This window comes from Cetorhinus maximus, chromosome 5 (assembly GCF_964194155.1).
Source record: "Cetorhinus maximus chromosome 5, sCetMax3.hap1.1, whole genome shotgun sequence".
Lineage (NCBI taxonomy): Eukaryota > Metazoa > Chordata > Chondrichthyes > Lamniformes > Cetorhinidae > Cetorhinus > Cetorhinus maximus.
In genome coordinates, this window is record NC_135883.1 from 19506585 (window position 1) to 19650763 (window position 144179).

The following is a 144179-nucleotide window of genomic DNA, read 5'->3' on the forward strand; positions in this document are numbered from 1 at the left end:
CCTCCATAAAACTCAGTATGCACTGTAATATGGTATCAACACAACTTGTATTTATAATGTCCTTTTAACACAGAAAAAAATTCTAAGGTGCTTCAGAAATTAAAAAAGATATCCGAATTTGTTTTGGCAACTGCGAGAATATGCAGATAAGAGGCACTTCCTCAGAGTGAGATGCTGGTAGGAATGGAAATAACACAATCAGCTGGTAAGTCACCCAAGTTGCTTACCCACACTTCCATGTAGCTGGATCAAATGCAGCATTGAGATGTGTTCTCTTTACTGGGGAAGGAAGGTGCGTGGTTCAGAAAGTCATAAAAAGAGAAGGGAGGGTGGCAATAAAAATACTCACAAATGCATGAAACTTAATTAAAATATTTAATGGAAACCACCGTTTCTAAAATTTAAACTTAGGGTGCATATCACAGCGGGGTGGGGGGTGCAGATGGCTCACCAACACCACCGCCCCACCCCCAACCCAGGAAGCAAGGCTGGCATGAAGCCAACTCGCTCCATGCCAGCCCACCCCGTACCCATAATGCACGGCAGGCGGGCTGAATTGTTGCAATGTGGGACTTCCGTTCCTCACTGGGAAGGAAGTGCCGCCCTTGGGAACTGCTGGCTAAATGGATTGGCTGTCAGTTCCAGAGTCAAGAGTGTGTTAGTGGGTGCTGTTGGGGCTGAAAGCAGGCCCAAGAAAAGGGCTATGGATTCTCGAGCAAGTTAAGTCTGGGGTATTGGGTGGGGGGGGATTTGGGCAGTTTAGGAAGTTGGGGGGGGGGGCAGGGGTGTGAAAGTGGTGGGTTTTACAGAGCAGGTGGGTATGAAGAAAAAGGGGCTACCATCATAGGGGAGCTGTCCTTGAAGCGCAAAGGGCACCTCCCACCCCTGAAGATCGTACCCCACCTTCCTTCCCGGCCTTTTCAAAAGTAAAAAAAATGACCTGCCCACTCCTGTCCGACTGCCCATGCCAACCAAATTATGACATGGGGAACATATTATGGGGGATCCATTGGCTTGTTAACAAGCTGAACTGACCCTTGATTATTTATTTAAATGACAGGCAGACTGCTGATTTTGGTGCCCGCCCACGCCCCACTATGGGGTGAACTTGGGGGTGGGTGAGAAGATGGTGAGGTTGGCATCCACCCTATTTCATGTGCCCCCCCCACCCTGCCAAAAACATGCCCCTAAAATCCAGCCCTAAGTTTCAGTTCCATAAATGACACACATAACATTTTCCTGGAATAGGACAAGGAATGCCATAAGTGATTTTAACCTTGCAATCATTTAAAAAATTTACGTTAGGGAACATTTTAAATAACTGGCAGTTTACAGTGTTCAGTTATCCATTTTATTGGAAAACATTGGGGGATAAAAATATATATTATATACGTTTATAGACTAGACTTTCAAACTAACCAAAACATAGCACACCTAATTTAAAAGAAACTACAAACTTCTAGGCCAGGATTTTCCCGTCTTCGAGTGAGGCCCCCTCACCGACGCGTAAAGTGACGCCGGGTGACGTCGGGCGGAACTCCCGTCACCGCGCCCCATTTAAATTTTCAGGTAGGCGGGGGCTCAGCAAAATCAGCTGTGCGCCCGCCGACCTATCAATGGCCAATTGAGACCATTGACAAAGTCAAATAAGTAATTAATGGACAAAAACAAAAATACCTGGAAAAACTCAGCAGGTCTGACAGCATCTGCGGAGAGGGATACAGTTGACGTTTCAAGTCCGTATGACTCTTCATCAGAACCAAGACATATAGAAATGAGATGAAATATAAGCTCGTAGAGGGGGTTGGGACAGGGATACCTTGATAGGGGGCCAGTGATCGGTGGAGGCCAAGAAGAGACTGCCAAAGACATCATAGACAAAAGGACAAAGGGGTGTTGACGGTGGTGATATTATCTAAAGGATGTGCTAATGGGGACATTAAGGGCAGCAAGTAATTAATGGACCTGTCCGTCCAACCTTAAGGTTGGCGGGCAGGCCAGGAGCCCTGGCGGGCATTAGAAAAAACATGAAACCTCATTCATGGGTGGGGTGAGATTTCATGTGGGTTTTTAAAAATTTAATCAAAGTGTTTTTAGAAGTTATGGACGTTTCACATGAGGGGACATGTCAGGGAATTTTTTTTTCTCTATTTTTAATATTTTTTTTTACTGTAGAGCCGATCTCTCTGAGGCAGCACTTTGCCTCAGGGAGATGAGTGCACTCTTTCGTGCGCATGCGCGAAAGAGCGCACTCTCTGCCGAGGGAATCCCCCCCGCCACCTGCCCGCACAGGGAGCGCATAGTGCTTCCGTGCGGACGTCATGCTGGGCGGGCCTTCATTGGCCTGCCCACGTAAAATGGCAGCGCACCCCCAATCGGGGGCGCCGATCGGAGGCGTGCTTCTGTGCACCCACTCTTCAACATCCCCCCCAACGGGGGGAAAGCTCTGCCACTACAGAACCTGTTCTTGGGTGCATGCATTTCAGTAATAATTCAAATACTTTGGAGTCAAAACTTCAGCCATTCTGACAATGGAAGGGGGCTGTCACTTATTACTATGATGGAATCGTCATTATTGCTGAGCTGCTTAAGGATTGGCACACTACTCAGATCAGGTCTTGGCAGGACAGCAGTGCTTCTGCCCTCTGTTTTAGCATCAGAGGTATTTTTCTGGGATGTGACAATTTTGCTATGAGCTTTGCTGTGCTGATGTATTAATTGAGTTTGTTCAGTTTTGCCAACGCCAGCATTGCTGACTACTTTGAGTTGAGTGCATCCAGTATCTACCTTGGTGTGACCTGCTCTACCAATGGCAGGTCTGGATTGGGTCTGCTGAGCCCATACTTGGCTGTGATTTGCAATGCAGGATCGCATCACAGTGTTCTCTGTAGTTCTGGGTTTCACGCCAAGCTTTTGTATCATTCTTGAATTCTCAGTATCACTGTCTTCGCTGGATGATGACATTTTGTGACAAACACTTTTTTTTTGAACTGTTGAAGCATTTCCATTCACCAGTTTCACTCTGTGTGGTTTGGCTGGTTTGTTTTTCTTCAGTTTAAATGAGATGCTATCCATCTTTGAAGCTTGATATGAATACATAGCTGGACCATGAGTTCCAAAAACCTCCTCCATTGAATCCATTAAATTCCGTTTAGCTAACACAGCTAATGGTCTGGTATGGTGAGTTGCAGTTGGGTCAGAAGTGCAAACGTCCCTTTGCTCTTGCTGAAGACATTGAGTGTCTGAGAAGTCACAACCAGTGGATCCCTCTTTATTCCAAAAAGTTATATTATTTGCAAGTTTTCCTTGAATAAGGCACTCAACATCAGCTTTAGGAGATGACGCATCATTTTTATGACCAGAGGAACATGGCAGGGAGCTGGTTCCACTGGAATTAGTATCTGATTGACGCAGAGATAAAAACTGACATGAGTTCTTTAATAGAATTCGGTCTTTTAAAGGTAGATGATAGAAATCATCCAGCATAGATGCATCCTCATGAACTAATTCCCTCATATTTTTTCGAACAGGATCTTGCCTAGACACTGCAGTATTTTCCTTCAACGCATCATCTTCTGTCAGTTTACTGGTAGAGTCCATGGGAACACAGCACTTCTTATTAATGACCATGTGAGCCTCTTCAGGCGTTTCAGCTCGAGCTATTGCAGTGCACTCCGACAGTGGTGTACTAAATGATTGACTCCAGTCAATGCTACTCAAATGCAACTCTTCAACTAACATAGACACTGAGGGGGATAGTGAACAGGCATTAAATCTATTTTCTGATTCTGTAAGAGATAAAGACTCACAGTCAGATTTTCCTATTTCTGCACTGAGTTTAACTGCAGGTTGTGCAATTTCATTTGGAGATTTTCCCCAGAATTCTTTGGACACCCGAGAGTCTTCAGTTGAAAGGCCAATGGAAAGGTTCCAAAGCGAGGAGTTGGAGGGATTTGCCTCCTGACTTGTACTTCTTTGAACAGGTTCACTTCCTGCTGCAACTTCACCTTCATGGGAAGGTTGTAAATTCATTTCAACCAGTAGTTGCGTGATTTCATCAGGCAATGGAGCTATTCTGCCTTTTCTCTTGCTTTTACCTGAAATAAAACAAAATAACTCATCAATTATCTAAGTTAAAGGGCTAAGTTAGTTTCCATTTCAAATAATATTTTGGCAAACATCACTAAATTAAAACATATTTAGCTGCCCTTCCATTTCCTTTTTACTGATACTACATTGGACATTTAGCATTTAGTTTGAAAACTGTGGTTATATTGAGTGTTGGTCAAAAACAGTAGCCCAATTGGATGGAAAGGTATCTGGGTGTTAACTAATTAGGAGAGGGGGAATAGTCAAAGTTTTGGGGATTGAAGGTATAACGTATCTTAAAGAATGAGATGCCTTTGATCTCCAATGCTCCTTGTAAATAAGCATAGCTAGGATACCTGGTGGTAATACATCAGTACAACAAATCCTTTATTGTGAAGAATTAATGCACAAATATTTTTAGTCCTTTTTCTCCTTTCCCTCTCTCAAGGCAGCAAATCACACTGGGCATGGCTTCATGGATGCTGGGAGCCCATTCTTCATGTGTGGACATCAAAAGCGAGTGTCAGTGGGCTATCACACTGTGGAGGGCATTACAGCTGGTCCTCACTAGCTATGAGTGTATTTTCAAGAAAGGGTTTTCATAGATACTAAGAGTGTAAACCCTCGTCAGTTGTTTATTTTGCACCACACCAACAGTGAAGCCTATGGTAATGCATCCACTCAAGATCCACTTTAGCAAATGGCTTTGTTAGGCAAACATAAACTTACAATGGACAATTAACATCATTACCCAACTATCTCAGGAATGCTTAAATGCAGAGTAAGGTTAATTCAAAAAGACATTGAAATGCTTCAGTCCTTCATATTTCTTGGGTTCCCTGTGCTATACACCCATAGTAATTTGAAAGGCAAACAGCTGCAGGGGCCCTCTCTGCTGATCCATCAATGCTATTTTGAAGCAGCTGCATCCTGATACCTGGCCTATGAGAGATTGGGTAGACTGAGTAGACTTGGCCTATATTTCCTAGCTTTTAGGAGAATGAGAGAGTATGTCATTCAAACATATAAAATTCTCAAGGAGCTTCACAGGGTAGATGCTGGGAGGATATTTCCTTTGCATGGGGAGTCTAGAACCAGGGGTCATAATATTAGAATAAGGGTCAGGTACTTAGGACTGAGATGTGGAATTTTTCTCCTCCACTCAAAGCATTGTGAACCTTTGGAATTCTCTACCCCAGAGAGCTATGGATGCACAGTCATTGAGTATATTCAAGTCAGAAAGCAACTTGAGACGGGGGAGCGATACAGATCAGGGAAAGCACCCTCAACTGGACCTCCCTTCATCTCACACAGGTTTTCCCTTTCTGCCCATAGCTCTCCCAACTGGAACCTGTTATAGTTCATTTTAATTTGCTGAGCTATTAAATAAACTTGTGCCCATTGCCATCATGCTTCTCCTGTGTTTATATGGAATTATATAACACAGCAAGAGGCAAATCAGCCCATTCTTTGTGTGACAGCTCTTTTAAAGAAATGTCCAGTTCATCTCATTCACCTCCCCCCACTTTTCCCATATCCTTCAAGAGTTTATCCAAAATAATTCTGAAAATTACTATTGAACCTGCTTCCTCCACACTTTCAACAGCAGCTCTTTTGCCAGTTACCTTAAATTGTGTTCTCTGAAATAAAAGTAAAATATTGCAGATGCTGGAAATCTGAAATTAAAACAGGAAATTCTGGAAATACTCAGCGAGTTTGGCAGCATGCTTGGAGAGAGAAACAAAGTCAACATTTCAGGTCAAGGGCCTTATCGGAAACATTAACTCTGTTTCTCTCTCCACAGGTTTCTCCTCAGCCAGGCTTGCTGAGTGTTTCCATCATTTTCTGTTTTTATTCCAATAAGTTGTGTTCTTAGGTTAACAACCCTTCTGGCACTAGAAAGTTCCTCCTTATTTACTTAATAGATGCCTCTATTAAATCTCCTCTTAGCAAATCCCAGCTTCTCCACATAATATTTAAGTGCTATGCTGGCTTATGTTTCACTTTACCTCACGTGATTTATAAATCTGTCCAACAGAAATTAGCCATGAACCGAACAAAACCTTGGGTCTAGGGCTAAGTTCAATATCAAAACTGCTTTTCAAAACCAAGTCGGTGACACTGCATTTGAATTTACTTACCTTCAGATGTACTTCAAGAGAATGAAGAATACATGATCAAGTTTAGAAAGCAAAGTTCTAATTAATTTAATCTGTACTGTTTGAGCCATGATCAATTGCATGCAAAGCTAAACAGTCCTACTATAGGATATAAACAAATATATAGTTTCCCAGGTCTTCAACACTGGCTTAATCTAACTGGCTAATTAGGTTACAAAAGAGAGACAAATGGAGTGACTCAATATTCAAAAACACATAAATAGATTTACTACAAACAAAATTCTTGAATATAGTAATATTTCCAGCATTCATGAAAACGTGTTCATTTTTGCCAAAAGCTCAGTAGACGTGTTTATGTTCAATCTGTCAAAACATCATGTATTTTTTGGAATGTAAACCTTTCATTAAAAACATGCATTCCTAGGGCAACAGACTGGATGATGCCTCCTTTTAATATTGCAACTTACTTTTTTGCTTCTTCTCCTTCTCTTCAGCTTTCTGCCTGTGAAATAGAGCAGTCATGTCTGGGTATGCTGCCTGAAAGGAAACTTGATCTTCTATGGTCGTGACAGTGTTCTGAGAATCTTCAGATTGATCATTTGAGTAAATGTAATGTTCTAGTTAATGAAGGAAAATATTTATTAAAACATCTTCTGCTAGGATATTATTAGTTACTCAATTCATACAGTCTTTTGTAAATATAAACTAACCGCTAAACAATTGCTCAGATACAATGGACTGAAGGCAAAAATAAGACAATGCTTATTATGGGATATGGTGCAATCAAGCAGGCTGCTTTGTCCTGGATGGTGCTGAACTCCTTGAGTGTTGCTGGAGCTGCACTCATCTAGGCAAGTGGAGAGTATTACTTCACTCTCCTGACCTGTGCCTTGTAGATGGTGGACAGGATTTGGAGAGTCAGGCAGGAGGTGAATTACTCGCTGCAGAATTTCCTCTGACCTGCTCTTGCAGCCACAGTGTTTATGTTGCTGGTCCAGTTTAGTTTCTGGTCAATGGTAACCCCCACAATGTTGATAGTGGGAGATTCAGCGATGGTAATGCCATTGAACGTCAAGGGGCGATGGTTAGGTTCTCCTTTGTTGGAGATAGTGATTGCCTAGCACTTGTGTGGCATGAATGTTACTTGCTGCTTATGAGCCCAAGCCTGAAAATTGTCCAGGTCTTGCTGCATGTGGACACTGACTTCAGTAAATGAGGAGTCGTGAATGGTGCTGAACATTATGCAACCATCCACGAATATGCCCACTTCTGACCTTCTAAAGGAGGGAAGGTCATTGATGAAACAGCTGAAGATGATTGTGCCTAGGACACTAGCCTGAGGAACCCCTGCAGTGTTGTCCTGGAACTGAGATGATTGACTCCAACCACAACTATCTTCTTTTGTGCCAAGTATGACTCCAACCAATAGGGAATTTTCCCTGATTCCCATAGGCTTTAGTTTTGATAGGGCACCTTGATGCCACACTCAGTCAAAGCTGCCTTGTTGTCAAAGGCAATCACTCTCACCTCACGACTTCAGCTCTTTTGTCCATGTTTGGATCAAGACTGTAATGAGGTCAGGAGCTGAGTGGCCCTGGCAGAACCCAAACTGATCATCAGTGAGCAGATTATTGCTGAAGTGCTATTTGATAGCATTGTCGATGACACTTTCCATCACTTGCTGATGATCGAGAGTAGACTGATGGGGCGGTAACTAGTTGGATTGGATTTGTTCTGCTTTTCGTGAACAGGACATACCTAAGCAATTTTCCATATTGCCGGGTAGATGCCTTTGTTGCAGTTGTACTGGAAAGCGCTTGGTTAGGGGTGCGGCTAGTTCTGGAGCACAAGGCATCAGTACTGTGGCCAGAATGTTGTCAGGGCCCACAGCCTTTGCAGTATCCAGTGTCTTCAGCCATTTCTTGATATTATGTGGAATGAATCGAATTGTCTGAAGACTGGCATCTGTGATGCTGGGGATCTCAGGAGGAGGCTGTGATGGATCATCCAGTCGGCACTTCTGGCTGAAGGTAGCTGCAAACGATTCAGCCTTGTCTTTTGCACTGATGTGCTAGCTCCCCCATCATTGAGGAAAGGGATATTTATGGAGTCGCCTCCTCCTCCAGTTAGTTGTTTAATTATCCAACATCATTCACGACAGGATGTAACAGGTCTGTAGAGCTTAGATCTGATCAGTTGGTTGTGGGATCGCTTAGCTCTGTCTATCACATGCTGCTTCTGCTGTTTGGCATGAAAGCAGTCCTGGGCTGTAGCTTTGTTCAATTATTCACAATTGTCTGGCCTCTTTGATGCACTCTCACCATCTGTTGCAGGAAAACAATTTAGGGGCCATCTTGCCAGTAGATGGGGCTGCAAGGTATCATGAGGAAATTCAGCATCACAAAGACAATTGTAGCCAATGGATTTGCTGAGACTTCTGCACCTGATGTATTTTTAGCTCGAGAGGTTTGCCTACTTGCTTCCTTGGCAGAAACATTCCGCCTGCAAATTTCTGACTTTGAGCTTTAGAGTAACCTTGCAAGAAATGCATCTGACATTTATTCATGTTTCAGAGGAAAATCTTACTTTAGAAAAGTTTGGAATATCTCAGAAATTGCTTTCTGGACCTATCTGAAAGGATGCACCTAAATTGGCTGGCCCTCTAGATTGGAGCATACAACTGGGTCTGTGATGAAGGATTTCATCAGTAAGACATTGTGCAGACTCATAGGCTAGATTTACAGGCAATATTGTATATTAGTTATGCTTATGGCCATTGTGGGATTTTTTGTAATTCTCTTACATGGCATGTGGTCATCGTTGATACAAACTGAAATTATGACCGCAAAGCCAGGTTTTACTATTCCACATCATCTCTTTCAAAACTTAAAATTTGAAAACAAATTACCTGGCTTTCCCCATAGGATTTCAAAACATGGAACCCTATTCCGAATTCTTGTTTTGACAATGCTTAAAAAGAAAAAGAAAAAAAGTCTGGAACTCCACAGAATACCTCTAACAGATTGTAGTGCAGCAAAACTATATTATAACACATCCAGATGTAAAGCATTATAATGAGAAGTACTTTTACAGACAGGCCATTGTAAATACCTTATGCACTCCATTATCTCCTATTTATCTGGCCTTTGTGCAAGGATGAGAAGACATTTGCAGTGGGACCCCCCCTCCCCCACCAACAAATCAAAACTGTGCAAGTGCATGGTTGCCCAACCATTTCTTGTAATCAAGTATTTGTATACTCTGTCAGGACACTGTGCAAAGGGCATCAAATATTATGCAAAGCAGATAAGCTGCCTTCAGTTATGTCCAGAATTGTAAACAAAATAGCAACAGTAAATTGTTCAAGATTATTAAACCAACAAATGAAATACAAATAACAGTTAATTAAGCACTTTAGTGATTAGTACCTTATTGGTTGTAAATGACACGTGTCTCTTTTTCCCAATTTTCTTTCCATCATATCGTGGTGTGAGAGTAACATCAGCACTTTCTCACATGTGTAGTGTCTAGGCCACTCCATTTTATCCAGGGCAAAATTCTAGATGCATGAAGCAAAAGCTTCTGTTAATGTAGCATGATGAGATATCTTGGTCGAGGGATTACCAGATCATCTGGGTAGGAAATACAAACTTTCTCTGCATGAAAGTTGCTTTGTCCTACAAGTGTACACTTTATACCAGGGAATTATATTAGCCAAACCAATGCCTATGCACCCCATTTTATCTGCTATGCTGACATGCTTTCTGATTTCTCTTTGTTATTGTTTGGGTTTTAAAAAGTATAGGGAAATAAAATGTACATTCACTGTAATATAGTGACATTTTCTGTGTTTTCTCTTGCTTATCTTGAATTTTACTTCTTGATCAATCGGATTTGTGGCTTATAGTCTGAGTTATACGATCTCAGAATGTTTTTGCTCGTCAGTCAGAGAACACAAGATGTCTTACACAATTTTCAGCAAGCTGATCAGTGGCATAAAAAGGCTACTATCTACCCAAGTACGCTTCAATGTACAACATTTGCCACATAAAGTCATCTCAGTTCATGAGAAACAAGGGTATGTTTGCGGAAGTGCTCCTTTGTGTTAGGAGAAAGAAAGTGTATTTGCTATTGTAACTGCCTGGTGCCTGGTAGATGCTGATCAGGAGAGGGAAACCTGGTTGATCTTTTTTCCTTGCTAGTCTGAGAAAGTATTTTTCTCCTGTTGTGTAATACCAGTTCCCAGATAAAATCAGATAACTTAATAAAAAACTAGGGATCAAACTTAAGACCTACCTGGTCTGTATAGCTCAGTGCTGCTTGCTTGGTTCACTTACCAGCTGAGCGTGAAGATTTTCAACCAGATTTTTCAATTAAATGCATTATAATGGGTAAACCATTTTGCAAAATGTTATTCCATACCTGAAGTAAAAGCAATTTTGGTCGCTTCCATTGAACATTTTGAACTAGCTGGTCTTTACTGATAAGAAATTCTCTGATCACCTGAAGCACAGAAAATAATATTTATATAAATCATAGAAGGGTTAGCACAGGAGGAGGCCATTTGATCCTTTGTGTCTGTGTCAGCTCCCTGAAAGAGCAAATCATCTAGTCCTATTTCCCTACCTTATCCCCGTAATCCTGCAAATATTTTCTCTTCTGATAATTAACCAATAACCTTTTGAAAACCACGTTTAAATCTGCCTCCACCACACCCTTAGACAGTAAATTCCAGAATTTAACCACTTACTGTGTAAAAATGTTTTCCTTCATGTTGCCTTTGGCTCTTTGCCAATCACTTTAAAATCAGTGTCCTCTGGTTCTCAACCTGATTTTAAACATCTCTATCAAATCTCCTCCCAGCCTTGGAGAACACCATGGCCAAGATTTTCCCCTTGGCGATTTGGGGGCGTGGCCTGCTCGCTGAGGGGAAAATGACGCGGGATGATGTTGGGAGGAACCCCCGACGACATCCCGGTCCCTTTAAATATTCACGAAGGCCGGTGGACAGCGAAATCAGCTGTCCGCCCGCCAAACTGTCAATGGCCAATTAAGGCCATTGATAGGCTAATTAACCTCATTAAAACACCCTGCCTGGCCAACCTTAAGGCTGGCAGGCAGGCCAGGAGCCCCAGCAGGCTGCAGATTATTAATGAAGCTTCATCCACTGGCGGGATGAAGTTTCATGTCCTTCATCAGCAAATATTGGAATTGTGCCAGGCACACCCAAATCTTGGTCACAAATAAAGGTCAAGAAAAGCAATGGTCCTAGTACCAACCCATGGGGAACCACACTCTATACCTTCCTCCAGTCAGAAAAACAACTGTTCACCACTAGTCTCTGCTTCCTGTCACTCAGCCAATTTTGTATCTCTGCTGCCACTATTCCTTTAATTCTATGGGCTTCAACTTTGCTGACAAGCCTGTTACATGACAATTTAACAAATGCCTTTTGGAAGTCTATGCACAACACATTAACCGTATTACCCTCAGCAGCCCTTTCTGTTACCTCATCAAAAAACTCAATCAAATTGCCTTTAATAAACCCATGCTGGTTTTCCTTAATCAATCCATATTTGTCCAAGGGACTTAATTTTGGGTCCTAGATTATCATTTCTAAAAGCTTCATCATTACCAAGGTTAAACTGGTTGCCCTGTGTTGCTGGATTTATTCCTACACCCTTTATTAACAAAGGCGTAACATTTGCAATTCTCCAGTCCTTTGGCACCACTCCTGTGCCTTCGGGGCATTGGAAGATTATTGCTAGTGCCTCTGCGGTTTCCACCCTTATTTTCCTTATGATGCTCGGATGCATCCCATCTGGTCCTGGTGAATATCAACTTTAAGTGCAGCCAACGTTTGTAACACATCTTTATCAATTTTTTATACCTCTCTTTTCTTGGAGAGCAACTTCTTCCTTGATAAAGACAGGTGCAAAGTACTCATTTAGTGCCTCAGCCATGCCCTCTGCCTTTATGTGTCCTAATCAGCCCACCCCTTCTTTTACTATTTATGTGCCTAGAGAAGACTTTTGGATTCCCTTTTGTTAGCTGCCAGTCTCTTCTCATACTCTATCCTTCCCTTTCTGATTTATTTTTACAACTTCCACTCTGAACTTTCTCATCATGGTTCTCACTTGTATTATCAATGACATTTGTTATATGCACCCTTTTTGTTTCATCTTACTCTCAATCTCTTTAATCTTCCACGGAGCTCATTTAGTTTTATTTGTCCTAACTTTTCTCCTCGTGGGAATGTACCTTGACTGTACCTGAACCATTTCCTCATTAAAGGCAGCCCATTTTTCAATTACAATTTTTCTTGCCACTCTTTGATTCTAACTTACCTGGGCCAGATCTGTTCTCACCCCACTGGAACTGGTCTTTCCTTCAATTAATTATTCTTACTCTAGATTGCTCCTTGTCCTTTTCTATAACTAATTTAAACTGTATCATAATATGATCACTGTTCCCTACTGTCATTTGACCCACTTCATCTCCAAGAACTAGATTCAGCAATTCCTCCTTCCATGTCAGGCTGAAAATATACTGATCTAGAAAATTTTCTTGAACATGCTTAGGAAACTCTCCCCCCCAACCACCCAGCACCCCCCCAACTACTGCCCTTTACACTATCATTAACCCAGACTATAATCAGATAATTCAAGTTCCCCATTATATTTTATAATTTCTGCATCTCTATAATTTCCTTGAAAATTTGCTCCTCCATATCTTTCCCACTAGTTGGCGGGCTATACAATACACCCGGTAGTGTAATGGTACCTCTGTTGTTTCTTAGCTCTAACCAAATAAATTCTGTCCTTAACCCCGCTAGGACACCCCCTCTCTCCAGCATAGTAATATCATCTTAGTCAATACTGCCACCTCCTCCTCTCTTTCCTTCCCTAACTTTCCTGAGCAACCTAAATCCAAGAATATTTAGCACTCAGTTCTACCCTTTTCTGAGCCACATCTCCGTTACCATGACAACATTATATTCCCTGGTGTCTATCTGCACCTGCAGCCTGCCAACATTACTTACTATCCTGAGTGTGTTTGCATACATGCACTGTAAACCTAATTTAGACCTTATTGCATTTCCTCTTACTATGACCCCAAATGAATGCTTTACTATTTCTTGCTCTAGTGCTATCTGTCTCTCCCAATCCTTTGTGCACCTTATTTCTCTTTTCTAATGTGACTTCCTAGTTTGTTTTCCCCGACCAGGTTAGCTTAAAGCTTCTTCAGTAGCAAATTAATGTTTTCTACGGGTCTGTCTCGTAAAGAGTTAACATTTCAAAAATATTTTCACATTTACCTCTTCGAATGGAAAATGCTCACAAGCTTTTGCTTTCCTGAAAGAAAAAAGAATTCAAATTTATACAAGAAAACTCACATTTGTACAGATTTCACAACCTCAGGAAGCACATTAGAATCAATGAATTATTTCTGCAATGTGATGTAAACAAGTGTGGCAGCCAATTTATGAACAGTATGGTCCCAGTCAGCAAATGACTGACCAGGTAATCTGCTTTTGAAATAGGTTAAGGGAGGATATATAACCAGGAGAACTCCCTATTTCTTCAAATTGTGCCATGTAACCTTTCACACACACCTGAGCAGGCTTAAATAAATCAATCATCAAAAAGATGGCACCCTCACCAATACAACACTCTCCGAGCACTGCACTTAAATATCCACTTAGATTGTATGCTCAAGTACATGCTTTAGCTTAAAAGCACGGCCTTTTGATTTGAGGGTGACACCACTGCCAAGGCAAGGTGACACTGAAAGGAAAAGTATCAGTCATAGGCTCTCAACTCTCAAATAAGCCATTATTAGAAGCATTAAAGTTATGACTATTTTCTGTACAAGGCATCAAAAACAACTTCATGTTTTCTGAGGTAACTAAAGCAAATCAATCACTTGCTTAGTAGAGTAAGAACCTATGACTGACACAGCTGAGGAGAAAATGCACACGTGGGAAAAGTCATCTTTTTTTGTAATGGCGGCTGAATGGTTACACCAATTGCCTTGATTTAAGGGGAAGCTTTAGAAATGGCAAATTTGCGATGGTGAGATTTGAATTATGATCTCTGGATTGCTAAGTTATTAACCACTAAATTAGCGTACCCTTCCGGAAATGTTCATGCACATCATCAAGATTGGTCATTCACAGAGAATGCTAGGGTTCACTGTTTGCAAACACCACCCCTCTGGCAAGTAATGTAGATGGCAACTCTCAAATAAGCCACTATTAGATGCATTAAAGTTTTCGGACTTTTTTCTGTGCAAGGCATCAAAAACAACTTCATGTTTTCTGAGGTTACTTTAAAGCAAATCAATCGCTTGCCAAGTACAGAAAGAGCCTATGACGGACACAGCTGAGGAGAAAATGCACAGGTGGGAAAAGAAGTCTTTTTTTGTAATAGCGGCTGAATGGTTACACCAATTGCCTTTTATTTATGTTTCTACTGAAAACTCAAGAACAACATTGTTCATTTACTCATAGAAAACTCTGGAAGCACAGTATTTTGAGATAAGTTTGTATATTTAAGGAGAATATTTTGGCAACACTCAATACTGCTACAGAAATATTGAGTGAAGGAGGACAGATGCAAATTATATTTTTCTTGGCATTCGTTAGAAAAGGTACATTAACAATTATGTTTGCATACAACATGGAGGCACATGCTATACCATATGGAAATGCATATTTACATAACTGTTATTCTTTATTTTTGACCAGGTTATATTTAGTACCATGAGATCTAAGAGTTGCTTGGAGAATGATTTTTTAACTTGGAGAATATTTAAAAAAAAAATACTGATGCTTGTTAGGACATGAAATGTCCTGCACAACACAAGTGGCTCTAAGGATATTTGAAAAATATTGAGCAATTTGATTAACTAGCTTCATGAGGTCAGGGTGAAAAACAGGTGCATGGATAGACAATCAGATAACTGTCAGACAGGCAACTCACTGAACAATGTGGTGTTGTGTAATATCTATTTTAACATGTATGGGGACTGCTATACTTGTATGAGTGTCACCTGCAACAATTTCCAGAGATATCTCACAGCTGCAGTATCTTGGTACAGAATAAAGGTACTTACTTTTTGATGTTGCTCTCCACCAAACTGGCTTTCCTCTTCTGCTCTGCCTGATGCCAATCACAAGGGCATAGATAGTCATTTCCTTGCAGTAAACAGCACCGATCACTGGCACACAATCGACAGCCCTTGTTTGCATGCTCCCTGGCTAATCCTACATGAAACACAATAGTAAAATATGTAATTCATTTTTTGCAATAAAACTGAGAAATGCACAGCATGATCAAGCTCTGGTTTACACATTTTAGTTGTGCAGTTGCTTCAGCCGCCAGCAATTTAGGTCCACAATCCGGAATTCTCTCCATTCCTCAGTTCCTTTACCTCCCTCTCTTCCTTTTAAGACCCTTCTTATTGTACTCTCTCATGTACCTCTTTCACTGGTCAACCCTTCTAGTCTCTTTCTTCACCTCAGTGTCCATTTTTCTCTGGTTATGCCTCAATAATACATTTTGGAACATTCTTCTATGATAAAGGTGCGATTATTTTTGCTCAAAGTACAGAGCTGAAACTAAATAGTTTCAGTCCATGAAAACATAAATAAAGGGCTGGATTTTACACTCCCACGGCCGCTTCAGTGTGTAAAATCCAGCAGGTGGCCTATACGCCGTCCACTTGCCCGCCCCCAGCCTGTCTGAAATTTCATACAGGGCAGGGGAGGTATCGGACTGCATGCCCGCTCTTGGGCCTACTGAGGCCCTTAAGTGGCCAATTAATGGTCACAAGGGCCCCATGCCGGTATTTAATGCATGGCAGGGGGAAAGCCACACCATGCTGACAGCCTGGCAGCTTTAGCTATGCGGGCTAGTGTTGGGTAAAGGAGACGGAACCTCCTTTGCTGCTTCCCTGGCCCATCAAGGCACCCCCTGCCCTCTTAGCCCTCCCCCAGCTTTTATGAACCCAGGCCCCAACCCCCTCACCACAACCATGACTCCAGACCTGGGCTCCTTGGTGCGAAGGAACTGCCAGACCACTGCTTGGGGACTACAGGGCTATCAGCCATCCAGTTGGCCTGCAGCTCTTTAAGGCAGACTTCCTCCCGATAAAGGGGTGGAAGCCTCACCTTAAAGCAGTTAACGTTAAATTGCTGTGTGGCAGACATCTGGAACGTGGGTGGGCTCCCCCCATCTTTTTAAGACACAGTCACAGAAAGAGGGCAGGATTTTCCACGCCTACCCGCCGCTGCGATCTTCCGGTCCCGCCGCAAGTCAATGGGCTTCTGGCTGGGGCGCTGCCTCTCCTGAGGCGGGTCCCACCCGCGACGGGGCAGGAAAAACCCTGGCCAGAGCTTTACATTACAGCTAAACTGTACTGTACCAGGTTTCGGACAGCTTGAAGCCAATATTGGTTGCAAAGTATGGGTAACTGTTCCATTTTCCAGCATTGGCATCTTTCAACTTAATGATAAATTCCCCATTTAAGCAAATTATTAGAATCACAGCCCTTAAAAGGTTTGTTTTCATGCTAGTAAACATATGGAGCCTGAAAAATTTCTGGGCTTCACTGAAATAAATAAATGAATTTTGCTAGCCTTTAAATGCGATTTCCCAGGAATCCTACGTAATGGTTTTGAAGAGCATATGAAATCTAGAGCAGGCTACCTGGGTGTCGGCACACTGAGCAGTGTGCTTTTTTTTCAACAGCTGTATCACGAGTAGCAACATCCTCAAATTCTAGCTTCCAGAGTTTAAACCTAGAAAGATTAATAACAGTCACTTTCCTTCATATTTTGACTTTTCTTTAGACTTGTTGCCAATTAATATCAGCAGGTACAAAATCTTTAATAACTTGCCCATATCAGACTTCAAAATCTGTCTGTAAAACAGACTGTAAAGTTTTTTTTTAAACTGAAAGGCTTTTAAATAAAAGAGAGCCCACTCTCCACCTGTTTAAAATGGGTAATGGGAACATGGAGACAGAAGAAGATTTTAAAGCTAAAACTGCAAGAAAATAAGTACATTAGAGATTCACTTAAGTAGAATAACTGGGCAATATGGACGAGAGAGGAGAAAGAAAGGGATAACATGATGAACATAGGTAAAGCATCATTTTATATATAATTATAGCTTAGCCATTTACTTTCATAGTTTTGGGTTATCAGAGTAGTGAAGACATTATTGATGTTTGAGTAGCCTTATTACTGTAATGTTAATGTTATTTCAGCACAACAGTTTGTAAGCTAAAAGAAAGGTTGGTCAGGGAGACAAGGGATTCCTTGAACCTGCTGGCAGTCTAGGGGTTATTTTACCTCTGAAGAAGGCTCTGTCCATTCATTGTCTCAACCAACCTCAAAGCCTGTTCCTTCCCAACCCCTGGAACTCCCTAGGACCAGAAAAACAAAACTAACATATATATGTAAAAAACTTAAGACCACTTACATTTTCTTTAAAAAAAACTTTAAAATACTCAAGAGAAAAATCGTAATCCAATGACGGTCAAGAAGGTATAATAGTAATAGTAAATCTAGAGAGATATATAAATAGCCAATAGGCTAGGAGTGTGCAACAGCCTTATCACTTGGATACTGGGTAACAATTTTAAATCTACAGCTTTATCAAACTTTTAAAGCATTTTGCAGTGTATACCATCACTGGAAATAATATTAGGATCCTTATCAACATCAGTGAAGGTTTTCATAATACAACTGAATGTACACTAAAGTCACGCTTCACCAGCAAGGAATTAATTTAATTCTATTTTAAAATCCTCCATTGCCTTTGTCCCACATTCTACTGGTAATCAGTTTTACAACTCCAAAAATAAAAGTTGCCTAAATTTCTTGTTTTCTTTCATTATGCTTAAATATAAACAGTATCCCTAAGTCACCCAAGTCATTTATTGACAGTGACTCCAACACCAATGCAGACTACCAATTTTATCTCTAAATCCTCCCCACATATACATCTGCCCTCTACTTCCATGCTTCTCATTTGTCAAACAAATCCATTAATGACACTACATGTAATCCAAATTGTGTTTTTCTTTTAAATTTAATTTAATTTCACTGATTTTGTAGAATCATCAATGTTAAAACATTTAAGTGCAACATAACACATTTCACTGTTACTATACTAAACTTCAAATTGACCCTTACCTTTGGCAAGTAATCACAGCCAAGCAAAATTGCAAAACCAATCAATGTGTCTCGGTCAAGGCCTAATTTGGATTTAATTGCTGACATTTTATAGCAGTCCACATGAGGGTCCTATTGAAGAAAATCGAGAATATAAAGTAATTAATATTCTTCCTTGAGGAGCAGAGACGAGAGTTGTGGAAAGAAAGGTCTGGTCTTTTAATAAAAGCAAAATACTGTGGATGCTGGAAATCTGAAACAAAAACAAAAATAGCTGGAAAAACTCAGCAGGTTTGACAGCATCTGTGGAGAGGAATACAGTTAACGTTTTGAATCCGTATGACTCTTCATCCGAACTAAAGAAAAATAGAAATGAGGTGAAATATAAGCTGTTTGAGGGGGGTGGGACAGGTCGAGCTGGATAGAGGGCCAGTGATAGGTGGAGGCAAAGAAGAGATTGCCAAAGATGTCATAGACAAAAGGACAAAGGGGTGTTGACGGTGGTGATATCAGCTAAGGAATGTGCTAATGGTGACATCAGGGGTAGAAAGCAGGACGAGCAAGTGACAGATGGCCCTAGTGTGGGTGGGGAAGGGATCGAAATGGGCTAAAAGGTGGAGATAAAACAATGGATGGAAATAAATTTAAAAAATAATAGAAATAGGTGGGAAAAGAAAAATATGTTTAAAAAAATTTAAATTTTAAAAAAAATTATTAGAATAAAGGGGGTGGGGATGGAGGAGAGAGTTCATGATCTGAAGTTGTTGAACTCAATGTTAAGTCCGGAAGGCTATAAAGTGCCTAATCGGAAGATGAGGTGCTGTTCCTCCACTTTGCGTTGAGCTTCACTGGAACATTGCAGCAGGTTAAGGACAGACATGTGGGCATGAGAGCAGGGTGATGTGTTGAAATGGCAAGCGACAGGGAGGTCTGGGTCATCCTTGCGGACAGACCGAAGGTGTTCCGCAAAGCGGTCACCCAGTCTACGTTTGGTCTCTCCAATGTAGAGGAGACCACATTGGGAGCAGCGAATGCAGTAGACTAAATTGAGGGAAGTACAAGTGAAGTGCTGCTTCACTTGAAAGGAGTGTTTGGGCCCTTGGACGGTGGGGAGGGGGTAAGTAAAGGGGCAGGTGTTACACCTTCTGCATGGGAAGATGCCGTGGGAGGGGGTTGAGGTGTAGGGGGTGATGGAGGGGTGGACCAGGGTATCCCGGAGGGAACGGTCCCTACAGAATGCCGACAGTGGGGGTGTGAAGGGAAGATGTGTTTGGTGGTGGCATCATGCTGGAGTTGGCGGAAATGGCGGAGGATGATCCTTTGAATGTGGAGGCTGGCGGGGTGATAAGTGAGGACAAGGGGGACCCTTTCATGGTTCTGGGAGGGAGAGGAAGCTGTGAGGGCGGATGCATGTCCGGCCCATCTCCTGCGCCCATAATTTGTCTAATGTGATGCTGGACATGGAAAAGAGAGGATATAGCGCAGTGTTCTAAGTAAATATAATATTACTATCTAGCCCAATGTGGACCCTATTTTTAAGACACTCCCTTCACTAGATTTCAGCAAAGGGTTTGTAATGAGGTCAGGAACAGAACTGCAATTTTCACATGTACAGCTGAGGGATTCACAGTTCAAGGGGAAAATAGGTCAAGTTTTGGCTGAAAGGCATTTTATTTTAAGTAAAATATTATTTAATTTTCAAAGTAAAGCACATTAACAGCTAGAAATATGCCTTAGACAGCAAACCTTAGCACTATTGTGTGCAAGGGAGGGAGACAAATGTTTCCTACCAGGAGAACAGTAATGTACAGATATGGTGAATGAAGGAAAATGAAAGGTGATGAAAAAAGATTGTACTGTGCACCAAGAGGTTTTCCAAATACAAGCAGAAAACTCATTGCATTATTTTAGTGGTATGTTCGCTTTGTTAGCCATTCATAATTGATCATTTTATAGATCTTTGGCAGTTCCACATCGGTAGTTTAAGTTTTTTTCTTCACATTTGATTTTCAATTTCTCTCCCCATTCAGTTCTGAATTGTTGCCTTTTTATTTTGAGCTAATCAACAAAATATAACAGTGATAAAAAATACATCACAGGAAATGCTTGCAATTACATTTAATGTGCAATAGATTGTAATTTAAGAAATAGGTACTGATGATATTGCCAATGTCATCACACTTTAAGGTACCTTTGTGCTCATGGTGAAGTTTCTGTACACAATTTGAGCTCCATACAAGAAAACATCACCATCATTGGTGATACAGCCATCGACATATCCATTTTCATTTAGGTAGGCACACATAGCTTCGGCCTCACCAGCTGCACAAACCCATGGGATGCCCAAACAATCCAGCAATTCACAGCACTGAAAAGGAAACCACAGTTACAAGGAATTTTTGGTAAGGATTTCAATTTGTCAGACAGAGGAATGGGAGTAAGGGAGATTAAATTAACTTGTATTTATATAGCACCTTTAATGCAACAAAATGCCCCAAGGCACTTCATAGGGGCATTATAAAATTTGACACTGAGCCACATAAGGGACATTAGGGCAGATGACCAAAACATTGGTCAAACATGTAGGTATTAAGGAATGTCTTAAAGAATGAAAATGAGGTAGAGAGGCAAAGAGATTTAAGGAGGAAATATACAGAGCTTAGGGTCCAGGCAGCTGATGGTATGGCTGCCAATAGTGGAGCAATTAAAATCAGAGATGCTAAAAGTCTCAGAATTAGAGGAATGTAGATATCATGCAGTTATGGAGCTGAAGCAGATTACAGAGATAGGGAGGGGTGAGGCCATGGGGGGATTTGAAAACAAGGATAAGAATTTTAAAATTGAGACACTGCTTAACTGGGAGCAGCATAGCAGCCAGCGAGCACAGAGTAATGAGTGAGCCAGATTTTATGCAAATTAGACCTGGGCAGCAGAGATGGTCTCAAGTTTATGGAGGGTAGAATGTGGGAGGCTGTCCAGGTGTATGTTGGAATAGTCAAATCTGGACACAACAAAGGCATGAATGAGGGTTTCAACAGCAGATCAGCTGAAGCAGGAATGGAATCAGGATGAAATATAATGTTATAGGTTATCACTAAAGTTAGAATAGGCAGGTTTGGCCAATCTTAAACAGTTATTTTATTAAAAACGGAAAAAATATTTTGAATGTAAATCATATAGTTTCCAACAGTTTTGCTTAATCTGAAAAATGACCTTAAGCCAGAAAAAAATCATATTAAGTTATTGATACTTGATTACTTCACATTCAGTCAATGAGGTATATTCTCAAATCAAAACCCACTTCGAATTACTCTACAGACAGGAAAAGCTACCAAACAGCAACGAGATGCCGAAAAATAGGCTCCCAAATCGGGAGCGTTCCCTGGCCTCACCGATGTATTATCAGGCGTGATGGGTTTAAAAATCAGGAGATTGCCCGCATTGTTCATATTTGATTTAAGTGGGTATTTCAGGTTGTTAATGACACAATTGACTGCAATAATATGTTGCATCAGCAATAATAAACTTGCAGAGCCCATTTTATGCTATATGGGGTTCCCGTTTTTTTTTAATGAGGAAGCTTGTTAGGGCAGGTTTAAAAGGTCCAGCTGAGCCTGGAGTTTCATCCTACTAGTTTGGAGGTCTGTAACTGCTGGGAGTGCTTCATTCAAGGAGCAGAGTTTCCATTTAAAACTTATATTAATTAGAGCCCTTTTATCAGCCTGCTGAGTGCCTATTTATTTCTTGTCTATCACCCAAGCCATTAAAGTAGCTGAGAAAAATGGGCATTGTGGTCTCGCTGGGAGACACAACCTCCAGTGAGGAAGAGAGTAGAATGAGGAGGAGGGTGAGAGGAAGAAGGGCGGAATAGGAGGTCCAGGATGCTCTGGTGGTGCATGAAGGTGCCAGGGCTGCGCCAGACCCAGAGGGTGATGAAACCATCCTACATCCTCAGTGGAAGTGTAAAAGGTCTATTGCAGCCCCTCGGGTATGCAAGCAGAGACTGAGCTATGTGCAAATGACTCAATGGAAGAGAAGAATAAGGCTATCAAGAGCCACAATCACATCACTCTGTGACATGCTCGCAGGGGAGATCTCCTCCAACTGTGTTGGGGTGAACCCGATGCCTGTAGCTCTGAAGGTCACTGTCGTGCTCAACTTCTTCACGACAGGCTCCTTTCAGGCAGCATATGGAAACTTCAGTGGCATAACGCAATTTGCTGCACACTACTGCGTCTTCACTGATGCTATATTTCAAAGGTCAGGGAATTACCTCTCCTTCACACAGGATGAGCAGAGTCAACTGTATAGAGCTGGAGGGTTTGTGGCGATTGCAGGTTTCCCCAGGGTGCAGGGAGCCGTTGATTGTACTCATGTCGCCATAAAGGCTCCTGCTGGACAGCCCTGCACCTTCATCAACAGGAAGGGCTTCCACTCACTGAATGTCCAGCTGGTCTGTGATCATCATTGCCGGATCATGCAGGTATGCGCCAAGTGCCTGGGCAGCAGCTAAGACTCCTTCATTCTTTGTAACTAACAGGTACCAGATCAATTCAGCAGCCCTGAATGGACAGCTAATGACGCCTGTGAGGGTTCCTGAGGCAAAACCGGAGAGGAGGTACAATGATAGCTACTGAAGCACCAGGGCCATTGTCGAGCAGACCATCAGCCTCTTGAAACTGAGTCAGACGCCTTGACAGATCTGGAGGGACATTGCAGTACAATCCCTCATATGTATCCCTGATGGTCGTGGTGTGCTGTGCCCTCCATAACTTTGCTATTCAAAGAGGGGATGCCCTGGAGGGTGAGGGCACAGAAGATAGGCGCCATTTCTAATAGGATGAGGTGAGGGAACATGGCGACATTCAAGTCCAAGGCCCTGGGCATGATCGCATGGATGGCTACGACACTTGGGATGCCTTAATATGACAGAGATTTCTACAGTCTCAAAAGTCCTGGCATCAAAAGCATGTGGACACTTTGCGTCCAATCCTTTGTCCATGTGCAATGTGCCACTCATGGTACCATCATGTCAACACACTTATCATTTGCATATGTTAACACACAAGGCATCCTGCTCTGCATCGATATTATCCAGCTTTCGTATTGAGAGAAAGGCAAGTCCCACAGGCACAGCATAGTGCAAAAACATCAGCATGAGGGACTATGAAGTGTGGGTTTATTTACAAATGTACAATGATTATTCACGTTCACAGAAATAAGCTACTCAACATGTATCCCTCTTGGTGACTCCTGTGGAGATTTTTTGACATGGTTTACGAGTGTTCCAGTGCAGTGCTCCCCTCTTGCTTTTGCTGCTGCACTGGAGACAGGCTGCTGATCTACCACCTCCCTTGGTCTGGATGACTTTGGTGGGCGTCTTCTGTCTGGCTACGTTTTTGAGCAGCCTGCCACGTTAGAAAACTGATGCTGAGAGGCAGGAGGGTCTCCTGCCACTGCAGCACTGAACAAGGACAATGGCTGATGAACGGAGGAAATGCTGTGTCCATCAGAAGTGACCTGAGAGATGCTTCCAGATGGTGGCAGCTGCAGCTCATCCTCCGCCACTAGGACTGTTTGGTCAACCCTGCCTAACAGTGAGGTCCCAGGTTCTGGGCCCTTGAGCTCAGAGCCAGGGCGATGGTGTGCAGGTCAGAGCATATGCCAACGATTACATCTGCAGTACATTCGAGCTGCCCCTCCAGGACAATCTCCAGTCTGTTCAAGGAGGAAGTTTGGTGCTCCGAAGAGTGGGTAATTACAGTGCACATGGCCTGGCTGGACACATTCCCACAGTACTGGCCAGAGCACGCAACCCCGGTATGCCCACCAAATCTTAACGGACCTCACACTGGACATCCAGCAACTGCAGCCTTACAGACGACTCCAGAGGATCATCAACTGACTCGGAATCAGTATCTGGATCACCGAGGCTTGTTCCACCACACTTTCCAGCAGTTTCATGTACGACTGTGAAGTGCCTTCACCAGACTGAGATTGCAGCCTTTTCGATGTGCAGATGTCTGCCGAGGTGCCAGTATCTGCGCTTGTGCTTGGGACAGAGGATGTGATGCTGCATTCTCCGAGGGTTCTTCCTCCTCCGTGGAGGGGAGTAACAGGATGGCATCCGCAGGAGGGTCTGCAGAACAGGCTTCACCTGTGACAAATAGACATAAGTAAGGGGATTAGGAGTCATCAGACCTTGCCACGTCAGTAGCAAAGTCACTAAGCTCTGCAACATTACTCATGTTCAACATGAGAGATGAGGCTATGCAGACATAATACACGATGGCACCAACATCTGAAGCTTCTGATTATGAAGCTTCCCAGGGTTTGTGTTGGAACTATATTACAGAGTTTCATTGCATCATGCCTAACTTCCATCCATCTCCCACTTGCCCTCACCCCTTTTGTACTGTTTTTTTCCTTTTGCCATTTCTTCAATCTCATCTCTGCCAATGGTCCTGGATGACTCTGTGTCAGTGAGTGTCAACACCTTTTCAAATGGAGTCAAGACCACTAGATTCGCCACATCCCCGTCAGTCTGGCCTCACTCTAGGGTATTGTGGACTCAGTTCTCCTGAGATGTGTAAGATTGCACTCACAAGTACTGTCAGCTTATTTGATGGCATGCAACTGATGCATTATCAGCAAAGTGCCTGGCAGCTTAGATGCTGTGCACATCCCTCATCTGCAGAGTCTGCTAATCCCCCACCCTCTGACAGGGCCAAAGCTTTAAGAGCACATTGACATCGTCACTGACAACAATGTCTTTGTTGCATCATGCTGCCTTGGAGCTCCAGCCAAACTCACTTTCCTCCTGCATTTGCGACGGCACTCCATGGCACAATGGCACAAGACTTCACACGCTGAGGACTTACTCACTCTGGCTGCCCTCATGAGGTCATTGAGCCTCTTCTGGCATTGAGACCAGGTTCTCCTCACCAACCCAACACTGCTGACCTCTGCAGTTACCTCCTCCTAGGCAGCAGGTGTTGTGGTCGGGTTTTCCCCCATCCCACCAGATGGTATCAGCTGCTCACAGCGGTTTGACACTGCATGGAGGACGACTCTGAGGGAGCCATCATTAAATCAGGCAGTTAGTTTGGCCTTTCTCCCCTTGCTCCAATGGCTCAGACATCTCTGGAGGGAAACATGCAACAACTATACAATCCTCTATGCAAAGATGTGGAAAACTTGTACAGGTCCAAAAATAAAGCCTCCTCTGCTCAGTGACAAAGCAGAACTCAGATAAATACACACTCACCTTAAAAGCCTGCAAATTGCTGAAGTCACAGTGAGCTCCCAAACCCTGAACATTGACAGCATTTGCGGGTCCCCTGGCACTGTCCCGTGCTGGGGGCCTGTTAAATTACTTGCTGTGACCTTGTTCTGCGTCATGGCCAACGACCTCGGAGGCCGGTCATCCCATCCTCCAGCACTGAATAAGCAGGATGAAAGCCTCAAAACCACCCTGCGATTTCAAGTGCCCCGATTAGTGCTTAATCGGGTGCATTTCAAAGGCCAGGTCCAGAAGTTGGAAGGCCGCCAACTTCCAGATGCTGAACCTGCCCACATCCCCCCCCCAAGCCACAGCATATTATTCAGCTTGAGCAATCATTACAAACTAATTAATAAGACCCAAGAATACTGAACCAATTATTAGAAAATAAACCAATTAAATTTCTCAAGGTGTCTATTCAATCTAATTTCTGTCATTCTATTACAGGAAATGGATTACAATGCATACTATATGCAATACTTTTAACATTTCGCTGGTGGATTTCAGATAGTTACCCATAGGTAGCTTGGGATCTGAAGTATGGTTTTAATGTTTGTGTAGTAACCTGAGGTGCACTGCAAGACTTAGGTAGGAGCTTTTCAGGAATGTTTTTGAATGAACTTGTCAGAACAAACAAGGCTACTTCAAAAAGTTCTATTTATCAAATTCAGATTTTGCAAAGAGGTTCAAACAAAATCATGACTTTTCTTAATCTAACAATTCAGTGAAAACAAAAGACAGCTTGGGTAGACAAAAATGTTAAAGAACGTTGTCCAAGCGCAGCTTATGTGCTGCTGGTCTATGATGAATTTTCACTACTATTCACAATACCTCAGTGAACATTTAGAAGCACAAGTTCAACTAATCAGTTTTCAGAAGTCAAATTACAGAACTGACTAACTCTGACAATGACAGGAAGGCTGATGCTCATGGATGGCTAGCTCTGAAACATAAAAGTTATTTGAAGGATTTTCCAAATTACTGCAATGACATTAGAAAATTACTGAACTTGGTATGTTAAGTTATTGGTTCAAACATAGCAACTTACCATCTTGGTGTGATGCAGCTGATGCAGAGTTAAGATGTGTGACTGTGTCAGTTAGAAAGAATAAACTAGAGGCAAGTGGACTGCATGTACCTATACTGGAATGCCTTGGAGAATAGGTATATAAAAATTCTTACTGCAAACAAACTAGCCAGAAAGTTGTTTTTTTAAATTCTTTCACAGGGTGTGGGCATCGCTGGCTAGGTCAGCATTTATTGCCCATCCCAAATTGCCAATGAGAAGGTGGTAGTTAGTTGTCTTCTGAAACCATTGCAGTGCTTCCATCACATTCCTGATTTGTGCCTTGTAGATGATGGGCAGGCTTTGAGAAGTCAGGAGGTGAGTTACTCACCACAGAATTCCCAGCCTCTGACCTGCTCTTTGTAGCCAGGGTATTTATATGGGTGGTTCAGTTCAGTTTCTGAAGAGGAGGAAGACCAAGGAAAGAGTAATGATGAAAACATAGCACCGTCACTTGATTTCACTGAGTTACAGGGCAGGGCGGGGCCCACTCGCCGATGTGTAAAATGACGTGGGATGATGTCATGCGGAACCCCCAACATTTAAATTTTCAGGAAGGCGGGGGCGCAGCAAAATCAGCTGTGGGCCTGCCAACCTGTCAATGGCCAATTGAGGCCATTGACAGGATCACTTAAACAATTAAAGGACCTGCCCATTCAACCTTAAGGCTGGCGGGTTGGCCAGGAGCCCTGGTGGCAAATAGAAAAAACATGAAACCTCATCCACCGGCAGGATGAGGTTTCATGCAGGGGTTTAAAAAGTTTAATAAAGTTATTCTGTAAATTATGAACATATCCCATCTCATGTGACATTGTCACATGAGGGGGACATGTTAGGGAATTTTTTTTTTCTATTTTTAATCTTTTTCAAAGCGATCTCCCTGAGATTGCACTTTGCCTCAGGGGGATGTGCGCTCTTTTGTGCACATGCGCGAAAGAGTGCACTCTTGCTTTTAGGGAATCCCCCCCGCCTGCACAGGGAGCGCATAGCGCTTTCCGCTGGACATCATGCTAGGCGGGCATTAATTGGCCGGCCCACGTAAAATGGCAGTGCGGCCCGCTTCTCTGGCGGGGATTGGCTCCCTGCCCGCCAGAGATTGGGTCGGGTCCGCCCGCCCGACAGGCAGAAAATTCTGTCCATTGTAAATATTTGTCCCATAGCTTATCCTTCATTTGCAAAGAAATGTTTACTTCTCAGACAATACCAACCTCTTTAAGAACAGATTTAAAATAGGATCTTTTTGTTCGAACAGTAAAGCTGCTTGGCTTTCTGGGCAAACCACGTCTTGCCTCATTCCGTTTATGTATTGTGTCAGCCTTCAGTTTTGGTGCATTTCCCTCTGCCACAAAGACAAGTCTCACGTCCATCAAAGAGAGACATAAAATGCGAAAAAACAAATTTCTAAAATTAAAGCAAAACATAGATCGACATCAATAGTGCTCAAAAGTAAAAACGGAAAAAGAAACTGCAAATGCTGAATATCAAATAAAACCAGAAAAGTTCTGATTAAGGGTTAAACCTGAAGTGCAAACTTGCCTTTTCCTTTACTGATGACTAATCTATGTATTTCCAATGTTTTCTGTTTTTGACTAAACATCAATAATAATACCAATATGGCATGCGTACCTTAACAGTTTCTGATCTAGAAATAAGCTGCAAATATAAACTATTGTAAAGAATGATATGCTTACTATTATGATATCAAGTCTGAAGTCCCTAGCTGTGTTGGAACTTTTGCTCTGAAATGAGAAACCTCAATAGTATGTTGCTTTGATAAGGAACCCTGTAGTTGGCAGGAGGAAATAATTGGATATCCATTCTCTTTTTTGCATTGGTTTCTTAATTGTTTTACTCTTATGCTATTTTGCATTATTAAGGTGACACCACAGCCTCTGTCTCACCAAAGTTTCAGCCTTACTTACTATCTATAATCTGATTTCTCTTTGGCACCATTAACCCTCATCTAATTCTTTGTTTCTCTTCTCTCCTAATTTAATGTAGACCAATTTCTATGTAATAGCCTGTCCTTGCAAGTAAAGAGAAAAAGCACTTTCTTTTCTTTCCACATCTCCATATTATTGCCTGCTAATGGAGCAAGTTCTGTGCGTGTTAACCCCTGTCTTGAACCAGTCTCTAGGAGAGCGAGAATACTCTGGGGCGACTCTTTATTTTCCTTCCCCTTGTGAAGCATCAGGTCTGTTCAATAATACACTGAGATCAAAATCTATTCATGTAAGAAATCAACAAAATGCTTATTATTACTTTGTAGCACAGGTGGTCCAATGCTCTCAGCAACCATACCTTGAAACATGGTTCTACAATGTATATTGGTGTGCATCATATACCAAATGGGGAGATGGTAACGTAGTGGTAATGTGATCGGGCTAGTAATCCAGAAGCCCAGGCAAATGCCCTGGGGACATGGATTCAAATCACACATCGGCAGCTTGTGGAATTTAAATTCAATTAATTAATCTGGAATATAAAGCTAGTCTCAGTAATAGTGACCATGACAATTATCAATGATTCCTGGAAAAACCCATCTGGTTCACTAATGCCCTTTAGGGAAGGAAATATGCGATCCTTACCTGGTCTGGCCTTTTTGTGACTCCAGATCCACAGCAATGTGGTTGTCTCTTAACTGCCCTCCGAAATGGCTTAGCAATCCACTCAGTTTAAAGGCAATTAGGAATGGGCAACAAATGCTGGCCTTGCCAGCAACACCTACATCCCATGAAAGAATAAAATATATAGTACTTAATATTCTATGTTACCTGAGGTGCGGTTTGATAACAGTTCCCATCATGCCTTTCACAGTTTGAGCCTCACAAACCCATAAGCTCATGTCCACAGCCAAGGTTTTCCCTTTAAGATTTTGTAATGGAACATATTCTTTAACAGGCTCTAAAATCTGCCACAAGTCATTCACTCCCATGATTTCAGCTTTTATCTCAGGATACTGGCTGATAGGTCTTCCTACAAAAAAGGAAAAAATATAAACCTTGCTCTTAAATTGAACTTTAAAGAATATGTAATCAGATAGTCAAAGATACAGGAGATTTTCTTTGAAATGCTTAAGGCATGATCAGTGTAGCTCAGTTTGGTAGCATTCTTGCCTAGGTCAGAAAATCATGGGTTCAAGGTCATCCTAAAGGACAACTCCAAACTCTTGTTTTTCAGCAATATTTACATCCCTATCCCCGACCCACTGACAATTACCTCTACTTCAGTCTCTGGCACTACTCCTTCCTCCTCTCTGGCAAAACATCCTTCCCTCTGGGCAGTTCCTCCTTTCTGTCTAGGTACAGCTCTCTCTCTTTTCCTGGGCACAGTTCTGTCTCCTCACTCGGAGCAGTTCTCTCTCTATGATTCCCTCTCTCTCCCAGGCTACAATCATCCTTCCCTCTCTCTCTCCCCTTGGTTGGTCATCCCTCTCCCTCCCTAGCTACAGTCATCACTCTCTCTCCCCTTAGCTAGTCATCCAACTCCCTCTCCCCCTGGCTACAGTCGTCCCGCTTCCTCTATCTGAAGAAGAGTCAAACAGACTCTCTACAGATGTTGCCAGACCTGCTGAGTTCTTCCAGCATTTTCTATTTTTATTCCTCACACCCTCCTTCTGGCTACAGCTCCTTCTCTCCCTGAGTGTACTCTCCCCCTTCTCTCCCTGGGTACGCTCTCCCCCTTCTCTCCCTGGGTACGCTCTCCCCCTTCTCTCCCTGGGTATGCTCACCCCCTTCTCTCCCTGGGTATGCTCTCCCCCTTCTCTCCCTGGGTACGCTCTGCCCCTCCTCTCCCTGGGTACGCTCTCCCCCCTCCTCTCCCTGGGTACGCTCTCCCCCTCCTCTCCCTGGGTACGCTCTCCCCCTTCTCTCCCTGGGTACGCTCTCCCCCTTCTCTCCCTGGGTACGCTCTCCCCCTTCTCTCCCTGGGTACGCTCTCCCCCTTCTCTCCCTGGGTACGCTCTCCCGCTCTCTCCCTGGGTACGCTTTCCCCCTTCTCTCCCTGGGTACGCTCTCCCCCTTCTCTCCCTGGGTACGCTCTCCCCCTTCTCTCCCTGGGTACGCTCTCCCCCTTCTCTCCCTGAGTATACTCTCCCCCTCTCCCTGGGTACGCTCTCCCCCTTCTCTCCCTGGGTATACTCTCCCCCTCTCCCTGAGTATACTCTCCCCCTTCTCTCCCTGAGTATACTCTCCCCCTCCTCTCCCTGAGTATACTCTCCCCCTCTCCCTGAGTATGCTCTGCCCCTTCTCTCCCTGGGTAGTTTCCTCTCTCTCTTTACTCCTTATATCTTCTTCGCCATTTCTGTTCATTCAAATTTCGCGCTCTCGGCTTCTAAGGTATTTATTTACATTTTCCATGTGATCCGAGCGCTGGTCCCGAGAGTAAGTCACAATGAGTTGGCGGACAGAAAATAACGTGGTTATTTAATTGGTACAGGTCGCAATAAGAAACATCGCAGCATTTAAATGAAAAGCACAAACCTGAAGTGAGTCGGAAAAAAAATCCAACTGTCAAAAATACGCATGCGCATAGCCTAACAGCCGGGAACGGCTTCCAAACATGCGCATTGTATTGGCTATCTGGGACATGCGCAGTACATACCTTCTCGTCCCCCCGCCTCGTCGAGATGGACTGAGTATGCGTAATGTGCAAGAGACAAAGAAACGCCGGAGTTAGATCTACGTAGACATACTGTCAGTCACTGAGGGAGTAGGCCTCAGTGCGCATGCCCGTAAGCTCTAGCCGGAAGTGAAGCGACAGTCAGCCGTTTGAGGATGCGCGTGCGCACTGCCGTAGCGAAGTTTGAACTGAGTTTGGGCGGATTGGGGTTGAGGAGGATCGCAGCAGGAGTGGTGGTGAGTAATGTTTTGGCTGTCCCCGCTCCGGCCAAATGGGCGGGCGTTTGTTGTACCGTTGCTGAGGATTTTGTTCTCTCCTGGCACTGGCACCGCCCCCCCCCCCCAGCTGGTGTTGAAACGCAGCCCTGGTGGTAGGCGCTAGGTGTTCGCCCCGAATTGTCCTGATCCCCGGGCCCCAGCAAATAACCTGGGAGAAAGCGGGCTCCGGGGCTGGTAACTGGAGGCGGGAAGGAGAATTGCATCGTACTCACAGCACAGAACCATCCTCATTTGGCTCAGTTAGGTCGATGTTGCTGTTTATGCTCCACAGGTGCTTCCTTATCTAACCCCATCCCCATGACCCTCTAGCCCCTTCTCCCCCATGTGCTTATCCAGATTCACCTTAATCCCTGCCTGGGATACGAGTTCCATATTCTCATCACTCCAGGTAGAATCGTTTCTCCTGAATTCTCTGTTGGTGACTATCTTACATTCAAGGTGGTCTATCTTGTATGACAAAAACAGAATTACCTGGAAAAACTCAGCAGGTCTGGCAGCATCGGCGGAGAAGAAAAGAGTTGACGTTTCGAGTCCTCACGACCCTTCAACAGAACTGAGTATAGTTAGGAGAGGGGTGAAATATAAGCTGGTTTAAGGTGGGTGGTGGGGGGGAGAGAAGTTGGGGGGGGTGGGGGATGTGGTTTTAGAGACAAGCAAGCAGTGATAGGAGCAGATAATCAAAAGATGTCACAGACGAAAGGATCAAAGAGGTGTTGAAGGTGGTGATATTATCTAAGAAAATGTGCTAATTAAGAATGGATGGCAGGACACTCAAGGTACAGCTCTAGTGGGGGTGGGGTGGAAAGACTGACAAGGTATTAGTTGTAGATTTAAAAATAATGGAAATAGGTGGGAAGAACCCCCCCCCCCCCCACCTTAAACCAGCTTATATTTCACCTCTCTCCTAACTATACTCAGTTCTGCTGAAGGGTTGTGAGGACCCGAAACGTCAACTCTTTTCTTCTCCGCCGATGCTGCCAGACCTGCTGAGTTTTTCCAGGTAATTCTGTTTTTGTTTTGGATTTCCAGCATCCACAGTAGTTTTTTGTTTCTATCTTGTATGACCTCTGGTTTTGAACTCTCCTGCAAGTGTAACATTTACCTGATCTAATCTTTTTGTAATTAATCTCTATTTGGTCATTCTTTCTTTCTAGAGATAGATACAATCTTGATTCAGGTGTCACCCCTGTAAATCTTTTTTTTTTAAACTACCACCAGTCCCTGTGTATCCTTTCTGGAACATGTTTACTAGAACTGTGCAGTGTTCCAACTGTGTGGGCTAAATTGTGCCTTGGCCTGATTTGACCAGAGGCGGAGTGGACGCAAAATCTTGGCCCCCCTGGATTGTAGTTTCCATGGTACAAACAGATGAAATCTTAAAGTGTAATACTGAACACATCCTCATAACCCATTAAATACAAACAGGATTTTATTTCATTCACCAACAGTGACTGTACTTGTATTGGTTTCAGCTGTTTATCAGCATGCCTCCTTTTGAAGTTGTTGACTTGTAGCTGGACTATTGGTGCATTGAGCTCTCCACTACCTCATCCTTGTGGCTGGTGAGCTTCATGTGTGAGCTTGTGTAGAGTGTGTCTGCAAGCTGTTTAACCAGATGCAGATGGTGCCTCAGCTGAGGTTAACTCTGTTCCCATTCAAGCTCTGTATGTGCACGACTCACTGTACAGTTCAAAGGTGGGAATGGGAGTTGATCCATTACTTTACATGGGGCACTGAGACCCAATTAGGAACATGGGAATAAGAGTTGGCTATTTAATCCATCAAGCCTATTTTGCCATTCAGTGAAATCATGCCTGATTATGTTACCCCGCTCCATAAGACTTTTCGGCAACAAAATCTATCAATCTTAGAATTAAAATTTACAATTGATCTTGCATCAACTGCCATTTGTGGAAGAGTGTTCCAAACTTCTACTGCCTTTTGTGTTTAGGAGTGTTTCTTAATTTCACCCCTGAAAGATCTGACTTTTTTTAGACTAGAGTCTCTTGTCTTAGACTCCCCAGCCAGCAGAAATATTTTCCCTCTAGTTACCCTATGTGTTTCCCCTCATAGTACTTCTGTCAATCCTAGCTAAATGAGTGAATTCATGAAACTTGGAAACCTCGGTCTAGCCTTTACTGTTTCTAGTGTGCGCACCTATAAATATTGAAAAACATGTAGCCCAAAATCTCTACTTGAAGTGTAAACAAAAAAAAGCACTGGAAATACATTAAGAGATCACTCAGTATTTGTAATATAAAAAGATAGGGCATGTAGACCTCCGCTGTTCCTTTTTAAATAGTGTTGAATAAATCAACAGCCTTAGTACTGTCACTCTTGTGTATGTTGCAGGCATCAGACAGGTTTCCAAACCAGGATTTGTCATTTATCTGAGTTGTCCTATGAGCTTGAGTATTGCCAATCCTGTTTCTTAGTGTATGAGTACCCGATTAAACACTCTCTGCAGGTTATCATTTAATTTGCAGCGGATTAAAAGTTAAAAACAATGATAGAAATCTCAAACTGGCGAAAGAAAATCTTGAAAATAAACAGGAGGTCAGTTAGCATTTGAACCGAGTAGAGATGGGTGCATGTTTGCAGAATATTGCGAAAGTTATTTCACAGTAGTAACCAGAACACAGAAATGAAAACCAGGGAGAGGAGAAGAGAATGCCAGGTAGAGATTGAGTACAAAAACAAAAATACCTGGAAAAACCCAGCAGGTCTGACAGCATCTGCGGAGAGGAATACAGTTAACGTTTCGAGTCCGAATGACTCTTCATCAGAACTAAGGAAAAATAGAAAAGAGGTGAAATGTAAGCTGGTTTAACAGGGGTGGGACAGGTAGAGCTGGATAGAGGGCCAGTGATTGGTGGAGATTGCCAAAAGATGTCATAGATAAAAGGACAAAGAGGTGTTGACGGTGGTGAAATTAGCTAAGAAATGTGCTAATGGGGACATTAAGGGTGGAAAGCAGGACAAGGGACAGATAGCCCTAGTGGGGGTGGGGTAGGGGGGGAATCGAAATTGGCTAAAAGGTAGAGATAAAACAATGGATGTAAATACATTTAAAAATAATGGAAATAGGTGGGAAAAGAAAAATATATATAAATTATTGGAAAAAGGAGGATTGGAAAGGGGGTGGGGAAGGAGGAGAGAGTTCATGATCTAAAGTTGTTGGACTCAATATTCAGTCCGGAAGGCTGTTAAATGCCTAGTTGTAAGATGAGGTGCTGTTCCTCCAGTTTGCATTGAGCTTCACTGGAACATTGCAGCAGGCCAAGGATGGACATGTGGGCATGAGAGTAGGGTGGTGTGTTGAAATGGCAAGTGACAGGGAGGTCTGGGTCATGTTTGCGGACAGACCGAAGGTGTTCCGCAAAGCGGTCACCCAGGCTGCGTTTGGTCTCTCCAGTGTAGAGGAAACTACATTGGGAGCAGCGAATGTAGTCGACTAAATTGAGGGAAGTGCAAGTGAAATGCTGCTTCACTTGAAAGGAGTGTTTGGGCCCTTGGACGGTGACGAGCATGGAAGTAAAGCGCCAGGTGTTGCACCTTCTGCGGTTGCATGGAAAGGTGTCATGGGAGGGGGTTGAGGTGTAGGGGCTGATGGAGGAGTGGACCAAGGTGTCCCGGAGGGAACGATCCCTGCGAAATGCTGCCAGGGATGGTGAAGGGAAGGTGTGTTTGGTGGTGGCATCATGCTTTGTCCTTTTGTCTATGACATCTTTGGCAATCTCTTCTTTGCCTCCACCTATCACTGGCCCTCTATCCAGCTTTACCTGTCCCACCCCCTTAAACCAGCCTATATTTCACCTCTTTTCTATTTTTCCTTAGTTCTGATGAAGAGTCATTCAGACTTGAAACGTTAACTGTATTCCTCTGCAGATGCTGTCAGACCTGCTGAGTTTTTCCAGGTATTTTTGTTTTTGTTCTAGATTTCCAGCATCCGCAGTATTTTGCTTTTATCGTAGAGATTGAGTACAGTTGTTCTACTTTCACAGAATTGTCTGATTATGTATAAATGACAGACTGAGAAGCCATAAAGATGGCTAAATTGGGAATATCATGGGCACAGTGCACATGTTTGATTTGAAGGGTTGTAATATATTGTCCTTGGTAAATTATGGACCAATTGTATTTTAACTATTGCTGTGAGCTAAGGAGGGTGATAAAATCATTCACAGAGATAAAAACAAAAAACTGCGGATGCTGGAAATCCAAAACAAAAACAGAAATACCAGGAAAAACTCAGCAGGTCTGGCAGCATCGGCGAAGAAGAGCAAAGTTGATGCTTCGAGTCCTCATGACCCTTCAACAGAACCGTTCTGTTGAAGGGTCATGAGGACTCGAAACGTCAACTTTGCTCTTCTCCGCCGATGCTGCCAGACCTGCTGAGTTTTTCCAGGTATTTCTGTTTTTGTTTTGTGATAAAATCATTCAGCTGTTGTGCCGACTTCCTGACGATCATTTTGGGCAGCAGTGTTTCAAGACAGCGCAACTCCACTTCTCTTTTTGATTATAAGCAATTGGTTGATGTGGCTGTTTTAGGATTTATTTATTATTATGTAGAGATAATTGCCTGTAATTTATTGGAAAGTTTTGGCATAACTGTGGTATTGAAGTGACATTGCACTGTTCGTTCTGAGAAGATTCTTGCGTAACTGAAACATTACTACAGACGCGGTCTCAAATCTGGCTGTCCAAACACTGGAGTTGCGTGAAAACTGGACATTATTAGAATGTCCCATGCATCAATTTTAATTGAGTAAAATTTAAAAAAACTTACTTGAACAATTGAGCTAGGCGCTGCATTGGTACATTGTGGCGCTTGGCTAGTTATCTGTTTTGCTGGTCTGTTCCCGTGCTCCAAGTGACCCTTGACCCCACCAGACCTGGCTTGGCCTGAACCGCCCAGCCTGATATCTGGCATGGCCTTGGTCACGAGGTTGCTGTTTTTGAGACACTGTACCTGTGGATGCAAATTTCCTTGATGGTTTGCCTCGCTTCCATGATAAATGTGCCAAGACAAAAGCCTTTTTCAGCACTGCAGCACCTTCTTGTATCAACTTTTATCTTTGGCTTTGTCAGTGAGATTCAGACAAGAGGTGTTGATCTACTGCCATCGTAGACTTGAGGCCGATCACTGCCTAAAGATTCAAGCTCTATGGGGTCAGTGTGCTCGCTCTAACTTGCACCTTTCCAACAGGAATCACTTTTGATATTTTACCCCTCTCTTGCTATAGATACAATTGTATGTTCTATCTCTGGAAAAGCAGCATGAGTGAGGGGGAAGGAATCTGGAGGAGCAGCTACTCAAATTCTGTCCCTCCTGTGCTTGCTACTCCCCCGCTTAAATTCTGTCTTGTTTTCCTGCTCCCAATGAGACGCATAGGCTCAGTGCCTGCGCCTTCAATTGTTCAGCCCCGCTTGGACCATCAAGGAGCCATAATGTAATTACATGGGGGTGACCTTCCTGGAATTTTTCTCCTCTCTTTTTTTTTGTGGGCTACTTATGATGTTTCGGGGCTAAATTTGCCTGCAGCCCTCATGCATTTTGAACTTTGCAGCCAACATAGGTCATTGAACACAAGGGCAATGGAGGAATGGGTCTTAGTGCGAGTTTGGATATGGCCAGCAGAGTTTGGGCAAGCTTAGGTTTATGGAAGGTGGGAAGCTGGCCAGGAGAATGTTTGCATGATTGCTTTTAGTTGGTTTTATTCAAAATACAGGGAATGTATGTGTTTGACAAATTATTATGCATGAATGATCTGTCTGGTCATCATAGCAAAAGATATTGCTGCTTAGTTACTGATTATAACTTAGTGGTAGCACAGCAGGAAGCACCTACAACCTGTTATTGGTTGAATATGTGCAAACAGCTATGTTTCCTGGCAATGATGTTGCACCAGCTTCGGGAAAAACTAATTTGCAATTAGTTTTCCACCTATGCTTGTGTTTTGTATCAGAGATTTAGGCATGGGTTTGAACTTGGCTTGTTGGAAGGAAGCCATGTAATTCCCAATAGGGAAGGGAGCCCATACATTTGTGTCTGAAATAAAAACACAAAATGCTGGAAATGCTCAGGTCTGAAGAGGTCCTTCTTGAAGATGAGTCATACGGACTCAAAATGTTAACTCTGTTTCTCTCTCCACAGACGCTGCCAGACCTGAGTTTTCTCAGCATTTTCTGTTTTTGTTCCAGATTTCCAGCATCCGCAGTATTTTGCTCTTATATTTGTACCTGTGGGATCAGTTCATGTTGTAACATGAATTATGTTGGTTGGGAGATAAATAAGTCAGGATTTTAGTTATTCTGAACCACTAGTTGCGATTCCTTTAGCCGGACCTGTGCTCTGTTTCACTTTGCCTGCTTTCCCACTGTCTTTTGATGTGCCTCTTTTAAAAATTAAAAATCGTGCCCACCTACCTTCTCCTGACAGCAAGCAGACCTCTGCGATCAAACATACTTACAGATCAGTACTTTCCTTGCAATCTTGGAAAGAGTGAGAGAAAACCCTGGACACAAACACAAATTTTTAAGATTGCGAAGTGTGTGTTCTCTCTCCACTCGTATTGTCATTGGTGGGGGCAGGGAGGGGTGCAAGAAACAGCACTTTAATTGCTGGCTGATGTTAATTTCATCTGTAAGCTACAAGACCCCGGCAACAAACCTGAGAGAGAAAGAGAGAGAGAGCCGTCAGCAGCTCAGAATGAAATGAAGAATAACAAGAGCAGCAACAAACAGCCCAGACTAAGGGAGGAAGGCAATGCATAAAGATACAGAAGCAGCGCCACAGTAAGCCACCCGGTTGCGAGACTGCAAAGGTTCCCCAGAGGATCCAACACTGGATAAGTTGGATTGGACACAAAGTGCAAAGTGCTGCGACACAGCAAAGTCTCAAGCTGTCACTCATCTTCCTGGCATGAATCCAGTGGGTCCAGGGCTGTTGCAGTGCTGCAAGTGGTGAGTCTGAGAAACGCGGGGCTGGCTGAAAAAAAATTCGGGAGCACTGGCGTTTCCAAAGTTCAGAGTTCTAGATTGGAGAGGTTACAATGTTTGTATGGGGGCAACCGTTCTTTCAATATTTCAAATTTTATGCCCCTGTCTTTGATTTTTCCCAGGCTTTGAGATTTTGAGGTTGAATTTGCACCCCCCCAATTCTGGTTGGTTGAAATTTCTGATGATTGTTGAATGTCAGACCAGTAGTCAAACCATTTGGAGACAGTGGGGTGGGGAGGGGGTTCAAGAGAGGTGGGATTGGTGTCATTGATGTATATGTGAAAGCTGATGCTTGTTTTCAGATGAAACCCCCAGTGAGGGGGGGCGGGCGGGGCGGGGGGCGGGGGGGCCGGGGGGGTCCCAGCATTACAGATATCAGCCAATTTGATTCACTTCATAATATCAAGAAATGGCTGAAAGCACTGGATACTGCAAAAGCTATGGGCCCTGACAATCTTCTGGCAATAGTACTGAAGACTTGTGCTCCAGAACTTGCAGTGCCCCTAGATGAGCTGTTCCAGTACAGCTAAAACACTGGCATCTACTCGGCAATATGGAAAATTGCCCAGACATGTCCTGTACACAAAAGCAGGATAAATCTAACCCGGCCAATTACTGCCCCATCCGTCTACTCTCCATCATCAGTGAAGTGATGGAAAGGGTCATCAACTCTGCTATCAAGCAGCACTTGCTTAGCAATAACCTGCTCGCTGATACTAAGTTTGGGTTCCACCAAGGCCACTCAGCTCCTGTCCTTATTAAACCTTGGTTCAAACATGCACAAAAGTGCTGAACTCCAGAGGTGAGGTGGGAGTGACTGCCCTTGACATCAAGGCAGCATTTGACCAAGTGTGGCCTCAGGGGGAAAACTCTCCACTATTTGGAGTCAAACCTAGCACAAAGGAAGGTAGTTGGGGTTTTTGGGGGTTAATCATCTCAGTTCCAGGGCATCACTACAGGAGTTCCTCAGGGTAGTGTCCTAGGCCCAACCCCCTTCAGCTGCTGCTTCACCTTCTTTCCATTATAAGGTCAGAAGTGGGGATGTTGGCTGATGATTGGTCAGCACCATTTGCAACTTGTCAGATACTGAAGCAGTCCATGTCCAAATGCAGTAAGATCTAGGACAATATCTAGGCTTCAGCTGTCAAGTGGCAAGTAATATTCATGCCACACAAATGCCATCTCCATCAGGAGGGAATCTAACCATAGCCCTTTGCCATTCAATTACCATCGTTGAATCTCCTGCTAACAACATCCTGGAGGTTACCATTGACCAGAAGCTGAACTGGACCAGCCATTTAAATGCTGTGGCTACAAGAGCAGGTCACAGGCAGGAACGATGTGGTGAGTAACTCACCACCTGACTCTCAAAGCCTGCCCACAAGGCACAAGTCAGAAGTGTGATGGAATACTCCCCACTTGCCTGGATTAGTGAAGCTCCAACAACACTCAAGAAGCTTGACACCACCCAGGACAAAGCAGGCCGCTTGATTGGTTCCCCATCCCCAAACATTCACTCTCTCCACCATCACCTTACAGTGTCATCTGTGTGTACCATCTACAAGATGCGCTGCAGGAACTCACCAAGGCCACTTCCAGCATCTTCCAAACCCATGACCACTACCATCTAGAAGGACAAGGGCAGCAGATGGATGGGAACACCACTTCCTGGAAATTTCCCTCTAAGCCACTCGCCATCCCTACTTGGAAATATGTCACTGTACCTTCACTATTGCTGTGTCAAAATCCTGGAACTCCCTCCTTAACAGTACTTTGGGTGTACCTACACCACATGTACTGCAGTGGTTCAAGAAGGCAGCTTATATTCCATGAATTAATTAAAAAGAAATTATTCTAAAAACACGACAGAGTGCACGTAACAAAGGGTCCCATTTTCACTACTTCGGGGTCACACAAGTGTATCATTAGATATTCAGAAGATCTGACAGAATCTGTGGAGAGGAAGACAGAGTTAACGTTTTGAGTCCGTATGACTCCTCTTCAGAACTAAAGAGAAGTAGAAATGTGGTGAAATATATAGGGGAGTGGGACAGATGAAGCTGGATAGAAGGTCAGTGATAGGTGGAGGCAAAGGAGAGATTGCAAAAGAAGTCATAAACAAAAGGTCAATGTTGATGGTGGTGATACTGGCTAAAGGAGGTGCTAATAGTGACATTAAGAGTAGAAAGCAGGATGAGCAAGTGACAGATGGCCCTAGTGGGTGTGGGGGGAGGGGACGGTGTGGGAGAAAAGATCAAAATAGGCTAAAAGGTGGAGATAAAACAATGAATGGAAATAAATTTTAAAAATAATAATAGGAACAGGTGGGAAAAAATATATATAAATGAAAATAAATATTTGAAAAAAGGGGATCAAAAAGGGGCGGGGATGGAGGAGAAAGTTCATGATCTGAAGTTGTTGAACTCAACAGTCCGGAAGGCTGTAAAGTGCCTAATCGGAAGATGAGGTGCTGTTCCCCCAGTTTGCGTTGAGCTTTACTGAAACATTGAAGCAGGCCAAGGACGGACATATGGGCATGAGAGCAGGGTGGTGTGTTGAAATTTCACCACATTTCTACTTCCCTTTAGTTCTGAAGAAGAATCATACGGACGCGAAACGTTAACTCTGTCTTTCTCTCCACGGATGCTGTCAGACCTGCTGAGTTTTTCCAGCAGTTTTTGTTTCAGATTTCCAGCATCCGCAGTATTTTGCTTTTATCATAAGATATTGTACAGCTAAGGTAAATTTCTGATCATCAGAGGGTATTTTAAAAGTCAACCAAATTGCTGTGGGTCTGGAGTCATGTAGGCCAGATTTCCTTCCCTAAAGAGCATTAGTGAACCAGATGGGTTTTTACAACAATCGATGATGGTTTCATGGTCATCATTAGACTTTTAATTCCAATTTTTTTTTCATTGAATTCAAATTCCATCATCTGGCATTACCCTGGGTCTCTGGATTATTAGTCCAGTGACAATACCACTATGCCATTGCCTCCCCATGCCCCAACTGTGCTAAGGATGTTTAATTTGTTTTGATGATACTTTAGGGAAGAATGTTGGCTTCAGCAATGGAACTGCTTGCTGAAGTCCAAAACCGAGATGCATATTTAGCTGCATTTGTCTTTTATATTTTGATTTATTGCTCTAACATCTTCAACACACTAACCATATTTTGTTCTTTTCCCAGGCTTCATTAGAATTGTCTCTTCTGGCAAGCCCACCAACTGCTTCTTTGAATACTGCCCAATCAATGATTTTTCATGAACTAACTAGGCTAAAGGTATGTTAGAGTAACTATTCATAGATATGATTTTTTAAAACATATGTGTAGTATTTGTGTGTTTGATGTCCTTTGTTTTGGTATCTACTGAAAGATACTCGCCAACATCTGCTTGTTACTCAAAATCTTTAGTATTATGCATCCATGTTTAGTTCTCCAGCCCGATTGATAACTAAAAGAGCAAAAAGGCGACGCCACTAGATGTCTTTCCAATATGAGAAAAGTTGAAGCTTGTGCAATGCAATTTATAGTGTAAGTCAATATAACTGTTGATGGAAACTAGAAGAGCTGAGTTGACAGACCATAAGACCATGAGACTTCGGAGCAGAAATTAGGCTATTCGGCCCATGGAGTCTGCTCCACCATTCAATCATGGCTGATAAGTTTCTCAACCCCTTTCTCCTGCCTTCTCCCTGTAACCTTTGATCCCCTTACCAATCAAGAACCTATCTATCTCGGTCTTAAATATACTCAATGACCTGGCCTCCACAGCCTTCTGTGGCAATGAATTCCATAGATTCACCACTCTCTGGCTAAAGAAGTTTCTCCTCATCTCTGTTCTAAAAGGTCTTCCCTTTACTCTGAGACTGTGCCCTCGGGTCCTAGTCTCTCTTACTAATGGAAACATCTTCCCCACGTCCACTGTTCCAGGCCTTTCAGTATTCTGTAAGTTTCAATCAGATCCCCCCTTATCCTTCTAAACTCCATCGAGTATAGACCCAGAATCCTCAAACATTTCTCATATGTTAAGCCTTTCATTCCTGGGATCGCTCTCGTGAACCTCCTCTGGACCCTCTGCAGGGCCAGCACATCCTTCCTGAGATACGTGGCCCAAAATTGCTCACAATATTCCTTATAAAGCCTCAGCAGCACATCCCTGCTTTTATATTCTAGTCTCCTCGAAATAAATGCCAACATTGCATTTGCCGTCCTAACTACCGACTCAACCTGCAAGTTAACCTTAAGAGAATCCTGGACTAGGACTCCCAAGCCCCTTTGCACTCCAGATTTCTGAATTCTCTCCCCATTTAGAAAATAGTCTATGCCTCTATTCGTCCTACCAAAGTGCATGACCTCACACTTCCCCACGTTGTATTCCATCTGCCACTTCTTTGCCCATTCTCCTAACCTGTCCAAATCCTTTTGCAGCCTCCCCGCCTCCTCAATACTACCTGTCCCTCCACCTATCTTTGTATCATCTGCAAACTTAGCCAGGATGCCCTCAGTTCCTTCATCTAGATCATTAATGTATAAAGTGAAAAGTTGTGGTCCCAACACTGACCCCTGCGGAACTCCACCAGTCACCAGCCGCCATCCTGAGAAGAACCCCCTTATCCCCACTCTCTGCCTCCTGCCAGACAGCCAATCTTCTATCCATGCTGGTACCTTGCCTCTAACACCATGGGCCATCTTACTGAGCAGCCTCCTGTGCGGCACCTTGCCAAAGGCCTTCTGGAAGTCCAAGTAGATAACATCCATTGGCTCTCCTTTGTCTAACCTACTCGTTACCTCCTCAAGGAATTCTACCAGATTTGTCAGGCATGACCTCCCCTTGATGAAACCATGCTGACTTAGCCCTATTTTACCATGCACTTCCAAGTATTCTGAAATCTCATCCTTAATAATCGACTCTAAAATCTTACCAACGGCCGAGGTCAGGCTAATTGGCCTGTGATTTCCCGTCTTTTGCTTCACTCCCTTCTTAAACAAGGGGGTTACATTAGTGATTTTCCAGTCCTCTGGGACCCTCCATGACTCCAGTGATTCCTGAAAGATCGCCACTAACGCCTCCACTATTTCTTCAGCTATCTCCTTCAGAACTCTGGGGTGTAATCCATCTGGTCCAGGTGATTTATCCACCTTCAGACCTTTCAGTTTTCCTAGCACCTTCTCCTTGGTAATGGCCACCATACCTCTGTCCCCCGACTCTCTTGAACTTTGGGGATGTTACTCGTGTCTTCCACCGTGAAGACTGACGCAAAGTACCTATTCAGTTCCTCCGCCATTTCTTTGTTCCCTACTACTACTTCTCCAGCGTCATTTTCCAGCGGCCCAATGTCCACTTTTGCCTCTCTCTTACCCTTTATATATCTAAAAAAACTCTTGCAATCTTCTTTTATATTACTGGCTAGTTTACCCTCATATTTAATCTTCTCCCTCCTTATTTCTTTTTTAGTTGTCCTCTGTTGGTCTTTGTAGGCTTCCCAATCCCCTAGTTTCCCACTGCTCTTCGCCACATTGTATGCTTTCTCTTTAGCTTTTATGCTGTCCCTGACTTCCCTTAGCAGCCATGGTTGCCTCGTCCTCCCTTTAGTATGCTTCGTCTTCCTAGGGATGAATTTTTGCTGTGTCTCCCAAATTGCTCCCAGAAACTCCTGCCATTGCTGTTCCACTGTCTTTCCTGCTAGGCTTATCTCCCAGTCAATTCTGGCCAGCTCCTCCCTCATGCCTCTGTAGTTGCCTTTATTCAACTGTAATACTGTTACATCTGATTCCAGCTTTTTCCTCTCAAATTGCAGGGTAAATTCTATCATATTATGGTCACTTCCTCCTAAGGGTTCCTTCACCTTAAGCTCCCTTATCAAATCTATCTCATTACACATCACTAAATCTAGAATTGCCTGTTCCCTAGTGGGCTCCACCGCAAGCTGCTCCAAAAAGCCATCTCGTAGACATTCCACAAATTCCTTTTCTTGGGATCCACTACCAACCTGATTTTCCCAGTCTACCTGCATATTGAAATCCCCCATGATCACTGTAACCTTGCCTTTCTTACATGCCTTTTCTATCTCCTGGTGTATCTTGTGCCCCACGTTCGGACTACTGTTCGGAGGCCTGTACATAACTCCCATTATGGTTTTTTTACCTTTGCGGTTCCTCAACTCTACCCACACAGATTCTACATCATCTGACCCTATGTCATTTCTTGCTATCGATTTAATTTCATTTCTTACTAACAAAGCAACCCCACCCCCTCTGCCAACCTGCCTATCTTTTCGATAGGATGTATATCCTTGGATATTTAGCTCCCAGTCCTGATCCCCTTGCAGCCATGTCTCTGTGACGCCCACCACATCATACCTGCCAATTTCAATCTGCGCCACAAGCTCATTTGCCTTATTTCGTATACTGCGTGCATTCAGATACAACACCTTCAGTCCTGTATTTCCCGTCCCCTTTCTCATTGTTGTCCCTTTATCTGATGTGCTTGAAGTTAGATTACTAGCCCTTTCCAAACACTCTGTCCTATTTTGTGTTCTGTGGAATTTAATATCCTTTCCTGGGCTCTTCTTTCTTTTCGGTTTTTTCATAATTTTCCATGAAGTTGAATCCACCCCCCCACACGCTAACCTGCTGCTTTGATTCCCATTAGTCATACTTATTGGAGTTTTACCCTTCCCTCTACCCCCCCCCACTTTCTAGTTTAAAGTCCTGTTGACCACCCTATTTACCCTTTTCGCTAGAACATTGGTCCCAGATCGGCTCAGATGGAGACCGTCCCAACGGTACAGATCCCTCCTGTTCCAATACTGATGCCAGTGCCCCACGAAATGGAACCCCTCTTTCCCGCACCACTCCTTTAGCCACGTGTTTACTTCCTTTATTCTCGCGTCCCTATGCCAATTTGCACGTGGCTCAGGTAGTAATCCGGAGATCCCTTGAGGACCTGTTCTTTAATTTAGTTCCTAGTTCCTGATAATCCTCAAACAGGTCCTTTTTCCTAGTCTTACCTATGTTATTTGTCCCGACATGGACCACAACAACTGGATCCTCCCCCTCCCTCTCCAATATCCTTTCAAGCCGGTCAGAGATGTCCCTCACCCTGGCACCGGGCAGGCAACATACCATGCGGGATTCTTGACCCTGCTTACAAAGGATGCTATCAATTCCCCTAATTATAGAATCCCCTACAACTACCACTTGTCTTTTTGCTCACCCCTCTTGAATGGCCTCCTGTGCCATGGTGCCATGGTCAGCTGGCTCATCCTCCCTACAGCCCTGTTCCTCATCCACACAGGGAGCAAGTACCTCGTACCTGTTGGACAAGGTCAAGAGCTGAGGCTCCTCTGTTCCTGAACACAGGATCTCTCTACCTGCCTCAATTGCAGTCACACCCTGCTGACCCTGACCACTGACCGAACTTGAGGTACTTAATCTACCGGGTGTGACCGCCTTCTGAAACAAAGCGTCCAGGTAACTCTCCCCCTCTCGGATGTGCCGCAGCGTCCGGGGCTTGGACTCCAGCTCATCAATTCTCAGCCGGAGTTCCTCCGGCAACCAACACTTGCTGCAGATGTGGTCACTGCGGCTCGCGATGGGATCTGCCAGCTCCCGCATCATACAGCTGCAGCACATCACCTGCCCAGCCATCTCGACTTAGATAATTAATTTATTAATTAGCTTTGCAGGGTTTTTTTTCCAAATTTGGTGCAGATTTCCTACCAACCAATCAGGTCACAGCTTTCCTGTGATGTCACCTTTTCAGTTTTGGCTTCAGTTACTCTGTGCCCCGAGGTCACCGCTCCAGTGCTCCTCCCTCCGAGCCTGCTCCCTGGAGACAAGGCCACAAATCCCCGAGGTAAGCTAGATTTATACTCACCACTCCGGTGCTCCTCCCTCTGAGTCTGCTCCCAGGATTTACTCACCAATCAGCTGCTTTTTCTTTAAAATCCACTTTCAGAAGAGTGTCCCTCGCAGGTCTGGTGCACTCCTGAAGGCACTGCCTCTTCCTCTCTCTTAGGTTTGAGGAGGAGGGAGGGATGGAAACACTACAGCAATGTAATGTTTGGGGCTACTCCGTTCTTTGACAATGGGTCCTCCTCAATTCCCTCCTGAGTCGCAGTGTCTGCGGTGACTTCTCCCGGAATTTTTTTTTTGGAAAGATATACTTTATTCATAAAATATCTGGAAGAACATTCCAAACTATTTCAAAATTATCATCACAAAAGTACAATCAGGTTCAACTTTTACACATGTATCACAAGGTGCATCAATACAATCAATGAATATTACAATCATTTCAATATGGTCAATGCAGACAATCAGACAAAGGTATTGGAGTTATCAACATGCATCATGTTGCATTCTGAGGTGCTTCAATACAATTATAATACACTTAGTATTCACTGCATACATTCATTTTGAGCTGTACAGCCCGAGGGGCTCTCAACAGTTTCCAGCCCCTCGGTGCACTGTGGCAGGAAGGTCTTAGACAGCGACCCTTCCCCATTGCGCCTTTGCGGCAGCTGCCCCAAGCTTTAGTGCGTCCCTCAGTACGTAGTCCTGGACTTTGGAATGTGCCAGTCTGCTACACTCGATCGGGGACAACTCTTTGCGCTGGAAGACCAACATGTTTCGGGCAGACCAAAGAGCGTCTTTCACCGAGTTGATGATCCTCCAGCTGCAGTTGATGTTTGTCTCGGTGTGTGTCCATGGGAACAGCCTGTAGAGCACAGAGTCCTGTGTCACAGAACTGCTCGGGATGAACCTCGACAGAAACCACTTCATCTCTCCAGACCTTCTTTACAAAGGCACAATCGTCAAGGAGGTGAACAATGGTCTCGTCCCCACCACAGCCACCTCGAGGGCAACGTGCAGAGGGGGTGAGACTTCTGACGGGGAGGACCTTTCTCACCACCAGCCAAGCTACGTCTTGGTGCTTGTTGGAAAGTTCTGGCGATGAGGCATTCTGCCAAATGACTTTGATAGTCTGCTCGGGGAACCATCCCACAGGATCCACCCTCTCCTTTTCCCGCAGGGCCTCTAAGACGTTACATGACGACCACTGACTGATGGACTTGTGGTCAAAGGTGTTTCTCTGCATAAATTTTTCCACGAGGGTCAGGTGGTACAACTACTTGGAGCGTTCCGTGGCAGCATGGCCAGACCCATCCTTCACAACACCAGGGACAGGTAGAACCTCAGCACGTAGTGATACTTGGTGTTTACGTACCAAGGGTCTACGCACAGCTTGATGCAGCCGCACACAAAGCTTCAGTTACTTCTCACCAGCGCCCTCTGTTGGATGCTCTTCCTCCTGTTGAGTGCAAGAGTCCTTCTCCTCGATTCCCTTCTGAGTTGCGGTGGCTGCGGTGACTTCTCCCAGAATGCTTCAGTCACTTCTCACCAGCGCCCTCTGTTGGATCTAAGCAGTATTTGTTATAGCATGGCTAAGACAATACCTAACATTGAAGTTCACAGCATTAATGATTTACCACCATTTTTATATTTTTGCATTCTGAATATTTAGTATGTCAAAACGAAAAGAAGACCTTTCTGAGGGAACAGTGCCCCTAAAGAGAATCAAAACTGAAAACATTAAGGATTATGATACAGGAGAAGCCACCAGGAGCAATGGGAAAGCTGTGACAACAAATGGACAAAGTGGAGACAGCCTACCTCCAAATTCACTCTCGGTAAATTATTTATCATTATTAGAGTTTAGATGTGTAAGAGGGACGCTTCCTCATAAGGAAGCAAGATAGTCAGTAAAGGTGCATTGTTTTTGTGCACCGCTTGGTGTCTGAATAGAACAATACTCCAGATAGATTTACCATCTTGTTTGTTACTTTCTCTGAATAAAGAGGGGAGGTGATCTAAAAGACATTTTTAAGAGCAATAAAACCAAATATAATGGGCTGCTTCAGTTTGGAGTTCATCAAGATCCAGAGATAAAAATATATAGTATAATGTTGGATAAGCAAATTTGCACCATTTGTGAAAGAAGCAGTTGGTATAAAAACCCTGATTAGGTTGTTTCTGAAACATGCTATGAGCAAATGTGTGGTACTTCAGCGTTACTAATACTGCGTTGTATGCTTGTCATGAAGCTATTAATGTATATAATATTATTGGAAAACATTTTTCTTTTAAAATAGTGGTTTAGACTGTGGGTGTGTCTTAATTGGATTAAAGCCAGCTAGCCTGGGTGCTTTGATGTGTACTAATTATGAGATGTAAATAGAGAAGTAGAGGTGTATTTGCATTTTTTTGAATATAACATTCAAGAAGGGGGTGAAATCTGGCACCTACCTAGCAGAGACCAAGCAATGTTTATATTATTAATAAAATTGGTACTATGAAAGGGGTTTTATTGTTAGAAGAGGTGGAGTTCAAAGGGGCTGGTGATACTATGAGAATTTACATTCGATGGGCTGTTAGGTATAACAGTCAGCAGTTTTGTGTGTGCAGGGCAGAGGTAATGTCAGATCAAAGTAGCTGTAAGCTCACAACTGTCTCCACAGGAAACAAAGGAACCTAATTTTAAATTTGTTAGGTGAAAATGCTTTGCCTGGTGTCTGCTTAAAAATCTATGGGTTGCTGTTGCCTTAGTGGAGATTAGTGTGGGAATTTGTTAAAAGTTATGATAGTAGTAATTTGTAGCCATGTGTATATGTTTAATGTGTTGTAACTTAATAAATTGTTTCATTTAGTTTGATCTAAAAACCTCTCGAGAACTGGTGGTCTAATTCCTGAATTTAGAGTTGCATCTCAAACATACCACTTAAAAATATAGGTTATGACAGTTGTTTAAAGTCTTCTCCAGAGATTTTTAAATAACTCAGCTTTATTGAACTGTTGTCTCGTAACAATACTTTGTGTATTTTTCGTGATAGGATTGGATAGCTGTGTGTGTACAGCCCTGTGCCAATGTTGCCTATTATGTGGTGGTACTACTTTCAGTCTAATTGATAATATTGTCTGATTCCTTAAATGATTCAGTTATGCTTTCCTTGGTCTTGACTTGAGTCTTTGACCTTTTCATTTTTCCCATCATTATTATCTTGCCTAGGTAGTAGCCATCTTCCCTTTGCTTATATATCCCTGCATTTTTCTTATTTAAAGGAAAAACTTTCTAGTCTTAAAACAGACACATACAGCACTTTCCAAGCAAGGGCAGATTTTATACAGAATACATATACAGGGATATTCTCAGTTTCATTTGTGTGTGCTAATAATGTGTCTGAAGGAGATAAATAGTAATGGTGATGCATGTGGTATTGTGTGCAAAAGATTTGCCTTCAGGTAATAAAATATTTTGTAAATCAATTCCAAGTGCAACATAGATTTAATCCAGAATTATGAGCTAAATCTGTTTGACATTGCTGTTCTGGCTAATTCAGTTAGTGACCCTTTAATGTTTTCTGTCTTGGGGGGGGAAAAGGAATCAATAATTCTGTTATTATTGTACTGGTGTAGTTCAAATTGTAGTTCATACTTTGGCAGGAGAATGAAGTGTTAAATTGGGGAAACATGAGAATTGTGTTTTTCTTTCTTTCTTCTCAAATCACATGTGACTCCTCAGCATTGTAATACTAGTATCTTCCAGCTGCCAAGAATACAAGGCTACTTGGTGGCTGAGGAAAATGACTAATTAAAGAAGCCCTAATCAGCAGCAGAATTTGTCATGCTTCATGATCAGAGCTGCTGTCTTTAATAAATGGTTGATGGAATACTATTCAAAATTCTGTTTGATATGTGGAACTTGTATTGTTCGAGGGAAGATGAAACTGGACCTGTAGCAATTTTGTGAAGCGATATTGGTTTTCTGCATGCTTCACAAAGTAGATTTCTTATCTTGAGTAATAGCAATATAGCGATATTCTATTAATTTCTGCCAGCTGATTAATTTATAGATATCTGATCTGGGTTTTCTTGTTTCAGAATGAAGGTGATGTTGGAATAATTGAAAGTATTTCATTGAAAAATTTTATGTGCCATGCTTGCCTTGGACCATTTAAGTTTGGACCTAATGTGAATTTTGTCGTTGGAAACAATGGAAGTAAGTGTCAACTGTTAGCTTCTGTTATAATTATATTTCTGCCTTTAAATGGATAACAAATTTTACCTGCATAACGCAAGTCCAATTTTCCCAGTTGCCCATACACAATACTGCCTTATGACATAAGAACCTGCTTAAATTCTTGGTAACAAAGAATCTTCACCGTAAACATCAGTCTATTTTTCTGATGAACTGTTGTGTTGTTCCCATATTTTTTTGTTTCAATTTTCCAGCATTTTAAGGTTCTTCTCATGTTTAGCAATATTGCACTATTCCAATAGTGATACTGATCATCAAAGATAAGATTGCTCCTCTGGCAACTGGCAGGAATCTGCTGATCTCATATCTGCTTGCATTTGAATATATGCCTCTTGCAGGCTATTTTCTACAGCAGTATACTCACGGAAGTTGTGAAATTATCTTTCTGAAATAGATTAGCGCAGGATTGATGCAAAAATTAACTAAAATCTTGTTCCCATCTGTCTGTAGGTGGAAAGAGTGCTGTACTGACAGCCCTCATTGTAGGGCTTGGTGGAAAAGCTACTGCCACGAATAGGGGATATTCTATAAAGGGATTTGTAAAAGATGGTCAAAAGTAAGGTTTAATTAATTTTACTCGTGTCTTTATGATCAGTTTACTGTAGATTGAATGTAGTAGTTGATTACTGAAATATTTAATTTCCACATTTAACATTTTCCTTTCTAAGAGGAATGGAAACCGATCTGATCAAAAATTAATTCAAACGAAATCAGGACTCTGCGACATGTACAAGTGAAAGCCCTCTTGTGTTTATTTCCAAACTACATCATCATTCACCATGCACCTCCTAAGGTTTCCTGCACGCAAGGGAATCTCTGCATCCTGAAGTGCAATACAGGGATGTCTAATCTTTAATCTTCGACCAAACAGGTATATGTTGTACAGCATGCCTCAGGCATGTGTACTTTGCAGGGGAGAGAGCAGGTAAATCTGCAACAGCTAAAACCCTACATATGGCATCACCCAAAATCCACATCAGTGAGCACAATTTTTGGTAATGCTTGGGGAATGGCATTGAGGATCTCTGCCAGAGATTCTCTGGTTCAAACATTATGAAGATTGTAAAGTTCATTTTTGGAATGTAATACATGGGTGCTTCTATTTTATCATTAGTAAGGTCCTTTGCTTTGCTCTTAGTTTGTCTGGCTTATATGGAGTGCTACACATGATCCACTTGGTGAAAATAAAATTGAAAATAAATTCTCTGGAACCCTATTTAAAATGATGGTGGTAACTGAATTGCCCATTAAATAAATTGGTTTGGTTTCATAAGAGTATTTAAGCAATGGTGATTAATAGGATTATTAATCTAAATTCCTGACATTCTGAATTTATAGTTCTGCAGATATTTCAATAACCTTGAGAAACAGAGGACCCGATGCTTTTAAACCTGATAAATATGGGGAGGCTGTCATTGTGGAACAACGTATTTCTGGGGATGGAATAAGACAGTACAGATTGAAAAGTCAATCAGGTAAAATAGATAGCCTGACTGTTGCTGCAAAACTGCTATTTGTGATGATGCTTGTTTTACAATAGTAGAAAAATCAACCCTTGGAACAAATTAGTGCAGTAGAGTGTATTTAGATACTTTGAATAATTGTGATTTTTAAATTTCTAATTCACTATACAGCTGGGATATTTTTGATTTGGAAGATGGATAATAGAAAAAAAATAGGAGTGTTGAATAGGAAGAATAAGACAAAATTAGGAGAAATGTAAATGCTTTTTGATCAAGTAATTTTTTAATAAGATGACATTATTCAAAGTAAATTACAGAATACATTCGCAGTAGGATGTTGCACAGTCATTTTATCAGCTCCTTTGCATCAGTGGATTAATTGGTAGAGATGTTGAGCTTTGTACTTGTCAAGAAATATACCAACTTACATACTAGCTTTAAGTGAAAAACTATATATGCTCATTATGCTGTTTAAATGGGCCATCATGTTCACTATTATGTCTGTTTTTGTAGGGCATCTAGTTTCCACGAAGAAAGAAGAACTCAATATAATATTGGACCAATTCAATATTCAGGCATGTTTTTCTCATCATCTTTTGATAAATGAACACATGGCTTTTTATGTGTACTGAAATGTAATTCGTTGGTTTGTTAGTTTTTAAAATTCATTTACAGGATGTGGGCGTCGCTGGCTAGGCCAGCATTTATTGCCCAACTCAAACTGCCCTTGAGAAGGTGGTGATGAGCTGCTGCCTTGAACTGCTGCAGTCCATGTCATGTAGGTACACCCACAGTGCTGTTAGGGAGGGAGTTCCAGGATTTTGACCCAATACAGTGAAGGAACGGCGATGTACTTCCAACTCAGGATGGTGAGGGACTTGGAGGGGAACTTCCAGGTGGTGGTGTTCCCATGTACCTGCTGCCCTTGTCCTTCTAGATGGTGGTGGCCGTGGGTTTGGAAGGTGCTGTCTAAGGAGCCTTGGTGCGTTTCTCAGTGCATCTTGTAGATGACACACACTGCTGCCACTGCTCGTCGGTGGTGTAGGTAATGAATGTTTGTGAAAGAGGTACCAATCAAGCAGGCTGCTTTATCCTGGATGGTGTCAAGCTTCTTCAGTGTTGTTGGAGCTGCATTCATCCAGGCAAGCAGAGAGTATTCCATCACATGTGATGGAATACTCTCCTGACTTGTGCCTTGTAGATGGTGGACAGGCTCTGGGGGGTCAGGAAGTGAGTTACTCGCAGGATTCCTAGCCTCTGACCTCTTTTAGCCACAGTATTTATATGGCTAGTCCAGTTTCTGGTTAATGGTAACTCCCAGGATGTTGATAGTGGGGGATTCAGCGATGGTAATGCTATTAAATGACAAGGGGCGATGGTCAGATTCTCTCTGTTGTTGGAGATGGTCACTTGTGTGGCGCGAATGTTACTTGTTGCTTGTCAGCCCAAGTCTGGATATGGTCCAGGTGTTGCTATATTTGGACATGGACTGCTTCAGTATCTGAGGAGTTGCGAATGGTGCTGAACATTGTGCGATCATCAGTAAACATCAACCCTTCTGACCTCATGATGGAAGGGAGGTCATTGATGAAGCAGTTGAAGATGGTTGGGCCTAGGACACTACCCTGAGGAATTTCTGCAGTGATGTCCTGGAACTGCGATGATTGACCTCCCAACAGTCACAACCATCTTCCTTTCTGCTAGGTATGATTCCAGCCAGTGGAGAGTTTTGCCCCTGATTCCCATTGATTCCAGTTTTGCTCAGGCTCCTTGATTCCGCACACTGTCAAATGCTGCCTTGATGTCAAGGGCAGTCACTCTCACCTCACCTCGGGAATTCAGCTCTTTTGTGCGTGTTTGACCCAAGGCTATAATGAGGTCAGAAGCTGAATTACCCCTGGCAGAACACAAACTGAGTGTCAGTGAGCAGGTTATTGCTCAGCAAGTACCATTTGATTGCACTGTTGATGGCCCCTTTCACCACTTTACTGCTGATGGAGACTGATGGGTGGTAATTGGCAGGGTTGGACTTGTCCTGCTTTTTGTGTATAGGACATACCCAGGGCAATTTTCCACATTGCTGGGTAGATGCCAGTGTTGTAGCTGTACTGGAACAGCTTGGCTAGGGGCGTGGCAAGTTCTGGAGCACATGTCTTCAGTGCTATTGCTGGAATATTGTCAGGGCCCATAGTCTTTGCCGTATCCAGTGCCTTCAGCTGTTTCTTGATATCACATGGAATGCAGTGAATGGCTGAAGACTGGTATCTGTGATGCTGGGGACTTCTGGAGGAGACCGAGAGGGATCATCCACTCGGCACTCCTCAAAGTTGAGTAGTATGAGCCTAGCCAATTTCACAGCATTGTTGCATATTCCATTGACAGGTGTTTGACAGGCCAATATGAGAATTTGGATAATATTCTCATGGACCCTGGGACACATCATTATCATTCTACAGAAGTAACAGGAATTTGTAAATATATTTCTTTTTATTGATCATGACATTTATTGGATAACCAGTGGAATAAGACTCACTTGCCAATCTAAACTGATCGAATTCCAAACTTAACCAGGATGCACTGAATTTTACAATTCCATTCTGGACTAATGTTCATCTTGCTCTATTTGCGAGGTGTGACATTTGACATCAAAAATGAGTTTTTTGTGAAATGTATGCATCTTTTTTTGCACACAATGCCTTGATTACTTACTATATTTCTTATCTACATGCCGTCCCTTGGTGACATCATCTGGAGATAGTCAGGTTCCACATTTATGCTGATAATATCCATTTCTACCTCACCACCACCTCTCTGAAACCCTCCAGTTAATGTTTTGTCATAGCGTACAGTAGTAGCCGAGCAGAAATTTCCTTCAACCAAATATCGGAAAGACTAAAACCATTGCCTACCATAAACTCCACTCCCTAGCCACTGACTCCATCCCTTTCCCTGTTAACTGTCTGAGGCTGAACGAGATTGTTTGCAGTCTTGGTGTCCTATTTGAACTTCTGAGCATAAAATCTACTCTATTACCCAGGCTGCTTATTCCCACCTGTGTAAAGAACACTCATCCATGCCTTTTATTAACCTTTAGACTTAACTTTGGAATGCTCTCTCGACTGACCTCCAATCTTCTACTCTCCATAAACTTGAGCTCATCCAAACGCTGCTGCCTATATCCCAACTTGCTTCGAGTTCCGTTCATCTGTCACCCATGTGCTTGCTAACCTGCATTGGCTCCCAGTTGAGCCACATCACAATTTTAAAATTCTCATCCCTTTTTCCAAGTCCCTTCATGGTCTTTTGACAACCCTTTCTCTGTAACCTCCCTAGCTGTAGAACCCTCTATGAGCTCAGCACTCCTCCAAACCTAGCCTCTTGAACATTACTGATTTTAATTGCTCCACTGGTAACAGTTGTGCTTTAAGTTGCTGAGACCCCAGCTCTGGAGTTCCCTCCATAAACTTCTCTGCCTCTCTACCTCTTTCTCATCCAAGATGTTTCTTAAAACAAGTTTCCGATCATTTGCCTTAATGCCTTGCTATGTGGTTCATTTTCAGATTTTGTTTGATAACATTCCTGTGTCGTGACTTGGGATGTTTTACTGCTTTACAGGTGTTATTATAAATACAAGTTGTTTTTGAACCTCTCTCATCTCCTTTAAGTCATTCCTTAAAACCCACAGCTTTAATCAACATTTTGGTCACCTATCCCAATATCTCCTTTTGTGGCTCAGTGTCAAATTTTAAATGCTCCTGTGATGTGCCTTAGGGTGTTCCAATAAGTCAAAGGTGCAAAATTGGTGGGAAGAGGACTGTTTTAATATGGTTTTGTTCATTAGCTGGAAGCATTGGAAGTGAGGGAGTAATTCTATTTAATTTCTCCTCTTGAACCCTCCTTCCTCATGATTCAGTACACACTGTCTCCAGCCATTTGGGGATGCTATAGTGCGCAGAATATAAAACTCTGCAAGCTTTGCATACATGTTGTTCCACTGCTCTGAAATCTGCATTATGAAAAGGATACCTTTCACAGCCTAGGAATTGCTGCTGCATGAACTGGTTGTATAAATATAATATGAACACAACAGGAAAGGCTGCCTTGAAGTCATGTAAATATTAAGCAGTTAAGTAGAAATAGGCAATTCAAATTACTGCTTATTGTTTCAAGACTGGTAACAGCTGGGCTTGGCTAATTAAATTCAAAATGTTGGAGGACGTACCCCAGATGTCTCCTGTTTCCTCCTGATGAAGCTAATTGTCCCAGATGAATTGATGAACAGTTCCAATTAAATCTTGTTTTAACTCAGCAATTATTGCCATGCCATTGTCTTTTAACTAAAGGTACGCCACTTTGTCCACACTGTCTCCAACTTGACAGTCATTGGATGCGATGTTCTTTTTACAGATTAAAGGTAATGGGATGACTTGCAAGAGCTTCTTTTGCTGTATATTTTGCAATCTTAAAATGGGCCCAGTGGCTTTTAATTCAATGTACTGTACCAGCTTTACATGAAGTCACAAAATACTGTAGAACCAAAATATAGCATTTGCTGTTAAGCGCGCACACGCACACACCTTAAATGGTGTAATAATTCTTTTATATTAGTCAATTGCCTGTATATGATTACATATGTCTAGTCAATTGATTTTTTTTTTTGCCTGCTGCAACTCTGTCTTCTTCCTTGCTTTTAATAGCTTATGTGTTCTCTCTGCCTTTCAGTTAGTTTTACACACTGGTTATGACTTATTTTGTTATACTAAGGATTTCAAACATTATATAGTCAGAAGGTTGGAGAGCAAAATGGTCAACATGCACTGTGTTGAGGATGAGCTAGAAATCAAAGGGGGAGATGCTGTTCACAACACCAAGTGTCAGTTATGGCTCAGTTGGTAGCTTTCTCATCTCTGAATCAAATGGTTCTGAGCTGAAGTCCTACTCTAGGACCTGACACTCCAGTGCAATACTGAGGGAGTACTGCACTGTTGGAGGTGCTGCCTTTTGGATGCGACACTAAACCAAGGCCCTGTCTTCCCCCTCAGGTGGATGTAAAAGGTCCCATGGCACTATTTCAAAGAAGAGTATGGGAATTATCCCTGGTGCCCTGACCTATATATATATATCTCAATCAACATCACAAAAATAAATTGTCTGGTCAGCATAACATTGCTGTTTGTGGGAGCTTGCTCTGCACAATTGGCTGCTGCGTTTCCTACATTATAACAGTAATTCAAAAATATTTTGTTGGCTCTAAAGCACTTTGAGACATCTAGTGGTCGTGGAAAGCATTATATAAATGCATGTCTTTTTACCAATGAAATAAAGTGGGAAATGATTTAGCCTTAAAGCAGGAAAGGAGAAATGGGGTGACTGCAGCTGGCAGTGTTTGGAATGTGTTTTATATGAGCATGTGAAGAGATGTCTAGCTGAGGGAAAAATTAGATGAATAAGTCAAGGTAATGGCTGAAACAAAAATGTTTTGAACCATTTAACTGTGTAGTTTGCTGGAATGTTAGCTTGTTATCCCTAATTTTTATGTTGGTTCCTTATTGCTACCTACCTGTCATGTCTGTGCTGACTCTGCAGGAGCTATTTACTAAGTGCGACTTCCTAGCCTTCTCCCCCTAGACCTGATTATTTTTCCCTTTCAGATATTCTAATTCCCTCTTAAATGCCTCAATTGAACCTGCCTCCACCACACACTCAGGCAGTGCATTCCAGATCCCAACCACACTCTGTGAAGAAGTTTTTCCTCCTGTCTCCTTTGCTTCCTTTGCCAATTACCTTAAATCTGTACCCTCTTCTTGATTATGCCACCAATGGGGACAGTTTTTCCCTAATTGGTCTGTAGTTGCCAGGTTTAACCCCCTCTCCCTTTTTTGATAACAGTTTAGCATAACTTAATCATAATCAATTGTGTTTAATTATATGCAGGTGGAGGACATTAATTGTGGTTTTATTTTTTAAAATTTTTTTTGATATCTTTATTTTGGTGGTTTTGGGGGACGGGGCCGGGCAGATCACTACGTTGCGGCATCCCACAAAGTAGGCGGGTCACCTGCAGGGCGACCTTTACCCGAATGCAAAGAGACAATTAATGTGGGGTGGTTAAGTTAGGAGTTGTATGTTTGTTTTCCCTATTAATAAATGTAAGACTCAGCAATGATTGGTACCAGTATCATCTTTCTCTGACTGGCTTTCTGGATTAGAATAATAACTTCCTTGACTTTGTGCTCTGTTCCTCTGTTTGTAAAACTAAAGATCCTAATACACCTTTAACAATCTTCTCAACTTGTCCTGCGACCTGCAAAGATTTTTGTGCATACACCTCACTCTCTTTTCTTTGTTCCTGCTCTTGTTGTAAAATGTTACCATCTTGTTCGTATTTCGTCTCAATCTTAGTACCAAAATGCATTAAATTACACATTGTTTACTGCAATTCCAAGTTTTGTATTATCTGCAAACTTTGAAATTATGCACCCAAGAGCAGTAGTGGCAAATACTGGCAACATTGGTGAATATTACTGTATACCTCTCCCTCAGTCTTGCTGTTCACCAATAATGCTTTTTGCCCCTGAGATCATTTTGTTTTTATTCGCTCATGTGAGCGTCACTGGCTGGCCAGCATTAGCTCAGAGGACATTTTTTAGAGTCAACCACATTGCTGTGGGTCTGGAGTCACATGTAGGCCAGACCGGCAGATTTCCTTCCCTCAAGGACATTAGTGAACCAGATGGGTTTTTACAGAAAATTGACACTGGTTTCATGGTCGTCATTAGAATTTATTTCCAGATTTTTAAAAATTGATTTCAAATTCTACCAAGTGCGGTGGTGGGATTCAAACCTGGGTCTCTGGATTACTAGTCCAGTGACAATACCGCTACGCCATTGCCTCCCCATTTCTATTAATGCTGCCTCTTTAATCTGCTGTTGAAAGGCATATGCATAAAATCAACTGCACTACCCTCATCCACCTCCTCCCGCCACCCCACTTTACTTCATTAAAGAGTTTCATGAAGAATGAGAGATGATATTGAAACATAAGATCCTGAGAGGACTTGATAGGGGTAGATACTGGGAGGATGTTTCCTCTTGTGGGGGAAGACTAGAACTAGAGGACACAGTTTAAAAATAAGAGGCCTTCCTTTTAAGATGGGGATGAGTATTTTTCTCTGTTGTTACCCTTTGAAATTTTCTTCTGCATAGAGCAGAGGCTGGGTCAATGAATATATTCAAGGCTGAGTTAGACACATTTTTGATCTACAAGGGAGTCGAGGGTTATGGGGGAGTCGAGGGTTATGGGGGACAGACAGGAAAGTGGAGTTAAGGCCTCCAATATGATCAACCATGATATTGAATGGTGGAGCAGGCTTGATGGGCTGAATGGCCTAATTGTACAGTTTCTTATGATTTTATGGTGCGTGTCAGGTGAATTCTTAAAGCAAGAACCAGGCCAGAGATAATAAGTCGAGAGGGGAACTGAAGTGGAAAATTAGACTGGCAAAGAGAGAATATGAAGAATAAAATGACTTTTAACAAAAGAGAACCCAAAAATCATCATCTGGTATGTAAATAGTAAGCGGACAATAAGAGAAGGGGTGGGTCCTTTTAGGGACAAAGAGAGTGACATAGACTTGAGCACTTAATGAGTACTTTGTTTCCTCGTTTACTAAGGAAGAGGATGCTGCCGAAATATCAGTAGAAACAGAGATGCCAGGGGTAATGGACGTGGTGAAAACTGATGGGCAAGATGTATTGGAAAGACAGGCTACTTAGATTGCCTGTTCCAAATGGTTTGCAGCCCAGGTTGATTAAAGAAGTGGGGGGTGGAGATAGTGGAAGGATTTGCCATAATGTTCCAATCTTTCCTGGATAGTGGGTAGAAAATTGGAGAATGGTAAATGTAACACCCTTTTTCAAGGAAGTCTATAAGGACATTTTTGTAACTACAGACCAGTCAGTTTAACATCAGTTCTGGGTAAGATTTTAGAAGCAATAATCGGGGAACTCAGAGGTTTGAATTAATTAAGGACAGCCAGCATGGACCTGTAAAAAGCAAATCATGTTCAACAAATCCAATTGAATTTTTTTGAGGAAGTAACAGAGAAGCTAGTTGAAGGGAATGCGATGGATGCTGTCTATTTGGATTTTAACAAACTGTTTGACAAAGTATCACATAAATGACTGGTTAACAAAATTGAGGCTCATGGAATAAGAGGGCCCCTTTTTATGTTTACCGCTAAACTATTCTGATACTTGCTTTTTGTCCCACTTTTTTTATTCGTTCACGGGATGTGGGTGTCATTGGCTAGGCCAGCATTTATTGCCCATCCCTAATTGCCCTTGTTCAGAGGGCATTTAAGAGTCAACCACATTATTGCGGACCTGGAGTCACATGTAGGCCAGACCAGGTAAGGACAGCAGATTTCCTTCCCTAAAGGACATTAGTCAACTAGATGGGTTTTTACGACAATCGGCAGTGGTTTCATGGTCATCATTAGACTTAATTCCAGATTTTTATTGAATTCAGGTTCCACCATATGCCATGGCAGGATTCGAGAACATTATCCTGGGTCTCTGGATTACCAGTCCAGTGACAATACCACTATGCCACCGCCTCCCCCTCTTATTCCCCCTTGTAGACCTCCTCTGTAATTTCAATATGCAGCTTGGCTCTCTACTGTGTTATGAACCCTACAATTGTCATTTTTGTCTCATTTTAACCTCAAGGCACAGATATTTATAACTTGATCATTTTAGCTAATGGCAGTATTTTTTGTCCTGGCCAACATTCTTTTGAAGTTACTTTGCGACGCATGCTACATCGGGTTTTAAATAATAATAGTTAGACAGATTAGGTGGCAGAAAGAAGGGTGATGTGTCCAGGTGTTGGCGGCGGGGCCGCGTGTCTGGGGGTTGGCGATGGGGGCCGCGTGTACAGGGATTGGTGGAGGGGGGGTGGGGGGGAGGGAATGGGTGCGTGGGGTTGGCTGGTTGCGGGGGGGGTGGGTGCCCAGGGGTTGGGGTGCCTGGGGGTTGGTGGGGTGCAGGGGAGTGGTGCCTGGGGGTTGGCGGTGGGTGGAGGTCCGGGGGCTGGCGGGGTGTGGGCAGGTGGTGCCTGGGGGTTGGCATTGGTGCGTTGGCGGGGGTGGGGGGAGGTGGTGCCCTGGGGTTGGCGAGGTGGTGGTGTCGGGGGGTTGGAGGAGGCCTGGTGGTGGTGTCCGGGGGTTGGGTGGGGTGAATTTTCGGATGGTTCCCAGCGCAGTTGTCCAGAGGAAGTGTGCACTTCTGGGCAATTGCCATGCAAACCCTTACATGGGAACTTTTCAGAAGGATCCCCCAGCACATTTTGGGGTACCCCCCAAATTCAACGCTGGGGAGCATGGAAGTTACAGGCCATAGCGTTAATGCATCTAAAGCAACACCAAGAAAATGATATTCATTACTGTAGCAGGGTTATTGTATGTGTATTTTCCCAGTGGTTTCTAATTCGTGCTGTAGACTCAAAACTAAATACATTTTGTAAGGAATTGGACTTTGCAAAGCACAAATACAGTACTTGGCAAACTTAATAATGAGGTGTAGATGACCACTTTAGTAATACAATCCTATTTCTGTACAGGTAGACAACCCAGTGTCAATTTTAACGCAAGAAATGAGCAAACATTTTTTGCAATCAAAAAGTGAAGCAGATAAATATAAGGTAAGTTGCGTTGAGTGTGTGGAGATAATGTGATAGCTGAAAATACAAAACAAGTTTTTTTCTCCTGCCTAGCCTAAACATTTTCAGCAATCAATCAAAGCATTAATTTAGTTTGAAGAAACCGACCATATTTTTTTTTTGAAGTTCTTTATGAAAGCTACTCAGCTAGAACAAATGCGAGATGATTATTCCTATATCATGGAGAGGAAGGCACTAACAAATGAGAAAATTGAAAAACAGGATGAAGTAAGTAAAAGTGTGTATAGCTCCTTTTTGTTCTATTAAATGTTGTGTGACTCAAATATAACTGCATTTTCCGTCTGGCTCTAAATTATTCCTTTGATCTTTCTGGTAATTATGTCTTAAATGATTGCAAGGTATTTCATGCCTCTACTCCATCCAATAATTCAATGTATGATTTTCTTTTTAATGAGTTTATTTCTATTGGTCTAGAATTATATTTTGTTAGTATGGATCCTGTCCATTTGTTTTACTCCTGTAATTTTAAGTAATTATGCTGCCAGCACAAGTGGCTAAGCAAACTCTATGAAGTATAATTGGTACTTTTTAAAATCAAATTTGATTTAATTTGAGTGAGAAATATTCGAAATCTTGATGAGCTTTACAAGAACATTGAAAGTGTATCATTGTAGTGTTTGGGGAAAGGTTGGGGAGGAGGAGAAATAAAAAAAAAATAGGGAAGGTTCATCTGGTCTCCACAGATAAGCTTATGATGCTACTGACTTTTATTTTAAGCTTTCTGATTGTACAGTCAAAATCAACTTAAGACAGGAAATGCAGGAGACAGCAGGTCAGATAGCATCTGTCAAGAAAACGCAAGCCTGTTGACTCAGCTGCATAATGGTTTATACTTGAAATGTCAACTGTCATGTCATTTGCTTTTGACTGGCTGAGTGTTTCCAGTGTTTTTGGTTTTGTTTCTGGTCTTAACTTGGGTAACTAAAGTAGCATGGATTCCTCTTAATTTCTACACGGTAATTAAGCCGCGTACTTAATAAAACAGAATTATGACATACAAATTAAGAGCAGGAGTAGGCCATATCACTACTCAAACCTGCTCCATAATTCGATAAAATCATGACTGACCTGATTATGACCTCAACTCTACTTCCCTATACCCTTTGACTCCCTTGTCAATCAAGAATCTTATCTATCTCAGCCTTAAAATATTCAATGACTCTCTGGAGAAGACAGTTCCACAGACTCACGACCCTCTCCTCATCTCTGTCTTAAATGGGAGATCCCTTATTTCTAAACTCTGTCTCCTAGTTCTAGTTTCTCCCACAAGGGGAAATGTCCCTCAGGAAATTATATGTTTCAATAAGATCACCTTCATTCATCTAAACTCCAATGGGCACAGGCCCAACCTGTCCAATCTTTCTTCGTAGGATAAACCCCTCATTCCAGGAATCAGTCGAGTGAACCTTCTCTGAACTGTTTCTAATGCAGTTATGTCCTATCTTAAATAAGGAAACCAAAACTGTCCATGGTACTCTACATGTAGTCTCACCAATACCCTATATAACTGTAGCAAAACTTCCCTACTATTCCATTCCCCTTGCAACAACAATATTCCACTTGGCTTCCTAATCACTTGCTGTACCTGCATACTATCATTTTGTGATGTATCAGAACCAGATCCCTCTGTATCTCCAAGCTCTGCAATCTCTCCACATTTAAATAATGTGCTGCTTTTTTATTCTTCCTGTCAAAGTGACCAAGTTCGCATTTTCCCACATTATACTCCATGTGCCATATTTTTGCCCACTCACTTAAACCTATCTGTACCCCATTGCAGATTCCTTATGAGCTCCTCACAACTTAGTTTCCTATCTACCTTTGTGTCATCAGCAAATTTAGTAACCATACCTTCGATCTCATTATCCAAGTCATTAATGTAGGTTGTAAATAGTTGAGACTCCAGCATTGATCCCTGAGGCACTCCACTTGTTACATCTTGCCAACCCAATAATGACCCATTTATGCCTACTCTCTTTACTGTTAGCTAACCAATACCGTATCCATGCTAATATGTTACCACCTACACCATGAACTCTTATTTTGCATGGTAACCTTTGATGTGTCACCTTATCAAATGCCTTCTGGAAATTTAAATACACTCCGTCCACAGATTCCCCTTTCTCCATGTTGCTTGTTAGTTCCTCAAAGAACTCTAATAAATTAGTCAAACACTTTTTTTCTTTCATAAAACTATTTGGCTTTGCCTGATTTCCTGAGATTTTCTAAGTGTCCAGCTATACCCTCCTTAATAATGGATTCCAGCATTTTCCTTATGACATATGTTAAGCTAACTGGCCTGTTGTTTCCTGCTTTCTGTCTCCCTCCTTTCTTTAACATTTGGTATTTTCCAATCTGATGGGACCTTCCCAGAATCTAGGGAGTTTTGGAAAATTAAAACAAATGCATCTACTATCTCAGCAGCCACTTCTTTTAAGGCCCTAGGTAGAAGTCCATCAGGACCTGGGGACTTGTCAGCTTTTAGTTCTAATAATTTTCTCAGCACCCTTTCCCTGGTGATTGTAATTATTTTGCATTCCCCCCTCCCTTTCACATCTTGATGCACTTATTTCTGGGATGTTATTTGTCTCCTCTACAGTGAAGGCAGATGCCAAATACCTGTTCAATTCATCTGCCATTTCCTTATTTTCCATTGTTAATTCCCCAGATGCACTCTGTAGAGGACAACGTTCACTTTATTCACTCTTTCCTTTTTAAATACCTGTAGAAACTCTTATTATGTTTTTACATTTCTAGCTAGCTTTCTCTCATACTCTAATTCCTTCCTCCTTATTTTTTTCGTCATTCTTTGCTGTGTTTTATATTCTGTCCAGTCTTCTCACCTGCCACTAACCTTTGCAAGATTGTGTGCTTTGTTTGGCTAGAATTGTTTGTGGTACCTTACATGAAATGACCTGTTCAGATAACCTGTCCATCCACTTCATGAGAAAATGTCTGCTTTGAACACTTGGCAGATTGCCAGGTAATAAACTGGGAACTGTTCACCTAATGTAGTTGAATCTTTTTTATTATTCATTCACGGGATTTGGGCTTCGCTGGCTGGGCCAGCATTTATTGCCCATCCCTAGTTGCCTTTGAGAAGATGGTGGTGAGCTGTCTTCTTGAACCGTTGCAGTCCATGTGGTGTAGGTACACACACACACTACTGTTAGGAAGGGAGTTCCAGGATTTTGACCCAGTGACAGTGAAGGAACGATGATATTTTTCCAAGTCAGGATGGTGAGTGGCTTGGAGGGGACTTCCAGGTGGTGGTGTTCCCATTTATCTGCTGCCCTTGTCCTTCTAGATGGTAGTGGTCGTGGGTTTGGAAGCTGCTGTCATAGAATGGTTACATCACATTGGCCTTTGTGTCCATGCCGGCTGTCTGTGAGAGCTACTCAGTTAGTTTCATTCTCCTGTGTTTGAAAGATATAGAGATTAATCTTGTAATACTCCTAAAGAATGTATTCCCTTGAATAAGGCAGCAGTAAAATAGCTCAAAGTCGTCTTGTCTTATTTTCAACCCTGTGATAGTTGTTGTGGTAGCTTTTCATGTACTTATCCACCACAACCCGATCAATCGCTTTCTTTCTGTTCAGTTTATTGTGTCGCTGTTTCTTTTAACATATTCTGCTCCTTTTTAGTTAATTGTGCTCATCATAATTATCTGACATTTACACACAAGAGTTGCATTTGGCACTTTTTGATACAGTCAACCACAAGTTTAATCCTGCTGACTCTGGTTGTAGTATCTATATTGCATCCTATAGTGATATTCTTCAAAATTAAAAATTTAGCTGTCAAACATCAAATTTTGAATCAAAATATTCTTGACATCATTGAGGATCAAAAGGATCTCCCTTAAGTACCCTCTTCATCGTTGTTTGGTAGTACAGAACTTGAGTATTGCTGAAAAAAGGGACATGTCGAAGCTTTTCATCTTGCACTCATAGAGCACTTTGCAAGAATACCAACATAAGGGGAAACAACAATTTATACTGTATGTGAAGAATATGCTGATTTGTTGGCAAGTGCAGGATAATGGTTACCCTGAACAGACACTATTGGAGGCGTTGCCATGGAGAATGCACCAGTGATGGTGACTGACAATTAACTTCCAATCATTGTTTGAAATTTAAACCAGGCTTGACCCTGATTTGCCAAGGCATTGCCCTGAGGAATGAGTCAGTGAATGGCTGTCACTTATTTTGTTTAGCTGAGACAGGTGCCGTTTTTTTGTCTGCAAAGAACAGAGCTCTGTGTATTAATATATGTAGCTTCCAGTACACACACATGTGCCATACTGCGAGGCCGACTGACGACCTTAAATTGGCTGCCAGCATAATTCTTAGCACACTGAGGATTATTTAGCAAATGTTGTCCAATCGTGGAATCACATCTAATGTTGGACACTGTTTTGAGTTTTGCAGGCACGGGCTGGTTGGATACGTTCTGTACCTTGCCCATTGCCAATAGCAGCTGGGACATGCTGTTTGGTATGATCCGTCAGTCTTTGGGACGTACAGCCTACATGCCTAACATCACACTGGCACTGAAATTCATATACTACATAACTCATTTGAGTGATAGGCAGAAAGCCTTTTTGTCTTGACAAGCAGCATCCTGTTACTGGTGAATATCACTTGTGTTGCTACTGCATAGCAGCGTGAAACAGCTAGCTTCACTTATTGCTCAAATTTTTGAGATACCTTGCACTTCCAGGTAATCTGAGGTAGATTGGGCACTTTTCAGGGCCAAAAGTGATGGCCTTAGGCCCATTCATGTGTTTACATGATATAGAGCGCAAAATGATCTGATCAGGGTAGCCTTTATCCTGCACTTGCCAATAGAGTCAGCACTCTATTCACATACAGTATAAATTGTTGCTTCTCCCTTGTATTGGTATTCCTATGAAGTGTTCTGATGAGTGCAAGACAAAAAGCTTTGACATGTCTTTTTCTCAGCAATACCGTCTTCATGCTGTATTTCAACCAAATAAAATCTTGTACATTGCTACACTCTTTTCCCTCTATTTTAAAGTCAATTGTTTATACTTATTTATCCTTTGCCTCATTCTGTGTATCCTTACCTTAGATGCTAATTGCTCATGTAACCTTGCCAAAAGTTCCCTAAAAATCTAATAATAGACAATGTGGACTATCTTTTTATCCCAGCTGTAGCTGATATTGAAAATCCTACATTGGAGAAGGAATAATTCAATTGGATTTTCCTTAATGCCACCTACTTCATACTATCTGCTTTTGGATAATTTATTAGTTGCTTCTGCAGAGTCTTGGAAGTAAATGCACTTGGTTGATGTCAGGCATGAGATGCTTCCTTTTCTGAATCCATGTCAGTTGTCCTTTTTAATAAGCTACGTTTTCGTAATCGCCCATCTAAATCATTTCAAATGTTTCTCCTACTAATAAAAATTAACTTTGTTGTCAAAGGTTACTGTTAATTTGTTTAAATCTGCCTGATTTTGTTTTTCATATTCCAATAATATATCTTATTGAGAAAAATAGAATAAAATATGTAGAATGGCATAATACCATGTACCAAAATTCTGTCAGATTTAATGTTTGGTATAGCAATAAAATCAGCTTTGCATTTGCAGTTCCTAAGGACATTCACACCACCATGTTTCATTGCTTTATATACCACTGCAGATTGGTTTTTGTCCTACATGTATACATTTTGATTCATGATTGAGTTCAATAGTAGTGGTCTGGGGTATGATGAATTGGAAATGCACCCTCAATGTATATGCTTCAGTAAATAGTTTTTGTAATTTGTATCATGTATGATTTCAATCTTTTAAAAAGAATCTTTCGGAGCTAAAGGATCAAGTTAAGCAAAAGGAAGACCGTTATAAAAGCCTTTCTTCACTGAATGAACTACAGGAGAAGCTGGAGCAACTTAGGAATCAGATGGCTTGGGCATTGGTGAGCACTATAAAATAACATTTTGTCTTGGAGAAATGTCTCAGAATCGGAATTATACTTCAATTTATCTTGTATAAATGGCTGCTATAAATTGTCATGCAAAGATGGCAGATGATAATGATATTGGTGGGGGCAAGTCATTGAAATGTATTTGTTCCTTAATGGACCAACTTCATGCTTCCTACCTTTTTTGGGCCCATTATTAGTTGGACACTTATCTCTGTAGGGTTTGGGAAGTAAATTTGCCTTGTTGATGTCTGCATGAGACCCTTGCAAAGGCCTGATAGTTCTGATGTGTTGATGGATTGATGATCATTTGATCCAGTGACTTTCTTCAAGCAGTCCAATTCATGATGCCCATTTGGTCTGCCATGGGACAGCTGTGCTACAATTCATGGCAACTAGTAACACCAGTGTCGCAATGATAGTGGAAGACTGCTTTTGCTTTAATGAAGTGGATTTGAGTCAAGTTCTAAAAGCTTTAAGCAAAAATTCAACCATGGCTTGAAGTATTAAAAAAGAAAATTACTTAAATGCTTGAAAAAAAAGTAATATTGCAGGTATCGAACAGATAAGTGACTGAATTGGAGAAAAACACCAGCGCAGACTTGAATTTGTGAGAGGGTGATTGTGTTATGGCACAGCTGATGGTAAACGCTGAGCTGCTCAACTTCCCAAAGGGAAACTTGAAACAACTGTCACAACTGTTTTGCAATTTATATATATTTTGAGATGCGTGCCTTTAATTCAGTAGTAATAAGACCACCAAGTCTTTTAGGTTTCTTACAAAACTAAATTAAACCTTTATTAATAAAAAAATATGATTTTAAGCACATACACAGATTTACAAATTATTACTATAATAACTTCTAGCTCCCCTGATTAACCTAACTCCCAGTTACAAGGCAACAGTAAAACACAGACTGCTCGAATCTGTTTAAATCTGTCATGAAGACCAATGATTTTCAATATTAGGCAATATTGAAAGTATTTCCTTGTTGTACACTAATATAAACAAAACATTGAAACTTATACTGATAGTGGATGATGTCTATTTGTTTTCAGGTGAAATTTTATATTCAATGTATCAAAGTAGAATTTGTGTTGGATTATCTGCAAATTTGGCAAAAGCATTGCAGCCATGTCCTTGTAACCTTTTCTTGCCTTATAAACTTGTCGAATCAAGTAGTGCCTTTTAATCATAAAATTTTGTGCTATTTAAAATAAATAAATAAATCATATCACAGAATTGTTACAGTGCAGGAGGAGCCCATTCATCCCATCTTGTCTGCACCGGCTCTCCGAATGAACAGTTCACTTCATGCCATTCTCCTGCCTTCTCCCTGTAACCCTGCACTTGCTCCCTTTTCAGATAACAGTTTAAATTCCTTTTGAATGCCTCGATTGAACCATGGATTTTCATTGTGTATATATACTGTTTGACTTAGTTTTCATATGTCTGTTTACAATTGTTTATACCTGACAAATGATGGGACTTGTAACTTTTAATGGTGATCATCGTAATGGTTGGGTAGTTCAAGCATATGTGATGCACAGGTGTGAAATATACAACTCGATTTCAGTTTATTGTCTCTACGGAAACCCGTTTTTGGTACAATGTTCATTCGTTAAAAAGTTATTACCCTATTACAAAACTCTAACTTTAATTAAAATATATGAAAAAAATTCTAGTTCATTAAAATAAATGGGTCCTGTCATGAGTGAACACCCTCATCCATTCATGCAACTCCTTATAAAATTTCTTATAGAAAAGGGCACAAATGAGTTCAAGAACCAATTTGTCCTCCATCCTGAGGGATTGTAGCCTTTTCCCTGAACACAACCAACAGAGACAAGGGATGATTCTCACTGTTCATAACGCTCATTACTTTCGCCAAGATTCTCCAAGAACAGATTTTGTCAAGGAAGATCAGAATTTGTTGCATCTATTTCATTGCTCTGCAACCTGGGTGCCTGTGACTTCCTTACCAGAGGGTGAACAATTTTTGACCAGTATGTGCTACTCACTTCACTGTAGTTTAGCTCAAATGCAAACGGTTGAAATGAAGGGTCAAAGAGCACTACCAAGAATTGTTTTCTAATGCTTTGAGTGCACTGTATATAAGGCAATAATAAAAATTGTTCCATTAGAGATGAATTGAGTGCTGATCCTCAAACGTGAAAGCCAAAATATAAATCTGGTCTCCACAATTGATTGTATTAAAAATGCGTTTTCTTTCACAGTCTCACGTTTTGCTTTGGAATAAATACACATATTTTGGGCATATTAAGTAAACTTAAAATTAAGTGCTTGTTATATTTACAAATAATAGGTTCCAGGGATTTGAATATCTATCATGTGACAATTTTCTTAGCTTGTCAATGGTCTTTGCACAGTAGAAAATGTGACCTATGGAATTTAATTAGAAATTATAACTGGAAAAAAGTACATTTTTAAATTTTGTATTGTAAGGTCATTGAAATTGAAAAGCACCTGCAACCGATAAAAGATCGTATTAAAACCGAAGAAAGCCGCAGTGTCAAATACGATCAGAAAGTAGAGGAATGGCAGGTGGGTAGGCCTTTTGGATTCATTCTTTTCCTTGGGCAGTTACTTTGTTTTTCTATGTTAATCACTAATTTTACACTTGGGTCCAAGGAAATTAGATCAATACTTGAAGGTGATAAATTTGCAGAGGTATAGGGAAAGGGCGGAGAAGTGAGACGAATTTACATAGCTCTACCAAAGAGCCAGTGCAAATGCAGTGGGCTGAATGGCCGCCTCATGTGCTTTTTCATTCTATGCTCCACAATCAATTTTCTACATTTAGGCGTTACTGCTACTGGAGTATAGAAATTTATATTTTTTTCTTTTAAGGTAAAATTAAACCACTGGTTTCATTCTCCGGCACTGCAGGTTAAAGTCAATGAAGCAGAAGAACAATTTAAGGCAGTTCAGAATCAGTTACAGAACATTACAGAGGAGGCTCAAGTATTACGACCACAGTGTACGACTTTAAAAGAAGATGTACAAGGAAAAAACAAAGCATGCAAAGAGACTGAGGTCAGTAGATTTAATGGAGCACAGTAAAACTGTAGATGCTTTGTGTCTATATTTGATAATGTACAGTATGTTAGGAAAGTTCAAACGATATAACTTCAGCTTCATCTCAAATCTAGGTTTAGTACATTGGAACAGGTTCAGACTGTGATGCACTGAATCAACTTTCAGTGATTGAGTTAAGAAATGGATAAAAAAGTTTGTACTCCCTAATTTTACTGTGTGTGTTGTTGGCCTGGCTTCTAATCTTTTCCTTGCCCTCACCTTGGCCTTAGAATTCTTAAGAGGAAGGATCGCATTGAGCCATTACTCACAGTTGGAGCAACTAACCATAAGACATAGGAGCAGAAATTAGGCCCTTTGGCCCATCGAGTCTGCTCCGCCATTCAATCATGGCTGATAAGTTTCTCAACCCCATTCTCCTGCCTTCTCCCCGTAACCTTTGATCCCCCTGACCAATCAAGAACCTATCTATCTCGGTCTTAAATACACTCAATGACCTGGCCTCCACAGCCTTCTGTGGCAATGAATTCCATAGATTCACCACTCTCTGGCTAAAGACGTTTCTCCTCATCTCTGTTCTAAAAGGTCTTCCCTTTACTCTGAGGCTGTGCCCTCGGGTCCTAGTCTCTCCTACTAATGGAAACATCTTCACCATGTCCACTCTATCCAGGCCTCTCAGTATTCTGTAAGTTTCAATCAGATACCCCCTCATCCTTCTAAACTCCATCAAGTATAGACCCAGAGTCCTCAAACGTTCCTCATATGTTAAGCCTTTCATTCCTGGGATCATTCTCGTGAACCTCCTCTGGACCCTCTCCAGGGCCAGCACATTCTTCCTGAGATACGGGGCCCAAAATTGCTCACAATATTCTAAATGTGGTCTGACCAGAGCTTTATAAAGCCTCAGCAGAACATCCCTGCTTTTATATTCTAGTCCTCTCGAAATAAATGCCAACATTGCATTTGCCTTCCTAACGACCGACTCAACCTGCAAGTTAACCTTAAGAGAATCCTGGACTCGGACTCCCAAGTCCCTTTGCACTCCAGACTTCTGAATTCTCTCCCCATTTAGAAAATAGTCTATGCCTCTATTCTTCCTACCAAAGTGCATGACCTCACACTTCCCCACGTTGTATTCCATCTGCCACTTCTTTGCCCATTCTCCTAACCTGTCCAAATCCTTCTGCAGCCTCCCCGCCTCCTCAATACTACCTGTCCCTCCACCTATCTTTGTATCATCTGCAAACTTAGCCAGGATGCCCTCAGTTCCTTCATCTAGATCATTAATGTATAAAGTGAAAAGTTGTGGTCCCAACACTGAACCCTGCGGAACTCCACTAGTCACCAGCCGCCATCCTGAGAAGAACCCCCTTATCCCCACTCTCTGCCTCCTGCCAGACAGCCAATCTATCCATGCTAGTACCTTGCCACTAACACCATGGGCTCTTATCTTACTGAGCAGCCTCCTGTGCGGCACCTTGTCAAAGGCCTTCTGGAAGTCCAAGCAGATAACATCCATTGACTCTCCTTTGTCTAACCTACTCGTTACCTCCTCAAAGAATTCTAACAGATTTGTCAGGCATGACTTCCCTTTGATGAAACCATGCTGACTTAGCCCTATTTTACCATGCACTTCCAAGTATTCTGAAATCTCATCCTTAACAATGGACTCTAAAATTTTACCAACGACCGAGGTCAGGCTAATCGGCCTGTAATTTCCCGTCTTTTGCCTCACTTCCTTCTTTAACAGGGGGGGTTACATTAGCGATTTTCCAGTCCTCCGGGACCCTCCCTGACTCCAGTGATTCCTGAAAGATTCCTAACCTTCCCTGTTTACTTCACAACCTCTTTGTATTATTCCTACTCCAGTCTATATTTGGGTAATTGAAGTTCCCCATTATGATTACTCTAAAATTCTTGCACCTCTCTGTAATTTCTTTGCAAATTTCTACACATCCCTTCCACTAGTTGGTGGTCTATATACTACACCAATCAATGCTATTGCATCTTTTTCATTCCTTACCTTTAGCCAGAGAGATTCTGTCCTTGACCCCTCTGGAACATCCTCTCCCTCCAGTACTGTAATGCTAACTTTAATCAATACTGCCACTCCCCACAAACCCCCTGCTCCTTTTCTTCCTTTCGTGTCTCTCCTGAACACCTTGTACCCAGGAATATTTAATGCCCAGTCCTGCCTTTCTTTCAGCCAGGCCAATGTTATAGGAATAATATAACTCCATTTGTCAACCTATGCCTGCAGTTCACCAATCTTATTAATGACACCCCTTGCCTTCACATGCATGCACATTAGCCCTGATTTAAGCTTTTTTACTCCCCCTCCCCCCGCCCCACTCCCTTATTCTTGCCCCATCTAATGACCTACTCTACTCTAATTCTATCAAACCCTCCAATATTCTGTCTACCTTGATACTACTCTCTGATATATCCTCATTATCAGTTGATACTCGCTACTTCCCACTGCCAGCTTTTCTCCTCTCCACTCTGAATTTCCCTTCAGGTTCCCATCTCCCTGCCAATCTAGTTTAAACCCTTCCCAACCGCACTAGCAAACCTCCCTGCGAGGACATTAGTCCCAGTCCTGTTAAGGTGTAACCCGTCGTCCTTGTACAGGTCCCACCTGCACCCAGAACTGGTTCTCATGCCTCAGAAATCTAAAGTCCTCCCTCCTACTCCATTTCTCCAGCCACATATTGAACTGTTCAATCTTCCCATTCTTGTGCTCACTAGCATGTAGCACTGGGAGTAATCCCGAGATTACTGCTCTTGATGTCCTTTTTAATTCCCTTCCTAACTCCCTAAAATCTGCTTCCAGGACCTCATCCCTTTTCCTAACTATGTCACCGGTCCCAATGTGGACCACGACCTCTGGCTGCTCACACTCCTCCAAAAGAATGTCTTGCAGCCACTCTGTGACATCCTTGACCCTGGCACCAGGGCGGCAACATACCATCCTGGCGTCAAGTCTATGCCACAGAAACACCTTTCTGCTCCCCTAACTATGGAACCCTCTACTACTATTACACTCCCACTCTTCTTCCTCGCCTCCTGCGCAGCTGAGCCACCTGTGGTGACATGAACTTGGTTCTTACTACAGTCCTCTGAGGAACCATCTCGCTTACCAGAATCCAAAATGGAAAAGCAGTTAAGAGAGTGAGATAGCCTCAGGGGATTCCTGCACTACCTGCCTGTTTCACTTAGATACTCTGACGGTCACCCATTCCCTCTCTGCCTGTGTTTGCATACCCAGGTTTCCAACTAATAGAGTTAGGTTTTTAAGCCAAATTTGTTTGAAATTACTTGCAGGCAACATTCCACCGCTACAGGACCCAGTTGAAACAACTTGAAAAAGACCATGATCAGTTACAGAGACGAATTGAAGAACTGCGAAATAGGTCAGAATATTATTTGTATCGCCTTGGAAAAATTATCAGCAAGTTTCATTCTGAGGAATAGACATTGTGATTTTCAAAAAGAGTAAATCAGATATTTGCCTTTTATTTTCTTGGAGTCCCATTTGACCCTGAGCTGATCTTCCGACTCATTTTCCTCTTCTTCATTATGCCCACCTACTTCCCCATAACACTGCCAACATCAACTTATCTGCTGTTGAAACTCTTACCTACGCCTTTGTTATCTCCAGTTTTAACTATTCCATGCTCTCCTGGCTGGTGTCCCACCTTACACCCTCTGTAAACATGAGCTTATCCAATCTCTGCTGCCCTTATCCTAACTTGCACAATATTGTTCCCCCATGTGCTTGCTGAGCTATCTTGACTCTCATTTGATCCAATTCCTCAATTTTAAAATTCTGACCTTTGTTTCAACTCCCTCCATGGTCTAGCCCTCTCCCTCCCTAATCCTCTCTGCCACCTCACAGCTGACTCCTCCTTGAGGATATTCCTTAAAACCTACCTCTTTGACTTAAACTTTTGGTCACCTGTCCTAATACCACCTTGTGTGGCTCAGTGTCAAATTTTGCCTGATAATACTGAAGCACCCTGGGATATTTTGCCACATTAAAGATGTTACAAAATGTTAGTTGTTTTAACTTTGAGCTATAAATCCAACCTTGTTTTGACTTTAATTTATTTTCCATGTTATATATTTCAAACTTTAGCCAAAAATCTGTACTTGACACTAAGCGCTTTTTTTTTACTGTAACTGTTCTCTCCCAATCAAATATATTGTCACCTGTAATCTTTTTCTTCAATTTTACTTCAAAATAGTGTAAATCAAAGTTCGGAGGCTGACCTCAGAGAGCGGCAGGAAAGAATTAGCAGTCTGCAAAAACAGCTGAAAGCATTGGAGGACCAAGAGGCCACAACCTCCCAGCAGCTGGCACAGTTTCAACATGCAATCAAAAAGTCTAGAGATGAACAGGATAAGCTTGGGTTGGTAATTAAAGGAGAGATAAGTGACTGGTATAGATAACTGCTCAGCTGTAATGCTATCAGAGCCTGTAATAATATAAGTAAAAAGAAGATATATTCAGTAGATCTTACATAACTGATAACTAAGGTTATATTTTTTGCATTATTGTAGCTATGATTCAGACATACAATTGATAACTTATCAGTGTAGACAATACAAAATAATGTTTGGATTTATGAAAATAGGAAGCTTTAGTACATTTTAAACCCACATATGACAATGTACTGTAAAAAGGGTAATGTTAAGTGGCAACATTGATAATTGGATTTGTGCTGATGAACTAACAGAAAGTCACTCTAGATTTCCATTGTAGCCTTTAGTAGAGCTGAAATCACAGAAAATGGCTAAACTTGGAAGCAAAAAGAGAAGCGTAATCTAAATATTGTGACATGCTGGTCAACAAGGATAGACGTCAATTTTTTTGTTTTAGGGCTGAAACTCATAAATTGTTTATATTTCATTCCACAAGATTCTCACTGGTCTTTTAATTACCTTGCAAGCGTTTCAGCTTGAAGACTTGTTAGCACATTATCATTAAGATGTTGATATCAGTCACTGTGATGCTATCTGGCAGAAATCTGTTTTCTAAATTAATAGAAAAATTTTCTCAATGTTGCATGTTATCTGGGGACGAAGTATATGGTTTTGAGGCAGGAATAAAGTTCCGAGAGGATACCTTGCAAGTAGGAGCAGGAGTATGCCATTCAGACCCTCGAACCTATTCCACAATTCAGTGAGTTCATAGCTGATCTGTGACCTAATTTCATAAGCTCGCCTATGCCACTTTTGGTTATAAATTTTATCAATCTCCGATTTAAAATTAGCATTTAATTTAGTATCAATGGCCATTTGCAAAAGAGAGTTCCACTTTTTATGTAAAGTGCCCCTAATTTCCTACGAAGTTTGGCTGTAATTGTTTGATTATGCCCCCTTGTCCTAGACTGCCCAAGCAGCAGAAGTAGTTTGTCTCTCTTTCTGTATCCTATCTATTCACCTTGATATCTTGAAAGCTTTGACCAAATTGCTCCTTGGCCTTCTAAATTACAGGGAATAAACCCTTGCTATTGTAATCTTGCCCCGTAATTTAACCCTTAACATTGAGATACAATTTTGGAAAATCTATGTTGCACTCCCTCCAAGGCCAGTGCATCCTTACTAAGGAGTGGTAGCAGGAATACTTACCTTATCCCTGGTGTGATATAAGCAGGGCTTTACATAGCTGTAGAATGGCTTCTGCCCCACCTCCACTTCTCATAACCTCTAGACATAAAGGCCAGCATTCCATTAAATTTTTTGGATGATTTTTCTGGACCTGTTCATGACATTTTAATGATCTAGGTACCTGAACCTCTAGTTTCTTTGGACCACCACTAGCTTTTCACCATTTAGAATATTGGTCCAAAGTGGATGACCTCACTTTTGGTCATATTGAAATTTATTTGCCTTATTTTTGCCCATTCACTTAATCTGTCAATATATCTTGTTAATTTTATGCTTCCATATACAATGCTGACAATGCCACCTGTCTTTGTGTCATTGGCAAATTTGGGTGTGTGATGTTCTTTCCCATCATCTAAGTTGTTAATAAATATAGTGAACAGTTGAAGCCACAACACAGGCCTACCTTTTCCATGTCCATGCTCGTTCTGTCTGATCAGCTGAAAATAGACTGAGTGACCTTCGTTTTCTATGTTAAAGAAATACCGGAATGGTGTGTTTTTTTTACTTCTAATTTTGCAATATACAGTTCCCCATGTTCTGTAAGAATTCCACTGTATTGCCTTGACACAATATGCTAAGCTTTGAATCCCAACGAATCTATACTCTAAACCTGATAGAAAAGACAATTTGTTTGAGTTCAATATGCTAATATGAATAGAAATGTGCATGTTCAATAATGAAGCAACCATTTTATTAGGTGAATTTAAAGTTTAGAATCTTTTTCAATAAAATAGTTTTTCTTTGACACTATTAATTTTGTATTCAGCTTACATATAAGCATGTTGCAATTGTAGCTTTAGCTCTATTATATATCCGTAGAGAAGAAGAAAAAGATGTGAAACAGTCTGCTGAATCCAAGAAGGAGCGGCTCGAAGAACTGAAAGCCAGCAGAACAAACCAATTGAAAAGATTTGGAGAAAGTATGCCTGCATTACTTGATGGAATAGAAGAAGCACATAAACAAGGTCGTTTCAGGCATAAACCAGTTGGTCCTTTAGGTAAATTTCAATCATTTATAACCTGGTTATTTAAGCCAAATAAAGCATAACTGATTTGCTTTGTGTCCTTTGTAATATGTTAATGTAAATTATCAAGATTTAGTGTCTTGTGTCCTCTCTCTAGTTTTAAGTTGATTAGATTTTAGTGATGAACTTCTTTGTCACAACATTTAGGTGATTGCAACTCTTTTGGAGTCAAAACAATGAACTAAATTAACAAAATAAGGGATAAATCAAGCACAGCCCCTAAGTCAGGTCAGCTGTAAAACCAAGGACAAAGTTTAAAGGAAACTTACAAACATTAAACTAAAATGTGATTAAAGGGATCAACAAACCACCCCAGTCCTCGCGGTGCCCACCGAGCACGGAAGGCCTCGAGAGTGCCAGCAGACACCGCGTGCTCTCTCTCCATGGACACCCGGCCGCAAACGTAGCCGCGGAAGAGGGACAAACAATCGGGCGGGACTCCCCCCTCGATCGCCCGCTGCCTGGACCTGTTAATGGCCAACTTGGCCAGGCCCAATTTAGGTGATTGTAGTTGTCTTAAAGCCTAATAGCTTTTTAATTGTGGTGGAATGTTCAGGTGCATAATTTAGAAATTTAGGTTTGGGTACATTTAGATTCAAGCATTGAAGGAGGCCATTCAGCCCATGGCACTTTTACCAGACCTTTGGTAGACCTATACAATTAGCCTCACTTCCCTACTCATTCCCCATTGGCCTGCGAATTTATTCCCTTCAAGTATTTATCAATTCCCTAATGTCCACTTTTGCTATTTTAAGATGTTGGTTTCTATCCCTTTTCACCTCAAGGAAAAGCTATTCCAATTTATTTAGATTCTTTTGGATATCTACTATGTGTTTCCACTTTATTTTGCTCCTACTATAATGTCTATTCTTGTTTGATGAATGATAGCTAAAATTAGATACTGTAAATTTCAAGCTCGTTAATGTTGGAGAATATTTGGGTTTGTACTCGGTTTCCTTTAAAGCACCTTCAAATTCAGTTCCATCTGTTTGTTACAGAATAATTTTCAGATACTACAACTATAGAAATGTGGTTTGCAGCAAGAGAAATTGACAGTCAGTAACATGATTACTGCTTTAATTGAGACAAGATTTTGGTCGTGAACATTGCAGAATATTTAGACTTCATATTTTATCATTCCCATGGATGTTCTGACTTCAAAAGGGGGAATTTATGACTGAGGTTCTACACAGCTCTTTTAATGTTTGATGTACTTTGAGTCTGTTAAGATGCCAGGTTGAGCATGGTGTTGGTTAAATTAGACTGGTAAGAAATCCAAATGGAGAATGAATGTTTTTAATTATGTTGGGCACTTTTGCAAAAAAAAAGTTACAGAATTGGAACGAAGGAAAGAATAGGGCATGCTATGTTCTTTTACCTTTTTCATAACAGTGTTTCATGGGTAGGTTGTCAGACAATGTGTTTGGGTTTAAGCTGGTAATGGAGAGAATTGAAAACCAACAGACTAAAATGAAAGTCAATTAATGACATCAATACCAGAATGGTCAAATAAGATAAGACATGTTCTGACTGTTAAACTATTGAGATGCATACATAGAAAAGCTAGAGAGATTTGGGATATGACTGATAGCAAGACTGTTTGGGCAGCTCGAACCCTTGAACAGGATAAGCCTCCAAGAATGATGATATGGGTTTAATATGTTTATGGAGGGAAAAGTAAGTAGGGTAAATGGTAAGTTCTGCCGGGAACACCTAGATGGCAGGTAGACTGGATACTACGTGATAAGTTTCCAAACTAGCTAATTTGGTTAGTAGTATATAGTGAAAAGGAAACAAAGATATTAGATGTAACCTGGGAAGGCTCAATTAGTCTAAAACCTGATTTAGCAAATGCAATGCATTCTGACTTTGTTAGGAATGTCAAATTATCAAGTCAAGACCTGAATTTTATCATGGTATGTGACCCAGATGTCATTCTAGGGATGCAAGTCATGATGCCCCTAAAAAATCAAAACCGCTATAAAGTCTCAAAAAAGGAATGAAACCAGACGGACCACCCAGCATTGACCTAGATACCAGAAATGACAATGGCAAACTCAGCCTTGTTGACCCTGCAAAGTCCTCCTTATTAACATTTGGGGGCTAGTGCCAAAATTGGGAGAGCTGTCTCACAGATTAGTCAAGCAACAGCCTGACATAGTCACCCTCACTGGATCATATCTTACAGATAATGTCCTAGACATCACCATCTTTGGGTATGTCCTATCCCACTGGCAGGACAGACCCAGCAGAGGTGGCAGCACAGTGGTATGCAGTTGGGAGGGAGTTGCCCTGGGAGTTCTCAAATCGACTCCGGACCCCATGAAGCCTCATGGGCAAGGAAACCTCTTGCTGATTGCCACATACTGTCCTCCCTCAGCTGAGGAATCAATTCTCCAGGTTGAACACCACCTGGAGGAAGCACTGAGGGTGGCAAGGGTGCAGGATGTACTCTGGATGGGGGACTTCGATGTTCGTCACTAAGAGTGGCTCGGTAGCACCAATAGTGACTGAGCTGGCTGAGTCCTAAAGGACATAGCTGCCAGACTGGGTCTACGGCAGGTGGTGAGGGAACCAACAAGAGGGAAAAACATACTTGACCTTGTCCTCACCAACCTGCTTGCCACAGATGTATCTGTCCATGACAGTATCATTAAGAGTGACCACCACACAGTCGTTGTGGAGACAAAGTTCCATCTTCACATTGAGGATACCCTCATGCTAAATGGGATAAATTTCGAACAGATCTAGCAACTCGACTGGGCATCCATGAGGCGCTGTGGACCATCAGCAGCAGCAGAATTGTACTTAAACACAGTCTGTAACCTCATGGCCTGGGGCCTGGCATATCCCCCACTCTACCATTACCACCAAGCCAGGGGATCAGCCTTGGTTCAATGAAGAGTGCAGGAGGGCAGCCAGGAGGAGCACCAGGCATACCTAAAAATGAGGTGTCAACCAGGTGAAGTATAACACAGGACTACATGCATGCCAAACAGCATAAGCAGCAAGTGATAGACAGAGTTAAGTGATCCCACCACCAACGGATCAGATCAAAGCTCCGCAGTCCTGCCACATCCAGTCGTGAGTGGTGGTGGACAATTAAACAACTCACTGAGGAGGTTCCACAAATATCCCCATCCTCAATGATGGAGGAGTCCAGCACATCAGTACAAAAGATAAGGCTGAAGTACTTGCTACAACTTCAGCCAGTAGTGCCGAGTGGATGACCCACCTCGGGCTTCTCCGGAGGTCCCCAGCATCACAGATGCCAGTTCGATTCACTCCATGTGACATCAAGAAACAGCTGAAGGCGCTGGATAGTGCAAAGGCTATGGGCCCTGACAATATTTTGGCAATAGTACTGAAAACTTGTGCTCGAGAAACTTTCCGCCCCCCCCTCCAGCCAAGCAGTTCCAGTACAGCTACAAAACTGGAATCTACCCGGCTATGTGGAAAATTGCCCAGGTATGTCCTGTACACAAAAAGCAGGACAAATCCAGCCCGGCCAGTTCCTGCCCCATCAGTCTCTTCTCAATCATCAGTAAAGTAAGGGAAGAGGTCACCAACAGTGCTATCAAGCAGCACTTGCTTAGCAGTAATATGTTCACTGATGCCCAGTTTGGGTTCTGCCAGGGCCACTCAGCTCCCGACCTCATTACAGCCTTGGTTTAAACATGGACAAAAGAGCTGAACTCCCGAGGCAAGGTGAGAGTGACTGCCATTGACATCAAGGCAGCATTTGAGTGAGTGTGGCATCAAGGAGCCCTAGCAAAACTGGTGTCAATAGGAATCAGGGAAAACTTGCCGCTGGTAGGAGTCATACCTAACACAAAGGAAGATGGTTGACGTTGTTGGAAGTCGGTTATCTCAGCTGCAGGACATCACTGCAGGAGTTCCTCAGGGTAGTGTCCTAGGCCCAACCATCTTCAACTGCTTTATCAATTACCTTCCTTCCATCATAAGGCCAGAAGTGGGGATGTTCGCTGATGATTGCACAATTTTCAGCACCATTCACCACAACTCAGATACTGAAGCAGTCCATGTCCAAATGCAGCAAGACCTGGACAATATCCAGGCTTGGGCTGACAAGCAGCAAGTAATATTCATGCCACACAAGTACCAGGCAATGATCATCTTCAACAAGAGAGAATCAAACCATCATCCCATGACATTCAATGGCGTTACCATCACCGAATCCCCCACTATCAACATCCTGGGAGGCTACCATTAACCAGAAACTGAACTGGACTAGTCATATAAATACTGTGGCTACATGAGCAGGTCAGAGGCTAGGAATCCTGCGACGGGTAACTCGACTCCTGACTTCCCAAAGCCTGTCCACCATCTCCAAGGCGCAAGTCAGAAGTGTGACGGAATACTCCCCACTTGCCTGGATGAGTGCGGTTCCCACAACACTCATGAAGCTTGACACTATCCAGGACAAAGCAGCCCGCTTGATTGGTTCCCCATCCACAAACATTCACTCCCTCCACCACCGACGTGCAGTAGCAGCAGTGTGTATCATCTACAAGATGCACTGCAGGAATTCACCAAGGCTCCTTAGACCGCACCTTCCAAACTCATGACTACGGCCATCTCGAAAGACAAGGGCAACAGATAGATGGGAACACCACCACCTGGAAGTTCCCCTCCAAGTCACTCACCACCCTGACTTGGAAATATATTGCTGTTCCTTCATTGTCATTGGGTCAAAATCCTAGAATTCCCTATACCTGCACTGCATGGACTGCAGCAGTTCAAGAAGGCAGCTCACCACCACCATCTCAAGAGCAACTAGGGATGGGCAATAAATGGCCCAGCCAGCGAAGCCCACATCCCCTGAATGAATTAAACAAAAATGGTGACCATTATTTGGTTATATTTAATGTACACTAATGCCGTAAGCTTGTATTCAGATGTACTACTTCAAAGGGCCAACTTCCACTGAGTTCCTAATTAAGGTAAAGACCATAATTTTTAAAGAATGGTTTAGACAGCCAGTTGAAAGAAAGGGAAATAAAAGGTTATGGGAACAGGCAGGCATGTAGGATTAGGGCTACTACTCATTTAGATGATAGCAGTAATAGACTAATTCAGTTTAATGACCTGTTTCCATATTTCAATTAGTGTTTACTTTTACTATGGTGGAAATGCAGCTTGAATACTGTGAAACCTATTCCTTTATTTGAGCAAACCTGCATGCTGATCTGTAGTCCTTCAGAAGATGCTTTCTAGTCAACAATTGGACAAGTTAAGAGTTATTAAGCCAATCAAACTTAATCCCTCATACCCAAGCTTTTACTATCTGAATTTTGAATGTGACTAATGATTCTTCCACTACTACTCTGCTTGGACACACTTCCTACTCTACCACTTTGGTCAAAAACAAATATTTGCCAATACATTTGAAATGGCTTATTTAACTGACTATGTTGATGCTTCTAACTATGATTACTAACAATGGTCAGTTAATAAGTATGCATGGCCAGGATTCCCTCTTGTTTCCTTTTAACATCCATTTTTTTTGCCTTTCAAAGGCTTGGATTAATGCATCAGTAGTTTTTTTTTTTGCAGGCATTGATATCACTTTGGTATCTTGGCCTGGGAGTATAAGGTTATTTGGCATTGGGAGTAGTGCAAGTAACTCTGACCCTTGCTTCACGTGATGTTTTCGTATGTCGCTGCATAATAATCAGTGAAAAAACCCTGATTGATTTTTCACTCGCTAGCTTAGGATGCTGAGGCGAATTATAGGGTTCCTATTACCATCCAATTGCAAGCTAAAAGCACAGACCAAAAATTGGATTTGAAACATTTCCATTCTGTGATGTTCAGTGTTGTACAATGCAATGCGTTGAGCCGTTAAGGAGCTTCAAACATGACTGCTTGAGTTAAGTGGTTGACATACTAAATTGTCCACTGGGCAATACAATTCTTTTGATGTAAACAGTCATGGCTGGGATGAGTTTGCTTGGGAACATGTTTTTAGTATATAAGGGACTTACCCATATAAACTTAGAAATAGTGAATGTTAATTACTGTGTAAAAGTTTTACTTATTTGTTTAGGTGCTTGCTTCAGACTGAAATATCCTGAACTGGCTTTGGCAGTTGAAAGTTGTTTGAAAGGACTGCTGCTTTCATTTTGCTGCGATAATTACAGAGATGAGCAGGTGCTCCAATCTTTGATGTCTCGATATTTCGGTTCAGGAAGACGACCCCAAATTAATGTGTGTGAGTTTGCAAATCAAGTATACAATGTAAAAGACAGGTATGTTTCAAGATTCTCAAATGTTTAATCTGTCATTAAGAGATTTTCACACAAAAAATGTTGTACAGAAAAGCATCGGGTAAACAATGTGAATTAAATATAATGTTAAGTTCCCTGTATAATATATGTGCATGTCTACTTTTGTCAGCAAGTGTTTTTTTGTATCGTGCCATAGCTGTGGCTAGTCCCACTTGAGTCTCTGGTATAAATTTCAGAGGAAAGAATTATGCTGCAGCCTTCACTCTATTCCACAGGCTACACATCTTTCTATTAAACTGTTGTCCACATAGATAAGCCTGCAGGAAAAGGTTTTGTGTGCAGATACTCGTTATTAATAATGCAATTCAGTTATGTGGTTACAGACAAAATTGTGGCAAAGTTTATAACATTGTCAAAATATTGCTGAAAAAGAGCCATGCTATCAAAGCTTTGAGCTTTGCTCAAAATTTGAACAAAAGGTGAAACTAGCCATTACATGCTGTTGCTATGCAGTAGCAACACGAGTGGTATTCTCCACTAACAGGATGTTGCTGTATTGCCAAAAAAGGTGTTCTACCTATCTCACAAATGAGTATATGAATTTCAGTGCTGGTGTGATGCCAGATATATAGGTCAACAACTGGCGGATCTTATCAAACAGCTCTTCGTTCAGCTGTTTGCAACAGGCAAAGTACTGACCATACCTAACTATTCAAAATGTAGTGTCCAACATTAGATGTGATTCTGCGATTGGACAATACCTGCTAAACAATCCTGATTGTGCTAAGAATTACACTGAAAACCAAGTTAAGATTGTCAGTCGGGCTCACAGTGGGGCTCACTTGTACATTCTAGAAGCCACATCTATTCACACACAGGGCCCTGTCCTTTGCAGACAGAAGAAACATGTCCGCACATTGCGCCTTTTTCAACTAAACAAAAGCTTGGGGAATAGTCACTCCCTGGTTCATTCTCCAGTGTTGACCAATCAGAGTTAACCTGCCACTTTGAATTTGAACAAAGCTGAATAGTTAACTGTTCCATGCTGTATTCTTGACAATGCCTCCACCAATCAGAGTCCACTTACCAACCAATCAGCACACTCTCTTCATTAAGTATAAATTGTTCCCTTTACTGTTGGTAATTTCTTGTGAGCTGTCCTGATGCGTGCAAGATGAAAAGCTTCCATAACATGTCTGTTTTCAGCAATACTCAAGTTCTGTACTACCAAACGATTAATTGTCAAAATAAGTGCAAATGTTCTTGTTTTGATTCTTCAAAAACTGCATGATTATATTGTCTTTAATAGAAAACAACATTTTACAGCTGTCTTAATCTGTATAAGTTTGATATTTCATTGGGGAGACAGTACTGAAATAATTAAAAATTTATATTTCTCCTTGAAGAGCTGTTCATCATCCAGATTTCCCAACAGTTCTTGATGCCTTAGAAATAGGTAACCCAGTGGTGGCCAACTGTTTGATTGACATGAGGGGCATAGAAAGAATCCTGCTAATCAGTGTAAGTCCTTCTTTAGCAGTTTTATTTTCATAGAATTTCACATGTGACTGTCGTGGTTTAAAAGTTGGAAATTGAATGAATTAGCCTGCATAATGCAGCGTATTGAACCTGAGCCCTTTATATTTGTTAAAAAGCTTGTTTAATCAAATATGTAGTGCATTACTTCAACTGTGATTCCAACGATGTAACTTGTGGCTAGAGTACTATGTTTGACCAGTTGTGTGCTTATTCAAAACTTTGATTTTTTCAGTCATATTAATCTATAATCTAAGAATTAATTTGCAAATTTCATCTTTTCTTCAGTGGTCTGCTGAGTGAATTGTTTGAAGGCTCACATATTGTGGTTGAGTCTTAACAATTTCAAATCCATTATATTCAGATTACAAGAGCCTGCCTTGCTATCTACCTAATCTCTTAAATTACATTAAGAGAAATAACTTTGTCTGCCAGAACAAAATAATACATTCCCTTCAGCCTCAGTAAGAATAGGACATTGGTAACATGGAATCAATTTGAATTTGTAAATGGGTTGTAATTAGCATAATTGACATGTCATCCAATTAACATAAATCTTTCAAACCTCTTTGAGAAGAAGAATTGCTTATTTAATTCAGAACACGTGCTTAAATTTAGAAGCTTATTTAATTTTTAGTTCTGTCATTAAATCATTGAATTTCTTGTTTTCAGCATGAATGTCAGTGTGGTAAGAGATAGCCAGCTGCAAAGCAAAGTTTATAGATAAATGCATCATGTGGCGTAGTACTTAAACCATTCCAATTCCTAGTCTGGGATAAATTAGCTAAATTGAACTGGGGGTGGTACAGTTTGCTCTTAACAATTCTATTGTAGGCAGAGAAAAACTAGTGTTCATTTTAAATCCTGATCATTATCCAGTCAACTAGCGGAAAAGTCCTTTACCCTCCTTAGAGAATATTCCATGAACAATGCCAAAATTGGAGGGGCTGCCCCACAGACTAGTCAAGGAACAGCATGGCATAGTCATACTTTGTGCTGGGGACTTTGCTGTTTCTGGTGTGTACAAATGATTTGGACTTAAATGTAGGGGGTATGATCAAGAAGTTCACGGATGATACAAAAATTGGTAGTGTGGCAAATAGTGAGGAGGATAGCCACAAACTGCAGGAGGATATCAATGGACTGGTCAGGTGGGCAGAGCAGTGGCAAATGGAATTCAACCCGGAAAACTGTGAGGTAATGTACTTGGGGAGGGCTAACAAGGCAGGGATTACACTATGAATGGTAGGACGCTGGAAAGTACTGAAGATCAGAGGGACCTTGGTGTGCATATCCACAGATCCCTGAAGGTAGCAGGGCAGGTAGGTAAGGTGGTTAAGAAGGCATATGGGATACTTGCCTTTATTAGCTAAGGCGTAGAATACAAGAGCAGGGAGGTTATGCTGGAATTGTATAAAACACTGGTTAGGCCACAACTGGAGTACTGTGTGCAGTTCTGGTCACCACATTATAGGAAGGATGTGATTGCACTGGAGAGGCTGCAGAGGAATTTACCAGAATGTTGCCTGAGCTGGAGGGTCTGAGCTATGAGGAAAGATTGGATAGGCTGGGCTTTTCCTTGGAGCAGCGAAGACTGAGAGGAGGGGATCTGTTGGAGATGTATAAGATTGTGAGGGGCATAGATAGGATGGATAGGAAGGCACTTTTTCCATTAGTAGAGGGCTCAATAACCAGGGGGCATAGTTTTAAGGTAAGAGATAGAAGGCTAAGAGAGGAGTTGATGAGAAATTTTTTCACCCAGAGGGTGGTGGGAGTCTGGAACTCTTTGCCTGAAAGGAAGGAATGTTTGAGGACTCTGGGTCTATACTCGATGTAGTTTAGAAGGATGAGGGGGGATCTGATTGAAACTTACAGAATACTGAAAGGCCTGGATAGAGTTGACGTGGGGAAGATGTTTCCATTAGTAGGAGAGACTAGGACCTGAGGGCACAGCCTCAGAGTAAAGGGAAGACATTTTAGAACAGAGATGAGAAGAAACTTCTTTAGCCAGAGAGTGGTGAATCTATGGAATTCATTGCCACAGAAGGCTGTGGAGGCCAGACCATTGAGTGTATTTAAGACCGAGATAGGTTCTTGATTGCTAAAGGGATCAAATGTTACGGGGAGAACGCAGGAGAATGGTGTTGAGAAACTTATCAGCCATGATTGAATGGCGGAGCAGACTCGATGGGCCGAATGGCCTAATTTCTGCTCCTATGTCTTATGGTTGAGTCAGAAACGCTCGTAACATTTAAGAGGTATTCAGATATTCACATGTGTTGCCGTAGCCTCCAGGGCTAAGGGCCAAGCACTAGAAAATGGGATTAGTGTAGTCAGATCTTTGTTGACCAGCACAAACACGATGTGCCAAATGGCGGCCTCCTGTGCTATAAACGCCTGAGTCTATAAATCTTACAGCCACTGTCGCTGACACCTCCATTATCATCCCTATATATATTCTGTCCCATTGGCAGCACAGACCCACTAGAAGTGGTGGCTAAATGGTATGCGGTTGGAAGGGAGTGGCTGTGGGGGTCCTCAACATTGACTTTGCACCCCATGAAGTCTCATGGCATCAGGTCAAACATGGACAGGGAAACCACCTGTCGATTACCACCTACCACCCTCCCTCAGCTGAAGAAAAGCTGATGAATTAGTACTCCTCCATATTGAACACCACTTGGAAGAATCACTGAGGGCACAGAATGTACTCTGGATGGAGGACTTCAATGTCCATCACCAAGAGTGACTCAGGCTGCACCACTACTGATTGAGGTGACCAAGTCCTGAAGAACATAGTTGCCAGACTGGGCTTGTGGGAAGTGGTGAGAGGACCAACAGGAGAAAAACCTACTTGACCTCACCCTCACCACCTAGCCATCAGAGCTGCATCTGTCCATGGCAATGATGGTAATAGTGACCACCGCACAGTTCTTGTGGAGGCAAAGTTTCCCATCTTCATACTGAGGACACCCTCCATCAGGTTGTGTGTCACTACTAACATGCCAGATGGGATAGAGAAAGAACAAATCTAACAGCTCCAAACTGGACATCCATGAGGTGGGCCATCGGTAACAGCAGAATTGTATTCAACCACAATCTATGGCCTCATGGCTCAACGTTTCCCTCATTTCACCACTACCATCAAGCTGAGAGATTAATCCTGGCTCAATGAGGAGTGCAGGGAAGAATGCGCTGAATACCAGGCATGCTTAAAAATGAGGTGCCAGCCTGACGACAACATAAGAATAATGCAAGATAAACAGTCGAACGATCCCACAACCAACAGATCTGATCAAAACTGTGCAGTTCTGCCTTTTCCTGCCCTAAACAACTAAGAGGAAGAAGAGGCTCCACATCCATCGCCATCCAAAATGCTGTTCGATTCCAGCACTTCAGTGCAAGATGCGAGGCTGAAGCATTTGCAACCATTTTCGGCCAGAAGTACCGATGAAATGTTCCATCTCGGCCACCTCCTGAGGTCCCCAATATCACGCTTGTCAGTCTTCAGCAATTCATTTCACTCCACATGATGTCAAGAAATGCCGGAAGGCACTGGGTACAGCAAAGGTTGTGGGTCCTGACAACATGCCGGCTGTAATACTGAAGACTCGGGCTCCAGAACTAGCTGTATCTCTAACCAAGTTGTTCTGCTGCAAATACAACACTGGTATCTACCCAGCAAAGTCGAAAATTGCCCAGATATACCCTGACTACAAAAAGCAGCACAAATCCAATCAGGCCAATTATCCAATCAGTTTACTCTAAATCATCAGTAAAGTGGTGAAGGGTGTTGTCAGCAGTGCTATCAAGAGACACTCTCTCAGCAATAACCTGCTCACCAATGCACAGTTTGGGTTCTGCTGGGACCATTCGGCCCCTGATCTCATTACAAACATGAAGAAAAGAGCTGAATGCAGGAGGTGAGGTTCGAGAGACTGCCCTTGACATCGAGGCAGCATTTGAGAGAGTGTAACATCAAGGAAACTCTTTCGAGTTACCAACAGTCACAGATTGCAACTTCTTTCGAGTACAATCATAGTTCTTGGTTTCCGGGAGTGGGACATGAACCCACAACCCTCTGATTCAAAGGCGAGGGTGCTATGAACTGAGCCACAGCTGACACCTCCTAGCAAAATTGAAGTCCATGGGAATTGGTGGAAAAACCCTCCACTGTTTGGAGTCATACCTAGCACAAAGGTAGATGCTTGTATTTGTTAGAGACCAATCATCTCAGCCCCAGGACATTGCTGCAGGAGTTCCTCGTGTTAGTGTCTAGGCCTAGCCATTTTAGCTGTTTCTTCAATGACCTCCCTCCATCTTAAGGTCAGATGTGGGGATGTTTGCTTATGATTGCGCAGTGTTTAGTACTGTTTGCAACACTTCAGATACTGAAACATTCCGTGCCTGCATGCAGCAAGACCTGAGCAACATTTGGGCTTGGGCTGATAAGTGGCGAGTAACATTTGCCAGGCTATGATTATCTCCAACAAATAATCTAACCATCTCCCCTTGACATTCAACAGTGTTACCATCGCTGAATTTCCATCATCAACACCTTAGGAGTTACCATTGACCAGAGATTTAACTGGACCAACCATATAAATACTGTGGCTATAAGAGTAGGTCAGAGGCTAGCAATTCTGTGGTGGATAAAATGCATCTTAACTTTCCAAGCCTGTTACCATCTATAAGTCACAAGTCAAGAGTGTGATGAAATACTCTCCACTTGCTTGGATGAGTGCAGCTCCAACAGCACTCAAAGTTTGACACCATCCAGAACAAAGCAGCCCACTTGATTGACACCCCAATATATCACCTTAAACATTCACTCCCTCCACCAACCAATATTCGTAGCAGTGTGTACCTTCTACTAGATGCACAGCAGGAACTCACCAAGCCTCCTGAAAACACCCTCCAAATCTGAGACCTCTACCATCTAGATGGATAAGGGCAGCAGTTGCATGGGGATGCCACCACTTGCAAATAAACCTCCAAGCCACATACGCACATGAAACATATAAGATCCTGAGGGGTCATGACAGGATGGATGCAGAAAGGATGTTTCCTCTTGTGGGAGAATCTAGAACTAGGGGTCACTGTTTAAAAATAAGGGGTCGCCCATTTAAAAGAGATTAGTTGAAATTTTTTTGCTTACAGGGTTGTGAATCTTTGGAACTCTCTTCCTGTAGAAGATAGTGGAAGCAGTGTCTTTGAATATTTTTAAGGCAGAGGTTGATAGATTCTTGGTAAGCAAGGAGATGATAGGTTATCGGGGGTGGGTGGGATTCAGATTTCGGGTTACTATCAGATCAGCCATGATCTTATTAAATGGCAGAACAGGCTTGAGGGGCTGATTGGCCTACTCCTCCTTGTTCATATGTTCATCCTGACTTGGAACTAAGTGCTGTTCCTTCACTGTCACTGAGTGAAAATCCTGGAACTCACTCTCTCTAACAGCACCATGGGTGTACCTTTACTGCATGGACGCCAGTGGTTCAAGAAGGCAACTCGCCACCATTTTCTCGAGGGCACTTAGGGTTGGGTGACAAAGATAAGGTGGTTAAGAAGGCATATGGGATACTTGCCCTTATTAGCTGAGGCGTAGAATACAAGAGCAGGGAGGTTATGCTGGAATTGTATAAAACGCTGGTTAGGCCACAACTGGAGTACTGTGTGCAGTTCTGGTCACCACATTATAGGAAGGATGTGATTGCACTGGAGAGGCTGCAGAGGAAATTTACCAGAATGTTGCCTGAGCTGGAGGGTCTGAGCTATGAGGAAAGATTGGATAGGCTGGGTTTTTCCTTGGAGCAGCGAAAATTGAGAGGGGATCTGTTGGAGATGTCTAAGATTGTGAGGGGCAACATTCACAGCCTGTAGAATTATAGAAAGGTTGCAGCACTGAAGGAGGCCGTTCAGCCCATCATGTCCATGGCAGCTCTCTTTAAGAGCTACTCAACCAGCCCCATTCCCCTGCCTTTTCCCATAGCTCTGCATTTTTGTTCTTTTTAGGTATTTATGCAGCTCTCTTTTGAAAGCTACGGTTGAATCTGCCTCCACCACACTTCTGGGCTGTGCATTCCAGGTGCTAACCTCTCCTGGATTTAAGAAATGTTTTTCCTCATGTCGCTGTTTCTTCTTTTGCCAATCACCTTAAATTGGTGCCCTCTGGTTTCCAATTCTTCCTCCAGAGCTGTAGGCTTATGGGTGTGAGTGTGGATGGTTCTGTCTGTGTGACTTATTTAATTAGACTAGAGAACACTTAGACTACAAGATTGAAATTATTAACAGTTAGGTGTAACTTTTGAAGTGGAGATAAGAAGCTAGGATGAGGGTTCCACATATAGCGTGTGAAGGAAATATGCGTTTTTAGATAAGTGAAGGGGTTCTTTGATTTTCAATGAGATAGTGCAATATTTACAACTGGCAAGTGAGGCAAAGCAATACGTTTGTTTTTCCTAAAAGGAAAAGGCCATATTGATAACATGAAAGATTTTTATATTATGGGAAAAGTAACTTTCCAAAGACATTGTAGAACAATGGGGTTTTACACATTAAAGAAAGAGAAACATATATAACGAAGGATGGAAGACTGTTTGGGGTGTGGCCATGTAAAACCTGGAAAGATACACCGTGTGAACCAGACTTGGGAAAAACCTTTAGCCACTCTGAAGAAGTGCTGCACCAGTAACTAAAGTTGTGTTAAAAGCCTTTGGAATTCCACTGTCAAGTGGGTGTTTTAGTAACCTGGCAGGATTGCCTATTTGAATTTAAAATATATTTTGGACTGTTGCTGTAAAGGGGGTGTGTGGTTGGGAGTCAAGTTAATTCGGAATTTTTGGAATTTGTTATAATACTATCATTGTAATCTTATGTATATGTTTGAATTCTTTTCTTTTGTTGATAAATGCTTTAATTTAATTTTCAAAATCTCTAAAGGTGTTAGTTGTCTCATTACTTCTGAATTCAGTGCACAAATCTTCCTGTAATAAATACAAATTGCAAAACCGTTGTGATAGTGTGGCCAAGTTTCCCTTGTGGATTTGGTCCGCCTGGCACATATCACCTGCCACATCATAACAAAAGAGAATAGTTTTTCCCTGTTGCTCCCTCCAGGCTCTTCATGATTTTGAACACTCTGATTCAATCTCTCTCGACCTTGTCTTTGGAGAAAACAGACGCAGCTTCCCCAATCTGTTGTTGAAACTGAAGCCTTTCACCCCCGGAGGCATTCTTATGAAATAGGGGCAGTAGTAGACAATATAGCCCCTTGAGCCTGCCCCACCATTCAGTATGATCATAGCTGACCCTCAGCCTCAACCCCACTTCCCACTGCTCCCCATATCCCTTGATTCCAGGAGATACCAAATATCTGTCTATTTCAGCCTTAAATCTTTTCAGCAATGGAGCATCCACAGCCCTTTGTGGTAGAGAATTCCAAAAATACACAACCTTTTGAAGAAATTGCTCATCTTAGCCCGAAATGTTCGGCTGCTTATCCGGCGATTGTGTTCTAGATTCTCTAGCCAGGGGAAATAACTTGTCGGTGTCTACCCTATGAATCCCTCCAGAATCCTGTGTACTTCAATAAGATCACCTTTCACTCTTCTAAGCTTCTGAGAGTACAAATATAATTTACTTGGGTTCTCATCGTAGGACAACCCTCTCATCCTTGGGACGAACCTAGTGAATCTTTGCTGTGTCACCTCCAATGCAAGTATATCCTTAAGTATGGAAACCAAAGCTGCACACTACTCTAGGTGTGGTCTCACCAAAGCCTTATACAATTATAGCAAGGTTTCCTTACTCTCGTACTCCAATCCCCTTGCAATAAAGGTCAACATGCCACTTGCCTTCCTAATTACTTGCTGTACCTGCATGCTAATTTTTTGTGTTCCTTGTATGAGTACACCCAAGTTCTTCTGAACATCAACATTTACAAGTTTCATGCCTATTAAAAATATTATGCTTTTCCATTACTACCATGTTGAATGATCTCACTTCCCTACGTTATACTCCATCTGCCACCGTGTTGCCCACTCACTTAAACTATCTATATCTCTTTGCAGCCTCTTTGTGTCCTCATCTCAGCTTGCATCTCCCCCAAGCTTTGTTTCATCAGCAATCCTAGATACATTACTCTTTCTGTCTCTTCGTTTAAGTCATTAATATAGATTATAAATAGCTGAAGCCCCAGCATTAATCCTTGTGACACTCCACCAGTCACAGCCTGACAACTTGAAAACACCCTGTTTATCTATACTCATTGCTTCCTGTCTGTTAACCAACCTTTTATCCATGTTAATATATTACCCCCAATTCCATCAGCCCTTATCTTGTATCGCAAAAAAAGGTCAATACACCTAATTGAATACCTTTTGGAAATCCAAGTATACTACATCCACTGGTTCTCCTTTATCTACCCTACCAGTTACACCCTCAAAGTTTCAGTAGATTTGTGAAACATGATTTCCCTTTTATAAAACTATATTACTTTGTCTGATCATACTATCATTTTCTAAGTGCATTACTAAGGTTTCCTTAATAGATTGCTGCATTTTCCCGACAACTGACATTAGGTTAACTGGCCTGCCGTTCCCTTTTTTCTCTCTTCCCCTCTTTCTTGAATAGTGGTGTTACATTTACTAACTTCCAATCTGCTTAAACCATTCTAGAATCTAGGGAGTTTTCAAAAATCAGAAGCAGGTTCTGTATCTTGTCTGGGGAATTTCCCTGCCGCCAGTACCAGACTTTTAAAATTCTAAACTAAACATTCATTTGTTAAAAGTAGAAATGTACCAGAAAATAAATGTTATAATATAATTTTACTTAATTTGAGGCAGATTTCTGTTTATATATTCTAACTTCATGCTTTGATTTCATTGTCTAGTGAGAGTTGGATTCATTGCAATCGGAAACCTGGTTCATTGCTATTTTGTCTCTATAATTGCAATACGGTGTGCAGAATGCTAACTCACTGCATAAACATGGCTGCGTTGTGTGATTTTTATCAGTAGCCAAAGGGTAATATAGCCAACAGATTATTTAATTGCCCTTCATAGAACAATGAGTAATATCTTGAGTAACTCTGCACTGGAATTTGTCTCAAACAAACACTTTAACCGTAAACAAATTCTAGCAAGAAACTAAGTATTTGCCGTTTCATTTCTAGAGCAACAGCAGGGCTCGTGAAATTATGCAACAGCAAAAACCACCCGTAAACTGTAGAGAAGCCTTTACTGCAGCAGGTGACCAGGTCTTTGTCAACCGCTATTACTCTTCAGAAACAGACAGGGCAAGATACTTGGGTGGTGATGTGGAATCAGAAATCAGGTTTGTAAATTTCTCTATCAACTATCTTAATATTGCAACTTTACCAAAAAAATGCAGGCTGGAGCAGTAAGTCTTTAAAGATATTCTGGGGGTTCAGTCCTGTACATGCTTCACCTTTTCCCCTCCTCCCTCCACACCCTGTCACTTTTCTTCCCCCTTCCTTGTCAGTCTTCCCTTCTGTCTTGGTGTATGTTCAAGTATGATTCTGAATCGTTAGGTGATAATGTGCTAATGGTTGAGAGAGGTTGGCATAACAAATGAAGAAACTAAATTGAATAGGTTGTTCTATAACCTGATATTGATGAAAAGTTTGTAATGCTAGTTTTTCTAAAACATTAAAGAATAAAGAAGTTAGCAATGTTGTCGTGCAGCATACTAGCATTACAAATTGTAAACTACAGAGAAGTAAAATGCCAGCATATCACCCCGCTGAGATTTCATCTTGTTTGTCTTGTGAACTAAATTATGCCCTTTTTATGAAAAACTGATCATAATCAACAAAGTTTAAATGATGACATCCTCGAGTGCCATATTAGTGTTGAATAATAACTCCTGTATGTTCCCTGACTGTTAATTCCAATCCATTTATAATGCCATTCTTTAAGAATATAATATTGCTAAGTAGTTAGAATTCTGTTGTTTATTCAGTCTTTCGGTTGACTATGAAGTATGCACGTTGTCCAGTAAATATCAATGCAAGGAGTTGGTGCAACTAAATATGCAATTCTACTATGCAGATTCACCATTAGGAACAAATCTGCACCCTGGTCTGCTATTTAATGGGTGCCTGCCCATTTGTGCGAGTTCAGAAAAGCATTATTACTAAACGAGGAAATGTATATTAAGTACTTTTTGTTTTCCAGCAATATAAGCACTTTGGTCAGTATGCTTTTTTTTGTATTACAGTCGGCTGGAAATGGAAGTGAGCAATAAAATGGCGAAAATATCACATTTTCAACAACGATTGCAGTCAATAGTAGAAGAAATTCAGATAAATGAATCTCAGATGAAATTGAAACAAATGCAAAAGAGGAAAGTCCAGGTCTGTATTTAAAAATGGGAAAGAAACATGCTTTACTGTATTTTTACATAAAAAGGAAAATAACCTTCCCATATACTTTTTAATTTTTTTTTTGCTTCAGGAAAATATGACAAAGATAAAGCTAGAAATTACAGACTTGGAAAATGTGGACGAGCCCCAGTCTGTGGATATTTCCACGCTGGTGAGTGCCTTCATCTTTTTTGAATTAGTTCATACCTCTTACGTTACAATTTCAAATTGTGCACAAAATAGGCTTTTGAATTTTCTTTTCATGTTATTTTTTTGGTGACTTGTGATTGCTTGAAGATAAGTCATTCATACCAGTTTGGATGATAACTGATTCCTTTCTAGTAGACTCAACTTCTCATTTCTTAAAAAAAAAACTAGGAAGAAGAAGTGCAGGATATCTGGCACAGAATTGAATCTGGCAAGGATAAGTTGGAGCTGGCAAGGAAGGATATGGATGAGCACCGCAAGATAGTGAATGAGGCTGAACAAAAGTATAAAGAGATAAAGGAAAAGATCAATTCAATAGCTGAAGGAGCTGATCCAATAAAGGTGCAAATTGATTGTGTAAAGTTTTCCAACTTTTCTTAGTTTGTTTCAGAATTGCATTATCGTCTTTAAAATGACCTGCATTTCTTCATAATAGGATGACCTAAATAAGATTGACACAGAAGTTGGAAAGTGTAAACATCATAAAAGACATTATGAAGAGAAAAGAAAAGAACACTTGGATGGGATAGGTAAACTGAGAGAGAGCCTGGAAAGTAAAGAAAAAGTTTTGGAGGTATATACAAATTTTTCTTTCTACCAGTGATCATCTGATAACGCATCATTATAAGCTTTATAAAGGAAAGTCATAGCGTTGTAGAAATATTAATGTGGAAAATTTTAACTTATATCCTTAATTGTTTTAAGCACAGTTACTATTGTTATATAGGCAAATTATTTGACTACTTTATCTATTGTTTGACTACAGGTGAATATTTTCAATTTTTTTCTGAAAAATATTTTTGGATTATTTTTCAATAAAGTTTTTAAATGATATAATTTTGATAATTCAGTTTTCAAAGAGCACTTAGAAATTTGATGAGAATAAAGTAATTATCATTAGCCAGTAAAGTGTTTCCCTTACCCCACCAATGTTCCTTTGCTCTTCTCCCTCCTTCCTTGAAGATCTAGAATTTATGCTAGGGATTAGTTATGTTAGTGCTGTGGTTATTGGTAATTGGGTAAGAGACATTCACGTGTAATATTTGTCTGAGAGTCACAGTTATTTGCCACAAAGCACATTGCAGCTGAATCTGACCCTGCCTTTATCATATATTTAAATATTCAGGGTTTGTTTATTATTTTGCCCATCCATTATCCAAGGACTCTGAGGCATATTGTAGTATTCTTATTACTGAGCTGGTGGAGATCAACAAACTCAGACTGGGGTTTGAAACTGTCACCTTCCTGGTGTGTGTGGCTCATCTACTCATGCAAACTTGTTGAGCTGTTGGAGGAACTGTTAAAAATAATTTTGGAAAGTAATTTGCATTGAAACAATGTTTTGACACATTTGCAAATCGAGATGGTGCCACAAAACATTCAATTTCAATAGAAGGCCTTCCTTCAGCACCAAGCACATATCCTTTCAGAATACTGGTCTCGGCTCCAGTTGACTGTTTGTGCCTCCTGAACCACAAAATTACAACATGCTTGAAAATGTAATTCATATGTCTGTTTTTTATGAACGTTAATAGCTTTTTAGTACAGTTGATTTAGAACATGAGCATTTGCTGGCATTCAACAAAAAAGCAGATAAAATTCCAGCGATTAATGCTGCATTCTGCTGTTGCAATTGTTTTGTTTAACTGTTGTGAATATGGAACTTGGGGCATAATTGAAAAGATGATATGCTAATACAGTACCACAATAGTCATTCAGTTAGTGTAAAAGTATGTTGTAATCCAGAGTCCCACAAACTTAAAAATACTTTTCTCAGTATCCTGCTTTTTCTTTTATTTCAACTGTTTGTGTCACCTTTGCCCTGATTCTTTGAGGCTGCATTGTTTCACCAGCACACTCCAACCTGATTTAGCCCCAGCATTCAGAACACTGGTTGGAATGTACGACTCCCTTAACACTCAAATATTTAAATGGTGCTGTCTAGAGTTCTGTTGTTGAATAGGCGATAGCCCAGCATAGTAGGCATGGAGCCTGAGCCTAGACAGCTCTCTGGAGGGCAAGTTGCCATAGATGTTAAGAGCACAGAAGGAGGCCATTCGGCTCATCAGCTCTTTGTTGCAGCAATCCAAAACTAATCTTGCTGCCTTGCTTTGTATCAATAGTCTTGAATTATTCACTGCTCCAAATATTTATCCAATTTTCACTTAAAGCAGTAGTCTTTGCCTCAGCTTATAGTAAATAATTTCATGTTCTTACAACTCTGTTTCAAAACAGAACTGAGCCCCCTTTCATGGCCTCCCTAACCAGAGAAAATAAGCTTTCCCTATTTGCTATCAAAACTCCTCGTGATTTGAAAAATTTCTGTTTGATCTTCTATTGACCATTTAAATGTCACAACCAAGTGGACACTAGTTGAATGGAATATGCTAATAATGTGATGCTGCATTTGCCGTCTTCTGCCGAAATTGTTCAACTGACAAGGGAATTAGGATGGTTCGAACTTGTATGTTAGACTTTCGTTGTTGGAGCCAGCTGTACAGAGACTTAAATTTACCATCTTGCATGCTCGTACATATGGTAACAGAAATTATACATGGTGCTGCTGCATGAAATACATTGGTAGTTGGGATGAGATTGTTGTGCCAAGTGCCCTATTTTCCTTTCTCGGCTCCTTATGTTCTTGTTTATCCTAGGAAAATACTGCTAAAGCCAAGCAGATTTATGCAGAGCGACTGGAGGTTGTTAGAACTCCCAAAAGCATTGATGTGGAGATCAATCGACTAAGAGAGAGAATCAGCACAGAACAAGAACGCCATGGGAACAAAGAAGAAATTACAAGGTGCTTACCCTATATGTAATGTGCATAACAAACAATCAATCCCATTGCTATTTTTTTAGTCTTGCAAATAGGAAAAGAACATTCATTTCTTGATGCCCCTTGTGGTCTCAGGATATCCGAAAATGCGTACTAGCCAGTCAATTACTTTTGCAGTGTAGCCAATACTATAATTTAGTTTGCACACAGCAGGATTCCACGAACAATGGGATAGATACCAGATTTTTTAGTTATGTTGATTGGGAGATTGTATATAGAACATGCCCATCTCCCGCGCACCCGCCCTCACACCTTCCTCTCCCTCCCAGAACCATGATAGGATCCCCCTTGTCCTCACTTATCACCCCACCAGCCTCCGCGTACAAAGGATCATCCACCGCCATTTCTGCCAACTCCAGCATGATGCCACTACCAAACACATCTTTCCTTCACCCCCCCAGCGGCTTCCGCAGGGATCATTCCCTCCGGAACACCCTGGTCCACTCCTCCGTCACCCCCTACACTTCAACCCCCTCCCACGGCACCTTCCCATGCAACCGCAGAAGGTGCAACACCTGCCTCTTTACTTCCCCCCTCCTCACCGTCCAAGGGCCCAAACACTCCTTTCAAGTGAAGCAGTGCTTCACTTGCACTTCCCTCAATTTAACCTACTGCATTCGCTGCTCCCAATGTGGTCTCCTCTACATTGGAGAGACCAAACGCAGACTAGGTGACCACTTTGCTGAACACCTTTGGTCTGTCTGCAAGCATGACCCAGATCTCCCTGTCGCTTGCCATTTCAACACACCACCCTGCTCTCATGCCCACATGTCTGTCCTTGGCCTGCTGCATTGTTCCAGTGAAGCTCAATGCAAACTGGAGGAACAGCACCTCATCTTCCGACTAGGCACTTTACAGCCTTCCGGACTGAATATTGAGTTCAACAACTTTAGGTCGTGAACTCTCTCTTCCATCCCCACCCCCTTTCCGATCCCCCTTTTTCCAATTATAATTTAAAAAAATATATTTTTCTTTTCCCACCTATTTTTTAAAATTTATTTCGACCTATTGTTTTATCTCTGCCTTTTAGCCCATTTCGATCCCTTCCCCCCCACCCCACCCCCATTAGGGCCATCTGCCACTTGCTTGTCCTGCTTGCTACCCTTAATGTCCCCATTAGCACATTCTTTAGATAATGTCACCACCGTCAACACCCCTTTGTCCTTTTGTCTATGACATCTTTGGCAATCTCTTCTTTGCCCCCACCTATCACTGGCCCTCTATCCAGCTCTGACTGTCCCACCCCTCTCTACCAGCTTATATTTCACCTCATTTCTCTATCTCCTTAGCTCTGATGAAGAGTCCTACGGACTTGAAACGTCAATTGTGTTCCTCTCCGCAGATGCTGTCAGACCTGCTGAGTTTTTCCAGCTATTTTTGTTTTTGTTTCAGATTTCCAGCATCCACAGCATTTTGCTTTTATCTCAAGGATATATTGGTCCTGATTTTTCTTCTATTACCCTCCAAAAGACCCTGTTTTTTTGGTTAATGTTGCTTGGTTTGACTTTCTAAATGTTAGAAAGCTAAAGATTTGTATTCTCATCCAGTATTCCTCCAAATTCAAAATGTTTTTCAGCCTCTGTCACCCATTGTCAAGGTGCCTTCTCACTAGGTATAAATTCTTGGGCAGCTATGTCAAGTAACTTTTCAACATAGCATAAGCTCAGAATCTCAAATATCCTGGCGAATGTTAGATGACATTGGTTTCCTTTTGTAGTTCTATATGGAACATACTCCATGAAATTGATATAGTTGAACACATTAGCATTACAATTTCTATATTTTTTGCAGATGATTAAGCTGTAAGGTGCCTTTAGCATAAACATTGGTATAGAGATAAATATCTTGTTCATATGTACAATGTTCTGCCACCTCCTTCCCCCCCCACCCCCCCAAATCTGTTTCCCTCAATCTAAAGGTGATGCTTACCCTTTAGATGTTGTGTCAGCTGTGGCTCATTAATAACACTCGCGCCTCTATGTCAGAAGGTTATGGTCTGAAGTTCCATTCCAGAGACTTGGCACTTCACTGCAATACCGAGCGAATTCTGCACTTTCGCACGCGTTGTTTTTGGATGAGGCGTTAAATCTAGGCTCCATCTCCCTTCTCAGGTGGACATAAGATTCTGTGGCACAGTTCAAAGAACAATAATGGAGTTCCCTTCAGTGTCCTGACCAATACTAATTTCTCAAGCGGTGAGAGCAGATTATCTGGCCATTATCTCATTGCTATTTGTCAGACCTTGCTGTGTGCAAATTGGCTGTTGTATTTCAGACAATACAAGTATTTATGGACATAAGTGCAAAAATTATAGAATTGCATGCCAATTTGATCTTGGTGGCAACCTCCTGGGAGAAGTGGTTTGTTAAGAGCTGAGTATCTTCGAAGAGAAAATTGTGGGCAGTTTCCACTGAATTCAGTCAACAAAAGCCGAGGGCCAGATTGCATGCTTATTTGTTAGGGACTTGAGAGTCAGAAAATTATTGAAAAATTGCAGTGGGAAAATAATATTTTTTGCAGTAGGTCATGAAATTAAATCAACACCAGCATTTCTACGATGCAAAACCAAAATTAATGTTAACAAATATTTACCAATGGATGTTTTGAATCTTAAGATGCAGTGTCTATTCTATTTAAGAGAGCATTTTGGCAAATTTGTACATTCATGAATTTACATGTATCACATGCTCTTGTATAGATTGATTTCCAATTTGTATAAGACCCGAGAACAAGCTTGTGTGTTCTAACTCTTGTTCAAATGAACATGTGTTCTTGAGACTTCATGTTTTGCTTGCATTGATTCAACTTTTCGTTAATTTTTTTTCCATCAGGCAGTACTTTGATGTTTTGGAAACATATAAGAATGTCAAAAGCCAGATCAAGAACCTGAAGAAGTTTATGCAGCTGCTTGATAAAATAATGGAGGAAAGGCACAAAGCATACAAAATATTTAGGAGGTAACAGATTCATTTAATTTGATCTATTTATTTTGAGTGTCATAACTGTTGGTGCATTTCATTCCTTAATGAAATACCTTTTCACTTGCGTTAGTCCCGTAAGGCCTGCAGAGTTATACTTGCTCTACTCAGTCATGCTGTAGTTTCCCTCGTCTGAATTGGCAGTTCTGCACAAATTCATTATCTTTTTGGTGCATAGTGATGGCCTGGGTCTTGGAAAAAACTGAGTACAAAAACTGGATCTTATGTGTGATGCTTGTTACCTGATTATACTTAACAGTATTTACTAATTTTGGTCTACAAGCTCAGAGAGGTACAGGGCACAAGACTGGTGTTAAGTAAGTTGATGGGACATTTGAGCAACCTACATTTGACAAAGACTAGTTTCAGTTGTATTGGATTTAAAACTCAGCCTTTCCAGCATTTGGTCTTAACATTCTGGCAATACACTCCAGGTCTGTCAACATTTGTACAGAGAAACGATGAGTTAATATTTCATTGTAAACCTGCTATGTATTTCCATGGTTGCTGTTCTTATTTCAGATATTCAACAGTTGAAGTTCTTTTTCCGCTGCTTGGTTTGTCATGCTGAAAGTAGAGTATCTGAGCTGAAGTGCTTTAGTTGTTTTGTGTATTTCATATTGATTTCTTGTCTTGATGTGTATTTGGGAGCATATGAACAATAGGCCTTGCAGCTTCTCAAGTTTGTCCCATCGTTCAGTTAGGTCATGGTTGATCTGTATGTCAACTCCATTTTCCCACATTGGTCATATATCCCCTAATGCTACCAAAAATCTGACATTCCTGGAGTCAACTGGGTGGATCACCCCAGGGTTAGCAGCTGCTCTCCCCTATGGGTGCCTGAGGGACCCTGGCTGACTCCTTGAGAAAGGGCAACTTTGGTTTTATTCACTCGTGGGATGTGGGCGATACTGGCTAGGCCAGCATTTATTGCCTATCCCTAATTGTTGCCCTTGAGAACTGAGTGGCTTGCTAGGTCATTTCAGAGGGCATTTAAGAGTCAACCACATTACTGTGGGTCTGGTGTCACATGTAGGCCAAACCAGGTGATGATGGCAGTTCTCTTCTCTCTCCTCCTCTCTCTCTCCCCACCCCGCCCCAAAGGGCATTAGTGAACCAGATGGGTTTTTATGACAATCAACAATAGTTTCATGGTCATCATTATTGAATTCAAATTTCACCATCTGCCGTGGTGGGATTCGAACCTCTGAACCCAGAGCATACCCTGGGTATCTGGATTACTCGTCCTGTGACAATACCACTACACCACCAACTCCCCTGTGAGATCAAGCTGTCCTGCACCACACTCGTATTGACACTGTTGGAGGCCAACAATAGCTTCATCAATGGAGTTCAGCCCGCGCAGCAGTGCAGGACTAATGGCCTAGACCAAGGTCTCCATGGCGGCCGCCATCCTGCCAGTGTTGACCCCAGTGTGTTGGCATGACAGCACGATCACCTCGGACTGAATGCAGAGGGACTCCCTCATCGTTCATTGCAATTTGAGGACTGCGGTTGAAATCTCTTCCTAATGTTTCCATCCTTGTTGCAGAGCTCCAGGAACTAATTTAGGACCGAGTCTGGAGGCTCGTCATTGGACTCGGACTTAGCAGAATTGCCTCCACAGTCCTTCGAGTGCCGCCGACCTCAGATGCCTCTGCATCCGCCTGCTGTGAACCAGATTGTGTGCTGTGCTGACCAGATTGTGATCCTGAGCCTGCTCTAGATCTAGGCCCCACCGAGGTGTATGTCTCTGCACTGCTGGATGGTGTGGGTGAGCACTGTGACGGGCCTTCAACTGTGCTGTCCTCAGGGTCCTCATCAGAGGTGCTCTTGGGGCTAGAGCCAGGGTCCTGATTGCCTGAGGGCACCAGGTGCATGGCAGATGTGCCTAGGAGAGAAAGTGGAGATTACCAGTGCATTGGCATCCGAGTAACACACATCACAATGCACTCACAGTAGCGTTGACAGAGGGATGATCTGGTGCAGGATCCTCAAGTGGTGCTTGCCGCCGACCTCACCAGGAACAGTCAACGCCATCTCCCGCCTGCACGATAGCTCTTCTCGAAATTATGGAGGACCTTGAGTTCCAGCACATCGCCTCCAGTCTGGGACCTCTCCCTTTTATTGTGTGATCTTGTCCTGCATAAAGACCAATGGAAAGGGTGTGAGCATTATATATGGCAGGGCAGATGAGAAGGATGGCTGGCATTTGTGAGAAGCTTGTGGAGCCATGGGCGTAATGAGGACAAGATCAAAGGGGATGAGTCCATATGAAGATGTGAGTGTGGTGTTGCCCATTGAGCTGGCAGTGAGTAAGATCCCCGTGGATGTGTGATGGCCTTGAGTTGAGAGTGATTAGGTGGTTGACTTACCGTAGCAGAACGGATGAGATCATTAAACCTCTTTCTGCACTGGATGGCTGACCTCTTCTGGGCAACATTTGCACTGACCACCACTGCCACCATCTCCCAAGCTGGATTGATGATATTACTGCACCCCCCTGCAGCCAGAGTGGGAGTAGAAGACATCAAGGCAGACCTCCATGGCGTTGAGCAGATGCTCAAGTGAGTCATCATTATTAAACCTGGGTGCAGCACTCTTCTTAGGTTTTGGGGCCTCTTCAAGGGAGCTGCCCTGGGTTGCAAGCATTGAAACTGTGCGCACTGTGGCTGTTTAAATATGGCGCCCGGAGTGAGAAAGTGGTAAGGTCACATCGGGACAGGCAAACAGGAGGCCGCCCACCAGCAATCCAGTGGGTTTCACAAGGATACGTAATTAATGAGGCGGGACGGGGACAATGTGGTGTGAAAACCCGCCATTGCAACTGGTTGGATTTTCACAATCGTTACCGCACAAAGGAACCATCACCATAATGATGAAAACGTTTTTTGTGTGGTGAGTGTTTAGGATCCGGAATGCACTGCCTCAGTGTGGTGGAGGAAGATTCAATCCTGATTTTCAAAAATGAATTGGGTGAGCACTGAAGAGAGAAATTTGTAGGGCTACGGGGGAAAAGGCAGGAAAGTGGGACTAGTTGAGTTGCTTTTGCAGTGAACTGGCACAGACATAAGGGCTGAACAGCCTCCTCCTTTGCTGTAACTGTCCTACAATTCTAAGTGTAACAATCTCTATTACTGACTCTGTCAAATTTATTGCTTCTGTCCCTCAGGAGCATCGTGGATAAAGCTTTGTGAAATTTCCCATTCATCACATTTGAACAAAATTTCATAATGTTAGTGCAGCCCTGCAGCCTACACTTGTGGCTCTGATCAGTTCCATTTCAGGTAGCACATGTTCCCAACAGCATGTGAAACACCTCATTCTTCAAAGTGTGTTTTTATTTATGAATCCTTTTAATCCCACATTAGAGCATTCTTCAAAAACATGTTCTTGTGTTTTCGTATGAAATGTATTGAACCAGTTTATTCATGAGATGGATTCTCAATTAACGTTTAATAGTGTTTACAAGGTCTGGGAAGATGTGATACAAGTAGGACTGTATAGGACTGACCCACTGTTTCTAGCATTCTGCATGTTGAAAGCAGATCTCCGGTCACTGATTAATAGTCTAATTTTTCAAGTCTATTATAACTATAATATCCAAGCTTTGACACCATCCCCATGATGCACTGCATATGTTCTGTCTCGAGTATCCTTTCTGTAAGGCAGTGCCTAGAAATATATGCAGTATATGACTGGCCTAACTATTGCTTTGTCCACATTTGCTCTTTACTTTTGTATTCATTACTAATGTATGTAAAACCCAGAATCTCATTTTTTTTCTTTTAATGGCTTTCTCCCCCATCTACAAACTTTTGATTAAAGCATCCATCACCTTCTGCTACCCATCACTTCCACTGTCTTTGCTGCCAGACAACTTGTCAAGCATCAGTCTTGGATGAGCTGCAATTTCTCCCAGCTAAGTTTTGGAAGATCAAAGCTGTCATCCTCAGCCTCTGCCATCAACTCTACATGCTTGATACCAACTCAAGTCCCCACCCCAGCCACTATCTCAGATTAATGCAGACTGCTTAAAAACTTGATGTATTTTACCTTGAACTGCATATCAAATTTCATATTCTTTGCATTTCAAATGCTGCCTAGTTCCATCTATAAACATTACCTATCTCTTTGCTGCCTCAGTGCACCTGAAATCCTTTTCCATATCTTTGTCACTTCTAGACTAGATTAATGAAATGCTCTCCTGCCCAGTTTCCAACCTACACCTATCTCTGTAGCCTGAATTCTATCGCTCATGAGTCCAACTTGCCTGCTATTACTTGTTTTGCTGACTTAGATTCTTCCCAGCACCCCCAATATCTCAAATTTAGAATTTATCATCCTTGTATTTATGGTATTGCGCCTCTCTTTTCTATAATTTCCTCCAGTTCTGCAACTACCTGTCTCTGGATTATCTGTTCCTTTGCTCTCTAGCGCATCCTCTGCCCCTCACCATTGCTCCCCACCCAGTTAGGCCGCATACTCTGGAACTCCCTCCCAAACGCCTCCAGCATCCTATTTTCCTTTCAGATACCTTAAAACCCAGCCCTGACCAAACCTTTGGTCATCCCTCCTAATTATCACCCATGACTTAATGTTAAACTTTTGACTATGTCTCTACAAAATGCCTTGGGACATTTTCCTACATTTAAAGCTGCTATATAAATGCATGATAATGTTGAAAAGCTGTTTCAGACACACATCTAAACATTGTATTTGTACTTGAATCAAGTGGTTCAGCTCCGTTCATTTAACTGCCACAAAAGGCTGAATAATATTTGAAATAATGCAGCAAGCATGATTCGTGAGTTAAAGTGGTCTACTTACTGTGACAATTGAAGAAATTACTATCAAATTAATTCTGCAACAACTTCACTGAATTGCAAGGGGGAAAAACAAGACAATTGCTTTGCTTTTGTTATGCTCATGTGCACATATTCACATGAGATGTAAAAATATGAAATGATATGACTTTAGAAAATCATGTACTACACTAGATTACTTAAAAATAATCCACTTGGCACATTTATTAAATGTATTCCTGATATATTTCTGTATTAGCTTTTTTTTAATTGCCTGTCTCATAGACTGTATACAATATTATAGGCTCATGTTTTCATTTATTGTATCTACGGTTCCTTTTGGCTTGATTTTTCATTTCCCACGTCCCTGTCGCAGCTCCTAAAGGCGATTGCTTGCTGAAACTAAGAGGGTGGAGAAAATGACAGAATCCAGAGATGAATGCCTTGTGGTAGTATGGTGATGGCTCCTGCAAAATCCTGATACCATCATATTTTGAAACTTTTAACTAATTCTAGCAATCAGTTAATGTGCTCCTTAAAGGATTGAAGGGCTGCATGTGTTTTGTGTCTGCTCTATGATGGAAATGTCAGTAACATTTATTTTCAATTTGTGCTTGAATTAAATAGATACATTTCTCTTCGCTGCAAGTATTATTTTGATTCTATGCTTTCCCAGCGAGGTTACCATGGGAAAATGAGCTTCGACCATAAGAGTGCAACACTTTCAATTGCAGTGAGTTATTTAAAACTTATTCTGTGGCTTTTTTAAACAAATATGAAGGAGCTAACTCCACAAATCCAGAGCAAAAGCAGAAATGCAGTGTTCAGAAATATTGAAGGTTACAGTTCGTTTTTAGCTTTGCAAAATCCTTCAGGATTTTTATCAAGGGATGAACAAACATTGGACAACACTGCGATTAAATTGTGAGCTTATAATTAGAAAGCTGGAAGAATGGAGCACTGAATCGCCATCAAAAAAATCTTGAATTAAATTTTATTATTTACTCTTGTGCAGAAAATAGGTTTCACGGATCTGTGGCAAAGATGACTGAGATTTGTGTGTCAATAGTGTTAGCACCATGTAAGGGAGTTGTCCATCACTCTTCTGATGGAAGAGTTCACTGAAAATGCTTAAAGAGCAAACAATATAACAGAAGAATGGAGGCCATAGTGGCCATGTGAATTTGGCTTCACTGGCACCACCTTAACTCAGTGATGAAAGTTTACATGAGGCAACAAGTGTATGCTCAAGCTCCAATCCGTAAACACAATCTAGGCTGACACTTCAGTACAGTACTAAGACTGTGCTGTAAGTGCGTGTGAAATATTCCATGGTACCAAAAGAAGTGCAGAGGCTTTTTTCCTGTCCTGGCCTATATTGATCCCTCAATCAACAGCACTAAAATAGGTGAACTATTCATTTTATCCCACTGCGATTGGTGGGACCTTATGTGCAAATTGCTTGCTGTTAAAACAGTGACTACATTTTAAAAATGCTTCATTGGCTTTGAAGCGCTTTGAGGTGTCCTTAGGACATGAAAGGTGTTACATAAATGCAAGTACCTGCTTTCACTATTCTTCCTGCTGGTGAAGATTAACTTCTGATTTAAATGAAGTGGCTCTATTAATAAAAGCAAAGTTCTGTTGTTCTTTATTAATATGACAATCTCCATTAATGATTCAAGCAGTAGTAAATTTTGTCCCCACATATTTTGTTAGGAACTTTGTGAAGCATCAGCTGTAACCCTTTATGCTTGAGCCGTAAAAGTAAAATCAAGCTCAGTGTGTAGCACATACTGACATATTGACTAAACCTGTTGCTGTTTTACCGATGGCCCATAAATCTCTAAACAAAGGGGAGAGTTTTCTCTCCGTCAGGCGGGCCAGTCGGGAGCAGGCACAGAGCCAATAGCCACCCGCGATTGGCTGCGCACCGCCATATTACGTGGGCAGGCCAATTAAGGTCTGCCCAGCGTGATGTGCACCCGGAAGCGCTCAGTGCTACCTGTACGGGCCGGGGGGGAAGAGTGAGAATCGGAGCCTGTGCTCTTTCACGCATGCACTGCCTCAGAGAGATTAAGTTTAGAATGAAAAATTTTTTAAATTATTCAGACATGTCCCCTCATGTGACATTGTCACATGAGCTGGAACATGTTTATGAATTTTCATGAAACATTTTATTGAATTAATAAACCCTTCATGAAACCTCATCCTGCCCGTGGATGAGGTTCCATGAAAAATGTGAAGGCCACCAACCTTTAATTAGTTGATTAATGGCCTTAACAGGCCTTTGACAGTTCAGCAGTCGCGCAGCTGACACCAGCGCATGCCTGCTGAACTGAAGATCGGAATGACGCGCGGTGACGTTGGGGGACACACCCGACGTCACCGCGTGTCATTTTACACATCGGCGTGCGGGGCCCGTGCCCACACACCAAAAAGATTCTGCCCAAAGTTTTCTTTATTAAAACCCTGTCGTTTTCTGCGTCATCTACTTATTAGCAACCTCAAATACATGAATTCACTCCATCAGCTGTAATTTGCACACTGCAAACAGCAAAGTGATAATAACCAGATAATCTGTTTTTGTGATGTTGATTGAGGGATAAATATTGGCCAGGACATTGGAGAGATAACTCTCCTTTTTATTCTTCAAAATAGTGCCATGCGACCTTTTACATGTGAGAGGGCAGACGTGGCCCAAATTTAACATCGCTTCTGACACCTCTGGCAATGCAGAACCCCCTCAGTGCTGCACTGGAGTGTCAGCTTAGATTGTTGTGCTCATGCCCTGGTGTGGAACTTAAATCCACAACCTTCTGACTTGGGTAAGAGTGCTACCCACTGAGCTACTGGCTGACACTATAGATGCAAATTTTAAGTTCATTGGGTCAGAGCAACAGAATGGGCAGTGAAGTCAGTTTTACTTTAATTTGTTTCAACTATCTTGATATGCTTTTTTTCCCCCTTGTTATTTCTAATTTTGTTTTTCTCTATTTCTTGATGAAAATGTTTTATTTTCCTTTAAAGTCTAAAGTTCTTATCTCTAGTAGAGCTCAGTCTTTGATTACATATTGGTCTTTACCCAAAGGAAAGTGTGAAAGCTTCAGCTGGAGTTGGCTACTAAATATGTAGTGTACTAGTTTCTTCCAGTCTTCACGCAGTCAATATAATGTATTAAAAAACATGTCGGGCTAACTTTTGTCCTCTGGTTCAATTCTTCCTGTTGTTATGAAATTAGTTCCTTGAGTTCCACTAACTGTCATTGGGCGTTAAAATAAGTCATTATTTCGTAGTTTTGGACTAATTTTACCCATGTAAATCTATAAAGTTGGGAAGAGAAACCACAGGGCATATAAACCCCCCAGTGCCTTAAACTAAGGAATATGATGTGACTTAATATTTAAAAGAGATGAGCTCAAGACAGCAGAGGGCACCAAAGCAACACTGGATACTATATTAATTGATGGATTTTTAAAATGTTATTTTGGGAGTTTTTACTTGCTATGAATTATTTCAGGATGATTAATAAAGCAAACTTATGATTTAGCCTGGCATTGAGAAATTTTAAGTGGGAGGTGTGACAAATGTTTGTTGCGTCGCGTTATGTTACAACTATTTATATTAATATCTTTTTGTTTAAATTTCAGCTGAGCAATGCATTAAGATTTTGAGGAAAAAATGCCTACTTATAAGATTTTCTTTGTCCATTGCCTTGGGGACATGTAGATAGCTTCCGTCTGCATGTGCATAGCAGATTTACTAAATGTTTGATTGCCATGGCTATTGACAGGGGTTTTATACCGGAGAAAAATTCCAAACATCCTTTGTTTTGAGCCTGAACTAGTGAAATGACTCATCAGACATGAGACCATTGCTTTTCTCCTTTCGTCCACTGGAGTGTAGGAAGTAATTAATGTTGGTTAATAGCCAAAGTGGCTTTTTGGAAGCATAACACAGGGGGGAAAAAGAAGAAACCACACTGATGGGTACTTGGACTGATTGGCCAGTGTTTACTTTAGAGACTTATGGGTGTCATCCCATAGTTCCATCCTACCGTTATTAAACCTGATGTTTCTAACCTTAAAAATAAAGGAATGCCATAGATGAATTCTTGGCTTTTTAGTCATTAGGAAGCCTTAACTGAGACAAAGCATGAGTAAGATAGTTGACAGTGCAAAGTACTGAATGCAGTACAGACCCCAAATGTAAATAGATCTGCAAATATTTCTGCTTTTGAACACTTTTGTAGGGAAGTTGACAAAACAAAGGAAGAACAAAAAGTAGCAAATTAAAAATAATCGAGAAAGTTGAGCAGGAGGAAATCATTTTCTTGAAAGTTAAAAGCTTGCCCAACTACAAACCATTTCAATAAACTGAGAGCAGCAACACCTAAAAGTCACCTGCTAACATTCTGCATATTTAAGTATTTGCAGCAGTGAAGAAAAAGACCATTGAAATGCCACATAACATAATTAATATAATGCATCTGAAAGCCATGCTTTATAATTTTTGTTAGTTGTTTGTGCCGATTTGCATTTTGCTACTATCCTGCAGAGTTTTAAAAAAAAAACCTGTTAATTGAACAGGGATCCTTGAAATGCCAAGCAAATTGAAGTTTCTTTTGTATGGAAGAGGAATGATACCTTTACGTCAGTTTCTTTTTCCCAACAAGGGTTATGTTGCTTGGTATACATTTTGAAATCCATTTTGCTATAGATTTGAACTGCTTGCAAGAGTTTGTTTAGTATTAAATTGTTTTTCCTTCTATTATTTTTGCTGGATTTATTTGTATTTCACTCTATTGAAAATTTCTTACTTATTGAAGGTTCAGCCTGGAGAGGGCGACAAGGCAGCACTCAGTGACATGCGATCCCTTTCTGGTGGTGAGCGTTCGTTTTCAACTGTGTGTTTCATCCTTTCGCTGTGGGACACCATGGAATCTCCTTTCCGTTGTCTAGATGAGTTTGATGTTTACATGGTATGTTTATGTTTAGGCTCAGTTAATCTTTCAGCTAATAGAAGTAAAAACGGTGACATTTATTGCAACTTGTAGCTTTTAACTTGGTCACAATCCAGCCCTAGAGCATGAAAATACTGGAGCTTTTCCATTTCGAGCATGCAGTTATTTTGGGCTGAAACCTTAAATCATTATATTAAACTAAATGTACATTTGTAAATTGTATTTGTTAAGTTTATTTTTAAATCTAGTTTGGACATTTTTAATATTATGGTCTCCTGCTAACTATCTGTAATGCTGATGTACAGACGTTACTTTAGCTCTAAAACAGCATGTTTTTTTTCTGTAATATATTCATCATCTAGCATTGTTTAAAATATAATGAAGTTAATGGCCTTCTGGCTAAGTAGGGTGGTATGTTGACACGTTTTAGGTTTTTAAAAAAAAGTTGGTTGCGTTTTCTTCTGCTTCAACGGTGGGTATAAAACCATTGGGGTAAAGATTGCATCATGTTCAGCCATTAATATTCTATATTATTAACTCTCATTGTGAAATTGCCCATAACTTAGCAGCTTTTTTAAAAAAGAGCAAAATGACTGCTTGATGAAATTACTTGAGTATCTATAATACAAGCATACAACTAGTATTATATTCCACATGGATAACAGATATTGAGTGGGAACATAACTGACTGATTTTGGTTGGACTGCATGTGATGTTCCATTTTCACAGCTCTAAGTGCCTGCACTACCAGATTTCCCTGTGTTTGCTTAAATGACAAGTGCCCTGACTATATATCAGCTAATTGATTTATCATGGATTTATCACCCAGTTTTGGGTGTTTACTTGACTTTATCCCTTTAGAAAGACTTACTGACCACTGTTTGCACACGGAAGTGACTCAACAAGAGTGTGTCAGGGATGCATCAGCAAGCAGCTGAGACTAAACGTCCCTGCGTGGTCAACACAAGTGACTTTTGTTTCTGAACTATTTCTGTTGAGCTGCTTTATTGAGCCTTATGGAAAAAGTGCACTAAGAAGATTGTGTACCTTACATCCTGGATCTTGGACAAGTTTTTTTGTCTGAAATAAATAATTCCAAAATTTTACCATCACTCTCATGAGCTGTCTGCCTTGAACTGTGGCTTGATGAATTGTCAGAACCTACTAGAAGAAGAGCTTTTTGTTTCAGGGTCATAATTTGCCCTGTGATATTCTAGATGAAATATAACAAATCATTTATCCAGAAAATGACCCCCTCCCCTTAGCAATAACAGCTCAATCAACTTGACTTATGAGGGAAGAAAATGCGTGCACACACATCACAATCCAAATGAGGATTGTGACTTGTGAACAAGTGGTGCATGTTAGTCTGTCAACTCCTGAACCTCTCCCTTGTCACTGAACACTATACAGACTGCTCCAGGATCCATGGAATGAAATACATTTGACACTCTTCACTTGAAGTCCTGCAGCCCTGGGAATCTTGCTCTGCAGACATAGTTGGGTCACATTTTCAGGCTTCTATATTATTCTGCACATGCAACTTGCTGGTGAAGTATTCCTTGGAGAGTTGGTGAAAGTGACTGGTGTTAGACAGTTTTGGCACCAACCAGTAAAGTTTTCAATCAGATCCATGATTTGCCTCCTTAACGTGGTTTGTTCTATTGTATGTAGGAGCAGCTACTTAGTAAGTGTGAGTTATGTTCTTAGTTTAAAAAGATTTAAAACATGCTATGGAATTGAGATGGGTCCAGGGAAAACGAATCCTCTTGGTTGTTGATTTGGCTTTTCAGCCAACCTAAACTGTATAGTGGTTTCTACCTTCTGTTGCAACCACCTTGTGGCATCATGATCAACAGTATTTTTTAAGATAATACCAAACAGAAATAACTCTCTGTAAAATTCAGTGATAAAGTACACATGCAAAATTTCTTACATGAGTTCTAGCTACAAAGTTTAGAAAAACAGACTTCTGACTTTTTTAAACAATTGAAAAATCTACCTTATCCATGATGTGTAAAGTGTTATTTGAATTTTAACTAGTTACTATGGCAAATGAGCTACTTCATTCAGTCTTCAGGAAAGTCTGAGAATTAAATACCTTTGACCATAGAAAATTAGTGTGTGCTGTATATAATATATATAGAAAGTATTTATTATGTACTGTATTTATACACATGTATATCTTTTTGATGTGTAAGCCATACATTCCTTTAACAAAGCTTTAAAAAAAAAGGCTGAGAACTCAGTTTAGTCATTCATTGGAGAATTTGTTTCTACATATGAAGGCACTCCACCACTTCGCAGTTTTCCTGCTAAGTTACTTGTTCTTATGGATTTATTTCAGTATTAAATGCCTAAATCTGGAGCTTTCTCCGAATTTTGCTCTTGTGAATCTACTTTTACATTAGCATTTATATTCCTGTTCAATTGCAGGATATGGTTAATCGTAGGATTTCTATGGACATGATGTTAAAGGTGGCAAATTCCCAACGTTATCGTCAGTTCATCTTTCTTACTCCGCAGAACATGAGGTATGTACTCTTCTTCCATGAACTTGTATACTTCCATCTAAAGTGGCTATGTATATTAAAAGTAGTCATTTGATTGTATTTTACTGTAGCTTAGGGGTAGGACTAAATATCATTTAGTCCCACAGGTCTGGTCCGTCATTCAGTGAGACTGTGACTAGTCTGTGACGTAACTCCATATCCCCTTGCCCCTCAATACCTTAGGAGAACAAAAATCTCAGACTTAAAATTTACAATTGATCTTGCATCAGTTATGAGTTGTGGGAGAGCATTGCAAACTTTTACCACCCTTCATGTGTAGAAGTGTCCCCTAATTTCACTCCTGGAAGGTCTGGCTCTAATTCTTAGACTATGACCCCTAGTCCCAGACTTCAATTAAATTATTCCTTATCTTCTCAATTCCAGGGAGTACAACCCTAGTTTATGTAATCGTTCCTTGTAACTTAACCCTTGGATTCCAGGTATAATTCTTGTAAACTATGCTATACTTCCCCCAAAGCCAATATATCCTTCCTAAGGAATAGTTCCTAAGCTGGCTCACAGTACTCTAGGATGTGGTCTAACCAGGGCTTTGTATAGCTGAAGCATGACTTCTACCCACTTGGAATGCTGGTCTTTATAGAGTACATTAGTCTTACTGATTATTTTCTGTACCTGTTCATGACATTTTAATGATCTGTGTACCTGGACTCCTGAGTCTGTTTGGACCTCCATTCCTTCTAACTTTTCACTATTTTGGAAGTACCCGGCTCTATCCTTTTTAGATCGAAAGTGGATGACCTGTATTTGTCTACATTGAAATCCAATCCACAGCTTTACCCATTTACTTAAGCTATCTACATGCCTCTGTAATTTTATGCCTCCATCTGCATTACTGTCTATCTTTGTGACATCAGCAGACTTTTATCCCATCATCCAAGTCATTAATAAATATGGTGAATAGTTGAGGCCCCAATGGAGATCCTTGATGAGCACCACTATTCACATCCTGCCAACTTGAATACCAATCCATGATTCCTACTCTCTCCTACCTCAGTCAGTTTCCTTACCAAATCAGTAATCTGCCTTCACTTCAGCTTTTATGTTTTTCTATTTCCACCAGCATTAATATAACATTTAAGTTGAAACTGCTGCTAGGCTATACATATTTTCTCATAATATTTATGGCTGAAGTTGTTTTCCCTTCTATTTTTTCTCCTGCACCCCAGACCAACACTTCATGCCCTTTGGCATCTTGCCATTTTGCATTGTTACCAAGTGATCCAAAATGAAAATTAGACAACAGTATTATGAAGCTCGGGAAGAAACTAGTAAGCAGGACCTCCAAAGTTTGTGATCTCCGGATTACCCCTGGTCCCACCTGCTAGTGAATATAGAAATAGGAGGACAGAGCAGATGAATGTGTGCCTGGAGCGATGGTGCAAGAGAGAAGGCATTGGAACTGGTTCTAGGGTGATGGGACCTGTACAGGCCAGGCAGGTTGCACCTGAACTGAGCCGGGACCAACGTCCTTGCAGGGTGGTTTGCTAGTGCTGTTGGGGGTGTTAAGCTAACTTGGCAGGGGGTGGAAACCAGAGAGTAACATTAAAGAGGAAATCAAGGTGCACAAAGAATTGGGTAAAACAGCATTAGAGTTCAGGTATAAAGGTGGGGTCAGAGTAATAGGGAGAACAATAAAATCTAATTTAGGTTCCTTGTGCACATATGTGAATGTATGCAGTGTAGTAAATAAAATGTGTGAGCTGCAAGTGCAGATAGACACGTGAATATGATGTGGAGATAATGAGGCCTGGCTCTAACAGGGCAGGACTGGGTACTAAATGTTCTTGGATATGAGCTGTTCTGGAAACTTGGGGAAGGAAAGAAGGGAGGAAGGTAGTACAGTCGATTACGGATAATATTACAGTGTTGGAGGGAGAGGAAAAAATTCAAGAGGGGGCCAAGGGCAGAATCTGTTTAGAGCTAAGAAGGAGTAGGGGTACCAACACGCTACTTGGGTGTATTCTATAGGTCATCAACTAGTAGGAAAGGTATAGAGGAACAAATTTGCATGGAAATTAGAGAGGTACAAAAACAGTAGAGTCATTATAATGGAGAGCTTTAACTATCCTAATACAGCTATATTTAGTTTAGCATTCATAATATGCTCCTGAAAACTGGCGTGCTAAATGAAAACATGCTAAACAAAAATCACTTTCCAAAAAGAAAACACGTAATAACGGTGAGTTACACTCCTGACCTGAAATTTTTACATTAAAAATCTATTGGCTACCTTGAACCTAGCTGGTCCAAAAATCCTCTTTCTATTTCCTACTTTCTACTTCTTTACTAATTTGCTACTCTTACTAACTCGTTATTCAGAGAGAGGACTTGGGAGAAGGAAGCAGCAAGTGGGAGGGGGCAGCAGAGGGTCGGGAGGGGAAGCAGTGAGCGGGAGGGTCGGGGAAGGGAAGCGGCGAGCAGGAGGGAGTGAGTCGGAGGTCGTTGAGAGAGGGAAGCGGTGAGTGGGAGGGTTGGCAGTGGGAAGCGGTGAATGGGAGGGAGTGAGGGGATCAGGATAGGCAGTGAACGAAGTGGCTGGGCTGGCACGGTAACTGCATTATAATGAAAATGGAGGCAGCGCTATTCAAATAAGTTCTGTTATTTACAAACCATGCTAAAATGGAAACACGCTATTAGAATGCATTTTAAACGGAGGATACCTATAGGGATTAGGATAGTAATGATGGAGGAAGAGATCCCGAAGTGTGTTCTGGAAAATTTTCTAGATTAATGTTTCCAGTCCAAGGATGGAGGAGGCATTGCTGGATCTGGTTCTGAGGAATGAGGCGAGTTACGGGTCAATAAGGGAACATTTAGTGGACAGTGATCGTTTTGGTAAAGGATACAATTTTAAAGGGGTTGCTGGAACAGAAGGGCCTGGGAGTATATGTGCAAAAATTACTGAAGGTGGCAGAGCAGATTATGAAAGTGATTAATAAGGCATATGGGATTTTCTGCTTTATAAATAGAGGCATAGAATAATGAAGCAAATGAAGTTATGGTGAACCTTTAAAAAATACTGATTTGACCTCAGTTGGAGTGTTGTGTCCAGTTCTGGGCACCACACTTTAGGAAACATCTGTGAAGGCATTGGAAGATGCAGAAAAGATTGGCAAGATTGGTTCCAGGGATGAGGGACATCAGTTATATGAATAGATGGAGAAGCTGGGGTAGTTCTCCTTAGCAAAGACAAGGTCGAGAGGAGATTTGGTAACGGTGTTCAAAATCACCAGGGGTCTGGACAGAGTTTACAGAGAAACTGTCCCCATTGTTGGAAAGGCTGAGAACCTGAGGACAGCGTTTTAAGATGAATGGTAAAAGAACCATGGGCGACATGAAGAGCAGCTATTTTACACAGCGAGTGGTTAGGGTCTGGAATGAACTGCCTGAGTGTGTGGAGGAGGCATGTACAACCATGGCTTTCAAAAGAGAATTGGATAATAATCTGAAAAGAATAAAATTGCAGGGCTACAGGGAAGAGGCAAGTGAGTGGGACGAGCTGATTACTTTTGTAGGGAGTGGACACAGACACAACGGGCTGAATGGCCTCCTGTGTTAAACGCATTCTATGATTGTGATATTCAAAAGACCAGAGATATCAATTTGTGTTAACAAATGATTTGGCTGTTAAAATGTGAAATGTTGTGGACACAAAAAAAAATGTTCTTCCCTGGTGTCTAATGAATTCTCTGTTCTTCAAATCATTGGTATCAATTTCCAGTCTCTAATGTGTTTTTAAATTTACAATCATAGATCAAATCATGGATCGGCTAGTGTCCTTACATCACTTTGCCTCAATTTCCGCTGATTCAAGACCCATGATACTGTTCAGTGAATGCTCTTAAGTGTACTATCTCTTGACATGTGACTTTGAAGCATATACCTGTTTGAAATTAAATAAACACGTTCATTGTAAATTTTAGTTTCTTGGAATGTAAAAATAGACTCTTCTGTCACACAGCTGTTATAGGTCAGGCATGAATACCCAAATAACCAGCTAGGTCATGCTGCACATTGCATCTTTGAGTGAAAATGTCTGAGACAGTTGCAACTATTTCGAGCTCTAGCTTTGGCAGACAGTTATGAAAATGACCATAATGGTTGACGCAAACTCCATTCAGTTGAAAATCGACACCTTACTGAACTACCTGAATGCTGAACTAGTTGTCCAATTTGTTGACCTCCCTTCTTCAGTTTGCAAATCCAGCTGTAAGCTTTGCTGCATTCTTGCAGGTGTTGAAGATGGAATCACTTTGAGTATGAAGCTCTTCTAGAAAGAAGCCTTTGATTTCACTTCCACATGAATTGTTTCTTGTGGGCTTTCCTGATGTGAATCCAGTCCCTTGTCACTGCACTAATAGATAATGACACATCTTTTGGCACAGGTGACCCTAGCCTAACCTCCCCACGTCATGAGCAATAATGCGAAAAACACATTTCCTTTGTACATTGAGTACTAACAATTGGTTTAACAGTTGATAGATCTTCAACTTCAAATAAAGAAGAATGTAGAAAAGAGGATGGTCAGATACTGTGCATGTTTGCTTCCAGTCAAATTTCCTTTGGTTACAATAGCTGTATATCCTCAAGTATCGACCTTTTTCATTCTTGAGAATCCTTTCCCAAGTTAGATATCTTGTGTATTTGTCAACATCCTGAAGCTCTTAGCAATTTATTGTACTATCACCATAGATCTGTAATTTCTCAAGCTTCTGGAGGAAACAGTTTAAATTAATTCACTCCTCTCTTGATTTCTTCTAATATTTCATAGAGAAAACATAGAAGATTACTCATGTCAGCCAAGATGCCATACAAAATCATCCCTCATAAAACGTCAAAAATAGATGATATGTAAATACTGTATGCTTAGTGCAAACATCAGGCCATTACAGTTTTATCAAACCTTTGATTCAGACTTGTATTCATCTCTCAATATTTCCTTGCACCTGAATTTTTTTAACATCATGGCCAATATGAGTTCTGTATAGCGCCTGGAGAAAAGAACCAGTGGGACACCTTATTTCCTGATGTTAAATTCCTTTTGGGATGGCAGAGAATTTTAAAATTGGGCCACCAGAAAATAATGTAGCTCTATGAGGACAGGGATGATGAGTGAGTGGGACTTGGTACAGGATAGGATATGGGCAACAAAGCAGTGGATGAAATTGAGTTTATGGCGGGTGGAGGATGGGAAGCCACCTAGGAGAGCATTGGGATAGTGGAGTCTGAAGATGACAACGCTAGCATTAATTAAAGGAAACATTGCTTTATGGTTGCTGGAGTGCTGTTTAAATAACTACATATTTTAAAAAATATTTTGTTTCAGTTCTTTGCCTTCCAGTCGCCTAATTAGAATCCTTCGTATGCATGACCCTGAAAGAGGACAGACCACACTACCTTTCCGCTCACGAGATCAAGCTGAAGACTCAGATGATTAAATGGCTATTAACATGCATTATAAATATAGTTAAGTGGTTTTTATGTGAATGAACATTTATTTAAAAGCGTAGATGTGTACTTGTTCTTTTAATAATGAAGTAGTATATTTTGAAGGTGGAAATAAACTACCAGAATGGTTTTCATGTTGAAATATGTCCGTGCCACTGTTTGTTTCATAGATTAGCCCAATCTCATTTTAACTGTTCTGGGTTCAGTTTGTAGCACCTTTTAATTTATAATGATGACTTGTGTATTAATTCATGATATTTGTAAAAGCCATAACAAATGCATAGGCATTGCACCAAACACACTTTTACCAGCAATTTTTTACATTGTCTGCATGAAGGGAAGGGTTTGGTAAGCTTTATTATCTTCTGTCTGAACAGACAAACTAATGTCTTCATGGTCAAGCCTATGGAAAATATAACATTTGTAAGTTTCAACCTTTCAATATTAAATGTACAATAAAAGATAATTGTCATTTTTAAAGTTTTAACTTCTGTGTATTAATTGCAAAATATAAAAATGTTGAGCTCAAAGTTTTAAATAGCCAATGAAAATGATCTTTTAAAATGATTTCTAATTTTGTATAGGTCAAAATATATTCGGAAGAGATGTGTGCACACTTGCTTTTGCAGTCATCTCTTCTCGAGATTTCGATTTTTTTCAGTGTGAAAGGAGACACTACAAAACTTGTCCTTTTTGGAGGATTGTAAATATTGCACCTCTGCTTAAAAAAGCTATGAGGAATAGACCAAGGAACTGCTGGCCAGGCAGCCTAATATCATTGGTGAGGAAACTTTCAGAGAGTAACCTGGGACCAAAACCAATTAGCATTTGGAAGCATACAGGCTAATAAAAGAAAATCAGCACAGATTTGTTAATGGCACATCATGTTTGACAAACTTGATCAAATTCTTTGAAATAATGGAGAGAATTGATGAGGGTAGTGTGCTTGATATTCTTTCAAAAGGCATTTTGAAAGTGCCACATAATATACTTGTTAGCAAAATTAATGGGACTGAAAGCAGAGAGTAGTTGTTGGTATGTACTGTATGTTTTGTTTAGCTTGCCGTACTTTGCAAGTCAGTGCATTATGGGATCACAGAATCCATCTTGTTAGTTTGGTTGCTGAAGTAAAATAAAAATGGAAGCTGCAATGTTCAACCACCTCCGCGCCTATGTGTGCATTGATTAATCTTTGAAAAGTTATCGGCAGTGCCAGTATTGAAACATCACAAATTGGTGACTTATGACCAATGCAGTTGGTAAAGTGGAGTTATTTAAAATTCCCAGAGGGAAACTTTAAACAACTGTCATAACCTATAATTTTAAGTGTTATGTTTAAGATGCGACTCTAAATTCAGGAATCAGACTACCAGTTCTCGAGGCTTTACATTAAACTAATTGAAACATTTTATTAATTTACACAGGTTAAAAATATATATACACATGGCTACAAATTACTACTATTATAACTTTTAACAAATTCTCAAACTAATCTCCATTAAGGCAACAGCAACCCGTAGACTTAACCAAACACCAGGCAAAGGATTTTCATCTTACAAATTCAAAATTAGGTTATTTTCACTGTGGAGCCAGTTGGAGGCTTGCAGCTGCCTTTTGATCTTACATTGCCACTGCCCTGCACACCTGAAAACTACTGAAGTTATACCTACCACCACAATTCAAATTCTCATTGTCTCACCAGTCTCTTTGAACTTTACCTTTTAACAATGAAACCTCTTTCATTGTACCAATTTTATTAGTTAATATGAGCATATACTTTGGTATCTGCTAGATAGGCGTCAGGTTTTCACCCCATTTCTTGAATGCTGTATTCTAAAAATACAAATGCATGCTATCTCTCTTCCATATCAAAACTAGGACCCATCAAAGCACCCAGACTAGCTGGCTTTAATCCAATTAAGACATACCCGCAGACTAAACCTCTGCTTTAAAAGAAAAATATTTTCCAAAATATATACATTAATAGCTTCATAACAGTGACAAGGACAACAGACCTTTGCGATAATGCCACTCAAAGCAAAACTAAAGTGAAAGAGCTAGCAAAAGGAAATTGCTAGTAAAAAATGCCTACCCGGCGATACTCCTGAAGCGCAAAGTTCAAAAACAAGGCCCTGCAGAGTTAAAAGAAAAAGAATCACCCAGAAAGGAGGCTGCAGATCTAAATGTTTTGATGGTTTTAAAAGAAAAATACGTCCACAACTACGAGGATCTATTTGAGCTCGAAAAGCGCAGGAATATTACTGGGAGAGGACTGGCCAGCTGCAGACGGCCCCCGAAGTTCAAAAAAAAAAGCAACACCTGCAGAATAAAAGCAAAACAAAAAAAAAACCTTGAGGTCAAAGAGGTTCCTACATTGATTCTTCAAAGGTTTAAAAAAAAGAACACAGATACTTGCCAGGAGCCTGACAAAACAAGAAACGTGCGGGAAACTGAAAGACAGAAAGCTGACAGCTGCAGAGAAAGCCTGAAGTAAGAGTTGCAACTCTTAAAGCAGCAACACATTTAAGGCAGGAAATGACTACACTTACCGGACCTATGGGACATTTTAATGAGATGGTTGAACATTGGAGCTCCTACACTGAATGCTTTGTGTTTTTTGTCCTTGGAAATGGAATTGAAAATGATAGAAAGGTGGCAACTTCCTTAAATGTGATGGGAGCTTAAACCTTTGGATTATTAAGAAGCTTGGTGAAGCCTGACAAATCTGGTTTAAAAAAAAAATTGTTTGAGGGCATTGCAAAAGTCCTGGAGACGCATTTTCCCTCTAAGCCACTTGTCATAGCAGAGAGACTTAGGCTTCACAAAAGAAACCAGGAAGAGGGGGAAACAATTGCACGGTATGTTGCAGTATTTAAAACATTCACTGAACATTGTGAATTCAATGAGGCACTAAATGAAACTCTCAGAGACAGGTTGGTGTGTGGCCTTCATACTGAAGCAATCCAGAAGCACCTCCTGACAGAGGCTAACCTCACTTTGCAGAAAGCCTTTGAGATTGAAGTCTCCATGGAGCTGGCTGCAAAAGAAGCTCAGCAGCTGAGTGCATCAACTCGAGTGCGTAACGTGACAGCTGAGCGTGCGCACAAAATAACAAGCAGCCCAGAATGTCACTGCTGTGGAAAGCCTGGTCACTATCCACCTGAATGTTGGTGCAGAGACCTTGAACGCCGTCAGTGTGGCAAGAAGGGACACATTGAGCATGCCTGTAAAATGAGAAAAGTAGCAGTGAATCAGAAGAACGAAACCAGAGGATAAGAAACCTGCGGTCTGGTGTAACAAGAAGAAAAATCTGCATGTCTTACAGCAGGGACAGGAGGACCAGAGTGACACTGAGTCCGAAGAAGAAGGGCCCCACCGCATCTTGTCAGTGGCAGGTGGTTGACTGGGTAACACCGCTGCTGGAGGGCCAACCGATACGTATGGAACTGGACACAGGGCCATCAGTTTCTCTGGTCCCAGATGCTGTGTATAAGGAGAAGCATAAACATCTTCCCTTGACGCCTGCAAAAATTGTTCTGAAAACATATACAGGGGAATCGGTACCTGTGATGGGCAGAACGGAAGTTAAAGTGGAACTAAGTTGACTTTTATGATGGGTGATGGGCAACTACCCAGCTTTAGGTGGACAGTCGTGGCTTGAGAAGGTCCGGTTAAACCGGGCAGAAGTACACAGCATTGCAAAAAGAAGAAACTGGTCTGACAGCCGTTAAACAAAGAATATGCTGTTGTTTTCAAAGGAGATTTGGGAAGCATGAAGGAAATTACCATAAAATTGAATATCAAAGCTGACTCTCAACCAATATTTCTGAAGGCCGGAACCTTATATGCCTTATACCATATGACCAAAACTCGAAGCTGACCTGGAGCGTCTAGTCAAGATAGGTGTCTTGGTTTCCCATAGTGAATGAGCACCCATCATTCCAGTGCTCAAGAAAGACAGCTCCACACGCATATGTGGAGCTTTCAAGGTTACTGTTAACCCCGTGTTGTGTGCTGAACACTATCCACTTCCCCATATTGATGGCTTTTTTGCTGGCCTGGTTGGTGGACAGAAATTCAGCAAAGTAGATCTATACCAGGCCTACTTACAAATGCACATTGATGAGAAGTCAAGGATATCTCACCATCACAACACACAAGGGACTGTACCGATATTGCTGCTTGCCTTTTCGAATAACATCAGCTCCAGCCTTGTTTCAGAGGGCCATGGACCAGATCCTGAGTGGCTTGCCTGGAGTTCAGTGCTACCTTGATGACATCTTGGTAATGGGCAAGACTGTTGAGGATCATCTCAAGAACTTGGATGCCACCCCACAAAGGCTAGAGGAGTAAGGTCTATGGGTTCGCAAAGACAAATGTGAGTTTTTTCAGCCCTCTGTTGGAATATTTGGGGCACGTCATTGATGCTGCTGGGCTTCAAAAAGCACCCTCCAAGTTCAAGGCTATTGCAGATGCCCCAGCTCCTCAGAGTACCAGCCAGCTTCACTTGCTCTTAGGGCTGATGTTGGCTGCTCACACATATGACATCAAATATCAAAACTCGACTTTGCATGCCAATGAGGATGGTCTTTCAAGGCTGCCACAACCAGGCAGCCTTATGGATACTGCTCAGGAAGACATCTACTTTGCACATGTGGAGAACACACCCATCGCTTCACTCCAAATCAAGAAGGCCACTCGAGTGGACCCAACATTGTCCAAAGTCATGGTGATGCATGGCAACTTTTCCCTGAACTTCCTAGTCTCACCTGGCAGAGAGGTGTTGACCAATTGTCGCTAAGCCAAGCATCATCTAAGGATACATCTCTTGTGGAAGAGCCTGATCTCACCACTTAGAGTGAGTCACCTCCAAGTCAAGGAATGTCGACTCCAGTCTTACCTCCTCAGTCTAACTTGACTGAAGTTGAAGTCATCTCACATTCACCTGCATTAGACACTACTTCAGATTCTGCTACAAGTCCTAAGTTGTCATCAGTCTCCAATGAACATTACTCTGTAACATCACCAGAAGTCCACTGTAACCCACACCAGGAGAGAAGACCTCCTGAAAGTCTGAGTTATAGGGCAAGATTTTTTAGTCGGTGTGCGGGGGCAGGCCCGACACACTGACGCGCGATGATGTCGGGCATGCGTCCCGATGTCATCGAGCTGTCTCGCAATGTTTCAGTCAGCGGGCACACACGGAAGTCGGCTGCACGCCCACCAATATTTAAACGACCTATTAAGGCCATTAAGGAAGTATTTAATGTCATTGTTAATGCTGCTCGAACAACTTTATGGTTGGCGGGCAGGCGAAAAGCCCAAGTTGCCTTCGCGTTTTTTTAGGAAACCTCATCCACAAGCGGGATGAGGTTTCCTAAAGCGCTTATTAATTAAATAAATTTTTTTAATGAAATATAAAATTACGCCCAATCTCACGTGACACAGTCACATGATGGGACATGCTTAAATAAATTTTCAAGCCATTTATTTAATTATTTCAACATCGATTCAATCTCCCTGAGGCAGCTCCGTGCCTCGGAGACTGACCCGCTCTTTCGCGTGCATGGGGGAAAAGACCGTTGGCCCCGACTCTCTCTCCCTCCTGCTGCCCGCATGGGTAGCGCTGAGCGCCACAGCTCGTGCCTTGTGCTGGGCTGGCCTTAAATGGCCCGCCCTCGTAAAATGGAGACCGCTCCCGCCGAGTTCACCCGCCGCCTGAAAAATGTGTGTTTTTTGGCAGGGTGGGGGGGGCAGGGTAACCCCCAGTGTTGGGCTGGGAATAGAGGCAGTCTACCCTCCTTCCCTAGTTCAGAAAATGTTTTGTTGAACTGACATTTCCTATAAGGTCGGTGGGGGGGAGGAATATGTTATGCCTTGTTTAGCTTGCTGTACTTTGCAAGCCAGTGCACTATGGGGTCACAGAATCCATCTCGTTAGCTCGGTTGCTGAAGTAAAATAAAACAGAAGCTGCAATGTTCAATCACCTCTGCGCCTATTTGTGTATTGATTAATCTTCGAAAAGTTATCGGCGTTATCAGTATTAAAACGTAACAGTGGTGAACCGTTGTTTTTCAGACGAAGGAGGTATACAGAGCTGTTCCCCATTGGTCGATTTTTGGGACCACCGCTCTTTTTAACACATGTCAATTACCTGAATTTGGCTGTACAGGCATAATTTGAAAGTTTCAGGTGATACGAAAGTTGGAAATGTAAATAATGAGGGCAAACATGTTTTGGGATGACATTAGAAAGCCTGTGAAATGGGCAGACAGATGGCAGATTAAATTCAAGACAGAGAAGTGTGAAATAATACATTTTCATAGGAAAAATTAGAGGCTATATGAGTGAAATGCAGGTACACTACCTCAGTAACTGGGCCGCGCTGAATTTCAGATGCTGCTGGATTTGGGGCTGAGCGGTTTGGGCCGCGGGCAGGTTGGGTGGGGTCAAGGGTCACTTGGCGCGTGGGATAGGGTGGCACGTGAAGCAGTGAAGCCATTAACTAGCCTGGAGCCACGCCGTACCAGTGCAGCACCTAGCCGAATTGTCCAGGTAAGATTTTTTAAAATTTTACAAATTAAAATGGATGCACGGAACGTTATAAAAATACCCAGTTTTTGGACACCACCCCCTTTCGGGGAGCTGGATTCTGTGGTACTCAACCTATAGTAGAATTTAAAAGGCACAGTGGGAACAGGTCTGCAGCCACGTGTACACATCTTTGAAGGTGGTAGGATCACTTGTGAAGACTTTCTCTATGATAAAAAGCATATGGGATCCTTGGCTGTATTAATTGGAGTATAAACCTCACAACATTTGAGAAGTATTTAGATGAGCACTTGAAATGCCATACCATACAGGGCTACGGGCCAAGTGCTGGAAAATGGGATTCGAATAGATAGGTGCTTGATGGCCGGCACGGACACGATGGGCCGAAAGGCCTATTCCCGTGCTGTATAACTCTGTGACACTAAAACCAAAGAAGTTATGCTAAACCTTTACAAGATGCTACACAATAGCTGGAGCATTATGTTCAATTCTGGGCACTACGTTATCTGAGGGATGTCAAGGTTTTCAAGGTGATGCAGAAGACAGTTACCAGAACGTACTGGCGTTGAGGGACTTCAGTTTTGTGAAGAGAACAGAGAAGCTGTTGTTGTAACAGGATAAGTTGCGAGGAGATTTAATACAGCTGTTCAAAATCATGAATGGTTTTGATAGAGTAAATAAGGAGAAACTTCTAGCGGCAGCAGAGTTGGTAACCAGAGCGCACAGATTTAAGGTGTTTGGCAAAAGAGCCAGGGGGAACATGATGAAACAAGCAAATTGTTGTGATCTTGCATACACTGTCTGAAAGCCTGTTGGAAGCAGATTCAGAAGAAACATTCAAGAAATAGTTGGATAAATACTTAAGGGAAAATATTTACAAGGTTATGGGAAAAGAGCAGGGGAAGTGGATTATTTTGGATCTCTCTACCAAGGAGAAAAAAACATAACCAGCATGATGGGCTGATTGGCTTTCTGCATCACTCTGTAATTCTAACAGCACAAAGCTTTGGTCCAGTGAGGTAAAGTTGTGCATATTGGCCTACTAAATTTTTTTTTTTAACCGGATGCTTGTAATTTAGTTTGGAATTTTTCAATAAATACACTCTGTGGCATAGTCCCTTTTAACAGGCTTTACAGTAAATTGCAAATTAACAGTGAAACGAAATGTCAAGTTTTTTTTAAAAAAGAGCACCTAAGTAGGTTAAAAGAACAGATCATGCAATTACCTTCTCAAGGACAATAAGGGATGGGCAACAAATGTTGGCCTAGCCAGCAGTGCCTGCCTCCTGTAAAAGAATTTTTTTTAAATCTGGGGGATAAGCACCTGTCCAACCTTTTCATATAGGGGAGGACACATTTCAATTTTTCTCACACTTACATACGAATTAGGAGCTCGATGGGCCAAATGGCCTATTTCTGCTCCTATCTCTTATGGTCTATTGAGTAGGCCACTGGGCCCCTCAAGCCTTCTCCGCCATTCAATGAAATCATGACTGACCTGATAGTAACATCAATCCCACATTCCTAATTACCCCTGATAACCTTTCACTCCCTTGTTAATCAAGAATTATCCAATTCTGCCTTAAAAATATTCAAAGACTCTGCTTCCATCGCCTTTTGTTTTGAAGAGAGTTCTAAAATCTCAAAACCCTCAGAGAAAAAATTTCTCCTCATCTCTGTCTTAAATGAACGGCCCCTTATTTTTTAAGCAGTGACCCCTAGTTCTAGATTCTCCCACAAGAGGAAACGACCTCTTCACATCCACCCTGTCAAGACCCCTCATGACCTTAAACATTTCAATTACGTCACCCCTTACTCTTCTAAACTCCAGTGGATGGAGCCAATGTGCACATTTCAGAAAGAATAAGGTTTGGCACAAAGTTAAACATGAATTTCAAAAACAAAAGCTGATGTATGAAAAGAAACTTGCTGAGCAATTAAAAAATCGCAAATAAATTGATTATTTATGAATCATTTTTTAAATTAAGACGACCATTCGAGTGTGAAAAGATGAGTGTGTGTGTGTCCAGCTCACTCCCAGTCTCAGGGTGCTCACCTACGCTCACCCTTACTCAGCTTTGTTTGAAATTCATGTTTAACTTTGTGCCAAACCTTATTCTTTCTGAAATGTGCACATTTGGCTCCATCCACTGGAGTTTAGAAGAGTGGTGAGTAATTAATGAAGAGGTCGTTTCTCTTGTGGGATAAGGGCATTTAAACAGATAGAAATTTTTTCTCTGTCTCTCTCTTCTCTCTCTCTCTCTCACACACACACACACACACACACACAGACCCCTCTCTCTGACACACATACTCACCCCCCTCTCCCTTTCACACACACTCACTCACTCTCGCTCACATATACACACTCCCACTCTCTCTCACACAAACATACCTGCCTCTCTTTCTCAGGCAACACACTCTCTCACATACTCACACACTCTCTTCTCTCTCACACACACGCACACTCTCACTCTCACACAGACCCCTCTCTCAGGCACACACACTCATCCTCTCTCTCGCTCACAGACACACTCTTCCTATCTCTCTCTGTCCCACACACACACACTCTCTCCCTCACACAAAAACTCTTTCCCCACACACACACTCTCTCTCACACACGTGCTCTCACTCTCCCTTTCACACACACACTCACCATATCTCATACACACACACTCACACTTTCTCTCTCTTATACACACAACCTCTGTCTCTCTCAGACACACCCTCTCTCGCACACATCCTCTCTCTCTCTCATGCACAATGTTATGACACAGCAGTTGGTAAAGACTGAGTTGTTTAAAATCCCAGAGGGAAACTTTAAACAACTGTCATAACCTATATTTTCAATTGGTATTTTTAAAATTTATTCACGGGATGTGAGCTTCACTGGCTGGACCAGCATTTATTACCCATCCCTAGTTGCCCTTGAGAAGGTGGTGGTGAGCTGCCTTCTTGAACTGCTGCAGTCCATGTGGTGTAGGTACACCCACAGAGCTGTTAGGAAGGGTGTTCTAGGATTTTGACCCAGCAACAGTGAAGGAACAGCGATATATTTCCAAGTCAGGATGGTGAGTTACTTGGAAGGGAACCTCCAGGTGGGGGTGTTCCCATCTACCTGCTGCCCTTGTCCTTCTGGGTGGTAGCGGTCGTGGGTTTGGAAGATGCTGTCGAAGGAGCCTTGGTGAATTCCTGCAGTGCATCTTGTAGATGGTACACACTGCTGCTACTGCGCGTTAGTGGTGGAGGGAGTAAATGTTTGTGGATGTGGTGCCAGTCAAGCAGGCTGCTTTGTCCTGGATGGTGTCAAGCTTCTTCAGTGTTGTGGGAGCTGCACTCATCCAGGCAAGTGGGAAGTATTCCATGACACTCCTGACTTGTGCCTTGTAGAAGGTGGAGAGGCTCTGGGGAGTCAGGAGGTGAGTTACTCACTGCAGGATTCCTAGCCTCTAACCTGCTCTTGTAGCCACAGTATTTATATGGCTGGTCCAGTTCAATTTCTGGTCAATTGTAACCCCCAGGATGTTGATAGTGGGTGATTCAATGGTGGTAATGCCATTGAACATCAAGGTATGTTTGATATGTAACTCTGAATTCAGAAATGAAACCACCAAGCCTCCAGAGGTTTTTTATATAAATTAAATTAAACATTTATTAATTTTACAAGGTATTAAGCACATACATATCTACAAATTACTACCATAATAACTATTAAACTAATCCTCAAACTAATCACTCCCAGGTAAATCTTCCCCAAGGCAACAATAACCCATAGGCTTAAACAGACACCAGGCAAAGCACATTTTATCTTACAAATTCAAAAATGAGGTCCCTTTCAAGTTGTTCCTTCTCATGCACAGTTGTAGGCTTACAGGCTTGGATCTTACATGCCTCTGCCTTCCACACACATAACTCTCCTGTATATACCTAGCCTTCCCTTTGAATGTAAATTCTCATTGTATCACCAGGCCCTTTGAACTCTGCCTCTTCTAACAATAAACCCCTTTCATAGTAGGAATTTTATTAGTGATATAAACATATTGCTTGGTGTCTCCCAGCTAGGTGCAAGAATTCACCCCCAGTCTTTGAATGGTTTATTCAACAAAATACAAATGTCCCCTTTACCTTATTGTTTACATCTCAAAACTGCTAAACATCAAAGCACCCAGACTAGCTGGCTTTAATCCAATTAAAACACACACACTCACACCCACAGACACAGACCCGACTACAAGTCCAATTTAAAATAATTTCCAATAACATTATATACATTAATACCTTCATGGCACTCACACACCCTCTCTCTCCCACACACTCATCCTATCTCTCACACCCACTCACCCTCTCTCTCACACACTCACTCTCTCTCACTCACACATGCACACACCATCTGTCTCTATCACACACACTCACCTACTATCTCACACACACGCCTCGCTCTCACACACACTTACCCACTCTCTCACACATACACTCTCTCTCTCACACACATACACCCCCTCTCCCTCTCTCTCACATGCACATTCACCCTCTCACACACACACACAACCTCCCTTTCACACAGACACATCCTCTCTCTTGCTCACGCACACACTCACCCTTTCTCTCTCAGACAGTTACCTTTTCTCTCACACTCACCTCCCTCTCTCTCACCCACCCTCTATTTCTCTCACTCACCCATTCCCTCACACACACTTACCCTCACTCTCTCTCTCCCATGGACCAACACCCTCTCTCACACACACAACACACTCACCCTCTCTCTCCTTCCTCACATACACACACGCTCAACGTCTCTTTCCCTCTCTCACATCCGCCCTCTCTCTCACACTTACCCTCTTTCTTTCTCTCTCTCTCCCTCTCACACACACTCACACCCTCTCTCACTCACAGACACACACTCACACCCTCTCTCACATACATACCTTCTCTCACACACACACTCTCTCTCTCATGCACACACTCTTTTTTGCGCACACTCACTCTCTCTCATGCACACTCACCCTCTCATGCATACTCACTCACCCTCGCATGCACACTCACCCTCACATGCACACTCACCCTCTCATGCACACTCACCCTCTCAAGCACTAACCCTCTCTCTCATGCACGTTCACTCTCCCACGCACACTTATCCTCTCCCGCTCTTTCTCACGCACACACAGTCTCCCCTTTCTCTCTCACACACAAACATACCATCTCTCTCTCATTCACACACACTCACCCTCTCTCTCTCACACACACTCACCTTCTCTCTCACACACACTCACCCTCTCTCTCTCACACACACTCATCTTCTCTCTCACACACTCGCCCTCTCTCACACACACACTCACCCTCTCTTTCACACACACTCACCCTCTCTCTCTCACACACACTCACCTTCTCTCACACACACTCGCCCTCTCTCTCACACACACTCGCCCTCTCTTTCACACACACTCGCCCTCTCTCTCACACACACTCACCCTCTCTCTCTCACACACACTCGCCCTCTCCCTCTCACACACACTCCCCCTCACTCTCACACACACTCGCCCTCTCTCTCACACACACGCCCTCTCCCTCTCTCACACACTCGCCCTCTCTTTCACACACACTCGCCCTATCTCTCACACACACACTCACCCCCTCTCTCATGCACACTCACCCTCTCACGCACACTCACTCTCTCCGTCTCATCTCTGCATGCACACAAACACTCACACTCTCTCACACACTTACCCTCTCTCTCTTTCCTCACATTCACACACTCTCAATGTCTCTTTCCCTCTCTCACATCCACTCTCTCTCACACTTATCCTCTTTCTTTCTCTCTCTCTCCCTCTCACACACACTCACTATATCTCTCCCTCACAGACATACTCACACCCTCTCACACACACACTCATGGCGTCTATCACACACACACCCCCTCTCTCTCATGCACACACTCTCTCACGCATACTCACTCACCCTCACATGCACACTCACCCTCTCACGCACACTCACCTTCTCATGCACTAACCCTCTCTCATGCACATTCACTCTCCCACACACGCTTATCCTCTCCCGCTCTCACACACACTGCCCTCTCTCTCACACACACACTCACCCTCTCTCACATACACACTCACCCTCTCTCTCATGCACACTCACCCTCTCACGCACACTCACTCTCTCCGTCTCATGTCTGCACGCACACAAACACTCACACTCTCTCACACACTCACCCTCTCTCTCTTTCCTCACATACACACACTCTCAATGTCTCTTTCCCTCTGTCACATCCGTTCACTCTCTCACACACACACTCACCCTCTCTCACACACACACTCACCCTCTCTCACACACACACTCACCCTCTCTCTCATGCACACTCACTCTCTCTCATGTCTGCACGCACACAAACACTCGCACTCTCTCACACACTCACCCTCCCTCTCTGATACACACTCACCCTCTCTCTCACACACATTTATCCTCTCACAACCTCTCTCTCACACACGCACACTCAGCATCTCCTCTCTCCCTCAAGCACACACACCCTCTCTCTTTCAGACACACTCCCTCTCTCTCTCACACACACTTATCCTCTCCTGCTCTCTCTCTCACGCACACACAATCAGCCTCCCCTGTCTCTCTCTCACACACTCGCCCTCTCTCCCACACACACTCACTCTCTCTCTCTCACACACACACTCGCTCTCTCTCTCATGCACACTCACCCCTTCTCTTTCTCGCCCACACTGACCCTCTCTCTCTCACACATACACTCACCCTCTCCCTCACGCACACTCACCCTTTCTCTCTCATGTCTACATGCACACAAACACTCGCACTCTTTCACACACTCACCCTTCCTCTCTCACACACACTCACCCTCTCTCTCCTGCACACACACACCCCTCTCTCTCTTTCCACACATAACACACTCTCACCGCCTCTCTCCCTCTCTCACATTCACCCTCTCTCTCTCTCACTAATCCTCTTTCTTTCTCTCTCTCACACACACTCTCTCACAAACTCATTCTCTCTCTCACAGAGACTCACACAGACCCTCTCTCACGCACACTCTCACCCTTTCTCTCATGTACACTCACATCCTCTCTCTCACGCACACATTCTTTTTCATTCACACTACCCCCCCTTCTCTTATGCACACTCACTTTCTCTCTCACGCACACTCACCCACTCTCTCAAGCACACTCACTCACCCTCTCACGCACACTCATTCATCCTCTCATGCACTCACCCTCTCTCTCAAGCACTCACCCTCTCCCTCACAAACACTCACTATCTCTCTCACACACACTTATCCTCTCCCGCTCTCTCTCATACATACACAATCAGTCTCCCCTCTCTCTCTCATGCACACTCACATTCTCTCTCATGCACACTCACCCTCTTTCTCACACACACTCACCCTCTCTCTCCTGCACACACACTGGCCCTCTCTCTCACACACACTCACCCTTTCTCTCTTACACACACACACACTCACCTTCTCTCCCACGCACACTTATCCTCTCGCACTCTGTCTCTCATGCACACACACGCAGCCTCTCCTCTCTCTTACACACACACACCCTCTTTCTCTCATTCAAATACACTCCCTCTCTCTCTCTCACACACACACACACAGACTCAACCTCTCTCTCACACACACTCCCCCTCTCTCTCTCTGACACACGCACACACCCTCTCTCTCGCACACACACTTGCCCTCTCTCACACACTTGCCCTCTCTTACACACACTCACCCTCTCTCTCACATGCACTTATCATCTCACGACGTCTCTCTCATGCACACACACTCAGCATCTCTGCTCCCTCTCTTTCACACACACTCGCCCTCCCTCTCTCACACACACACACACACCCTCTCTCTCACACACACTTATCCTCTTGTGTTCTCTCTCTTTCACGCACACACACCCAGTCTCTCCTCTCTCTCTCACACAAACACATGCCCTCTCTCTTTATGATTCAAACACACTCCCTCTCTCTTTTGCACACGCACACACACACACACACACACTCTCCCTCTCTCTCTCTCTAACACACATACACACCCTGTCTCTCTGACGCACGCACACACTCACCCTCTCTCTCTTACACACACTTGCCCTCTCTGTCACACACTCGCCTATCTCTCAGTAAAGATAGCCTTTCTAACACCTCCTCCTCCTCAATTGTAAATTCCTCGAGTGTACCAGTTACCTCTTCTCTCACCTCAGCCTTGGTAGCATCCCTTTCCTTTGTAAAGACAGAAGAAAAGTATTTGTTTAATACCCCTGCTACTTCTGCCTCCACATGCAAGTCTCCTTTTTTATCCCTAATTGGTTATACTCTTTCTTTTACTGCCCTTTTATTATTTATATGCTTATTGAAGACCTTGGGATTCCCTTTCATGTTCGCAGCTAATCGCTTTTCATGCTCCCTCCTTGCTTTTCTGATTAGTTTTTTCACTTCCCCTCTGGTCCTTTTATATTCAGTCTGATTCTCCATTGTATTTTCTACCTGACATCTGTCTTACGTGCACTTCTTCCTTTTCATCTTCACCTCTATTTCTCTCATCATCCAGGGTGTTCTAGATTTATTTGTCCTACCTTTCTCCTTCTAGGGAACAAACCAAAGATGACAAAACTGTTTGCATTATTAGTCTAGGATCAATGTACACAAAATATTTTTAAGCCATGATCTTTGCTCTACTGGATTTTCTCCCTACCTGTGCCTTATTTTAATCTTTTTCATTTTTATAAAACATTTGCATCGTTTGGTCTTTTGAACAAGAGAAACAGTTTCCCCCAACCCCACTGAAATAGCCCAGAACACCTAGAACCAATGGCATTTTTTGGCGCTATCCAATATTCTCAAAGCTACCCAATGTGCTTAGGAGCCTGCATTAAAGGAAATTAATTACTTAAATATTATCTGAGTTTTTCCACTTAGTCCAAAAACATTTTTCTGCTATAGAGTACATGCTTGAGAACACCACCTGATCCCCTTCAGTTCTTAATCCATTTTAGTCTCAGGGTCTATATCTTCCATCCACCCATCCCCCAGGTCCCAGGCTGTAAACTCTCTCCTCTCCCCAATCTCAGGATCTAATCTCTATCCCCAGCCCACTGCCCAACCCCAGTCTCAGTGTCTAAATTCTCCCCTCTCCCTCCACTTCCAATCCCGACTCTCTCTCCCCAACACCCCTCCCTCCTGTCTCCAGGAGTTGGGAGCTGCCAAATTCCTGACCTCTCTCCATCGTTGCAGGGCCTCTCTCCCCTGGCCCGATCTCCCCAACACTTACCTCACCCTAACAGTCCCCTCTGCTCCTGCTCTGGCTTCACATCTGCAACAGGGCCGGACAGAAACCATCACTTCTGGTTTCCAGCTGGTCCTGTAAATGGAGTTCGCCCATTGGTGGCTGAGGGAAAACTGGGGTGGGGGAAGGAAAACGAGGGAAGGGGTGAGGGGAGCAGGTGAGGGGTGGGAAAAAGGGAGAGGGGGTGAGGGGTGGTAAAAGGGGGGGGTGAGAAAAGGGGGGAGGGGAGTGAGGGGTGGGAAAAGGAGGGGGGTGAGGGGTGGGAAAAGGGGGAGGGGGTGAGGGGTGGGAAAAAGGGGGAGGGGGTGAGGGGTGGGAAAAGGAGGGGGTGAGGGGTGGGAAAAGGAGGGGGTGAGGGGTGGGAAAAGGGGGAGGGGGTGAGGGGTGGGAAAACGAGGGGAGTGAGGGGTGGGAAAAGGGGGAGGAGGTGAGGGGTGAGAAAAGGGGAGGAGGTGAGGGATGGGAAAGGGGGGAGGGGTAAGGGGTGGTAAAAGGGGGGAGTGAGAAAAGGGGGGAGGGGAGTGAGGGGTGGGAATATGGGGAGGGAGTGTGGGGTGGGAAAAGGAGGCAAGTAAGAGGTGGGAAAATAGGGAGGGGTGTGCGAGGGGGTGATGGGGGTGCTGCCAAGGGGATGGGAGAGAGAGAGGGGGAGGTTGTGATCAGGGAGGGAGGAAGAGAACTGCTACAATCTGTGGGGTAGGAAATGGGTGTTTTTTCTGGTTTGGAGTTTTACACTTATCAAGATAAATCCAAAAGACTGAAAGACCTTCCTGCCGGGATTTTCCAGCTGTGCCATGGTAGTGGGTGGGCACGGTGTGGTGCGGAGGGGGTAAAGAGAAACATAAAAGTAGATGTCAGTTACTTTACTAGTAATGTTAAATGATAGTGAAACGATGGCTTTCGAGTGCAACTGATGTCAAATGAGTACAAATGAACACCGTTGACTGAAAATGATGTCAAACTTTTCAGCGAGGGTGGTACCATCCTCTCCATCCCTCCCTTTGACATAAACGTTACAGCCCAGTCGAAACGCTCCAGGTGAGTCCCAGGCCTTTTCTCTGACTATTTCATAAAGCAGCACAATGTTGCCATTTGACATGACGTCACATTTTAATAGTGATTTGTCACGTATACACACCCCGTTACACAAGTGACAATGAGAAACGGTTCACTTGTGAAACCCCTCCTGTGACCATCGTGATTTAAATTTCCATTTACGTGTGCTACGTCTTGGTGCTTCCGCTCGCCGACAGCTGCCTTGGAGGCAGGCTGCTGACTCTGATGCCCCGGCAGCCTTGATGACTTTGGTGACCGTCCTCTGGTCACTGGGGCCTGTGTGGGCCCCGACTGGGCGGGAGAGTCCAGCACTGTGGCTGTGCATTCCTCAGTTGTCGCAGTCTCCCCAGATGTGACGATCACTGGCAAAGGGCCAGAGGAGCTGCTGCCATCATCAGGAGAGCCCTGAGAGGAGCCTCCAGATGTGAGCTTCAGGTCGTCCGCCAACATGAGGCCTGTTTGAACCCCCCTGCTCACCCTCGATGGACAGGATCCCAGCACAGTCACTAGGTGCCTCATCCATGTCTCACGATGACAGTGACATGCTTCCGCTCCATGAGAGTCGCCACTCTCTCTCTCTATGGAGGATGCTGTGCATTCAGAGCTGTGGATTAATACAATGCTCACGCTCCACATGGACTCCTCCAATACAGAGACGTGGCACACAAACCCTTAGGGATCTCTGTCAAATCTTCACGTGCATCCCACTGGACATCCAGCATTTGTTGCTTAATAGACAACTCCAGAGGCTCATCATCTGCCTCAGGCTCAGTATCATCCTGGCCTCCAGCAGACCTCTGACTGGACTCTCTGCTTCCGCCAGTTCCTCAAGCAAGTGTGACGTGCCTTCCCCAGTGTGCACTACCATCTGCTCCGGAACAATCATGCCCGCTGACGTGCCTGTATCTCTGCTGGCGCATGGTGCAGAGAGAGAATGTGACGTGAGTGCATCTGGTTACAGATCATCCTCTGATGTCAATGGAGGGTCTTCCAGGTCTTTTTGTGGTCTGGAGGATGTTCCATCTGAGGGCGGGGACACAGATGCAAGTCTTGAACAGCATTAAGAACTCAGAGTGCATGCATCCTGGTAGATTCTCAGAATGGACATCTGGCTGAGCAAAGACTTCTGAATGGATGAGCAACAAGAATCAGTGGATTTCACATGTCAGTCTTACAAAATGCTGACATACATCTCTCATCCCCTCCCCCTAGTCTCTTCCTTGTCCACTGGACTCTTACCCTCTTCTGAAACCCCTGCCTCTCTGTGACCAGTGGACCTTGCTCCACGTTCACAAGCCATCTCCAGGATCTGTTCATCCACCTGACTTAGCGGCAACAGATTAGGGATATCACCACCCGTCTGTCCTCGATCCTGTGCGTTGTGACTCCTTTTCTCCTGTAAGTACAATAGCGCTTTCATTAGAGCCCCCCCCCCACTCTACATTCCATTGTCCTCCCCAGAATCGCAGGTTTAGGTGCCCTTCACATTGCGGTACTTCACCCTGCTATACATGCCAGCCATCCTGTATACTCTTATGCAGTCTTTAAGGGCACAGGAAAATGTGCCAGTTTAAGCCCAGGGCTTCACATCTGGGACCCCTAGCAAGTGCAGTTGCACACAGACACATCTCTCTCCATGGTTGCATGAAGGTTCAATACTCACCCTGGCAGAGTACAGAAGGTCAGTGAACCACTTCCTGCACATCCAGGTCCCTCTGACTACATCATGGCCGCTGACCAGAGTTGACACCACCATCCATGCCTTCGTCGTTGTATGGAGGCCTCCTTTTTCCATCTCGAGGTGGCAATATCTCCCGACGTGCACTCACAGCCTTCATAGGTCCTGCAAACAGTCATCTGGAAAGCAGGGGACTGAGTGGTTCCAGCCATTTCCACTACGCCTGGCATGGGTTCTGCTTCCCAAAGTCATTGCTTGTGTCCCAGCTACGCTTACCTGCACAGAACAGCAGCGCAGTTGCCTGTCCCTTTAAAGATTACAGCACCGCTCTGAAACACTCATGACTCTATACAGTCCCTCCATGCATTGCAGCCTTCAGGGAGCTGCTGTTAAGCCCCCCTGCCCACAGTTACGTTTATTCTGGCACCCACTCTCCTCCTACACCCACCCCACCCCCACCCCGGCAGCGCTGAGCCTGTCTCAGCGCGAGTTTCACGCTGGCCAGCAGTTAACTGGCCCGCCAGTGCATAATCGCTGTGGAGAGCTAATCGCGGACAGGAGCGGATTTCACATCCTCTTCCGGTCCTGCCGATCATGCTCACCGGATGACCCTAAAATTCAGGCTAACTTTTTTTTTCATTATGGAAGGTACAGGTAATTTCATGCGTTGGCAAATGAGATGGAATATCAAGCAGTTCGGTTGCTTTCAATTAATTATTTTGCTGTCTTGTAGAATTTAAAAACAGGTCTGAGTAATTGGTCTAACAATCCAAATCTCTGGAAAAACATCTCTGAAAGATGGCAAAACTCAGCAGGGGTGTGGGAACCAGGAGAGAATATTAAAAAGTAATACCAGGGCACACGGGAGAGGCACATAGCATTAAAATAGAGAATAGTGAGTTAATAGATGGAGTCGGAGTAGGGAGCAAGTAATGACGTCTAAATCAGGGTTACCCTGCATGTAAAAGCAAAAAACTGCGGATGCTGGAAATCCAAAACAAAAATAAAAATACCTGGAAAAACTCAGCAGGTCTGGCAGCATCTGTGGAGGAACTGTGTCCCTCTCCGCAAATGCTGCCAGACCTGCTGAGTTTTTCCAGGTATTTTTATTTTTGTTTTACATTGCATGTATATGAATGCAGGGAGTATAGTTAATAAAATTGGGGATTTACAGGCACAGATTGCCTCCTGGGATTATGATGTTGTGGCAATAGCGGAGACCTGGCTTAAGGAAGGGCAGATCTGGGTGTTAAATGTTCCTGGTTACAAGGCATTCAGAAAAGATAGGAAAGGGAAAAAATGGAGGAGGGATGGCGTGTTTGGTTAAGGAGAGTATTGCAGTACTGGAGAAAGAGGATATGTCAGAGGATTCAAGGACAGAATCGATTTGGCTAGAGTTAAGGAATAAGAAGGGTGCAATTACATTGCTTGGTGTGATATATAGACCACCAACTAGTGGGAAGGATATAGTGGAACAAATCTGCAAGGAAACTACAGAGAGGTGTAAACATCACATGGTAGTTATAGTGGGGGACTTTAATTACCCGCATATATACTGGGATAGTGGTAGTGTAAGGGGCAGCGAGGGACAAGTGTTCCTAGATTGTGTTCAGGAGCATTTCCTACAGCAGTATGTGTCCAGTCCAACGAGAAAGGAGGGACTGCTAAACCTGGTTCTTGGGAATGAGATGGGCCAATTAGATCAAGTCACAGTGGAGGAACATTTAGGGGACAGTGAGTATTGTATCATAAGGTTTAGGATGACGGTGGAAAATGACATTGGTCAATCCAGAGTAAGAGTAATCAACTGGCAGAGAGCGGACTTCAATGGGGCAAGAACAGAGCTGGGTCGGATAGACTGGAACCAAAGGTCGGTTAGAAAAACAGTAGCTGAACAATGGGCTATCTTCAAAGAGGAGATGGTTTGGGCACAGTCAAGGTATGTTCCCTCAAAAGGGAAGGGTTGGACAAACAAATCCAGAGCTCTCTGGATGACAAAGGAGATAGAAATTAAGTTAAAGAAGAAAAAGTGTGCTTATGACAGGTGTCAGGCAGTGTATACAATTGAGAACCAAGCTGAATACAGAAGGTTCAGAAGGGATATGAAAAAGCAAATACGAGAAGCAAAGAAGGATTATGAATAAGGACTAGCAGCTAACATGAAATGAAATCCCAAAGTATTCTATAAGCACATCAATAATGAAAGGATGGTAAAAGGAGGAGTAGGGCCGATAAGGGACCAAAAAGGGGATTTACACATAGAGGCAAGAGGCATGGCTGAGGTGTTAAATGAACACTTTGCATCTGTCTTTATCTACGAGGCACATGCTGCCCAGGCCATGGTGACAGAGGAGGAAACTCAGTCACTAGAAGAATTTAAAATTGATAAGGAGGAGGTATTGGATAAGCTGTCCGTACTTAAAGTTAATAAGGCACTGGGACCGAATGAGATGCATCTAAGAATATTGAAGGAAGTGAGAGTGGAAATTGCGGAGGCACTGGCAATAATCTTTCAACGTTCCCTGGATTTCGGGGAGGTACCGGAGAACTGGAGAATTGCAAACATTACGCCCTTGTTCAAAAAATGTTGTAATGATCTGCCCTGCAATTACAGACTAGTCAGTTTAACTTCGGTGGTGGGGAAACTTCTGGAAACAATGATTCGGGATAGAATTAATGGTCACAGGGAAAAATGTGAATTGATTCGGAAGAGTCAGCGTGGATTTGTTAAGGGAAAATCATGGCCAGAATTTTTCCCTCGTCGGGAGCCGGTGGGGGGGTGGGCGGGAAGCTGACTGCTGCCCGCGATTGGCTCCTCTCTGCGATTTCATGTGGGCCCACCCTGCGTGGACCGCGAGCAGCAGCGCTGAGTGCTACCTGTGCGGGCGGGCGGGGGGTGAGGGGGGAGAGTGGGACTGGCGCACAGTTCGCGCATTCGCACGACAGAGCCTTTCAATCTCCCTGAGGCACGGAGCTGCTTCAAGGAGATTGTAGCACTTTTAAAAAAAAATTAATGAGGACAGTAAAAATTTTAAAAAAATGTCCCCTCACGTGACTCTGACACGTGAGCTGGGACATGTTTTTAATTCAAAAATAAAGTTTTCAGTTAATGTTTATTTGCTTTAGGAAACCTCATCCCGCTCGTGGATGAGACTTCCTAAAAAACCTAAAGGCCGCTTGGCCTTTTCACCTGCCCGCCAGCTGTAAAGTTAGACGGGCAGCGTAAATTTGATTTTTAATGAGCTGGTTAATGGCCTTAGTAGGCCTTTCAATTATCAGTCAGCACGCAGCTGACTCCGGCATGCGATGCCGAATGAAATATCGCGCAAGTGCGTGATGACGTCAGGACACATGCTCAAAGTCATCGTGTGTCATATTATGTTCGGGCGTGTGCCCGCACGCTGAACATAGAATTCTGCCCCATGTCTATCTAACTTGCTGGAGTTTTTTGAAAAGGTAACAGAGATGGTTGATAAGGGCAAGGCTGTTGATGTGGTGTATGTAGGCTTCCAAAGGTATTCAACACAGTGCTACATAACAGTCTTGTGAGGAAAGTTATAGGTCATGGAATAAAAGGGACAGTAGCAACGTGGATATAAAATTGGCTGAGGAATAGGAACCAGAGAGTAATGGTTAATGGGTATTTTTCGGGCTGGGAGAAAGTTTGCAGTGGAATTCCCCAGGGGTCAGTATTGGAACCCTTGCTTTTCCTGAAATATATAAATGATCTAGATCTTGGCGTGCAGGGACAACTTCAAAGTTTGCGGATGACACAAAATTTGGGAGAATTGTAAACTGTGAGGAGGACAGTGTAGAACCTCAAAAGGACATTGACACATTGGTGGAGTGGGCAGATAGGTGGCAGATGAAGTTCAATGTGGAGAAGTGTGAGGTGATACACTTTGGTACAAAAAACATGGAGAGACAGCATGAAATAAATGATACTATTCTAAAGGGTATGCAGGAACAGAGAGACCTGGGTGTATATGTACATAAGTAATTAAAGGTGGCAGGACAGGTAGAGAGAGCTGTTACTAAAGCACACGGTATTCTAGGTTTCATTAATAGGGGATAGAGTACAAGAGCAGGGAGGTTATGATGAAATTATCTGCTTAGACCTCAGCTGGAGCATTGTGTACAGTTCTGGGCACCACATTATAGGAAAGATGTGAACGCATTGGAGAGAGTGCAGAAGAGGTTTACGAGAATGGTTCCAGGGATGAGACACTTCAGTTATGAGGAAAGATTGGAGAAGTTGTGACTGTTTTCCTTGGAGAGAAGGCTAAGAGGAGACTTGATAGAAGTTTCCAAAATCATGAGGGGTCTGGACAGAGTAGATCGGGAGAAACTGTTCCCGCTCGTAAACGGATCGAGAACCGTAGGGCACAGTTTTAAAGTATTTTGCAAAATAAGGAAATGTGAGGTGAGAAATAACTTTTTCACACAGCGAGTAGTTAGGGTTTGGAATGCACTGCCTGGTAGTGTGGTGGAGGCAGGTTCAATTGAAGAGTTCAAGAGGGCATTGGATGATTATTTAAATAGAAACAATGTGCAGGGTTACGGGGAAAAGGCAGGAGATTGGCACTCAGTTAAAATGCTCAGAGAGCTGGTGCAGACACGATGGGCAGAATGGCCTCCTTCTACACTGTAACAATTCTGTGATTCTGTGAAAACTCAAAATAGGCCTGATCGTAAAACCTACCTAATTTGATGCTGAAATTCAACTTATTGATGTAAATCGGCCTTCAATCCAATAACTTGGCAACTTTTCTGCATTTTCAGGGCCTGCCCTTCACTACGTCTAAATGAGCAAAAGATCTTTGTGAAGGAATTGTACCTACAAAGAAAATGAATATTGGAAGCATAGAAGAATTTAATACAATAGAAGCCAGCAGGAGAAATGAGAAAACTGCAACCTGTGGTCAAAATGGCAAGAATCCAAATTTACACTGGGTGAACATTTATCACTGATTTAGGTTGGGCTGTCTAGGTGGGACACTTCTCAGTAGGAAATAAGGAGTAATGCATTGTTTTTACACCCTTCATGGTCTCTGATTTCAGAGCCACCATTGAAAAGGTCTATGTTAGGAAGTGGAGGAAATCCAAAAGGGGGAAACATTTCTAAATAAAATATAAAAGCAAGAAATCCAGATGTCTTGGCAGATGACATATCTGAATCTATTGAGACCTGGGTATGGGATGATATGAGCTACAAGTGACTGCCCTTGAAATCAAGGCAGCATTTGACTGAGTGTGGCATCAAGGATCCCTAGCAAAACTGCAGTCAATGGGAATCAGGAGGACACTACCCTGAGGAACTCCTGCAGTCAATGGGAATCAGTGACTCCAACACTGGTTGGAGTCATACCTAGCACAAAGAAAGGTGGTTGTGGTTTTTGGAGGTCAATCATCTCAGTTCCAGGACATCACTGCAGGAGTTCCTCAGGGTAGTGTCCTTGGCCCAACCATCTTCAGCTGTTTCATCAATGACCTTCCTTCCATCATAAGGTCAGCAGTGGGAATGTTCGCTGATGATTGCACAATGTTCAGCACCATTCGTGACTCCTCAGATACTGAAGCAGTCTATGTCCAAATGCAGCAAGACCTGGACAATATCCAGGCTTGGGCTGACAAGTGGCAAGTAACATTTACATCATGCAAGTGCCAGGCAATGACCATCGCCCCTTGATGTTCAATGGCATTGCCATCGCTGAATCCCCCACTATCAACATCCTGGGGGTTACCATTGACCAGAAACTGAACTGGACTAGCCATATAAATATTGTGGCTACAAGAGCAGGTTAGAGGCTAGGAATCCTGCAGTGAGTAACTCACCTCCTGACTCCCTAGAGCCTCTCCACCTTCTACAAGGCACAAATCAGGAGTGCAATGGAATACTCTCCACTTGCCTGGAGAAGAGCAGCTCCCACAACACTCAAGAAGGTTGACACC

The 144179-nt window shown here is 42.3% G+C and overlaps 2 protein-coding genes and 1 non-coding gene across 5 annotated transcripts; 1 reads left to right on the plus strand and 2 right to left on the minus strand.

Moving 5' to 3' along the window:
* Positions 1–2168: 2168 nt before the first annotated feature.
* gen1 (GEN1 Holliday junction 5' flap endonuclease) lies at positions 2169–31266 on the minus strand. The gene is made up of 14 exons (XM_078541579.1): positions 31223–31266; positions 29516–29717; positions 27950–28142; positions 20585–20761; positions 18415–18525; positions 17569–17642; positions 16922–17013; positions 15327–15477; positions 13528–13564; positions 10632–10712; positions 9638–9768; positions 9118–9179; positions 6677–6826; positions 2169–4097 (listed from the first exon to the last, which is right to left on the minus strand). The coding sequence occupies exons 2-14, from the start codon at positions 29674–29676 to the stop codon at positions 2509–2511; spliced, it is 3009 nt and encodes a 1002-aa protein (XP_078397705.1). The 5' UTR covers positions 29677–29717; positions 31223–31266; the 3' UTR covers positions 2169–2508.
* A 230-nt stretch (positions 31267–31496) lies between these two features.
* Positions 31497–120120, plus strand: LOC144680517 (structural maintenance of chromosomes protein 6-like). 3 transcript variants are annotated; one of them, XM_078541580.1, is made up of 28 exons: positions 31497–31594; positions 41831–41923; positions 48174–48339; positions 50588–50705; positions 51195–51300; positions 52083–52219; positions 52721–52786; positions 61834–61910; positions 62055–62156; positions 67775–67894; positions 70368–70466; positions 70812–70958; positions 74283–74371; positions 75206–75370; positions 77451–77629; positions 83727–83928; positions 85314–85428; positions 94619–94779; positions 95686–95821; positions 95922–96002; positions 96209–96379; positions 96474–96611; positions 98692–98837; positions 101705–101830; positions 107284–107389; positions 111485–111637; positions 114056–114153; positions 119519–120120. In XM_078541580.1, exons 3-28 carry the CDS (start codon positions 48175–48177, stop codon positions 119628–119630), a joined length of 3315 nt encoding a protein of 1104 aa, XP_078397706.1. In that variant the 5' UTR covers positions 31497–31594; positions 41831–41923; position 48174; the 3' UTR covers positions 119631–120120. The 3 variants fall into 3 exon arrangements, with proteins under 3 accessions (XP_078397706.1, XP_078397707.1, XP_078397708.1); XM_078541581.1 differs by having other exon boundaries at positions 52721–52782; positions 61830–61910; XM_078541582.1 differs by lacking the exons at positions 31497–31594; positions 41831–41923; positions 48174–48339; ... (2 more) ...; positions 52083–52219; positions 52721–52786 and adding an exon at positions 56339–56621 and having other exon boundaries at positions 61830–61910.
* Positions 58220–58365, minus strand: LOC144681157 (U12 minor spliceosomal RNA). The gene has a single exon (XR_013576693.1). It is a non-coding gene; the product is annotated as a U12 minor spliceosomal RNA (small nuclear RNA).
* Positions 120121–144179: the final 24059 nt, after the last annotated feature.

Coding starts and splice junctions, on each gene's coding strand:
- gen1 (XM_078541579.1), bottom strand. CDS start 29,676: ATGGGAGTGAATGACTTGTGGCAGATTTTAGAGCCTGTTAAAGAATAT. Junction 17,014..17,568: donor GGACAGAGCCTTCTTCAGAG/GTAAAATAACCC, acceptor TAATCTTTCTAG/GTTTAAACTCTGGAAGCTAG. Junction 4,098..6,676: donor GAAGGAGAAGAAGCAAAAAA/GTAAGTTGCAAT, acceptor GTTTTATTTCAG/GTAAAAGCAAGAGAAAAGGC.
- LOC144680517 (XM_078541580.1), top strand. CDS start 48,175: ATGTCAAAACGAAAAGAAGACCTTTCTGAGGGAACAGTGCCCCTAAAG. Junction 95,822..95,921: donor TGCAAAAGAGGAAAGTCCAG/GTCTGTATTTAA, acceptor TTTTTGCTTCAG/GAAAATATGACAAAGATAAA. Junction 101,831..107,283: donor GCATACAAAATATTTAGGAG/GTAACAGATTCA, acceptor TGAATTAAATAG/ATACATTTCTCTTCGCTGCA.